We start from the raw sequence: 144,179 nt of genomic DNA, 5'->3' as shown, positions 1-144,179 counted from the left end.
GTCATGACATTGAACCTGGGGATTATGTAATGATACGGAATTCTCTACGCTCAGGTTGCCTTATTGACAGATGGGAAGGACCGTACCAAGTCTTATTGATTAGCACGACAGCATTGAAGGTTGCGGAGAGAGAGACTTGGGTTCATTCGTCCCATTGTAAGAAGGTTGCTGATCCAGAGAGGTCCCGTGATAAAGAACAGACGGTAGAGGAAGTTGTATCACTGGAGTGTCTGTTTCAGGAGGACTGAGACGGCACCTGAGCATTGAAAATAATAAGATCGGAGGCAGTTGTCGATTCCCTGTTCCCTTTTATTGTTTTTCTCCACTTCCCATCCCATCTCCCTCAATTGTTTCTTTCCCCCTTCTCATCCTTCTCCATTTCCTCCAATAAGATGGACTTGCCCCAAGAGACTGTGATCCGGATTTTCCTGTTGACCATGATGTTGACCAGAGCAGTCTGTTCCGGCGAGAGCACCATGGAGGTCGAGAGAGGTTCTGGAATGGGTTCTGATGACAAAGATGGAGGCGTAGATTTCCAAGAACAACATAATCACCGAGTAAAGGCGAGTATCAGAAAACGATCTGGTAACATTGACAATAGAAGAAATTGTGAAGGATTGTTAGCTGAAGAGAACTGTATCTGTAGACTCTGTGACAGTGTAGTTGAGGATGGGTGTATCAAGAAATGCCAATCCAGTTTTAATATCCACATGGACCGGCATCCATTGAGTGACTATCACTCCTTAGTGGGTAAAGTACTAAATCAGACAGACTGTTGGGTATGCTCTCAAGTACCTCAAGGTCACAGCAAGTCAGGACTAGTACCATTTCCTTTAACGATAGGGGAGGTACTTGAGCTAAGTGGTGGGAGGCCGGTGGACAGGAGGTTTAATATCTCCAGTCCTCCTAGTTTGAAGCTCCACCAATATCATGTGGATAGATCCCTAGTATGTTTTAACATTTCCAATCCCCGAAAGCCGGGAAATTGGGAAGTGTCATGGAATAACCAAACCATGACCTTTTCATACAGAGCCGATAGAATGCCAACAGATACAGAACTTATACGCCACATAGCTGGTAGTGGAAAATATTTCCGATATAGGTATACCCTAGGAAGTAGGACCATGAGAGTTGGAGAGGTATCACCAGGATACTGTGCACACATCGTACAAACTGATACGTGTACTAAACAGATGGGAGAATTAGGGTTAGGAGATTTCATATGGAAAATGTGTAATATGGTAATGTCCTACTCCGTCCCATATGTTCTCCCCGATGATGCATATTTCATATGCGGGAGGAAGGCGTATAAGTGGCTTGCCCCAAACTCAGAAGGGTTATGTTATATTGGAAAAGTACTGCCTGAGGTAATGACTGTATCTCACACTAAAATGAAGGATATTCACCGCAGTGCCCAAGCTCCTTATACTCACACTCATTACGAACACATCGTTAAACGGCACCTAATAGAAAGAACAGAGCATCCGGCCTCTGACCTGATCAATGAATCCACCGGGATTCAATTCCTAATCGCGTTAGATATCACTCGCACCGCCAGAGGAGTGATAAATTATAAATATATATCTGCGCTTGCAAATTTATTAGACAACATCACTGAAATGTATGATGACACATTCAGGTATACTGGAAGGGAGCTCCAAGCTTATAAAACAGAACTGGTTCAGCATAGGATGATTCTCAATTATCTCACAGCTGTGACAGGCGGGTATTGTGTTACCCTAGCAACTCAGTATGGAATAAAGTGCTGCACATATATTACCGACAGCACCGAGGACCCGGTCGAGGTCATAGACAAAAAGATGGATGACATATTGCAATTAAAATGGGAGTTCCGAAGGAAACACAATCTCACCCTTGCCGCTGTGGGTAATGAGCTGACCAGTTGGGTGTCATGGTTGAACCCGCGAAATTGGTTCTCTGGTTTAGGAGAATGGACCCAAGGTATTATCATGGATGTAGGGAAATTCCTTTTGTGTATTCTGGGTGTCATCATATTGGTCGGTCTGATATTTAGATGCGTTCGGGTTTTAACAAAGTGTAAACGTAGCGCCCGAGTGATGAGTTTAAGGAGTGAAGATACTGTAATAACAACGACTGATTTGATTTATGACCCAACGATAGAGACAATGTTGTGATGAAAATGTGATTCCACGGTCCGTTTCTTTCACCCGTTTCTCCTTTGTTTTCCTCCAAGGTAAAAAGACATCCGCCTGGAAGAAGAATTTGACAACCTTTTACACAGACAACTGATGGACTATGCCATAGACCCCCATATCCCTAGTACTTTTAATTTTACACTAGCCCAACACTTTTTGTAAGTCTATGGACATTGATAAAGCTTTGCTTGCGTTCATTGGCAAAAGCACTAAGAGACTACAATCAACATGTACATCAAGACAAGACAAGACAAGACACAAGACAAGACCTCAATCGGCAAATGTATATTAAACTCACATAGTTTATCACTGCATTTACCATAATTGTTCTTTATCTTCATCTCTACAACCTTCAGGTAATAACACGCATAGTCGATAGGGAATATAGGCACAGATATCAGCACTCACATATTCCCCCATTCATGTATCATCAACTAAAATGTGCTCCCCCATTTTGTTGCAACCAAAAGCCGAAGAGAGCTCGGTAAAGTTTGACAGCCCATCCACAGACCCGTACCACGGGATAAGAAGGAATTCAAATGTATACTTCGCAATACCTCGAAGCTTGAGCTAAAACACGTACGGCACGATGATACATGACCCCCCAAACATGGATTCATACACACATGCTTCTGCTATCCCACTAGGTCATACCCTTTTCTCACCTTCTCCTCTCCTCCCCTACCCGACCATAGAAATATTATACATGACATATATTTTTCTCTTTTTGAAATGTTTTAGAAAGTGGCAGTTATTGGTGACTGCCAAAGGGTGGACTGTCAAAGTCAGAAAAATATCACGCTACACACTGCCATATTTGCACCTCATGCATGTCCCCGCTGCGCGTGCATGAGCTCTCCCATGCGTGCGCATACTCGCTGCTGCGTGCACCCGCAGGCGCACAGTATGCGCATTTACGGTAGAGTTTATGTGCGTCTAGCGGGCGACTCAATCGTTACATATTTTAACCATATAATGTATTTTGTAGATTATGGTCCCTTTGATAGAATCTGAAAGTTTAGTTAATGTAGCATGTTCATAGACAAAGAGATCCCTCTTTGTTTGATACGAAGGGTCAGACAGGGGTTATACAGTGGTGTTTAGTATCCATCGGAAGAGTATAAAATTAGCAATATTCCGGTGTTGGTTTGAAGCGGATAACTCGCTCGTGCGAATAGTTATGGACATAAGAAGTTTATGGACTTTTACTGTATTTGCACTTTATTATCCATGCGGCGGAAAACCTAGTTTCCCACCCACCTGAGCAGTTAGGAATAGTCACAGCCCACCTGTATGAATCAACCTATGACCTTTTGTTATAATGCGAAGACGAATTCCTGTGTCCAATGAACAATAAGAATATAGGGGCCATTGTACTGTATTGTGTGCAGTGTATAAAAGGACAAGCCGATCTGGGCCAGCTCTCTATTCTCTTCAACGGTTCTCATCACTGATAACCGGGAGCTGGATATCCAGAAGGCGCATGCGATTGTTTCCCTTTGTGCGTAAGTTTCTCTGCAATCATATTGTCTTTATTGTTATCATAAGCCATTCTCTCTCACTCTCTCTATCTCTCTCTCTTTCTCTCTCCTTCCCCTTAAAAGTACTTGTGTCTTCATTGTATTTTATGTGTAGTTACTTGGTTAGATATTCTATGTTATTTTGGTAGCGTATAACTTGTACTGTATTATACTTTTTGAACGCTCATTCTCTCACTAAAGGCGTTAGAACCTTAGACCGGTATTTGATTGATTATTATATTGCTAGAGTAGTTTCGGAGCGTCATATACGCTCATACAGCTTTTTAACTAACAAGGTTACACTGTGTTGCATTTACACCTTATCACTAAACAAGGGTTTACCGCATAAGTATATTGTGTATGGTATAGTTATAAAGGTTTAACACTGTGAGCGTCAGCGCCGCTTGTGATCTCCTCGTGGTCCAGAGCGTCCGCTACGCTGATAGCGTATCATTACGTTAGTCGGCAGCCTATAGCGTGCTTGCCTGTACTCTCTTAGCCGTGAGCAAACGTGACGCTCGCACGTCTCGACCACGGCTAAGCGATTGTTACGCAACGTGCGTACTCTTACGGTATTCCATACGCCAATAGCGTACTGTGTTCTTTAACCTTTTAGAGGGTTTTCAGTAAGATAAATATTAGGCTTTATCAGTATAATCTGATTGGTTGCTATGGGCAACATCACCAGTTTTAAAATAAAAAAAACTATTAATGTTACACCTGTGTCTTTAACATGGGACAGAACAGTGTAATAGAAAAATGCTGTTGTTATAATTTTTCATGCTACAACCTAAATATTACATATGTCATTCTAGGGCGAGCACAACGGAAAGCTGCTGCTGCTGGGAGCCCCGACCAATCCCCTTCTCAGCCCCCCTCCCCTTCTGTCGCCCAATCCCCCTCTCCTTCCCAGTCCCCTTCTCAGCCCCCCTCCCCTTCTGTCGCCCAATCCCCCTCTCCTTCCCAGTCCCCTTCTCAGGCCCCCTCCCCTTCTGTCGCCCAATCCCCCTCTCCTTCCCAGTCCCCTTCTCAGCCCCCCTCCCCTTCTGTCGCCCAATCCCCCTCTCCTTCCCAGTCCCCTTCTCAGGCCCCCTTCCCTTCTGTCGCCCAATCCCCCTCTCCTTCCCAGTCCCCTTCTCAGACCCCCTACCCTTCTGTCGCCCAATCCCCCTCTCCTTCCCAGTCCCCTTCTCAGTCCCCCTCCCCTTCTGTCGCCCAATCCCCCTCTCCTTCCCAGTTCCCTTCTCAGGCCCCCTCCCTCTCTTTACCAATACCCATCTCTGTCCCCCTCCCCCTCTGAAGGCCAAACAACCACTCCGGCCACCTACCCCTCTCTTTCCCAGTCCCCCTCCCCCTCTGTTGCCCAAACACCCTCTCTGCCCCCCTCCCCCTCTCAATCAGACCCACCCTCTGAAAACAGCTCCCCAATCCCTCCTCCTTCCCCAATCCCTCCTCCTTTTACCCAATCCAGCCTCCTTCCCCAATCCAGCCTCCTACCCCAATCCAGCCTCCTACCCCCATCCAGCCTCCTTCCCCCATCCAGCCGCCTTCCCCACCCAGTGAATGGGCAGCAGAAGCCCCAGCGGATATTTCGGGGAGTCCGCATGTGGCAGATGAGAGTAAGTTTTTCAACATATAAAATATATTGGTTACCTACTTACACTTACAATTACAATACATGCAGTGTTGTACTGTGGCCAATCTTGGCCCAAGGAAAAATGTTTGTGTTCTTCTTCATAGTATAGATGTTGCTTGTACATTTATGTGAGTATCATTAGATGTACAGTGTCTATGTGTGCAATGTATAGGCTGTCCACTCTAGGTCGACACTCATTAGGTCGACAGGGTTGCCAGGACAACAGGGTTTATATGTGCAAGGTTGTCAGTGAAACAGTTAGACCTGAGTGGAGTTTAGTATGTTGTTGGTCTTTTACACTTGTGCCTGGGTATTCCTAATATTTGCACATTCAACTCGCATGCTTCACTTTGTTAGCCAGGCTAACGACACAATGATTTGTGTTGTGAAAGTTACACTCACAAAATGATTATTTGATTTTTAAAAACCTGTTTGACCTTATGTAGTAAGGCAGGCTTTCAGGGAGTGTGGGCATGCTAGGATATGTTGGCCTTCTGAAGATGTTGATATGCAGTGTGATGATGCAGGGCAAACACCACAAAAGACAAGTCTGCTTCACTCCAGATGTGAATGAAGGCCAGCATGGGGTTACATGTACTAAGATGGGAGTTTTATTCAAGAAGGGATGTTGCCCATAGCAACCAATCAGATTCAACTTCTCAGTTATTTAGCACCTTCTAGAAGAGATGTGGAATCTGATTGGTTGCTATGGGCAACGTCCCATCTTAAATAGAACTCCCATCTTAGTAAATGTACATCATGGTGTGGTACACTTTTACACATTTTAATTTAACAATCACAAACATTGCTGATCATGCTTGTGTGTTGGTATGCTACTGTTTTTACATTCAAACATCCATGATGTATTCCCTTTGCCATGAAAGTGTGCTTTGTAGCTTGCTGGTGTAATAGGTAATGTGAGTTATTTTGTAATTTTTATTTTTACTCTGCATTTCAGATGGTGCAGTTGGAGAACCCACAAGCCTGGCAGGCATCGTAGGCAGCCTAAAGGCCCATTTGCAGGCCATGCTGGTCGACGTAGAAAGGCTACATAAATTTTGTTAATTTTTTTTTTGTTTATTTTTGAAATATAAAAAATATAAAAAAACACATTTATGTTAAATAATAAAAAATACAATTTTATAGTTAAGCGCTTGTTGTGTTTTTTAATGCAATAAAATAACAGCATATTGCCAAGCAGAAATTGGTTAACTTACAAAAAAAAAACCACACAACAAACTTACGATTATTAAGCTTATTATTTAAATACAAATTATGTCAGTTAGTAGCTTATTGTTTTCAAAAACATCTAAAAACATACATTCACACACTACACCTCCACTCAAAATTATGCTATTTAACATTATGCCAGGCACAGTTTTCACATCTATTTCACTTATTTATAAACAAACATGGTAATGGCCAATTATGCCTACAAAGTGTTCTTGAGGTATTCTTTGCAGACTTAATTGGTCATGCACACATTCAATCATTACACTAATTGGATTTGTAATTGGGGAAGGCTTGTTGAGTTTGAATTGCAAGGAGTAATATAAATTATTAAAAAAAAAACATTGCTGTGCGTTTTACCGCAAAAACTTGTGCACATTTAAGAGGAATGTGTAAATCTACGATGAGTTCAGAATTTAACTATGAGGTTTGTGCTTATGCGATGGGTTCGCATTAATGCGTTGTCATTTGGCATACGCCTACTTTGTGTACTACTGCGTACGAAACTGCAAAAATACGTTGGGGGCGGATATTCGCTATATTACAACGTATTCGCAACTTTGCGAATATGTTGTGCGAACGAAAAAAATAGCGAACAACTCGGAATGACCACTCATGTGCACTGCAGGGGAGGCAGATATAACAAGTGCAGAGAGAGTTAGATTTGGGTGTGGTGTGTTCAATCTACAATCTAAATTGTAGTGTAAAATAAAGCAGCCAGTATTTACCCTGCACAGAAACAAAATAACCCACCCAAATCTAACTCTCTCTACACATGTTATATCTGCCCCCCCTGCAGTGCACATTGTTTTGCCCAACTGCTAACAAAAATCCTGCTGCGATCAACTCAGAATTACCCCCTAGAGCCCTTCACCCCCAATCACCCAGTTTAGATGGCCGGCCAGCTCTAGGAAGAGTTCTTGTGGTTCCAAACTTCTTCCATTTACTGATGATGGAGGCCACTATCCTCATTGGGACTTTCAAAGAAGCAGATATTTTTCTGTACCCTTCCCCAGTTTTGTGCCTCGAGACATTCCTGTCTCGGAGGTCTACAGACAATTCCTTTGATTTCATGCTTGGTTTGTGCTCAGACATGGACTGTCAAGTGTGGGACCTTATAGACCCATTGCATAACACAATCCATGGTGTACCTTGCCACACAGATTACAACACTAGAATTTGAGCATCTAAATTTCTTGAACTAAAACTTCATGAGTGCAGGACTGCAGTGTTAATGTATTTTCTTGCAAGAAGTACATGACTTTAATGACCAAGGTGGGTGATTCTTTTAATGGGAGCAGCCAGGCAGATTGCGATGTTACATGCCAAATAAGGACTAGTTGTGTGAAGACACCTAGCCAGGGCCGGATTAACAATGGGGCGGATGGAGCTGCAGCTCCAGGCCCCCTATTGAAAATAGACCTACAGGATCCCCTTCAGCGCAGCCAGTGTTGACAGGAAAAAAAAAATCCTGTCGCCACCAGCAGCTCACCGCACTCATCTCCCGGTCACTGTAAATAACAGCAGGGCAACAGAAGACCTTCCTGCGCCAGACAAAGGGCATGCAGAAGCAGCGCTCCTGCACCCCACCGAAGAACAACAACGTTAATGACCTGTCGGATGCTCCATCCTGTACTGCCAGAGAGGCTCCGCATCCTGGACCCATCCATAGCTCCGCGTCCTGGACCCGTCGGAAGCCCCGCCTCCCGGACCTGTTCGAAGCTCAGCCCGCAGGCTGTGAGTACTTTTGCACTGCTTCTTTCTAAGCAGCCTTATCAGCAGCAGGGGCTTAGAGCTGGTGGCCAGTGGGAACGGGGGGAGGAATAATTTAGCAGCAGAAATTTTGCAGCAGTTACCACAGGGGTTGCAGATTTTCCCATGCACCTCCTGACCCCATTTCTGCTCCTCCCCGTCTTCTACTGCTTTTCTCCCCACCCGATGCTATCATACAGAGATGCACTGTGACTGGACCGGGTGGTGGGGATTATGTACCACCAGGTTAAGTGTTTCCCTAAATGGCCAGGGGCATCAGATATGGCTGCAGCAGCCTACAGTATGCCCCTTCCCTGCCTGCATCTCTGGCCCCACCACACCTGTGTCTCTACCCCCTCCCCACCCGTGTCTTTGCCCCTTCCCTTCCTGTGTCTCTGCCCCCACCACACCTGCGTAACTGCCCCCTCTTCTCCTGCGTCTCTGCCCCCTCCTCACCTGTATCTCTGCCCGCTCCCCACCTGCCTCTCTACCCCCTCCCCACCAGTATCTTTGCCCCTTCCTCTCTTGTGTCTCTACCCACACCACAGCTGCATCTCTGCCCCCTCTCCACCTGCGTCTCTTACCCCTCTCCACCTGCGTCTCTGCCCCCTCCTCACCTGTATATCTGCCCCCGCCCCACCGGTGTCCCTGCCCCTTGCACGACGTGTGCTTCTCCCAGCCTCTCCAGCTGTATCTCTACTAACTCCCCACTTGAGTCTCTGCCCCACCACACCTATGTCTCTGCCCACTCTAAACCTACATCTCTGCCGCCTCCCCACCTGTATCTTTGCCCCTTCCCCTCCTGTGTCTCTGCCCCACCACACCTGCGTTTCTGCCCGCTCTCCTCCTGCGTCTCTGCCCCCTCCTCACTTGTATCTCTGCCCCCTCCTCACCTGTTTCTCTGCCTACTCCCCACCTGCCTCTCTACCCCCTCCCCACCCGTAGTGTTGCCCCTTCCCCTCCTGTGTCTCTACCCACACCACACCTGCATCTCTGCCCCCTCTACTCCTGCGTCTCTGCTCTCTCCTCAGCTGTATCTCTGCCCGCTCCTCACCTGCCTCTCTACCCCCTCCCCACCCGTATCTGCCCCTTCCCCTCCTGTGTCTCTGTCCCTTCCCCTCCTGTGGCTCTGCCCCCACCACACCTGCATCTCTGTCCTCTCTCCACCTGTGTCTCTGTCCCCTCTCCACCTGCGTCTCTTACCCCTCTCCACCTGCATCTCTGCCCCCTCTCCACCTGCATCTCTGCCCCCTCCTCATCTGTATATCTGCCCCCGCCCCACCGGTGTGTCTGCCCCTTGCACGACGTGTGCTTCTACCAGCCTCTCCACCTGTATCTCTACTAACTCCCCACTTGAGTCTCTGCCCTCTCCACACCTTTATCTCTGCCCCCTCCCCACCTGCGTCTCTGCCCCCTCCCCACCTGCATCTCGGCCCCTCCTCACCTGTATCTCTGCCCTCTCCTCACCTGTATCTCTGCCCTCTCCTCACCTGCCTCGCTACCCCCTCCCCACCCGTATCTCTTACCCCTCTCCGCCTGCATCTCTTACCCCTCTCCACCTGCGTCTCTGCCCCCTCCTCACCTGTATATCTGCCCCCTCTCCACTTGCATCTCTTACCCCTCTCCAACTGCATCTGTGCCCCCTCTCCACCTGCATCTCTGCCCCCTCTCCACCTGCGTCTTACCCCTCTCCACCTGCGTCTCTGCCCCTTCCTCACCTGTATATCTGCCCCCACTCCACCGGTGTCTCTGCCCCTTTCACGACGTGTGCTTCTCCCAGCCTCTCCACCTGTATCTCTACTAACTCCTCACTTGAGTCTCTGCCCCCTCTCCACCTGCGTCTCTGCCCCACCACACCTGTGTCTCTGCCCCCTCTAAACCTACGTCTCTGCCCCCTCCCCACCCGTATCTTTGCCCCTTCCCCTCCTGTGTCATTGCCCCCACACCTGCGTTTCTGCCCCCTCTCCTCCTGCGTCTCTGCCCCTTCCTCACCTGTATCTCTGCCCGCTCCCCACCTGCCTCTCTACCCCCTCCCCATCCGTATCTTTGCCCTTCCCCCTCCTGTGTCTCTACCCACACCACACCTGCATCTCTGTCCCTTCTCCTTCTACATCTCTGCCCCCTCCTCACCTGTATCTATGCCTGCTCCCCACTTGCCTCTCTACCCCTTCCCCACCTGTATCGTTGCTCCTTCCCCTCCTGCATCTCTACCCACACCACACCTGCATTTCTGCCCCCTCTCCTCTTGTGTCTCTGCCCTCTCCCCAGCTGTATCTCTGCCCCCTCCTCACCTGCCTCTTTACCCCCTCCGCACCCGTATCTCTGCCCCTTCCCCTCCTGTGTCTCTGCCCCCTCTATATCTGCATCTCTTACCCCTCTCCACCTGCTTCTCTTACCCCTCCTCACCTGTATATCTGCCCCCACCCCACCGGTGTCTCTGCCCCTTTCACGATGTGTGCTTCTCCCAGCCTCTCCACCTGTATCTCTACTAACTCCCCACTTGAGTCTCTGCCCCCTCTCCACCTGCGTCTCTGCCCCACCACACCTGTTCCTCTGCCCCCTCCACACCTTTATCTCTGCCCCTTCTCCACCTGCATCTCTGCCCCCTCTCCACCTGCATCTCTGCCCCCTCCTCACCTATATCTCTGCCCCTTCCCTCCTGTGTCTCTGCCCCCACCACAACTGCGTCTCTTACCCCTCTCCACCTGCGTCTCTGACCCCTCTCCACCTGCGTCTCTGCCCTCTCCTCACCTGCATCTCTGCCCCCGCCCCACCGGTGTCTCTGCCCCTTTCACGACATGTGCTTCTCCCAGCCTCTACACCTGTATCTCTACGAACTCCCCACTTGAGTCTCTGCCCCCTCTCCACCTGCGTCTGCCCCACCACACCTGCGTCTCTGCCCCCTCCACACCTTTATCTCTGCCCCTTCTCCTCCTGTATCCCTGCCCCCTCCCCACCTGTATATCTGCCCCTGCCCCACCGGTGTCTCTGCCCCTTTCACGACGTGTGCTTCTCCCAGCCTCTACACCTATATCACTATGAACTACCCACGTGAGACTCTGCCCCCTCTCCACCTGCGTCTGCCCCACCACACCTGCGTCTCTGCCCCCTCCACACCTTTATCTCTGCCCCTTCTCTACCTGTGTTTGTGCCACCTCCCCACCTGCATTTCTGCCCCCTACCTACCCACATCTCTGTCCCTCCCCTCCCGCATCTCTGCCCCTCCACACCTGCATCTCTGCCCCCTTCCTACCTGCATCTCTGCCCCCTCTCCACCAGCTTCTCTTCTCCCTCCCCACCCGGGTCTTTGCCCCTTCCCCTCCTGCATCTCTGCCCCCTCCCCACCTGCGTCTCTGCCCTCTCCTCACCCGTGTCTCTGCCCTCTCCTCACCCGTGTCTCTGCCCCCTCCCCACCCGTGTCTCTGCCCCCTCCCCACCCATGTCTCTGCCCCCTTCCCACCCGTGTCTCTGCTCACTCCCCACTCGTGTCTCTGCCCCTTCCCCTCCTGCATCCCTGCCTCCTCCTCACCTGCGTCCCTGCCCCCTCCTCACCTGCATCTTTGCCCCCTCTGCACCTGCATCTCTGCCCCCTTCCCAATGTGTGCTTCTCACTGCCCCTCCACCTGTATCTCTACCACCTCCCCACTTGAGTCTCTGCCCGTTCACCACCTGTGCTTCCTCCCCTCTCCAACCTGTGTCTCTGCCCCTTTCCAACCTGTGTCTCTGCCCCCTTCCCACCTATGTCTCTGCCTTCTCTCTAATTGTGCTTCTAGCTCCCTCTTCACTTGTGTCACCTTCACTACCTGTGTGTCCACCCCTTTTACCACCTGTGTCTCGTTCCCCACTAGTGTCATTGCCCCTTTCACACCTGTGCCTATGCCTCTCTCTCCATGAGTATCCGCCCCTCATCACTTGTGTCTCTGGTTATTTTTACGAAAAATACCCTGAGAATTGTGGTAACAGGATTCGCAGTGACAGAGCTTTCTCGCAAGCTCTGTCCCTGTTGGTGGTAATTGATACATCCCTGCGATGTATTCAATTTTCACAATGTGATTTTGGTCACATGTATCACATCTGCATCTCAGGTGTGGATTTTGCTAAATATGCCGTATTGTGTGGAGATGTAGTGTAGTAGTGATATAGGGGGTCATTCCGAGTTGATTTTAGCTGTGCTAAATTTAGCACAGCTACGATCAGGCACTCAAACATGCGGGGGGACGCCCAGCACTGGGCTAGTCTGCCCCGCATGTCAGTGCCGCCCCCTTCCCCCGCAGAAATGCAAAAGCATTGCACAGCGGCGATGCTTTTGCATTTGAGGAGTAACTCCTGGCCAGTACAGCTCCTGCGGCTGGCCGGGAGAACCTCTTCGCTGCACGGGTCGCAGCGGCTGCGTGTGATGTCACGAAGCTGCCGCGGCCCGCACCCCCAACAGTCCGGCCACTCCCCCTAAATGGCGGCTTAATGCCGTCCAGCCCCCTCCTGGCCAGCGACCGCCTCTGCCTGTCAATCAGGCAGAGGCTATCGCTAGGCAATGATGGCCTTTGGACATCTGGCATGTGCCGGCTCACTGCGGCACCGGCACACTACTGAGAATGACCCCCATAGTGAAGTAGTGTGGGGAGGAAGTGCAGTGATGTAGCATGCCACCACACCCCCATGCCCACACAGAGAGAAATTATCTGTGGCGCTAATCACACCCACTGCGCGGCAACAATAGGCCCTTCATAATTTTCAGCTCCAGGCCAATGTGGACCTTAATCTGGCACTGCACCTAGCTATCCACCATAATCACATGACATTTTTAATGAAATTCAGTGAATTTAAAATGAACTTTAATTGAGGGCCTAATTCAGACTTAATCGCAGCAGCAAATATGTTAGCTAATGGATAAAACCATGGGGGTAATTCTGAGTTGGGCAAAACCGTGTGCACTGCAGGGGAGGCAGATACAACATGTGCAGAGAGAGTTAGATTTGGGTGGGGTTTTTTGTTTTTATGCAGGGTAAATACTGACTGCTTTATTTTTACACTGCAATTTAAATTGCAGATTGAACACACCACACCCAAATCTAACTCTCTCTGCACATGTTATATCTACCCCCCCTGCAGTGCACATGGTTTTGCTCAACAGCTAACATAGGCCCTCATTCCAAGTTGTTCGCTCATTGCCGATTTTCTCTATATTGCGATTAGTCGCTTACTGCGCATGCGCAATGTTCGCAGAGCGCATGCGCTTAGTTATTTTACTCAAAAGTTAGGTATTTTACTCACGGCATTACGAGGATTTTTCTTCGTTCTGGTGATCGGAGTGTGATTGACAGGAAGTGGGTGTTTCTGGGCGGAAACTGGCCGTTTTATGGGTGTGTGTGAAAAAACGCTGCCGTTTCTGGGAAAAACGCGGGAGTGGCTGGAGAAACGGGGGAGTGCCTGGGCGAACGCTGGGTGTGTTTGTGACGTCAAACCAGGAACGAAACTGACTGAACTGATCACAGTGGCAGAGTAAGTGTCGAGCTACTCAGAAACTGCTAAGAAATTTCTATTTGCAATTTTGCGAATCTTTCGTTCGCTATTCTGCTAAGCTAAGATACACTCCCAGAGGGCAGCGGCTTAGCGTGTGCAATGCTGCTAAAAGCAGCTAGCGAGCGAACAACTCGGAATGAGGGCCAAAGTTCCTGCTGCGATCAACTCAGAATTACCCCCCATGTGCACTACAGGTGTGGCAGATATAACATGTGCAGAGAAAGTTAGATTTAGGTGGGTTATTTTGTTTCTGAGCAGAGTAAATACTGGCTGCTTTATTTTTACACCTCAATTTAGATTTCAGTTTGAACATACCCCACCCAAATCTAACTCTCTCTGCACATGTTATATATAGGGAGAACCGAACCCTACCGAACATCATGTCCCGAGCCCGGATCCGAGTCCAGCTTGGGTTTTCCAGCCAGACTCAAAAACCAGAATGAGGCATCATCCCGCTGTCGGATTCTCGCAGGTTTTGGATACCATATAAGGAGCCGCACGTCACCGCCATTTTCACTCCCTGAATTAGACAGTGTAGCGAGAGGACGTGTCTCCTCAGTGTCTGTGCGGGAAAGTGGTGTGGCGCATGGGGTGGCGACCTGCTCTTATGTGTCATTCCAGTGCTGTCTTGTGCTGCATCAGTCCAGTGGTGGTGTCTTATGCTGCATCAGTCCAGTCACAGTGGTGGTGTCCTGTGCTCCCATAAGTCCAGTGCTGCTGTATAAGTCCAGTCCAGTGCTGTGTTGTGCTGCATCAGTCCAGTGGTGGTGTCCTGTGCTGCCATAAGTCCAGTGGTGCTGCTGTATAAGTCCAGTGCAGTGGTGCTGTGTTGTGCTGCATCAGTCCAGTGGTGGTGCTGCCATAAGTCCAGTGGTGGTGTCCTGTGCTGCCATAAGTCCAGTGGTATTGTCGTATAAGTCCAGGGGTACTGCCGTATAAGTGTAGTCCAGTGGTGCAGCCGTATAAGTTCAGGGGTACTGCCGTATAAGTCCAGTGGTACTGCTGGATAAGTCCAGGGGTACTGCCATAAAATTCCAGTCCAGGGGTACTGCCATATAAGTCCAGTGGTACTGCCGTAATAGTCCTTGGGTACTGACATAAAAGTCCAGGGGTTCTGGGGCATAAGTCCAGTCCAGTGGTGCAGCCATATAGGTCCAGGGGTACTGCCGTATAAATCCAGGGGTACTGCCATATAAGTCCAGTCCAGGGGTACTGGCGTATAAGTCCAGTCCAGTGATGCAGCCGTTAGAGTCCAGTGGTACTGCCGTATAAGTCCAGGGGTACTGCCGTATAAGTCCAGTGGTACTGCCGTATAAGTCAAGTCCAGTGGTATTGCCGTATCCATATATCCGTATTAGTCCAGTGGTGCAGCTGTATATGTCCAATGGTACTGCCATATAAATCAAGGGGAACTGCCGTACAAGTTCAGGGGTACTTCCGTATAAGTCCACCAATATTGTGTGTGCATTACATCAGGGCAAATTACAGCACGTCCCATGTTTTGCACATACAATTAATTTGGTGGTGCAGAATTTTTTGAAAAATGATAGGGCTTGCAGGAGATGCTGTCGGTGGCCCAAAAAATTGTGGGCCACTTTTGACATTCAGACACTGCAGTGCCACTCCTAGATGGGCCAGGTGTTTATGCCGCACACTTGTGTCGCTTAGCTTAACCATCCAGCTACTGTACCTCATTGCACCTCTTTTTCTTCTTTGCATGATGTGCTGTTTGGGGTCTGGTTTTTAAAAGTGCCATCCTGTCTACCACTGCAGTGCCACTCCTAGATGGGCCAAGTGTTTGTACCGCACACTTGTGTCGCTTAGCTTAGCCATCCAGCTACCTCATTGCACCTCTTTTTCTTTTTTGCATGATGTGCTGTTTGGGGCCTATTTTTTATATCTGCCATCCTGTCTGCCACTGCAGTGCCACTCCTAGATGGGCCAGGTGTTTGTGCCGCACACTTGTGTCACTTAGCAAAGTCATCCAGCTACGTCATTGCACCTCTTTTTCTTCTTTGCATGATGTGCGGTTTGGGACCTATTTTCTAAAAGTTCCATCCTTTCTGCCACTGCAATGCCACTCCTAGATGGGCCAGGTGTTTGTGCCGCACACTTGTGTTGCTTAGCTTAGCCATCCAGCTACCTCATTGCAGCTCTTTTTCTTCTTTGCATGATGTGCTATTTGGGGCCTATTATTTAAAAATGCCATCCTGTCTGCCACTGCAGTGCCACTTCTAGATGAGCCAGGTGTTTGTACCGCACACTTGTGTCGCTTAGCAAAGTCATCCAGCTACCTCGGTGCAATGTTTTGGCCTAAAAACAATATTATGAGGTGTGAAGTGTTCAGAATAGACTGGAAATTGGTGGAAATGAATGTTATTGAGGTAAATAATACCATAGGGTCAAAATGACCCCCAAATTCTGTGATTTTAGCTGTTTTTGTGTTTCTTTTCAAAAATCATCCAGATCCAAAACCAAAACCCGAAAGGGTGGTTTTGTAAAAACCAATCCAGATCCAAAACATGAGCAAGGATCCAGAACCAAAACCAAAACACAAAACACGAAAAGTACCCGCCGCACATCTCTAGTTATCTCTACCTCTCCTGCAGTGCACATGCGGGGTAATTCCAAGTTGATCGCAGCAGGATTTTTGATAGCAATTGGACAAAACCATGTGCACTGCAGGGGAGGCAGATATAACATGTGCAGAAAGAGTTAGCTTTGGGTGGGTTATTTTATTTCTGTGCAGGGTAAATACTGGCTGCTTTATTTTTACACTGCAAATTAGATTGCAGATTGAACACACCACACCCAAATCTAATGGGCCCTACAGACATGCCGATCCGCCGCCGAGCTGCCCGACGGCGGATACGGCAGACGAGCGACCCGGCGGCGGGGGGGCAGTGACGGTGGGAGTTAAGTTTCTTCACTCCCCCCGTCACGCGGCTCCATTGAAGTGCAGGCAAATATGGACGAGATCGTCCATATTGGCCTGCATGCACAGCCGACGGGGGACCAGCAATGAACGAGCGCGGGACCGCGCATCGTTCATCGCTGGAGCCTCCACACTGAAAGATATGAACGAGTTCTCGTTCATTTATGAACGAGATCGTTCATATCTTTCAAAAAATCGGCATGTGTGTAGGGCCTATAACTCTCTCTGCACATGTTATATCTGCCTCCCCTGCAGTGCACATGGTTTTGCCCAATTGCTATCAAAAATCCTGCTGCGATCAACTTGGAAGTACCCCCATGGTTTTGCCCAACTGCTAACAAAGTTGCTGCTGCGATCAACTCTGATTTAGGCCCGAAATTTTGCCCATCAGCTAACACATTTGCTGCTGCGATCAGATCTGATTTAGGGGGTAATTCAGAGTTGATTGCAGCAGCAAATTTGTTAAAAGTTGGGAAAACCATGGGGGTAATTCCAAGTTGATCGCAGCAGGAAATTTTTTAGCAGTTGGGCAAAACCATGTGCACTGCAGGGGGGGCAGATATAACATTTGCAGAGAGAGTTAGATTTGGGTGTGGTGAGTTCAATCTGCAATCTAAATTGCAGTGTAAAAATAAAGCAGCCAGTATTTACCCTGCACAGAAACAAAATAACCCACCCAAATCTAACTCTCTCTGTAAATGTTATAACTGCCTTCCCCTGCAGTGCATCAACTGCTGCGATCAACTTGGAATTACCCCCAATGTGCACTGCAGGTGTGGCAGATATAACATTTGCAGAGAGAGTTAGATTTGGGTGGGTTATTTTGTTTCTGTGCAGGGTAAATAATAACATAGTAACATAGTTAATGAGGTTGAAAAGAGGCAAAATGCCCATCGGGTTCAACCTGTAATCTGTCTTAAGCCGAGTTCATTATAATGTCCCAATTTAAATAATGTTTTATGTTTGGTTATCAACAGTAAATCACGTTCCTCCCAGATTAACAATGTCAATATTTTAAATGCTATAACCTTGGATATCTTTTTCAGTCAGAAATGTATCCAATCTGTTTTTAAATGCATATATAGAGTCCGCCATTACTACCTTCTCTGGCAGGGAATTCCAGATCCTTTTTGCCCTAACAGTGAAGAACCCTTTCCTACGTTGCCTATGGAATTTTCTCTCCTCTAGCCTCAGCGAGTGACCTTGTGTCTTATAGAGGGTTCTTTTAATAAACAATTCCTCTTATAACTCTTTGTAATTTCCCTTTATATATTTGAAGATATTAATAATGTCTCCTCTTAGACGCCTCTTTTCTAGTGTATACAAATTCAACCTAGTGAGCCTTTCCTCGTACTCCAGTGCCTCTAACCTTTAATCAATTTAGTAGCACGCCTTTGAACCCTTTCGAGTTCACAGATATCTTTTTTATAATGTGGTGCCCAAAACTGAACACAATATTCCAGGTGCAGACGTACCAATTATTTGTACAGTGGCAGGATTACACTCTCGTCCCTTGTCTCAATTCCCCGTTTTATGCACACTAGCACCTTTCTTGCCTTCTTTGCTGCACTTTGACATTGTATATGGTTATTAAGCCTATTATCAATGAGTACCCCCAAATCTTTTTACAATACTGTTACCCCTAGATTTTCCCCATTCAATATGTAGGTTGCAAGTTTGTTTTTAGTCCCGAAGTGTATAACTTTGCAGTTTTCTATATTGAATCCCCTTTTCCATTTAAACGCCCAGATTTAAAGTTTAGATAAGTAATTTTGTAGAGACTCCATATCTATTTCCGAATTAATTACCCTACACAGTTTAGTATCATCTGCAAAGATTGACACTGTGCTTTCCAGGCCTATTTCCAGGTCATTGATAAATATGCTGAACAGTAGTGGGCCCAGCTGGAGGACATCCCATTGACCACTACTCGCTGTACCCTGTTATCCAGCCAATTACTTATCCATGTACAAATAGTTTTTCCTAGACCAAGCTCCTTTAATTTGATGATCAGTCTCCTGTGAGGCACTGTATTGAAGGCTTTTGCAAAATCTAGGTATTCCACATCCACTGCTTTTCCCTGGTCAAGATTGTCGCTCATAGAAGCTAACTAAGTTAGTTTGACATGATCTGTCCCTCACAAACCCATGCTGTTTCTGGCTAATAAATTTAGCGGCATGCAGATACTCCTGTAGCTATCCCTTAAAACTCCCTCCAATAATTTCCTCACTATAGATGTCAAACTAACTGGTCTGTAGTTACCCGGATGATTTTTAGATCTCTTTTTAAATAATGGCACTACCTCAGCTATATGCCATTCCATTGGTACCATGCCTGATCTAATTGAACTATTGAAAATCAAGTATAGGGTTCTTGCTAGTTGTGACCTAAGCTCCATAAGAACCCTTGGGTGAAGTCCATCTGGGCCAGGTGATTTATTAATCCTAATTTTTGCTTAGTCTCTCCTGGACAATTTCTTCACTTAAACAAGTATCTAGCCACGAATCATGGCTGTCACTATCGTTATGCACTACTCCCAATGCCCCCCCCGCAGCGCCCATGGTTTTGCCCAACTGCTAACAAATTTGCTGCTGCGATCAACTCTGAATTAGACCTTTAGTCCTTTAATAAGGCACTGGGTCTGCCATGCAGGGAGAAGCATCTGGGTTTTAGTAATTCAATTATTCAACATTTTCCAAGCAGTAAACCCAGGGATTAATAGATGCTAATCCATAGATTCCACACAAAGTGCTGGAAATTATTGGCTTCCCTGTGCATTAAATGCAGAATCTGCATATTAAGATGGATTTCCCCATAGCTCCTACGGCTTTGATGAATAATCTATCATCTGAGTATTTTTTTTATCATCAATATTTTTTTATTGAAAGTTTCATTCCGTGAATCACGGAAGGGGAGAGGGATACAGAAAGAAGAAAGGGGAGGAAAAAAAAAGACAAATAAGTGAAAAAGGAATGGGGAGTCCAAAACCCAACTTCCATATTGGTAACATATACATGAAACATATACAATACATCACACATATAAAACAGGTACAATATAGAATGTCAACATAAAATGTGAGACAGATAGGAACTCTGCAGTTCCAGGTCATGTAATCAATCTTCTTCTAGAATTAAGTTAGCCCCATCTTGTGATGTCGAATACTCATGCCACCAGAACCATTTTACTAGTGGGGAATTAGCCGTAAAGGTGTAGGGTATACCAGAGGTTTCCATTTGAAAGGCATGATGGACCTTCCGGACAATTTTTAGTAGCGTTGGAGGAGAGGGGCTTTTCCAATCTTGTGCTATCACTGCTCTAGTGGCAATAAATATGTTGCCCAGAACATAACAATCTGCATTAGAGAGGTCGGTTGAATAAATATGTAACAAGGCTAGCGAAGGTGACTCTGAAAGGGGAATATGGAGAACTGTGGAGGCAAGTGTAAAAACAACAGAGGTAGATCAACTCCCATTGTTGTCAGGTAAATGAGCAATTAAGATTTGCTTCCTTTTTAAGTTGAGTGGGTGTTTTAGTCTCCATCCCAGAGCTGTGTTCCAGACCTTAACGAGTTAGCTATCCAGTGAACAATACGATAATAAGTAAATATCTCTCTAGCTCAGAGACCATATTGAGTTTGTAAAGTACTAAACAGAGTAATAGTTGTACCATCTACCAACTCAGAAATGGTATCAATACCAAAGGATATCCATTTAGAAAGATTTAAGTCTGGGATAAGGCCTGAGACAGCAGAAAGAGATAGTTTACGGCAAGGTAGAGAGACAGTTTTAGAGAAATTCCTTATAGGAATCTATAATAACACAGGGAGTAGTGTGCGAGAGCAGTCTCTGTTGGACCGGAATCCAAAGTAAATAAAGCAATGGAACATGTGCACATAGCTGTTTCTCTAAATCCACCCATTGTTTCCTACCCGCGGGCAAAGACTAATCACTTATTTGCGCTACAAGACAAGCAAGTTGGTATTTCTTTAAGTTGGGGACGTCAAGACCCCCAAATTTCCATGCTCTAGTTCAGGGGTGGGGAACCTTTTTTCTACCAAGGGCCATTTGTATATTTATAAAATCCTTCGGGGGCCATACAAAAATTATCAACTTAAAAAATTACCCTGCCCCCCAGTAGGTCTGCCCCTTATAGGTACTGTGTGTGTGCGCCAGAGGCGCGCACGCGCCAAAAAAATGGGTGTGGCCAGTTAAAATGGGACGTGATACACATATGCCCCCAATAGTGCGGTGCCAGATCCACAATTGCCCCCACAGTGCCAGGTATACAAATGCCCCAACAGTGCCAGGTATACAAATGCCCCTCACAGTGCCAGGTATACAAATGCCCCTCACAGTGCCAGGTATACAGATGTCCCCACAGTGCCAGGTATACAGATGCCCCCACAGTGCCAGGTATATAAATGCCCCTCACAGTGCCAGGTATACAGATGTCCCCACAGTGCCAGGTATACAGATGCCCCCACAGTGCCAGGTATACAGATGTCCCCACAGTGCCAGGTATACAGATGCCCCCACAGTGCCAGGTATACAAATGCCCCTCACAGTGCCAGTTATACAGATGCCCCCACAGTGCCAGGTATACAAATGCCCCCCACAGTGCCAGGTATACAAATGCCCCCCACAGTGCCAGGTATACTGATGTCCCCACAGTGCCAGGTATACAGATGCCTCCACAGTGCCAGGTATACAAATGCCCCTCACAGTGCCAGGTATACAGATGTCCCCACAGTGCCAGGTATACAGATGCCCCCACAGTGCCAGGTATACAGATGTCCCCACAGTGCCAGGTATACAGATGCCCCCACAGGGCCAGGTATACAAATGCCCCTCACAGTGCCAGTTATACAGATGCCCCCACAGTGCCAGGTATACAAATGCCCCCCACAGTGCCAGGTATACAAATGCCCCCCACAGTGCCAGGTATACAGATGCCCCCACAGTGCCAGGTATACAAATGCCCCCCACAGTGCCAGGTATACAGATGCCCCCACAGTGCCAGGTATACAAATGCCCCCCACAGTGCCAGGTATACAGATGCCCCCACAGTGCCAGGTATACAGATGCCCCCACAGTGCCAGGTATACAAATGCCCCCCACAGTGCCAGGTATACAGATGCCGCCACAGTGCCAGGTATACAAATGCCCCCACAGTGCCAGGTATACAGATGCCCTCCCTCCTCCGTGCTGCTTACCGCGGGACACGGAGGAGAGCGCGGCTGTCGGGTGGGAGCGGCGGCGTGTAGTACTTCAAACCAGCCGCCGGTTCGAGAGCCAATCAGAGCACGCGGACCGGCAGCCGCGGCTCCTGATTGGCTGCCGATCCGCGAGCTCTGATTGGCTCACGGACCGGCGGCTGGTTTGAAGTACTACACGCCGCCGCTCCCACTCGACAGCCGCACTCTCCTCCCTGTTCTGACAGCTGAGACACGCTGCCGCTGGACTGAGCGGCAGCGTGTCTCACTGACACAAGCTGGTGGGCCGGACCAAACGGCTTCGCGGGCCGTATACGGCCCACGGGCCGGAGGTTCCCCACCCCTGCTCTAGTTAATCGGCAGTATGCTATTCAGGGAGGTTTCCTTTTCCAAACATATTAAAGTATCACAGAGTGTATTTGACCAATAACCTTCTAAGGGGCTTGATAAGGGATCAAGCGGAAAAGGTACATCAGTTTGTGCAAAACTGACATTTTAAATGCGGCTATTCTATCCAAACATGACACCTCCAAACCCATCCACTGTTGTAATAACGCTTCTATCTGAGAGAGCAGTGGGTTGTAATTAATGTCAGTAATTTTTGATAGAGAGATCGGGATGTTAATACCTAAATATAAGATATAGTCTTTCTACCAATTACAGTATATTTGTAAAGTCTTTTTAATACAGACAACCTATCTGGTGTTAAGTTAAATGGCCGAGCTTCCATCTTAGACGTGTTGAGTTTATAAAAGGATGCAGCACTGTAGTGCTTAATAATCTCGTGTAGGGCTGGCAATGCAGTGTCAGGGTGTGTAATAAACAAGAATACATAATCTGCAAACAGAGTTTGTGAAGAGATGACCCAACAGTTATACCCGGGAAGGATGGAGATTTGCGTATTGCAATTGCAAGCGGTTCTATTGCGAGGACATACATGAGGGGCGACAGAGGGCATCCCTGTCTAGTGCCGTTCGAAATCTTAAAGGGGGAAAATAAAAAACCATTGCTAAACACTACAGCTATTGGGGAGCTATATAATGCTGAAACAGAAGACAAGATAGCACCTTTGAGGCCAATCCCCAACAAAATTTCAGGAAGAAATACCCAGTGCAACCTGTCGAATGCTTTTTCAGCATCTAAGGAAAGGAAGATAGCTTCCTCACCCCCGCCCGTAATATGTTCAGCAAAAACGAAGACCCTTCTCGTGTTGTCCGTCGATTGCCTACCCCTGACAAAGCCCACCTGATCCGGATGGATAATGTGAGGGAGAAGTGAAGATAACTTATTTGCTATAAGCTTGGAAAAAATTTGAAGGTCCGTATTGAGCAATGCAATAGGCCTATAGTTTTGGCAGAGGGAGGGGTCTTTACCCTGCTTAGGAATTGTGAGGATACGTGCCTGCAGCATTTCTTCGGGCAGTGATCCACAATCAGTGCCGTAATTATACAGAGAGGTGAGGGTCGAGAGGAGAGTGGGGGCGTATTTTTTGTAAAATTTATTTATGAATCCATCCGGACCAGGAGCCTTCCCCGACGGTAAAAATTTAATAACTAGCGCTATTTCCTCCTCGGACCACTGTAAATTAAGGGAGTTTAAGATGTCCGCAAACAACTTGGGGAGAGGAAGGTCTTTCAGAAAGGAAGCTATAAGAGAGGGAGTGGGTTGCACCATGCTGGGATCAGATTTAAAATTGTATAGTTGTGAATAATATTTAGCAAATGTCTCTGCTATATCAGATGGGTTCAGCAGTTTTTGACCTTCTGCTGTCTGGATGTACTTGATTTTGTTCCTAACCTGGCGTAATCTCAACTTGTGAGCTAAAAATGTATCAGTTTTATTGCTCAGTGTATAGAATTTCTATTGCAGTTTGGTGTAAGCATGTTTCATACGTTGTAAGAACAGTGTTTGGAGTTGGTTTTGAATGGATACCAATTCACGTCTCAGAAGACGGGAAGGTTGTGCCCTATTAAAGGACTCCACTTGGAGTAGACGGTGTTCTAAATCCTCCTGCTGGTGTAAATACTGCCTCTTAAGTCGGGTCCCCATTTGAATTGCTACCCCACGTAGTACCACTTTTAAGGCATACCAGAACGTGTTGAAAGGAGAGTTGGTGGCCAGGTAGGCAGTAAAGGCATCAGCCATGGCGGATGATGCCTCAGGGGAAGTCATATATTCTGGGAGTCTCCAGGGTCGGGGAGACAGAGGAGAACAATTAGGATTCCAAAACTAAGTCACTGCTGCGTGATCGGACCACACTACTGGGCTAATGGTTGATCTGGACGTGTGTTGTAACGACCACTTATCCAACAAGACCAAATCTATGTGGGAATACGAATTATGCACATGGGAAAAGAAGGTATAATCTCTAACCATCGGGGACCTTATGCACCACACGTCGTATAGATCAAACTCGGTCAATAAGCGGCTCAAATTAGTCTGGGAACGGAGCCCCCTATGGGGTTCCTTAGAAGATGCAGATTTATCTAATTTTTCGTCAGGTACTACAGTGAAGTCCCACATAATCACCACATGGCCCGTTTGAACTTTCTGTATGGATTCAGTTTCCGTAAGAAGGAAAACTGATTGGTGTTTGGGGCATATAAAGAGACAAGTGTCATGACTTTATCGTCTAATATCCGCACTAAAATCAAGTAGCTCCCATCTTTATCTGATATTTGGGAAGTAAGTTCAAAATGAACTGAATTGTGAAATAAGATAGCTACCCCAGGCCTGGCGCTACCTGCTCAGCAAGGTCTGCAAAGCAGGGAGGCGATGTGCTAGAGAGGTGCTGTCCCTGCTCCGCAACCTTGCTGACGCGCAGCGCCTGTCTCACTGTATTGTAACTGGCTGCGGCACCGCCGGCTGTACAGAGGCTCTTAATCTCCTCCTGCATCATGGCCCTCCCCTCTTCCTGTTTTCTCCACCCCAATGCACTTGTCAAGTAGGAAGACAGGCAGCAGAGTCGCCCACCTCTCTTACCTCCCCTCTGTGACTGAAGACACAGTAGCACAGCAGTCTTCAGCACCTTTAAAAACAGACACTATCTGCGCAAGTCCCCTTGATATAAATGGATGTTAATTTCGAAAAAGAATAGAGAAAAGTATGGGATATAGTTGGGATGGGATATAGCTGGAAAAATATTGGAAATGGTGCAAGCCAACAGGTAGACTAGTACCCTTACTAGTATGAACTGAATCAGAAATAGAGAAATACCTTGGCGCACCAGGGGTTAAAGGAAGGGGTACCAGAAGGGAATGGTCAGACTAATTTGAATTTAAATTTATTTATGCATTAAGACACATTAGACATATTTATAAAATCATATAAAAAGTTAGCACAATTTATCTTTGCATAACCTACTAAGTACAACAATAAAATGATTAAGGCAATTTAATGTCTTTCGCCAATAATTGTATCAATGTGCCAATACTTATAGCTATAATTCCGTATTCGTCCCAGAAGGCATAGGGCACAGGAAAAAAGGTCCCGGGATCTGTTTATCCCACACGGGTGACACTTAATGTCTTTTTAGAAAAACAGTCTTTAAATGATAGGGACTTCCCTATATAGACATACAGCCGTGTGTAACCTTGTCCCAGCAGCTCAATTGAATAGCTGATGGACTTTTTGGGATAGTCACTAAACTTAATGTCTGGGTGGCTCCCAGCACTCCTCTTTCCTACACACCTCGAGTGTGTGAGCTGGTACTCGTTAGATGACAGTACCTGTAAATGAGTAATGTCCAGAGTCCTCCGTGTCTTCCTCTCCCGGGTCCGTATCTCGTGGACCTCCGGTGAAGCCGGACAGCCGATTCCCAGAGCTCGATACGGCTTGTACCGTCTGGCCCGCAAGCGTGGAACGCAGGCCAGACGCTTCCGGTTTCGCGGCTTCCGACTTCCGGGATAGCGAGTCGTCAACGGGTCAGTTGAAGTTAGAATTGAACTCCTACTCCTTAGTTCAGCATGCAGCGATCCAACGCGTTTCTCCCATACAGGGCTTCGTCAGGGATGGGTGGCATGCTGCAATGAGTGCCTTATATACCTGGTGTTTTCCAATAATTGATCTCACCTGTAATGGTCCCATTATGTGTACGTTAACTCCTTCCTTATAGGAGTAATTTTGTCATTACATTAAATGATTAACAATGTCATTAAAAAAGTGGACAAATTAAAATTTCAATTATATAAGAATTATATGAATTCATGATTGAATTAAAAATCCATTAACCATTATTTTAAAAAATCAGTCTGACCAGAAGAAATCAATGAAAGGGAAAGAATAGAGAAAAGGAAGAAGAGAGGGGGGGGGAGGAAATGAATTAGAGACAGAGGGAGAATCACCCCTTTTTAATATCCATAGGGGAGATCCGTACTTATGAAAATGGCTTGAAAGAATCGTTTGGACAGTGTGTCATTCCAGGAAACTTGCTAAGTCAAAATCGATGTTTAAACCTTTGGGAGTGATGGTATCCATTTGGTAGATCCATTTTGCTTCCTCCTTTGAAATTTGGGCCATTTTATCCCCACCTCTCCAGTTACTTTTAATCTTCTTTATACCGATGAACTTTAAACATGTGGGATCACTGTTATGATACTGTGCAAAATGTATTGGAATGCTGTGGGTTTCTACTTTGTTTCTGATATTTCTAATATGTTCTGAAATACGATTCTTTAGGGGCCTGATGGTCCTCCCTACATACTGTAGTCCACATGGACACTCTAAAAGGTACACTACTCCTTTTGTGTCGCACGTTATTTCTTCTTCTATTTTGAATTCTTTCCTATTGGATTTGGAAAAAAAGTTTTGAATATTTTTGGTACTAGTGTGGTTAATATTTTTACAATTCTGACATCTTAAACAGTGGAAAAACCCCTTTGTTCTCTTTCCCTTATCTAACCAGGTGGGATTTTTACTTTCCTTTATCCCTGCTTCCATTTGGAGGGCGCTTTTTACTAATGATGACTTAATGCTCCTCGCTTTCTTATATATCACCTTAGGTTTTCTTGGAAGGATTTCGCATAATTTTTCATCCTTTAGTAAAATGGGCCAGTATTTGTTTAGAACTCCCTCCATTTTCTTCGACTGTGAACTATATTGGGTGATGAATAATATTTAATTCTTCATTTTTTCCATATTTCCATGTGGACTACAGTATGTAGGGAGGACCATCAGGCCCCTAAAGAATCGTATGTCTATATAGGGAAGTCCCTATCATTTAAAGACTGTTTTTCTAAAAAGACATTAAGTGTCACCCATGTGGGATAAACAGATCCCGGGACCTTTTTTCCTGTGCCCTATGCCTTCTGGGACGAATACGGAATTATAGCTATAAGTATTGGCACATTGATACAATTATTGGCGAAAGACATTAAATTGCCTTAATCATTTTATTGTTGTACTTAGTAGGTTATGCAAAGATAAATTGTGCTAACTTTTTATATGATTTTATAAATATGTCTAATGTGTCTTAATGCATAAATAAATTTAAATTCAAATTAGTCTGACCATTCCCTTCTGGTACCCCTTCCTTTAACCCCTGGTGCGCCAAGGTATTTCTCTATTTCTGAGTCTTCAGCACCGCCCACCTCTCTCCCCTCCCTGTCCGTCAGTGGTGGAATCAAGTATGGGCAGTGCAACCACTGCACAGGAAGACATGTGATACACACTGACCTGTGTGTAGTGGAGGAGCGAGCAGCCGTGAAAAGAGAAGCAGCACTAACAGCCAGCCGCATGAGGAACCAAGGCTCAGGTTAGTGCTGCTGCAGATAAACAAAGGGGGCAGAAACTGTCCTATTAATGTGTGCTTGGGAGGGGGAGGGGTGTCCTATTAACCTGTGCTTGGGGAGGGAGGGGTCCTATTACTGTGTACTTGGGGAGGGGGGTCCTATTACTCTGTGCTTGGGGAGGGGGTCCTATCACTGTGTGATTGGGAAGGGGGGTTGTCCTATTAATGTGTGCTTGGGGGGGTGTTCTATTACTTTGTGTTTGGGAAGGGGGGTCCTATTACTCTGTGCTTGGGGAGGGGGTCCTATTAATCTGTGCTTGGGGAGGGGGGTCCTATTAATCTGTGCTTGGGGAGGGGTGTTTTATTACTGTGCGCTTGGGGAAGGGGGTCCAATTACTGTGTGCTTGGGGAGGGGGGTCCTATTAATCTGTGCTTGGGGAGGGGGAGGGGTGTCCTGTTAATCTGTGCTTGGGGAGGGGTGTTTTATTACTGTGTGCTTTTGGAAGGTGGGTCCTATTACTGTGTGCTTGGGGAGGGGTGTTTAAATAATCTGTGTTTGGGGAGGGGTGCCCTATTACTCTATGCTTGGGGATGGGGGTCATTAATGTTTGCTGGGGAAAGGGGTCATACTAATGTGTGCTGGGGGAGGGGGGGTGGTGTCCTATTAATGTGTGCTAGGGGAGAGGTGTCATATTAATGTGTCATGGGGAGGGGGTTCATATTAATGTGTGCAGGGAGGGGGATGTAGTGGTGGGGTGCAGGGTAGCAGTGGGAGTTTCGTGTGTGTGGGGAGGGGGATACAGGGTATCGGCGATGTAGTGTGTGGGGAGTGTGGTTCAGGGTAACAGCTGCAGTGTAGTTTGCGTGGAAGGGGGGCAGGGATAGTACCCGGGCCGGCACTACCCGCTCAGCAAGGACTGCAATGCAGGGAAGCGCCGTGCTGGATAGGCGCTCTCCCTGCTTTACAGACCTTGCTGATGTGCGATGGTGCTACCTTTTGTCGCTGCGCCTGTCACTCTGTGTGACAGGCAGCGGCGCCAGCAGAATGGAGAGCGGCTCCCTCCCTGCCTCTGGAGCCTTGTGTTAGGGCAACTTTATGACATGCAGTGCAGTGGTAAGGAGGCAGGGAGGGGGAGCCGCTCTCCATTCTGCCGGTGGAGCCTTGGGTGAGGACAGGTTGCGCTGTCAACCAGACCCTAACAATCTGGCAGATGGGAGTGGGGCCTGCGGTGACTGTCAGCTCGGCCATGAGTCACACACACAGCCGGGGTGCAACTGTTGGAGAACACAGGCACGGCATCCCAGGGCTGCATCATGACAGGGTGCCTCAGGCTAATCATGGGGTGACACAGTGGGCAGATAAGGGGCTGAGTCTCGGGACAGATTATGGGGTGACACTGGTGACAGTTAATGGGGTGACATTGAGGACAGCTAATGGGATGACACAGGGGACAGCTAATGAGGTGACACAGGGGACAGATAACGAGGTGACACTGGGGACAGCTGAGGTGACACTGGGGACAAATTATGGCGTGACACTGGGGACAAATAATCAGGTGACACAAGTGCCAGGGCTGATTACAGGTAATGGGGTAGCACAGGTGCCAGGACTGGGGACAGATAATGAGGTGAGACAGGTGCCAGGACTGGTTACAGGTAAAAGGGTGACTCTGGTTCCACAACTGGGGACATATAATAGGATGACAGGCCTGGGAACAGATACTGTATGTGGGCGACACAGTGTCTGGGACAGGGGACAGATCTGGGGGATGATAACTGGATGACACAGGAGAAGGGGACTAATAATAGGGTGACACAGATGCTGGGGATGGATAATAGGCTAACACAGGTCCCAGGTCAGGACACCGATAATGAGGGGATACAGGGGCAACGTCTGGGGACAGAGAATATGGTGACAAAGGGTTCAGGACTGAGGGCGTCAGGGCTCGTGCTGCGGGCTGAGAATGGGAAGACGCAGGAGTCCAGGCAGGGTGATGCCAGGCTATGTGCCACATCCAGAGTCAGGAGTAATGGGCCCTACACACTTAACTACTTAGCTATAATTCATATCGTCTAGTGTGGAGGCACAGACGATGAACGACGCCCGTCCCCGCAGTCGTTCATTGTTAGTTTACCGTCGTTTTTCAATGCAAGTCTATTTGGGCGATAACGGTCATCATTCAGATCGATTATCGTCCAAATCGCTGACATCACTAAATGTGTAGGGCCCATAAGAGGAGAGAAACATCTGGAGACAGAGAGGGGCAGGTAGGATGTACTGGAAGCAGGAGGTCTCCCTTCACCTGCCCACTGGCCACCACCAGAAAGTCTTTGCACAGGGTGACGGCTGGCAGGGGAATCAGATCTCCAAATAAAGGGGAAAGCAGCGGGTCCAGAAGAAGCTGGAGGACAGGACACAGCGGAGACATGTCACTGTTGACAGCTCCAAGGTTAAGACGTCTCTGGAGGCGCTGAAGGTCAGCATCAAGCAGCTGAAGTGGAGAGAAGTAAGTGATCGGCGCTTTGTGTTGCTCAGTAGTGTGACCAGGCTATTAGTATGGTTGCTGCTGGAACTGGCCATCGGTGCTCTGCAACTGTCTCCTATCATGGACAGTAAGGCTTATTTACAAGCGTGCTTCAGTGTGAACGCCCCCTCTCCAGTCATTAATTGGAAAGGGGACTGTCACAGAAAGTTGCATCTAGCTATTGCCTCTGGACGCACCATTGTGGTTTGTGGGTCCACCTGAAAATGGTGGAAAGAATGAAAAACAAGTATGACTTATTCTCACTTTGTGACCTCTCTCTTTGGCTGTTAACATTCAGTTAAACTCGATACTGATTGTTGGGTACATCATGACATGCTTGCATTGGTGCAATTGTGTGCATAAATCTGCTTATCAAGTGCAATTGGAAAGTGCAGTATACATCCAGTTACTAGTATGGTGATAGGGCCTCTGCCACCTCAAGGGATCAGAGCATTTGTTAAAATACAGTACTAGCGCTCAGTTTTGTCGTAAATGATCTTTATTAACTCAGCGATTCATTTTATTGTATAAGTAACACTGTGTAATGTGACTGATGGACACTATTGTGCGTTGGAATATGAATTGGTACTATTCTGTGGTCACACCCCTTCCCCATGAAGCCACGCCCCAACATTTTTGTTGCGCGCCTGAGGCACGCATCTGTCCCTTTTAGATGTACTGTATGTGAGGAAGGGTGCAAATTCATTTTTTGCAGGAGGGCGCCGAACACCCTAGCACTGGCCCTGAGCTACCCTGTGCCTTTTACAAGCCCGTTTGCATAATAACCAGAAAGATAGCAAGAATTAGATAAGGCAGGGGGCGCCTTGGCCAAAAAAATTGTCTCCTGAAGGCCAACTACCATAGCTTTTTCCCTGTGGAAAGTCTCTAAAGCTTGCCATCTCTTATTAGGAGAATTAAGACCATTCACATTTAAAGAATAAAACTTAACCATTAGGGTAAATAAAACGGAACAGTTTAGACATTATAAGTTCAGGCTTACATTTGGACTCCATAAGGGAGGGGGGGAATATCACAAGGACAAAAAAAACAGAGAGAGAAAAGGGGAGAAAAAGAGAAAAGAAAAGAGAAAAAAGGAAAAAAACTGAAATGGCCCCACAGTGTTTGTCACATACAAAAACTGGTGACAAAGCAAAAAACATTGGGGAAGTGGCCACTGATGGGTCTCACTCACACAGCAATACGTAAATTCCCTTGTATAGAACATAAACATACCGCACTGACCAAACAAACACAACTGGGAGAAGGTACTGGTAGAGAGCAACAGTCATATGAACAGCACATAACAAATCTAAAAATAGGATATGTTATCTTGTGTAACAAATGGAGTTGTAAGGGGGAGATCAGACATGGATTGACAACTCAAATAACATCATATAAAATAAAATAAAAGTACGCCTTAGAGGGGGTAGTCTTCACTTTGCCGGCGGTCGGGCTCCCGACGACCGGTATGCTGGCCAGAATCCCGACCGCCGGCATACCGACAGTTCTTCTCCCTTTTGGGGGTCCATGACCCCCCCTGGAGGGAGAATACCATGCCCGAAGCGTGGTGAGTGCAGCGAGCCCGTAAGGGGCTCATTTATGCTTACCCAGCTGTCGGTATGCCGGTGGTTGGGATTTCGCCGCTGGTATGCTGGTCGCCGGAAGCCCGGCCGCCGGCAACACATACTACACCCCTGAGAGGTACATAGCCATAACAATAAAATGAAACAGCACAAAATCAAAGACTTTAGCTGACATAAATTCGGCGTGGGCTATAGCAAACTACAAAGTGAATCGCTAACTACGAACAAATTTCCAGCTAAAACCTCAGCATGAGAGCCTGCAGAGTCATAAAGGATATCTGTGAGACTTTGTTTCCTCAATCCATTGGAACCGGGATGGAAGCAGTGGATTTCAGTAATGAAACTACAATGTCCCAGTCTGCCAGTAATTTAACACCGGCATTGAAGGAAGATATCACGTAGGATGAGGAGTCATACCTGACAATAATTTTAACCGGGAATCCCCACCCATATTGGATATCATTGTCTCGTAAAGCTGCTGTAATCGGAAAGATCGGCGCTTAGCCAAAGTGAACTGAGAGAGATCAGGGTAATTTGTAGACCTCCCAAAACATCGGATCCCTCCACCTGTCTAGCGGCCTTGAGGAGTTACTCTTTAATGTGGAAGAAGTGAACTCTCAGCAAGGTATCTCTTGGGTAAGGAGAAGCAAATCCTCATCTCGGTTTTGGCAAATGGTGGACACGGTCCACAATCAAGTCTTGCATTGTAGCTGACGGGAGAAGTTTTTGGAATAGCTTATTAACATAGTCCTTCATCTCTGTCGGTGACACCGAATTAGGGATCCCCCTAATCTTGAGGTTGTTTCTGCTCGACCTGTCTTCAAGAACCGCAATCTTCTCAAGCATTGAAGACACCTCAGTTTGTAACTCAGAATGAGAGATAAGGAGGTCATCATGTGATGTCACTAGTTCTTGCCTCTTATCCTCCAGATGTTCTGTGCGCCCCGCAATACAGACTAGGTCAGCTCTGAGCGACTGAATTGAGGACTCCAGACCAGAAAGAATATCAGTGCGGAAGGCAGTGAACATTTTTTGAACATAGACTGGGTGATAAGGGGGGCCTGAGGATCTAGATCCATCCCCAAAGCAGTCGGCATTGACGGGGCCGAGGATGTAGACAGTGTAGAGGGAGTCAGAGAGTTCACCAAAGTTGAGTTAGATGATTTCTGTCTCGAATTGGATGCCTTAGGGAAGTGCACAGGTACCGGTAAGCGGGGGGTTTTATGCCCTCTTCTTGTCGGCATATCTGAGGGATCTAAACAATCCTACGTAGTGAAGGGATCCGCTGTATGGAAGACAAGAATTATCTTTATGATGGTCAGTAGCGTGATATAATTGCATGAATAGCGAAACTATCAACCCATTTGGGAAGACAGGAAGGTCTTATTCCATGAGACCCATCTAGAGAGCACTAATAGATGGCTACATCATAATCACATCCTGTAAGAAAATGCTGAGCAGCTGCAAGGCATCGGTAACAGACGCCAGATGTTCCGTCCAATATAAGTCGAAGTTGCACCTGTAGAGACATTGGGAATGGACCTTCCAAGTCCCCAGAGCATGAAACAATATTGCCGGGTACTAACTCAGGATACCACCACACACAAGTAAGTACCAAGTGAGGAGTATTCTGCAAAGGCATAAGCAGGGAAGTGATGTCTTCACAGAGTTATCCCATATCAGGTATTATGCTGTCATACATCTCTCATTCCCATACACCGTCACAAGTATAGATCTTATGCAAGGCAATAACAAGGTGACTGGATACTCACTGGACAGCATAGATGCAGAGCAAGGAGTGTTGTTAATCAGCACCAGGGAGACAACACAACGATCCTGGCCCTGTCTTGGGTCGGGTCACTGTCCCAGAGAAGCAGATACCCAGCTAGAATGAAACCCAAGATGGCCATCGCCTGCACCCAGATTCCCTTCAGGCAGAGTACTGGGCTCTGTCCTCCTAGCTGGTGTGTAGCACAAGGAGTGGTGTCCGGTAGCAGCAACCATGGAGGGTGCCCAGAGGTGACCAAGGAGTAGTAGCAGTGTAGGGGCGCCAGTCGTAAGTGCCACGGGTTGTCCCTGCCACTTCCGGAACTCCGACCCGGGATAACTATTAAATTCAGTCCCCGGCTGCTGATGATGCATAGGCCGCACTCTGCGGAGCGTCTAGGACTGGAGCAGGGGTCAGACAGCAAGGGGCTAGGCCAGGGTGTGAGGGTGGTGGGAGCTGTGTCCCCATGTTTGAGGCTGAACACGGCCAAAACTCCGGGGCTCCACGCCAGCCACCAGCACTTTCGGGAGCAGCCTGCTACTTAAGGCCGCAGCTTCACAGGGAGAGCTAGGCCTCAACTTGCGGGGGTCAGAAAACGGGTCCTGCTGCTCCTCGAATGATGCTGTCAGTGGCAGAAGGGGCCCTAGCAGTTGAGTGAGGGAACTGGGTGGGTAGTAGTGCAGGGGAGAACAATTTTAGGGCCTCCTCAGCAGGAGCTCAATGATTGTTTGACTTCTCCATTAGCCAGTCAGGTCACGCCCCCATCATCTGAGTATTAGTGCACAGGGTTCCAACAGCAAACTGAATAGGGCAGCATGTTCAATTAGCTGCAGGGTAATCCCCACGCCTATCTGAATCTTCCCCATAATATTGTTTCATTTAGCAGGTTGGTACCACCTTCTCATCACCAGAAAAAGGCTTGCATTTTGTCTGTACTTAGAAGACAAACCCTGGGCTATATTTTCAATAGGACACTGCTATGTAAAATCCAGATACAATTTATATTGGAAAAACTATTTATTGACTTAAGTAATAAAAACATTCAAACACACAAGGTGAAACATAAAGTGAAAAAGGTACCAATGATCCTGCACTCTCATGATTCATATTCTAAAAATACAAATGAGGCTAAACTGAGCAGCAGTCCGAGGCCCTCATTCAGGTTAGATAGCAAATATCCGAAAATTGCAAACGGGCAATGGGCCCGATTCAGACCTAATCACTGTTGTGCGTTTTTACACAGTGGGCAATCATGCATGTCAGTGGCAAATGCAGGATCTCTAGAGGGGGATTTGCAAAGTCTACAATCTCTCCCACTCTGCGGAATATTAGAGCAAGTAGTGCAAGAGTCTGGGGGAGTGGCAGAAGAACCTAGTAACGACCCTGGACATTAATGTAAACATTGGTCTTTTTATATACTGGATACTGTATAGAATAAAGTATTATTATCTAACACTATAGGTGGACTCTAACTATAGATGGTCTCTAGTATAGGCTGTATCAAACATTTAAATAACATAAATAAGTGGTCAGGAAAAGGTTAAACATACCATAATAAATTAATATAAAAACATAATAGAAGCAATACTGCACTTTCTAAGCACACATTCTCCCACCTCATGATTAGGCTCCTGTCTCTACTTCCTAGTAGCGACTCTCTGGTCCAGTGCACTGATTGAGGATCCACTCACAGCAATCTTGCTAGGAGAAGCTGCTACTATTCGGCATGTGCAGTAGCTCTGTCCCTTAAACTGCATAATGTGGCTGCAGCTCTTGTAACTGTATTATATACCATTGCTATTGTCACAATATGAGGCACTTGCCAAGAGAAGGGGGGTTTCTGTGCAACCGGAAACCCCCCCTGCGTTTGCCTATGCATGTGCACCACAATGCGCACGTGCATCGGTAAACAACAAAAGGCATCGCCGGTCAGTGACAGGCCGGTGCGAAATTTCTAATCGCACAGTCATTCACATGCTGATTGACAGGAGGAGGCCATTTGTAGATGGTAACTGACCGTTTTCTGGGAGTGTCAGAGAAAACGCAGGCATTCCCAAGCGTTTTCAGGGATGGTATGCGACGTCAGCTCCGGCCCCGATCAGCCTGTTCTGATTGCACTGTCGGAGTAAGTCCTGGCCTGCGCACAGACTGCACACACACAGGGCAAATCATTCACTGGTGAGTGAGGTGCGAATGGATTTGCAGCTGTCCACTGCCTTAGGTTTTTTTTAGCAGCACGGAGTACACATGCGATCATACACTTGCACGGTGAGTATGCACTCCCCTTGGGCGGCAACTATCTGATCGCAGGGACAACAATTTTAGCAGCCTAGCGATTAGGTCTGAATCACCCCAAATATTCGGACATCCTTCACAGTTCGTGTGCATCTCAGAAGTATGCGATCGCAATGTGATTATCAACGCCGGCCGTCAGGGGGGAAGGGGGAGGCAAAGACGCGGCATTGTGGTGGCAAGCAGTAGCAGATTCTGCAATTTAGCAGAATCTGCTACTGATACTGAATCAGGTCCCTAAAACAGTAGCAGAGTATACGTTACGTTACTATACGTTAGCGCTTTGTGGTTACTTCCATATTATGGAAATAGTGGGTATCATTTGGATGCATACTTTATTACAATGGTAATCACAGACACGCAGTAGTTGTTGCTGGTTAGATTCCATCACTCCTATAATGTAATAAAGGGGGTAATTCCAAGTTGATCGCAACAGGAAATTTTTTAGCAGTTGGGCAAAACCATGTGCACTGCAGGGGAGGCAGATATAACATGTGCAGAGAGAGTTAGATTTGGGTGGGTTATATTGTTTCTGTGCAGGGTAAATACTGGCTGCTTTATTTTTACACTGCAATTAAGATTGCAGATTGAACTCACCACAACCAAATCTATCTCTCTCTGCACATGTTATATCTGCCTCCCCTGCAGTGCACATGGTTTTGCCCAACTGCTAATAAAGTTCCTGCTGCGATCAACTCAGAATTACCCCCCAAATTAGAGATAAGGAGAATTATCTCAACAGTATTGCAAAATATTTGCGTTGGTTTGTAAAGTTAGCACTTTTTGCTAGCAGAATTTGGCATTAAGGATGCCCAACCTTATCCGCCACAGCTCTGTTTAAAATATAATGTAAAATGTTGACGTATGCAAATGTATAAATACAGGAAAGAAAGGCCAGCCGCAAAGTGGCAACATAAACGTGAAACTGTTCTGCTGCAAAACTTGATTTCCTCAAAATGTTCAATTAACTTTACTCCTCTCTGCAGAAAGCTGTTCTACTGGAACTTAATTAAGTCTTACTCTGAAAGCCTAATACAGACCATTATATTTCCTCTTCCTCTTTGCTTAGAGAAAATTAAATGAATCCTTACTTTAATAATTCTCAGAGCCACAACAACTGATGCATTGTTATGAGAACTCAACATTCTGTGTGATAAATCCAAGGCCATGTATCTTCCAGCAAATACAGTATAATTCATAAGATGTGCTGTACCCTCTCAATAGAAGGTGTTGATACATAAACAGACACATGTAATCAGAGCCGGACCCGGCTATTTGGCAAATGCCAGAAAGGCCGATGTCCGGATGGGCTGGTCCTGCCACACAGAGAGCGGGGCTGGTGCAGGGGCTGTCTGCTTGGATGCCTGCCCTATACAGGGCATCTCACAAGGCTAAGCTCCCCTTACTCATGACATGCCCCCATGAACCGTAGTCACAGTGGCGTCAGAAGGTGGGTGCGGGGGGTGCGGCCCGCACCCAGGTGTCACCCTCGGAGGGGGTGTCACCAAAATGCCTTCTGCTCTCACACTTACAGGAGCCGGTGCTGAAGTGTGACAGTTGCTTGCAGCACTCGGCTCCTGTGATCCAGGCGCTGACACTGTACATCTACTGTTCAAAGGGGGCAGCCCAGCTTCTTCGGATGATGCTAGGCTGCCCCCGGAGTGATGTTACCTGCTTCCCCCGTGAGGCCACGCCCATCCGATTTAGACCACGCCCCGATTCGTCCGCGAGCGCGCTTCCGCACACAACAGGATGCAGAGTGCGCACCGGGTGTCACCAGACCCGGTGATGCCTCTGCATAGTCACACCATGTGACTGCGTAGTCACACTCATGTGCACATGCACAGTGACATGCAAGGTCTGTTTCACGGACCATCTCTGTCCCTGCATGTAATTAAAAATATCCAAGTCTGTTCCTTCATTCTCCTGATTAATTTATGATATACATTTGTACAACTGGGAAGTGTTTAAGGAGGAACACAGAAAAGTTGAAGTAAATTGATGGGGTTGTCCCTAAAGTGGTGTTGAGCTTATTATATATTGTTTTCAGCCTTTTCACCATTATTTCTCTGACGTCCTAGTGGATGCTGGGAACTCCGTAAGGACCATGGGGATAGCGGCTCCGCAGGAGACTGGGCACAACTAAAGAAAGCTTTAGGTCACCTGGTGTGCACTGGCTCCTCCCACTATGACCCTCCTCCAAGCCTCAGTTAGATTTTGTGCCCGGCCGAGGTTGGATGCACACTAGGGGCTCTCCTGAGCTTCTAGAAAGAAAGTATAGAATTAGGTTTTTTATTTTCAGTGAGACCTGCTGGCAACAGGCTCACTGCAGCGAGGGACTAAGGGGAGAAGAAGCGAACCTGCCTGCTTGCAGCCAGCTTGGGCTTCTTAGGCTACTGGACACCATTAGCTCCAGAGGGATCGACCGCAGGCCCAGCCTTGGTGTTCGGTCCCGGAGCCGCGCCGCCGTCCCCCTTACAGAGCCAGAAGCAAGAAGAGGTCCGGAAAATCGGCGGCAGAAGACATCAGTCTTCACCAAGGTAGCGCACAGCACTGCAGCTGTGCGCCATTGCTCCTCATACACACTTCACACTCCGGTCACTGAGGGTGCAGGGCGCTTGGGGGGGGCGCCCTGAGCAGCAATAAAAACACCTTGGCTGGCAAAAATACCACAATATATAGCCCCAGAGGCTATATATGTGATAAATACCCCTGCCAGAATCCAGAAAAAAGCGGGAGAAAAGTCAGCGAAAAAGGGGCGGAGCTATCTCCCTCAGACACACTGGCGCCATTTTCTCTTCACAGTGCAGCTGGAAGAAAGCTCCCCAGGCTCTCCCCTGTAGTTTTCAGGCTCAAAGGGTTAAAAAGAGAGGGGGGGGCACTAAATTTAGGCGCAATATTATATATACAAGCAGCTATTGGGGAAATTTCACTCAGTTATAGTGTTAATCCCCACATTATATAGCGCTCTGGTGTGTGCTGGCATACTCTCTCTCTGTCTCCCCAAAGGGCTTTGTGGGGTCCTGTCCTCAGTCAGAGCATTCCCTGTGTGTGTGCGGTGTGTCAGACGGCTGTGTCGACATGTTTAATGAGCAGGCTTATATGGTGACGGAGCACATGCCGATAAATGTGATGTCGCCCCCTGTGGGGCCGACACCAGAGTGGATGGTTAGGTGAAAGGTATTAACCGACAGTGTCAATTCCTTACATAAAAGGGTGGATGACGTAACAGCTGTGGGACAGCCGGCTTCTCAGTCCGCGCCTGCCCAGGCGTCTCAAAGGCCATCAGGGGCTCAAAAACGCCCGCTCACTCAGATGGCAGACACAGATGTCGACACGGAGTCTGACTCCAGTGTCGACAAGGTTGAGACATATACACAATCCACTAGGAACATCCGTGACTTGATCCCGGCAATAAAAAAAATAAAAAAAATGTGTTACACATTTCTGACATTAACCCTCTAAAAATGGGTTTTTATGTTGGGGAGAAAAAGCAGGCAGTGTTTTGTTCCCCCATCAGATGAATGAATGAAGTGTGTGAAAAGCGTGGGTTCCCCCCGATAAGAAACTGGTAATTTCTAAAAAGTTACTGATGGCGTACCCTTTCCCGCCAGAGGATAAGTTACCCTAGGGTGGATAAGGAGCTCACACGGTTGTCAAAAAAGGTGGCACTGCCGTTTTAGGAACGGCCACTTTGAAGGTACCTGTTGATAAAAAGCAGGAGGCTATCCTGAAGTCTGTATTTACACACTCAGGTACTAGACTGAGACCTGCAGATCGTGCTGCTGCAGCGTGGTCGGTGACCCTGTCAAACATGAGAACATATTAAAGACGTCGTCTTATATATGAGGGATGCACAGAGGGATATTTTGCCGGCTGGCATCCAAAATGAATGTAATGTACTTACTGTCAGGAGGGTATTAGAGACCTGTCACTGGACAGGTGATGCTGACTTTAAAAGGCGCATAGAGATTCTGCCTTATAAGGGTGAGGAATTATTTGAGGATGGTCTCTGGGACCTCGTATCCACAGCAACAGCTGGGAAGAAATATTTTTACCTCAGGTTTCCTCACAGACTAGGAAAGCACTGTATTATCAGGTACAGTCCTTTCGGCTTCAGAAAAGCAAGCGGATCAAAGGCGCTTCCTTTCTGTACAGAGACATGGGAAGAGGGAAAAAGCTGCACCAGTCAGCCTGTTCCCAGAATCAAAATTCTTCTCTCACTTCCTCTGAGTCCACAGCATGACGCGGGGGCTCCACAGGTGTAGCCAGGTACGGTGGGGGGCCGTCTCAAAAATTTCAGCGATCAGTGGGCTCGCTCACAGGTGGATCCCTGTTTCATTCAAGTAGTATTTCAGGGGTACAAGCTGGAATTCGAGATGTCTCCCCCCTGCCGTTTCCTCAAATATGCCTTGCCGACAACTCCCTCAGGCAGGGAGGCTGTGCTAGAGGCAATTAATAAGCTGTATTCCCAGCAGGTAATACTCAAGGTGCCCCTACTTCAACACGGTTTGGGGTATCGAAACCGCATGGTTCGGTGTGACCCATTTTATATTTAAAATCCTTGAACACATACATAAAAAAATTCAAGTTCAAGATGGAATCGCTCAGGGCGGTTATTGCAAGCCTGGACGAGGGGGATTACATGGGATCCCGGGACATCAAGGATGCTTACCTGCATGTCCCCATTTACCATCCTCGCCAGGAGTACCTCAGATTTGTGGTACAGGATTACCATTACCAAGTCCAGACACTGCCGTTTGGACTGTACATGGCACCGAGGGTGTTTACCAAGGTAATGGCCGAAATGATGATACTCCTTCACAAAAAGGGAGTTTTAATTATCCCGTACTTGGACAATCTCCTTATAAGGGCAAGGTCCAAGGAGCAGTTGCTAGTCGGGGTAGCACTATTTTGGAAAGTGCTACAACTGCACGGTTGGATTCTAAACAGTCCAAAGTCACAGCTGGTTCCTACGACACGTCTACTGTTCCTGGGGATGGTTCTGGACACAGAACAGAAATAAGTGTTTCTCCCGGAGGAGAAAGCCAAGGAGCTGTCATCTCTAGTCAGAGACCTCCTGAAGCCAAAACAGGTATCGGTGCATCATTGCACTCGAGTCTTGGGAAAAATGGTAGCTTCCTACGAAGCAATCCCATTCGGCAGGTTCCATGCAAGAACTTTTCAGTGGGACCTGTTGGACAAGTGGTCCGGATCACATCTTCAGATGCATCGGCTGATAACCCTGTCTTCAAGGACCAGGGTATCTCTACTGTGGTGGCTGCAGAGTGCCCATCTTCAAGAGGGCCGCAGGTTCGGCATACAGGACTAGGTCCTAGTGACCATGGATGCCAGCCTTTGAGGCTGGGGGGCAGTCACACAGGGAAGAAACTTCCAGGGACTTTGGTCTAGTCAGGTGACTTCCCTACACATAAATATTCTGGAACTGAGGGCCATTTACAATGCCCTGAGTCAGGCAAGGCCTCTGCTTCAAAACCAGCCGGTACTGATCCAATCAGATAACATCACGGCAGTCGCCCATGTAAACCAACGGGGCGGCACAAGAAGCAGGATGGCGATGGCAGAAGCCACAAGGATTCTCCGATGGGCGGAAAATCATGTGTTAGCACTGTCAGCAGTGTTCATTCCCGGAGTGGACGACTGGGAAGCAGATCTTCTCAGCAGACACGACCTCCACCCGGGAGAGTGGGGATTTCATCCAGAAGTCTTCCAAAGGGTTGTACACCATTGGGAAAGGCCACAGGTGGACATGATGGCGTCCCGCCTCAACAAAAAGCTATAAAAGATATTGCGCCAGGTCAAGGGACCCTCAGGCGATAGCTGTGGACGCTCTGGTAACACCGTGGGTGTACCAGTCGGTTTTATGTGTTCCCCCCTCTGCCTCTCATACAAAAGGTACTGAGAATAATAGGAAGGCGAGGAGTAAGAACGATACTCGTGGTTTCGGATTGGCCAAGAAGAGCTTGGTACCCAGAACTTCAAGAAATTAGATCAGAGGACCCATGGCCTCTGCCGCTCAGACAGGACCTGCGGCAGCAGGGGCCCTGTCTGTTCCAAGACTTACCGCGGCTACGTTTTGACGGCATGGCGGTTGAACGCCGGATCCTAAAGGAAAAGGGCATTCCGGAGGAAGTCATTCCTACGCTGATTCAAGCCAGGAAAGATGTAACTGCAAAACATTATCACCGCATATGGCGGAAATATGTTGCTTGGTGTGAGGCCAAAAAAGGCCCCAACAGAGGAATTTCAACTAGGTCGATTTCTGCATTTCCTACAAGCAGGAGTGCCTATGGGCCTAAAATTAGGCTCCATTAAGATACAGATCTCGGCTCTGTCGATTTTCTTCCAGAAAGAACTAGCTTCAGTACCTGAAGTTCAGACATTGTAAAAGGAGTGCTGCATATTCAGCCCCCGGTTGTGCCTCCAGTGGCACCTTGGGTTCTCAACGTGGTGTTGAGTTTCTTAAAATCACATTGGTGTGAGCCACTAAAAACCGTGGATCTAAAATATCTCACGCGGAAAGTGGTCATGTTATTGGCCTTGGCTTCGGCCAGGCGTGTATCAGAATTGGCGGCTTTGTCATATAAAAGTCCTTATCTGATTTTCAATATGGATAGGGCAGAATTGAGGACTCGTCCCCAGTTTCTCCCTAAGGTGGTATCAGCTTTTCACTTGAACCAACCTATTGTAGTGCCTGCGGCTACTAGGGACTTGGAGGATTCCAAGTTACTGGACGTAGTCAGGGCCTTGAAAAATTATGTTTCCAGGACGGCTAGAGTCAGGAGAACTGACTCGCTGTTTATCCTGTATGCACCCAACAAACTGGGTGCTCCTGCTTCTAAGCAGACTATTGCTCGCTTGATTTGTAGCACAATTCAGCTGGCGCATTCTGCGGCTGAACTACCGCAGCCAAAATCTGTAAAAGCCCATTCCACAAGGAAGGTGGGCTCATCTTGGGCAGCTGCCCGAGGGGTCTCGGCTTTCCAACTTTGCCAAGCTGCAACTTGGTCAGGGGCAAACACGTTTGCTAAATTCTACAAAATTGATACCCTGGCTGAGGAGGACCTGGAGTTCTCTCATTCGGTGCTGCAGAGTCATCCACACTCTCCCGCCCATTTGGGAGCTTTGGTATAATCCCCATGGTCCTTACGGAGTTCCCAGCATCCACTAGGACGTCAGAGAAAATAAGATTTTACTCACCGGTAAATCTATTTCTCGTAGTCCGTAGTGGATGCTGGGCGCCCATCCCAAGTGCCGATTGTCTGCAATACTTGTATATAGTTATTGCCTAACTAAAGGGTTATTGTTGAGCCATCTGTTGAGAGGCTCAGTTATATTCATACTGTTAACTGGGTATAGTATCACGAGTTATACGGTGTGATTGGTGTGGCTGGTATGAGTCTTACCCGGGATTCAAAATCCTTCCTTATTATGTCAGCTCGTCCGGGCACAGTGTGAGGCTTGGAGGAGGGTCATAGTGGGAGGAGCCAGTGCACACCAGGTGACCTAAAGCTTTCTTTAGTTGTGCCCAGTCTCCTGCGGAGCCGCTATCCCCATGGTCCTTACGGAGTTCCCAGCATCCACTACGGACTACGAGAAATAGATTTACCGGTGAGTAAAATCTTATTTTTCCTAAAGGAACTGAAAACCTGTAAAGTGCCTTAACCTATGCAGTTTCAAAAGTTGGAATGAAGATGAGTGATGTAGGGCTGATTTTAAGCTTGAGGCACGTTAAAACCCTTTTACGGCACTAGTTACAACACCCATGGGTGTTTATAGGCCCTCATTCCGAGTTGTTCGCTCGGTATTTTTCATCGCATCGCAGTGAAAATCCGCTTAGTACGCATGCGCAAAGTTCGCACTGCGACTGCGCCAAGTAACTTTACTATGAAGAAAGTATTTTTACTCACGGCTTTTTCTTCGCTCCGGCGATCGTAATGTGATTGACAGGAAATGGGTGTTACTGGGCGGAAACACGGCGTTTCAGGGGCGTGTGGCTGAAAACGCTACCGTTTCCGGAAAAAACGCAGGAGTGGCCGGAGAAACGGTGGGAGTGCCTGGGCGAACGCTGGGTGTGTTTGTGACGTCAACCAGGAACGACAAGCACTGAACTGATCGCACAGGCAGAGTAAGTCTGAAGCTACTCTGAAACTGCTAAGTAGTTAGTAATCGCAATATTGCGCATACATCGGTCGCAATTTTAAGAAGCTAAGATTCACTCCCAGTAGGCGGCGGCTTAGCGTGTGTAACTCTGCTAAATTCGCCTTGCGACCGATCAACTCGGAATGAGGGCCATAGTTTGTTACTGGGGGAGAGTTGAACAACAATGTTTGAGTTCTGGATGCATGTTTGTTTGTTTGTTTGCCTTTGTCCATTCTTTAGTCCTCCCCCATACTAACATCAATAAATGTCTTATTGTTACTTGCCTACTCTCTCGGTTTCTGCAGGGGACACACCATTTTTTGGACCTCAGGAAGAGTGAGCACCCCTCCTGCATTCTTCCCCCTTCATAGAGAAGTGGGCAGAATGTGGAGAATGATAAGGTAATCCGAGAAGGGGGTGGGGCCTAATGGCTTGTTTTTTATGGCAATTACATCAATTGACCCACCCCTATGCAAATTACAGCAATTTCTCATGAAAGGTGGGGCCTAATGGCACAATTAGCATGACCCTGCCCCTGTTGCCACCCACCTGCTTCTCCTCTCTGGGCATCTCCCGGAGAGAAGATTTTCAAAGTAGGCAATTATGCGCCAAATCATGTTGTCAGGTATTTTATTTATTAGTTATATTGTTTCAGTATATTTGATGTTATTGTATTGTGTATGTTACCATGATCTTTAACCATTAGGGAGTTTAATGATATGTGTGTGTTCTTGGTAATTTGCAAGGCGGACAATTAGGTGCGTTTTCTCAGATTAAGTCAATTTTTCTCCTTTAAGGACAAATTATACATCCAGTTGCTGGCATATTAGGGTGATAAATAACTATTTCTAATTTGGAAATTATAGGACAAAATGAACAAAACAGGGAAAAAAAGCATATACATGGTTTCAGCCCTTGTTATGCCAGTGGGTCACAAATGAATACTGTATAATGCTTTATTCAGTCTAAGACTAGCAATGTTTTGCAAGAATACTTAATATCTGAGCTTTATTGACATTCCTATTGGCCACACTAATTACCTTATTGTGTTGATGCAAAGCTACTCAGTGCGACAGCCAGTAATATTTAACTCAAGTCATTGAGGATTGAAACGGCTCAGCTGTAGAAAACACTCAGCACTGCGATCTGCCACTTACTGTAGATGTATTAGAAAATGATTAGCTAACAAACAGTGGTCCCCCAGCAGCAAACACAACTTCCAGCTCATGCTGGTGTCACATATGTCCCACTCCACAAACATTTTTGAGCTGCTCAACACTTTAAATAGACATTTTAAATGTAAAGCTGACTGATATGACATATATATACTGCAAAAAATATCTCATGTGTCCTGTATATATTATGTACTGTGCAGAGAGATACTGTATGCAGGACACTACAGCAGTGACTGTATGCTTAGTATCCTGGACAGCGAGGGTGAGTTGTCAGACTCAGAATCTACACACAGAGTGCTCCCTGTGTAGATGGTATTATATTCATGGAGCAAAGCCCTGTGTGCCGCTGCCAATTATCTTGGATGCATTACAAGTTTTACAAAATGCCGAAAGCCTAAAAGTCAGTAATGTCAAAATTGAAATGTCAATGTGCCCAGTAATAAGTTTGAAAAGGTTACTTAGAGAGCAGATGTGCTGGCTAAAACATTTCAAATGTAATGTTAGGGTTGGTATTCAGCTAGAATCTGCAGTTAGCTTCCTGAACCCTAATAAAGAAATACTAAAGCAACTGAAATATACAGGATGAATATATTATTTATTAAACTAGCCAGAGTTCTAATTTTCTAATATAGGGGGTCATTCCGAGTTGTTCGCTCGCAAGCTGCTTTTAGCTGCTTTGCACACGCTAAGCCGCCGCCTACTGGGAGTGAATCTTAGCTTATCAAAATTGCGAACGAAAGATTAGCAGAATTGCGAATAGACACTTCTTAGCAGTTTCTGAGTAGCTCCAGACTTACTCGGCAACTGCGATCAGTTCAGTGCTTGTCGTTCCTGGTTTGATGTCACAAACACACCCAGCGTTCGCACAGACACTCCTCCGTTTCTCCAGCCACTCCCGCGTTTTTCCCAGAAACGGTAGCGTTTTTTCGCACACACCCATAAAATGGCCAGTTTCCGCCCAGAAACACCCACTTCCTGTCAATCACATTACGATCACCAGAACGAAGAAAAAACCTCGTAATGCCGTGAGTAAAATACCTAACTGCATAGCAAATTTACTTGGCGCAGTCGCACTGCGGACATTGCGCATGCGCATTAGCGACTAATCGCTCCGTTGCGAGAAAAAAATAACGAGCGAACAAATCGGAATGACCCCCATGGTGCAGAATCACTTCTCATAGCTAGAACAACAAAACCAGACCCGGTTAGGATGAATAGAACCTTCAAATGCTCTACACCTCAAGCTGACTCTTTTGTGTCATCCTTGACTCAGAACTGTCCTTGGACCTTATTCAGCATGGGTCGGAGATGCGTTGCGTTTGCATCCTCCTGACCTGTGCTGTACTGCGCATGCGCATCGGCAGCATTGCGCATGTGCGGGCTGGCATATTGCGGTTGCATCTCAGGCTTTAGGTGGGTACAGAGGCGTCGGAACAGGGAGGGGCAAGGGGGCAACTGGCCCCCCCAAACATGTAAGAGGCGCAGGCGCTGACGAGGGGAAGCGCTTACCTCCGGATCCCCACTGAGACTCCTACTTTAAAAGTCTGCTGCCGGCGCCGCTGTGTGCTGGCCCCTATCTTGTCCTAACCGTTTCTTCACTGATGCATTACTGGGAGGAGGTGGGGATGGCCCAGCAGGCCCAGCATGGCCACGCCTCCTCCTAGTAATGCATCCCTGAAGAGTGAAGAGCCAGCTAGGATAGGACTTGGGGCAGCAGGCTGAGGGGACGGCGGCAGCCTTTTTAAAGTAGGGGGGGGGGTGAATCAGTGGGGGAGTGCCAAAATATATTTCTTACTATGCCCCCCCAACCACAAAACATTCTGGCGCCTTTGGGTGGGTGTCAATTTGGCGTTCACTGCATTGCAATCGCATTGCTGCCGGGCATTTGCATGCCGGGCGGCCTTGTCTTGTCCTTATGGCCTTATTCAGTATGGATCACATCAGTGATGTGACTGCATACTGAACTATGCTGCTGTTGCGTCCCGGAAGATCCTACATTATCACAGAAATGATGTGAAGTACACAAAGTTAAACTAAAATAGCATAAAAAAAAAGTTACATCTGACAGATATTATGTTTTAGTGGGAGAAACGGCTTTGTACCCTAATATTCAGTTCTGTTGGATTTCTCAGAACTGAGCCAATACCAGAACTGCTACATTTGCAGCAGAGCATCAGGAGGCTTGAGCTGAATCTCATGCATATTGCCCATCAGTCCAGGGACTGTTGTAAGTGATTACTTATGCGGTAGATGCTAATACTTTTACTCAGTGGTTCTATAAACTTTTTTGAGTCTCGGCACCCTAGAGAATCACAATTTTTTTCATGGCACATCTAGACCAAAAGTTTTAATTGAGATAGTCAGAAAATATGAAATTAAGTAAATTGTGTTTACATGTCATCCTTAGGGTCAGTTACTGTATGTAGTAAGGGTCAGGGCTTGATTCTGTTTGTTTACATATTTTATTGAAAGCCTCAAGCACTGATTTTGCCTAATTATGACTAAATTTGCCTAAGATTATGACTAAATATAAAGATAGGATGCTGTCTAAATATCAGCAATTGAATTTAGTAGGCATCCAAGTAGATAAGGAGGAAGTTGCAATGGTAATGCTACAAAACCTTATGCCAGATCATGATTTCCTAGTAGTATCTTTGGACTCAAGTGCTACTAGTTACTGCAGTTTTAAGTGTGCACACATGTTGAGATTAATGCTGAGAATTCCATTCTATTGTCAAATTACATGAAACCTAAAAGGCCAAAGTACAATATTTCTATGTCACAAAATGGGAATGTAAGGTCTCTGAATGTAAAGCAAGAGAACCAAATGATATTTCATCATGAAACCTTGCCATAAAGAATGAGTCAATATTAAACGTAGCTGGTAGTCACCATAAACATTGCTGGTATATGGACTCAGGAGCCACGAGGCCTTTCAGCTGTAATGAGAATTGTTTCAAGTCACTAAACTCACGCGATCCTGTAAACATTAAGGGCAGAGGTTCTCAAATGCATTCCTCAAGACATACCAATGGTCCAGGTTTTATGTTTATCCATGCTTAGCCACGGGTGACTTAATTAACACCTCTGATTTAACCATCTGTGCTGAGACATGGATATACCCAAAACATGGACCGTTAGGGTGCCTTGAGGAATGTGTTTGAGAACTTCTGATCTACGGAATAGAAGAAAAATTCCCAAATGGCAAAAAGGTTGGGCAATTACTGTGTGCTTTAGAATTAAAGATGGAACAGTTGTCACAGACATAAAAGATGTACTATTTGGGCCACATCTAGGAACCAATCTGATTACCAGCAGTGTGTCACATCTGTGGTTTGTTGTGAACTTGACATGAATTCTGCCGTTCCTTCAGTAGAGGGAGTTTTATGTAGGAAGCTAGGTGGGCGAAGGTAAAGGGGGGTACACACGGAGAGATCCGTTCTTAAAATCTAAGCAATCTGACTAGATTGCTTAGATTTTAAGCATGGATCTCTTGTGTGTATGCCCCACAGCGATAGCAATGCGCGGCCCCGCGTGACGCTATCGCTGGTGCTAGATTGGCCTGCATGCAGGCACAATCCAGCACATCACTGATTTCACCCACTGGGTGAAATGAGCGCCCCCCCATGTTGTCCCCCTCCTCGCTCAGCACACATCGCGCTGTGCTGAGCAGGGGGAGAGATGTGTGCTGTGCGGTCACTGATAGATCGCTCAGCACACATCTCTAGAACGTGTGTACTGGCCTTTACTCTTGCGCCTGAAGTATGCTAGTCACAGGGAGTAGCAGAGGACAACTAAGGGAGTGTCTTTTTTTAATAATAAGAGCAGGTAAGACTGAAGACAGCTTGCAGGAACTGAGGCGGTCAATGGGCAGAACTGGAATCAATACAAACTGGAACAGTGCCCAGCCTAGTAATGACTTGGTACTAGCTTTGCACTGGCCAAACTGGAACTGGCAGGAATTGGAACAGTTGTCAGGCTTGTAATGACTTTGTGATGGCCAGACTGGAACCGGTAGAAATGGGAGGAGTCAGACTTGCACTGACTTTGTGCTTGCCAGACTGGAACACTGACTTTGCATAGAAAATATAAATAGTTGGAGTGCTATAAAATTGCAATGGGTATTTATTAAACCACACAAAATACTCTTTACACAATATTAAAATCCATTCAGTAACAACAGTAAAATATACTGCATAAAATGAAGGAAATAAAATCACATAGCAAAAACAAACTGATCACGAGCAGATGATGACAGGACATATATAAGAAATATAATTTAAAATATCAGTAATAACTCCTACTTTAGAGTAAGCAGCCTTAGCTTATGTATAGCAGTTCAGGAAGTGCAACCTTAGATGTTGTTGGTTAACGTAGAACAGTTTTGATAGTAACCGTATGAAGCAATTAAGTAACAACTTCCATACGGTTGATTCTTACAACAGGGAATTAGTATAGCACTTATCCACAGGGTTGTGTCTATGTTTCCTTCATGATCAGGACCTGTAAGTGACAGCACCAGAGGGCAGATGAGAACTTCTGCCCTTACAGCACCTTAATGTTTTAGCCATTCTCCATTTGTTTGAGATTTTGTTTTTGCTATGCACCATTATACCCTCGCTGGCTTGCTTCACTCGCCACGCTTCGAGCTCTGTGTCTTGCTCTGCTTCTCTCGCCACAGGTTACTATTCCAAATAGTTGGTGACATGGACCCAGGGGCTTATGGGAAAGGTCCTCTTCACGAAGGGTAACTAGACGCTACCATTTTGAATTGTGGCCACAATCTCTTAATGGGCACCAATCATCTTAGTCTGTATTGTTAACCAATACTTTTCTGGATTATGTTTGATGGTGAAACACCTGTTAGTAGCAGTACTCCATATAATAGAAAGTCCTTTGCTATACTGCTCAATTTAGTAATCAACGATTTTAAACATCAATAATTCTAAAAGACACATAGGGGTATATGCAATTCACGGCGAATCGCGGCAAATTATCGCCGTTTTTTAATTCGACACAATTCGACAGGTGAATTCCGGCAGGTGGCTGCCGGAATTCACCACATTCAATGAAAAACGGATTCGACATTCCCGCGGGCGAAAATCGGCAGATTTGCCGGATTTTGCCGCAAATTAAAAAAACTGGAAAAAACTGGAAAAACCCGGAAAAAAATGGCGTAGGGTCCCCCCTCCAAAGCATAACCAGCCTCGGGCTCTTCGAGCTGGTCCTGGTTCTAAAAATGCGGGGACAAAATTGACATGGGATCCCCCATATTTTCAAAACCAGCACCGGGCTCTGCGCCTGATGCTGGTGCAAAAAATACGGGGGACAAAAAGAGTAGGGGTCCCCCGTATTTTATACACCAGCATCGGGCTCCACTAGCTGGACAGATAATGCCACAGCCGGGGGTCACTTTTATACAGCGCCCTGCGGCCGTGGCATTAAATATCCAACTAGTCACCCCTGGCCGGGGTACCCTGGGGGAGTGGGGACCCCTTCAATCAAAGGGTCCGTCCCCCCAGCCACCCAAGGGCCAGGGGTGAAGCCCGAGGCTGTCCCCCCCATCCAAGGGCTGCGGATGGGAGGCTGATAGCCTTGAGTAAAATGACAGAATATTGTTTTTTCCAGTAGTACTACAAGTCCCAGCAAGCCTCCCCCGCAAGCTGGTACTTGGAGAACCACAAGTACCAGCATGCGGGAGAAAAACGGGCCCGCTGGTACCTGTAGTACTACTGGAAAAAAAATACCCAAATAAAAACAGGAGACACACACCTTGACAAGTACAACTTTATTACACACTGCCGACACACACATACTTACCTATGTTGACACGCCGCCTGCCACAGTCTCCGACGATCCGAGGTACCTGTGAAAAAAATTAGACTCCCCTCAATCCAGTGTCCGGGAGATAATCCACGTACTTGTTAAAAAAAAAACACGAACACCCTTACCATGCCGGACTGAAAGGGGTCCCATGTTTACACATCAGACCCCTTTCCCCGAATGCCGGGAAACCACGTGACTCCTGTCACTGAGGTCCCTTCAGCCAATCAGGAAGCGCTACTTCCGTGGCGCTCACCTGATTGGCTGTGCGCGTGTGACCTCAGACAGCGCATCGCAAAGCCTCTCCATTATTTTCAACGGTGGGAACTTTGCCGTCAGCGGTGGGGTTACCCGCGGTCAGCCGCTGACCGGCGGGTGACCCCACCGCTAGTCGCAAAGTTCCCACCATTGAATATAATGGAGAGGCTTTGCGATGCGCTGTCAGCTCAGACGCGCACAGAGCCAATCAGCAGAGTGCAAGGACGTTGCGCTCGCTGATTGGCTTATGAGACCTTTCAGTGACAGCTGTCACTGGGGGGTCTCTCTGCATTCGTGGAAAGGGGTCCCATGTGTCAACATGGGACCCCTTTCAGTCCGTGTGGATACGGGTGTCCGGTTTGTTTTTTTGACAAGTTCGTGGATTTACCTCTGGACCATGGATGAGGTGAGTGTATTTATCTTTTCTTTTCAGGTACCCCTGGATTCTACTTGGAGAAGAGGACCGATGTCGGCGTGTGAACATAGGTAAGTATGTGTGTGTCGACGTATAAAATAAAGTTTTACTTTCACGGTGTCGGTCTCCTGTTTTTATTTGGGTATTTTTTTCCAGTAGAACTACAGGTACCAGCGGGCCCGTTTTTCTCCCGCATGCTGGTACTTGTGGTTCTCCAAGTACCAGCTTGCGGGGGAGGCTTGCTGGGACTTGTAGTACTACTGGAAAAAACAATATTCTGTCATTTTTCTCAAGGTTATCAGCCTCCCATCCGCAGCCCTTGGATGGGGGGGACAGCCTCGGGCTTCACCCCTGGCCCTTGGGTGGCTGGGGGGGGACCCCTTGATTGAAGGGGTCCCCACTCCCCCAGGGTACCCCGGCCAGGGGTGACTAGTTGGATATTTAATGCCACGGCCGCAAGGCACTGTATAAAAGTGACCCCCGGCTGTGGCATTATCTGTCCAGCTAGTGGAGCCCGATGCTGGTGTAAAAAATACGGGGGACCCCTACTCTTTTTGTCCCCCGTATTTTTTGCACCAGCACCAGGCGCAGAGCCCGATGCTGGTTTTAAAAATACGGGGGAACCCATGTCAATTTTCCCCCCGCATTTTTAGAACCAGGACCAGCTCGAAGAGCCCGAGGCTGGTTATGCTTTGGAGGGGGGACCCCACGCCATTTTTTTCAGGGATTTTACCATTCCATCCAAAAAAATAATAATATATATTATTTTAAAAAATATATAAATAATACTTGTGCCTCCAAAAAAGACAAACCAAGTACCTAATCCCTTCTAATATAAATAGATATGATATTACCAAGAAAAAAAAACACAAAAAAAACATGTTTTAAATTTTTTTTATTAGTTTCACCCACCAAAGTGTGGCGGATTGAAAATGACGAATTTACTGTTTAAAAGCACTGTTGTCGAATTTCCAAACTTCCATTGAATAGACTTTGGTCGAATTGCAGCATGTGTATCATTGCAAAAAAGTCGAATTTGTCAAAAGTCGAATTTCAAAAAGTCGAATTTTGAAAGTCCGTTTTTTTGTCGGAAAGTACTGAATTGCATTGTCGATTTTTTTTTTTGGGCGAAAAATTCCCGAAATTCGACAATTTCGGGAATTCGACCGCAATTGCATATACCCCATATACTGTAAGTGGCACATATAAGTGAATATATAGATTTAGTGAAATAAAATAACTACTGCAGAATTCCCAATAATATAAACACCATGCTATAAAGGGGATACAAATGCAAAGTGCATATATAAATGTATGCATATTATTAATTATTATTATTATTATAATTATTAGTATTAATTTTCACTAACAGCTTCAGCCTTAATTTAATTTATATTTAGAATTATGGATACTTATCCCGTTATTTGGGATCTATAGGGTGGACAAACAATGCCAGTTCATTGTAATTAGTAGTGAGAACAGGCCATTCAGTGCCTGCCTTCATCCAGCTAGCATAAACGGGAGAGAGCGAGAGAGGAGAGTGAATAATTTGCACTATTGTTTTTACTATCCTTACAATGGCTCTATTTAAAGTGACAAGAGGTTAGTTCACCATCAATAATATAGTCATGATCATCTCTAACGACCAAATACTGTAGTGACATTAATAATAGGATATTATATTAGAGAGAAACAGGACTACAAATTTGGCTATACGAAGAAACTAGAGTGTGATTCAAAGAATGGTACATCATCTATCTAGTATGTCATTTTCTATACCACGGGGTGTTTTAACTATTCAACAGCCAATTTCCTTGCATGACATTTATATAAGGGCTGTGTACTGGGCCATTTTTCGGGTTTTGTGTTTTGGTTTTGGATCTGGATCTCCTTCGTGTTTTGGACCCCCACAAAACCAGCTGGCAATGGGCAGTGCACAAACTGGCTTTAGTACTTTAAATAGGAACAATGTTGTCATCAGAATCAGATTCCTCACCGCTATCAGTGTGTACATTCTCTTCTTCACAGACTATTAATTCATCCCCACTGGACTCCACCATCACAGGTCCTTATGTACTTTTTTGGAAGTAATTGCTGGTAAAGGTCTCCCTCATGGAATTTGTAATTAATTTTGATGAAAATCATCTTTTCCACATTTTGGGAAAGTAACCTCTTACGCTGATCGCTGACAAGGTTCCCGGCTGCACTAAAAACTCTTTCTGAGTACACACTGGAGGGTGGGCAACTTAAGTAAAAAAAAAAGCCAGTTTATGCAAGGGCTTCCAAATTTCCTCTTTTTCCTGCCAGTATTGAAACGGACTGTCTGACATGCCTATTTGGATGTTATCACTGAAATAGTCATCAACCATTCTTTCAATGGTGACAGCATCATATGCAGTGACAGTAGACATGTCAGTAATTGTAGGCAGCTTCTTCAGTCCGGACCAGATGTCAAAACTTGTTCCTAACTTATCTGCATCACCACAAGTGGGTGGGCCTGGAAATCTTATCCTTTTTCTCGCAGCCCCAGTTGTGGGAGAAAATGAAGGAGGAGCTGTTGATGGGTCATGTTCCGCTTGAGTTGACAATTTTTTCACCAGCAGGTCTTTGAACCTCTGCAGACTTGTGTCTACCAGAAAGAGAGATACAGCGTAGGCTTTAAACCTAGTATCGAGCACGGTGGCCAAAATTAAGGAGATGTTGCTGTGTCAGGTTCCGCTTGAGCTGACATTTTTCTCAGCAACAGTTCTTTGCATCTTTGCAGATTTGTGCCCTTTGGAAAGAAAGACACAACATATGACTTAAACCTAGTATCCAGTACAGTCGCCAAAATATAGGGATCTGATTTGAAGAGATTGACGACCCTTGAATCCTGGCAAAGTGAATGAAGAGCTTGATCTACAAGTCCAACATACTTAGCGGAATCATTCCATTTCAGATCCTCCTTCACTTTCTCCAGACGCTAGTGCAAAATACTGAAGAGAGGAATCACCTGACTGAAGCTGGCAGTGTCTGAACTAGCTTCACATGTGACAACTTCGAAGGGTTTGAGAACCTTACACAACATGGAAATTATTGTCAACTGCACTTTACTCAGGTGCATTCCCACTCCTTTCCCTATGTCATAGGTGGATGTGTAGGCTTGAATGGCCTTTTGCTGCTCCTCCATCCGCTGAAGCATATAAAGGGTAGAATTTTACCTTGTTACAACCTCTTGCTTCAGATGATAGCAGGGCAAATTCAAGAGTGTTTGCTGGCGCTCAAGTCTTCAACATGCAGTTGCTGAATGTCAAGCTCGCACAACTGAGTCAGAAATATATATTTTTACACACTGCGATTTAGCTTCACTGACAGTGTCACACACATGAGTCAGAAATATATATTTTTATACGCTGTGGTTTAGCTTCACCGACTGTCGCACAAATGAGTCAGAAATATGTATTATTATTTTTGATATCACACACCAGTGGTCATAGTGTCGCACAAATGAGTCCGAAATATATTTTTACACACTGTGGTTTAGCTTCACCGACAGTGTAGCACAAATGAGTCAGAAATATATATTATTACATACTGAGGTTTAACTTTACCAACAGCATCGCACAATACGTGTATGAGTCAGAAATGGTAATCAAACACTGCAGTTGACCTTCACCAACAGTGTCACGTATTGTGTAGGAAATAATATACTGCAGTCTGTGTCATAGTGCGTATAAAAATAAAATAAAAATTGTATATTACACTGGGGCACAGCACAAACAAAAAACAAAAACAAAATATTTGTATAATTATAATTTTAGGCTTTATGTTACTGGCTTTTATTTTCATTTTACACTGGGGCAAAGCCCCTGGATGGATGGACAGATCACCCCTTTCAGATACAGCAAAGAGAGCACCCCTTTTTCAGATACAGCAGACAGAGAGAGCCCCACTTTTTCAGATACAGCAGACAGAGGAAGACACCTTTCAGCTACATCAGACAGAGAGCCCTCTTTTTCAGATACAGCAGAGAGAGAGAGCACCCCTTTCAGATACAACAGAGAGAGCACACCTTTCAGCTACATCAGACAGAGAGAGCCCCCCTTTTTCAGATACAGCAGAGAGAGAGATCACCCCTTTCAGATACATCAGACAGAGACAGCACCCCTTTTTCAGATACAGCAGAGAGATAGAGCACCCCTTTCAGCATAGACGTGTGCAAGGGAGGTGCCTGGTGTGCACAGGCACCCCCTAATATTCGGCAACCCCACACACCACACCTGCTGCAGCACAGTGATGATTGCCCTGCCCCACTGACATCACACTGAAAAATCCTCCCGGCTCTGCCTTGTAATGTGACATGATGGTATCACACTGCACGCCCTCCCTCCTGGCCTCAGGAGGACTTGGAGCCGCTGCTGCCCGGCAAGGCAAATTAGACAGTGAGAGGCGGGAGGAGAGAGCGCCGTACAGTGCACATAAGTGCGGCACTGCTGGTCCTCTATAATAAACATGCCGTCTGCGGAGAGAGGCCGCCCAGCTTCTAGCGGCTTCTTCCCGCATGGCAGCAACGTATTTTTTTTTCTTCTGGGTTTGAATTTATATTCCATGCAGCTGCAATGTGTATGATATTTTTCCCGTGTGGTGGCAATTTTTTTTTTTATCCTGTGGAGGGAGTGTGTTTGAATTTTTTCCTATGTGGCGGTAATGTGTTTGACATTTACAGTATTTCCGAGTGGTGGCAATGTGTATGACATTTTTCCCGTGTGGTGGCAATGTTTTTTTTTCCTATGGCGGCAGTGTGTTTGAATTTCTTCCGTGTGGCAGCAATGTGTTTGACATTTTTCCCATGTGGGGGCAATGTGTTTTTTTTTTCCTATGGCAGCAGCGTGTTTGAATTTCTTCCGTGTGGTAGCAATGTGTTTGACATTTTTCCCGTGTGGTGGCAATGTGGTTTTTTTCCTATGGCGGCAGTGTGTTTGAATTTCTTCCGTGTGGCAGCAATGTGTTTGACATTTTTCCCATGTGGGGGCAATGTGTTTTTTTTTCCTATGGCGGCAGTGTGTTTGAATTTCTTCCGTGTGGCAGCAATGTGTTTGACATTTTTCCCACCATAGCGGACAGTCAGTACCAGCCAGTGGTCACACCATTATGTTTCTTTTTGTTTCTCTGGGGTGTTATATCTACTTTATTATTAGGAACCAGGGAGAAATTATATTAAGCCATGTGATTTTACTGAGAGAGTGTAAAATAATGCTACACATGCTCCTAAGGCGGTGCACCCCATAATAAAATTAGCTGTGCATACCTATGTCTTTCAGATACAGCAGACAGAGCCCCCCTTTCAGATACAGCAGACAGAGAGAGCACCCCTTTCAGATACAGCAGACAGAGAGTGCACCCCTTTCAGATACAGCAGACAGAGAGAACACCCCTTTCAGATACAGCAGAGACAGCACCCCTATTTCAGACACAGTATGAAGAGAGAGCACCCCTATCAGATACGGCAGACAGAGAGAGCACCGCTTTTTCAGACACAGCAGAGAGAGAGAGAGAGAGAGAGAGAAAACACCCCTTTCAGAAACAGCAGACAGAGCCTCCCTTTCAGCTACATCAGACAGAGCACCCCTTTCAGATAAAGCAGACAGAGAGAGCTCACCCGCCCTAGGCCAGACAATACAGTACTGAGACGGACACGTCCATCCAGTACACTCTCCACAGCCGAAGTGAAGATGGCACTGATCACCAGGGACTTATATAGATCCAAAACCAGCGAAAAGCCGACAGTGAGAAGAAGACGTTCAGCCTCGCTTTGGTATCAGAGTAAGGTGGGAAGTCCTGAGCCAGGCTCAGATCCCGGCTTGGATCTCAATTTGTGTGTGGGTTTGGTTGTCTGAGAACCAAACCTGCTCATCTCTACAAACAAGCGGCCTTGATTTGTTGAAGGCTCAACAGATAGTTACTTCTTCTCTAGAGCAACTGGTAGAGATTCAGGGAGACCTTGCAAGCGTAAAATTTGAGGTTGACAACTTTATCACAGAGGTAAAAGAAGAACTAGTTAGAAGATTACCTGAAAACTTTATAGAAGTCCAGGAGGATTTTCCTGAGAAGAGAATTCGAAGGAAAAAAGGGTGCTTGGCGAACAGATTCTGGATGATGTCATTACTGATTCACTGAAGGATTTTGAGGTTGGCATTTACAAGTGTCTTGGATGCAGCAACTGAAAGCCTGAACAGCAGATTTGCAAAGAATAGTGCAATTTGCAGAGATCTAGTATGTTTATCTCCTACACAGTTTGATGAGGTGAAAGTACATATGCCAGCCGATGCCTTGGAGAAAGTTGGAGATATTCTGACACAATATGATGAGAACGCAACCACAGCAGTCTGCAGTTAGAATCAGTCAGTATAGCTAAAAACTGGGATCTATTAAAACTTACACTACCAGAAGAGTATTGTTTTACGAAACTTGATGAAGCACTAGATGAAATTGAAGACCTGTCACCCACAGAAAGTTCTAAATAGGCTTCTGATAAGCAACAGGTAATATGCAAGAGATGCCGAAACTGTGCTGTTTGTGTATATGACACTCTGAAATGCTACAGTTTATATTCAATTACGTACAACAAGAATATAGGCCTAGCTTATAGATACTTGCTAACACTCCCTGTCACACAGGTAGCGTTGTGAGAGATCTTTTTCAACATTAAAACTAGTGAAAACAGGTTACGTTCCAGTCTTAGAGAAACACATTTGGAAGCTTTTATGCGGATGGCTGTTAAGAGTGATGTTTTGATAAACAATGTGGACAGAGACACTGTCATAGACATTTTGGCTACCCAGATTGCATTCTTACAAAAATAATTATTTTTAAAATGGAGCTAATGGAGACCAAGAGTTGTAGAGTTGGGTATGGTATGCCAGTGGCCGGGATCCCGGCGGTCAGTATACAGATGCCAGGACCACGGCCGCTCACTGTGCTTTCCACTCGGCAAGCTCGGTGGCTCACTGCACTCGCCACAGGTTCTATTCCCACTCTATGGGTGTTGTGGACACCCACAAGTGGGAATAGCCCCTGTGAGCCAGGATTTTGGCTATCGGCATTGTCAGTGGTTGGGAGTCTGGCGCCAGTATCCTGACCACCGGGATCCAGACTGCCAGCAATGTAATTGCATCCTGAGTTTATATATATATATATATATATATATATATATATATTTGTTGGCTGTTTTTCATTAGTTTCTAAATCTATTGCTTAGTAAATACAGGGCTATAATGGTAAAACAGTGCTGGTGAGCCGATATTCAGTTGTATTATAAAGTCTGGATATTCTGCAGTTTTCTGTCAGTTTTGGCTTCATTAATTCAGTGGCATGCAATCCCACAAATAAATATCCAAAAGCTATGCTTAGTAAATATACCCCTGGGTAATAAGAATTGTTTCTTAAATTTGCTACTAAATGGCTGAAAATTGGTTTTCATTTTTCTGCACTTTATTATTGCAATATTGTGGTTTTGAAGTTTAAAATAGTAATTTTTTTGTTGATTTTAGTTACTATGCCCAGTGTTTAAATTTTTCTATTGTAGTTAAAATATTGCTGTTTTACAGTTGAAATTTTTTCTTATATTAGTTACTATGCCCAGTTTTTACATTTTTCGCCACATTATTTTTGTTAAAATAGTGCTGTTTTACAGTTTAAATTTTTTTTTTTTTTGTTTTAGTAACTATGCCCGTTTTTTTTAAATTTTCTGCAATTTATTGCTGTTAACATAGTGCTGTTGTGCAGTTTAAAATGTTTTTATTTTATTTTAGTTGCTATGGGGGTCATTCTGACCAGATCGCTTGTTGCAGTTTGTTGCAGCACAGCGATCGGGTCAGAACTGCGCATGCGGCAGTGCCGCAGTGCGCCAGCGCATGGCAGTCATCGCTGCCTAGCAATCGCCTCTGAGACAGAGGCGGTCACTGGGCGAGAGGGGGCTGAACGGCGGCATTAAGCCGCTGTTTAGTAGGCGCGTTTCAGCCAACGCAGGCGTGGCCGGACCGTTGGGGGGTTGCCGCAGCGGCTGCGTGACGTCTCATGCAGCCGCTGCGGCCAGCGGCAGCGACACACAACTCCCGGCCAGCCGCAGGAGCTGCGCTGCCTCGGAGTCACTCCACAAATACAAGAGCATCGCCTCTGTGCAATGCTTTTGTATTTGTGTGGGGGGGCCTGCACTGACATGCGGGGCGGACTAGCCCTGTGCTGGGCATCCCCCCGCATGTCAGGGAAAATGATCGTAGCTGTGCTAAATTTAGCACAGCTACGATCAACTCGGAATGACCCCCTATGCCCAGTGTTTACAGATTTCTGCACTTTATTGCTATTACAATTGTGCTGTTTTGAAATTTAAAATGTTTGTTTTTTGTTTTAGTTACTATGCACAGTGTTTTCATTTTTATTCACTTTATTGTTATTATAATATTGCTGTTTTGAAGTTTGAAATGTTTGTTTTTCTAATTACTATGCAAAGTGCGTTTGCAGTCATTTGCAATTTCTATTTACTCGGTTTATTCGTTATGTTTAACCTACATGCAAATAATTAATTTTATCTGATATCCATGTCTGGGCAATATTTATAAAAATAAACTGTTGATGTAGATCATAATAGATACAGATAAAATTGATTTTGTATAGTTTGCTCCACATGATGGAACCCATAAGTATACCATAAGATTTCAGGAAGGCAAACAGTGGCAGTTTTGCTTTTGACAAAGCTCTTGCTTCTGAAAAGAGAGCATCTGGGCCTGTCACCAGACCCCTCCCCTCAACAGACTCTGCCCCCATTAGTGCTAATTCCATAAATTTTCGACGCTGTTTTTCCATCCCATTCCGCCCCTGGTGACGCAGCTGGCCCTGTCCAGGAAAAGTGAAGCTGAACACCTGTTCTTCGCAATTGCACCTGTTTCCTGTCAATTGGGGCCCTGGGAGTTGTGGGTTGAACAGTAGAGGATGAAGTTGAAAAGCATTCTGCAAGCCTGGACAGCAACGTATAGCCAGGACCCATCATCCAAAGTCTATGATTGAACCTATATCATAAGGTCTTATACAAGGAACAGGACACACCAACTTAACTATACCATTTTACTATGAATGTGGAATCCATATTTATCAAGGGGTGACTATTAGCTATCATTCAGATGCGGAACTACCGCCAGTGCAACCAGTGCGTCGCACTGGGGCCCGCCTCTGTCCAGGGGCCCAAAGCATGTAATGAGTCAAACTGACTCATTACATGGTGCTGTGCGCTGCGGGCAACCGCTGCCCGCAGCACACAGCCGCCCGGAGAGAGAGGAGCGCACTGCAGCGGCCACGGGCATACGCACACGCAGGGGGGTTTCCGAGTACCTGGAAACCCCCCCTGCCCGCCGATCTATCGTGCTGCTGACCCATTTTGTAATTTTTGTAGCGCTTCACTTAAAAATAAAGGGGGGTCCCGGAGAGGAGAGACCCACTTGCATCGCTGAGGACCAGTAATTGGAGCCCATAGAAGAAGGTGGCCACCGGCAGCGTGAGTTCGAGAGAAGGCGAAGTGAGCCTGCTGCAGCATCAAGTGGACCAGTGACCACATACAGGACCCTTGTAAGGAGGATAGCTGTCCACAGCACTACCTAACCGGACGGAGCGCATGAAAGACCCGCCGCTGCTGGAGTGATGTGAACACCATGGCGGAGGAACAGCAGTCGGACAAGACACTTCGTGGAAAATCCTCATCCTGACGAGGAAAGTGGATGAGCAGCACCGGCCGTTGATGAGAATCACAGGCATCGCGGAAGACACCCCGCCTACCTGGGAAAGGACCCTGGAGGGAAGGACTTCTGGCTGCTGTGCGGAGGACACCGCTGACAGGAGCCCGGAGCGGAGAGGAAGATCCCAGCAGAGGACCAAGAGACGACCTCAGCTAACGAACCTGGACTCGGAGTGCAGAAGCAGACCTCGGATGGCGAGACCTGGGACAAAGTGCGCAGTCACAGTGCGGAGCTCTGTATCCCGGGTGGCACTGAAGACCCAAGAGCCGGTCGGAGGTGGCAGAAGAGCCGCGGCTTGAGGTGAGACACTGTTTAAGCCTTTCCGCTGCCAACTCTGCCCATTAACCTCTTCCGCTGCAATACTCTGCCTGAGTAAAGTAGGGGGTAGGCTCCCCTGTTTTTTTCCCACAGTGTTCACTTAATAAGGGGGCAGTGGCGTAACTACTGCCCCCGCAGTCCTCGCGGTGACTTGGGGGCGAGGGGCTGCGGGGGCGCCACTGACTTAGAACAGATTGACATGCGGACGAGCGTCCGCATGTCAATCTGCGGTCTCCTCTCCCTCCCTGCTGTGTTGGAGGGACACGGAGCGCACATCGCGCGTCTCTCCTGTGTCCCTCCCTGGCTCTCCCCCGGCCGGTCTAAGGAAGTGCCGTTCGTGAGCTCTGATTGGCTCACGAACCGGCACTTCCTTTATTAGACCAGCGGGGGAGAGCCAGGGAGGGACACAGGAGAGACGCGCGATGTGCGCTCCGTGTCCCTCCAACACATGGGATGGGGGGGGGGGCGGGGGAGCAGGCACTGGGGGCATATACCTGGCACTGTGGGGGGAAGATCTGTAACTTGGGGCATATACCTGGCACTGTGGGGCGCAGATCTGGCACTGGAGGCATATACCTGGCACTGTGGGGGGAAGATCTGGCACTGGGGGCATATACCTGGCACTGTGGGGGGCAGATCTGGCACTGGGGGCATATACCTGGCACTGTGGGGGGAAGATCTGGCACTGGGGGCATATACCTGGCACTGTGGGGGGCAGATCTGGCACTGGGGGCATATACCTGGCACTGTGGGGGGAAGATCTGGCACTGGGGGCATATACCTGGCACTGTGGGGGGAAGATCTGGCACTGGGGGCATATACCTGGCACTGTGGGGGCAGATCTGGCACTGGGGGCATATACGTGGCACTGTGGGGGCAGATCTGGCACTGGGGGCATATACCTGGCACTGTGGGGGCAGATCTGGCACTGGGGGCATATACCTGGCACTGTGGGAGGCAGATCTGGCACTGGGGGGTATATACCTGGCACTGTGGGGGGGAAGATCTGGCACTGGGGGCATATACCTGGCACTGTGGGGGCAGATCTGGCACTGGGGGCATATACCTGGCACTGTGGGGGCAGATCTGGCACTGGGGGCATATACCTGGCACTGTGGGGGGCAGATCTGGCACTGGGGGCATATACCTGGCACTGTGGGGGGAAGATCTGGCACTGGGGGCATATACCTGGCACTGTGGGGGCAGATCTGGCACTGGGGGCATATACCTGGCACTGTGGGGGCAGATCTGGCACTGGGGGCATATACCTGGCACTGTGGGGGTAGATCTGGCACTGGGGGCATATACCTGGCACTGTGGGGGGCAGATCTGGCACTGGGGGCATATACCTGGCACTGTGGGGGGAAGATCTGGCACTGGGGGCATATACCTGGCACTGTGGGGGGAAGATCTGGCACTGGGGGCATATACCTGGCACTGTGGGGGCAGATCTGGCACTGGGGGCATATACCTGGCACTGGGGGCATATACCTGGCACTGTGGGGGCAGATCTGGCACTGGGGGCATATACCTGGCACTGTGGGGGGCAGATCTGGCACTGGGGGCATATACCTGGCACTGTGGGGGGAAGATCTGGCACTGGGGGCATATACCTGGCACTGTGGGGGCAGATCTGGCACTGGGGGCATATACCTGGCACTGTGGGGGCAGATCTGGCACTGGGGGCATATACCTGGCACTGTGGGGGCAGATCTGGCACTGGGGGCATATACCTGGCACTGTGGGGGGCAGATCTGGCACTGGGGGCATATACCTGGCACTGTGGGGGGAAGATCTGGCACTGGGGGCATATACCTGGCACTGTGGGGGGCAGATCTGGCACTGGGGGCATATACCTGGCACTGTGGGGGGCAGATCTGGCACTGGGGGCATATACCTGGCACTGTGGGGGGCAGATCTGGCACTGGGGGCATATACCTGGCACTGTGGGGGGAAGATCTGGCACTGGGGGCATATACCTGGCACTGTGGGGGGAAGATCTGGCACTGGGGGCATATACCTGGCACTGGGGGGAAGATCTGGCACTGGGGGCATATACCCGGCACTGTGGGGGCAGATCTGGCACTGGGGGCATATACCTGGCACTGTGGGGGCAGATCTGGCACTGGGGGCATATACCTGGCACTGTGGGGGCAGATCTGGCACTGGGGGCATATACCTGGCACTGTGGGGGGCAGATCTGGCACTGGGGGGTATATACCTGGCACTGTGGGGGGAAGATCTGGCACTGGGGGCATATACCTGGCACTGTGGGGGCAGATCTGGCACTGGGGGCATATACCTGGCACTGTGGGGGCAGATCTGGCACTGGGGGCATATACCTGGCACTGTGGGCATATATCTGGCACTGTGGGGGCAGATCTGGCACTGGGGGCATATACCTGGCACTGTGGGGGCAGATCTGGCACTGGGGGCATATACCTGGCACTGTGGGGGCAGATCTGGCACTGGGGGGCATATACCTGGCACTGTGGGGGGAAGATCTGGCACTGGGGGCATATACCTGGCACTGTGGGGGCAGATCTGGCACTGGGGGCATATACCTGGCACTGTGGGGGCAGATCTGGCACTGGGGGCATATACCTGGCACTGTGGGGGGAAGATCTGGCACTGGAGGCATATACCTGGCACTGTGGGGGAATATCTGGCACTGGGGGCATATACCTGGCACTGTGGGGGAATATTTGGCACTGGGGGGAGCAGGCACTGAGGGGGCATATGTGGCACTGTGGGGGAATATTTGGCACTGGGGGGAGCAGGCACTGAGGGGGCATATGTTGCACTGGGGGGGGGGGGTATATGTGGCACTGGCACCCTGGCACCGTGCATGGAACCAAGAGCATGAAACCCCTGGCAACGAGCAGGTAATTTAAAAGTAATTAGAAGCCTTACTGTAGAACTTAATGTGTAATGGGCATTACGGTGTGTGGCATAATGTATCACGGACATTGCGGTGTGTGTCATAATGTATCAGGCATTACGGTGTGTTGTATACTATATTACGGGCATTGTGGTATAATGTCTCAGGATCATTGTGGTGTGTGTCATACTGTGTCACAGACATTGTATGTGCTATAATGTATCAGGGGCATTGCAGTGTGTAGCATAATGTATAACGGGCATTGCGATTCCTGTCATAATGTGTCACAGGCATTACGGTGTGTGGCATAATGTGTCTGGGGCATTACAGTGTGTGCATATTGTGTCATGTGCATTATTGTGTGTGGAATAATGTCTAAGGGCCATTGCAGTATGTGGAATAATGTATACTGGGCATTACTATAATGAGGAAAAATGACAAATAATGTAAGGGGCATGAATCAGGATTATTTTTCTTTCCTGTGGTGGCCAACGTCTGGGCGTGCAGGTTGCAAAACTGGGGTATAAGGTAGTCTTTTCCTGCAATGCCACTCCCTCCACGTAAAGCCACGCCCATTTCGACAAAGCCACACCCTTTTTTTGCCGACGCGCGCCTGCGGCGCGCGCATTTTTCTACCTTTGCTAGTGCCAATTACGGGGGGTATGGGGGGGCGCCGAAGGATTTTTTGGCTTGGGGGAGAAAAATTTCTAGTTACGCCACTGTAAGGGGGTAAGCTTTCCCTTGTCCCCAGTGTGCTAAAGTTTAAAGGGGTAGGTTCCCCTGTTGTTATCCTCTTCCCTTTGTTTAACTTATAAAGGAGGGAGGATCCCCTTATCCAGGCGACTTCAGGGAACAACGGCTCCCCTGGTCCTGCACTTTGGGTAAGCCATCTGTCCAGCAGTGCAGTGGCGCTTTTCCTTAGTCCCGGACACCCTTTCCATGCTGCTGGCTCCCTTTTCAGGGTCCTCAGTCTCTGTTGGGCAGAGGTGACATGACACTCCACTTCTTAGTGTTGCCAAACTCCCTGTCAGTTCACACCAGTCTGCCATAAGCTTAAGGTAGCATTAATATGTACATATATACACGTAAAAAAGGGGGTGCCACTTTCTAATATATGAGGGCACTACATTATTATTATAATTATTTTTTTATATTCGGCATGGAGCTCAGGCAATGTAACGGTTCTGCTGCAGCAGCTGCTTCCTTACATACACAGTGGGAGGCTGCTGGCTGGCTGGCTGGCTGGCTGCATGTAAGGGGCGCTGCAAGTGGTAGCGCACAGCTCCACCCAGGCAGTTCTTGGTTTGGGGCTTTGAGAGGTGAGGCGCATGGTCCCCAGAGAAGGGGAGAATAGTGTCTACAAGTTCACCATCTCTAACTCACTTCGCAGCAGAGAGGTGTGTCTGTATCACATCAGTGACGTGCGGTGAGGTCATTGGCTGGGGAGGCACTGCTATTTTTATATATATATATATATATATATATAGTGTTTGAAGTGGAAATTTTGAAGTGGGGGTATGCAACAGTTAAGGATGCAAGTATGTGCGCGCCGAAGGCGCGCACGCTCCAGAAAAGGGGGCGTGGTCACCCAATAGGTGGCGTGTCCAGTGTAGTAGAACCCCTTATACTATCTAGTACTGGTGCCCCTTTTACCTTGTAGCACACGGTAGGAGCCGAAATTCACATTATAGCACATGGTACGAGCCGAAAGTCACATTGTAGCACACTGAATGAGCCGACATTCACATTGTAGCACACTGAATGAGCCGAAATTCACATTATAGCACACTGAATGAGCCGAAATTCACATTGTAGCACACTGAATGAGCCGAAAGTCACATTGTAGCACACTGAATGAGCCGAAAGTCACATTGTAGCACACTGAATGAGCCGAAATTCACATTGTAGCACACTAAATGAGCCAAAATTCACATTGTAGCACACTGAATGAGCCAAAATTCACATTGTAGCACACTGAATGAGCCGAAATTCACATTGTAGCACACTGAATGAGCCGACATTCACATTATAGCACACTGAATGAGCCGAAATTCACATTGTAGCACACTGAATGAGCCCAAATTCACACTGTAGCACACTGAATGAGCCGACATTCACATTATAGCACACTGAATGAGCCGAAATTCACATTGTAACACACTGAATGAGCCGACATTCACACTGTAGTACACTGAATGAGCCCAAATTCACACTGTAGCACACTGAATGAGCCGACATTCACATTATAGCACACTGAATGAGCCGAAATTCACATTGTAACACACTGAATGAGCCGACATTCACACTGTAGCACACTGAATGAGCCGAAAGTCACATTGTAGCACACTGAATGAGCCGAAAGTCACATTGTAGCACACTGAATGAGCCGAAAGTCACATTGTAGCACACTGAATGAGCCGAAATTCACATTGTAGCACACTGAATGAGCCGAAAGTCACATTGTAGCACACTGAATGAGCCGAAAGTCACATTGTAGCACACTGAATGAGCCGAAATTCACATTGTAGCACACTGAATGAGCCGAAAGTCACATTGTAGCACACTGAATGAGCCGAAAGTCACATTGTAGCACACTGAATGAGCCGAAATTCACATTGTAGCACACTAAATGAGCCAAAATTCACATTGTAGCACACTGAATGAGCCAAAATTCACATTGTAGCACACTGAATGAGCCGAAATTCACATTGTAGCACACTGAATGAGCCCAAATTCACACTGTAGCACACTGAATGAGCCGACATTCACATTATAGCACACCGAATGAGCCGAAATTCACATTGTAACACACTGAATGAGCCGACATTCACACTGTAGCACACTGAATGAGCCCAAATTCACACTGTAGCACACTGAATGAGCCGACATTCACATTATAGCACACTGAATGAGCCGAAATTCACATTGTAACACACTGAATGAGCCGACATTCACACTGTAGCACACTGAATGAGCCGAAAGTCACATTGTAGCACACTGAATGAGCCGAAAGTCACATTGTAGCACACTGAATGAGCCGACATTCACACTGTAGCACACTGAATGAGCCGAAATTCACATTGTAGCACACTGAATGAGCCGACATTCACATTGTAGCACACTGAATGAGCCGAAATTCACATTGTAGCACACTGAATGAGCCGAAATTCACATTGTAGCACACTGAATGAGCCGAAAGTCACATTGTAGCACACTGAATGAGCCGAAAGTCACATTGTAGCACACTGAATGAGCCGAAATTCACATTGTAGCACACTGAATGAGCCAAAATTCACATTGTAGCACACTGAATGAGCCGAAATTCACATTGTAGCACACTGAATGAGCCCAAATTCACACTGTAGCACACTGAATGAGCCGACATTCACATTATAGCACACTGAATGAGCCGAAATTCACATTGTAGCACACTGAATGAGCCGAAAGTCACATTGTAGCACACTGAATGAGCCGAAAGTCACATTGTAGCACACTGAATGAGCCGAAATTCACATTGTAGCACACTGAATGTGCCAGAATTCACATTGTAGCACACTGAATGAGCCAAAATTCACATTGTAGCACATTGAATGAGCTGAAATTGTGATAGCAGGGAGAGCCAGAGTGACGACAGGGAGAGAGAGTGACGACAGTGACAGCAGGTAGAGAGAGTGACAGCAGGGAGAGAGAGTGACGATAGTGACAGCAGGGAGAGAGAGTGACGACAGTGACAGCAGGGAGAGAGAGTGACAGCAGGGAGAGAGAGAGTGACGATAGTGACAGCAGGGAGAGAGACGACAGTGACAGCAGGGAGAGAGAGAGAGAGTGACAATAGTGACAGCAGGGAGAGAGATTGACGACAGGGAGAGAAAGTGTGACAGTAGGGACAGGGACAGAAACGACAGGGAAAGAGGGTGACAGCAGGTGAACATTACCTGACTCATTTGTTGCGGCTGGTGGCGGTGAGTGGCTGGCGGCGGTGGGCGGCTAGCGGCGGTGAACGGCTGTGCGCTCTACACAGCCGCCGGCCGTCAAGTAGGGGCTTCTGTCTGAGAGAGGGCGGAGGAGGAGAGCACCGGGCGCCGCTCAATTCACGCTGGGTCTGTGGCTTCCCGCCGCTGTCGCCGTGCACATTAGCCAGCGTTTGGGCCAGCGGTGGACATGGAACACTCTTTAGCTAGTAGGGGGAGGGGGGTACATGGCACACACACATTAGCTAGTAGGGGGGGACATGGAACACACACATTAGCTAGTAGGGGGAGGGGGGACATGGAACACACACATTAGCTAGTAGGGGGAGGGGGGACATGGCACACACACATTAGCTAGTAGGGGGAGGGGGGGGACATGCCACACACACATTAGCTAGTAGGGGGAGGGGGGGGGGGGGACATGCCACACACACATTAGCTAGTAGGGGGAGGGGGGGACATGGAACACACACATTAGCTAGTAGGGGGAGGGGGGACATGGAACACACACATTAGCTAGTAGGGGGAGGGGGGACATGGCACACACACATTAGCTAGTAGGGGGAGGGGGGACATGGCACACACACATTAGCTAGTAGGGGGAGGGGGGGGACACATGCCACACACACATTAGCTAGTATGGGGAGGGGGGGACATGGAACACACACATTAGCTAGTAGGGGGAGAGGGGACATGGCACACACACAATAGCTAGTAGGGGGAGGGGGGGACATGGAACACACACATTAGCTAGTAGGGGGAGAGGGGACATGGCACACACACATTAGCTAGTAGGGGGAGGGGGGGACATGGAACACACACATTAGCTTGTAGGGGGAGGGGGGGACACGGAAAACACTTTACCTAGATTACAGTAGGAAGATATTCCGTTCCGCTCTCCCCCTCCTCCCTGTACCGCTGCTGCTGCACTCACTGCCTTCAGGCTCTGCCTGTGTGTGACAGGCGCCGGACCAGCAGCGGCAGCAACAGCACGGACACTGTGAGTAAGGAGGCAGGGAGGGGGAGCTGCTCTTAATGAAGTCAGCCCCGCATGGACTCCTGAGCATCCCGGCGCCGCCGCAGCTGGAGCAGTATGAATGGTCCCGGCGCCGCTTCTCCCGGCCGCGTCTATGTGATTGGACCAGCGGATCCAGCACTGGATCCGCTGTCCAATCACAGGTGCCTCGCTAGCAGGGGCGTGCTTTCCCTGCCAGCGAGGCACTTGTATAAGTGCCGCATTCTAGACTTTTTGTAATGGGCTTTTCCAGCCCAGCGCATGGCCCCGCCCCCCCGCCTTGTCCCGTTATCACTAGCTACGGGAGGCACTAGCTGTCAGTGCCTCCCAAACGTATTAGATGGGCTAAAATGATTAAATTAATATAAAGAGGGTACAATACATATGACACAGAATATGTGTCTTATGTATCTTCTTTCTATTATTTTAATCATAATGACAGGGGAGGCACTGCCTCCCCTGCCTCCCCTGACTGCACGTCCCTAGGAAGGGGGGGAGGGGGGGTTTGTTGGTAGTCTATAATAAATGATGCTGGCTAGGTCACAGCACTCATTGGGGGTCATTCGAGTTGATCGCTCGCTAGCTACTTTTAGCAGCATTGCAAACGCATTGTCGCCGCCGGCCGGAGAGGGTATTTTCGCTTTGCAGAAGTGCAAATGCTTGTGCAGCAGAGCGCCTGCAAAATCTTTTTGTGCAAAACAAGACTAGCCCTGTAGTTACTCTTCGTGCGCATTGACTCTAACGACGGCTTTTGACATCAAACACCCGCCCAGCATCCGCCCAGCCACGCCTGCGTTTTCCCCAACAAGCCTGGGTTTTTTCTAAGCACTCCCTGAAAATGGTCGGTTGACACCCAGAAACGCGCACTTCATGTCAATCTTCCTGCGTTCTGCCGTGCGACTGAAAGCTGCGCTAGAACCTGTGCAAAACCACAAAGGACTTTGTACCCGTACGTCGCGCGTGCGCATTGCAGTGTATACGCATGCGCATAAATGCTGATTTTTAGCCTGATCGCTGCGAACAACGGCAGCTAGCGATCAACTCGGATTGACCCCCTTTGTCCTGATAACCACAGCAGTTGCTTGTGTGACCAACATGAGTGCAGGGAGAAAGATGACGACTGTGCTTTCTGTTTATGGAGGGGGTGCTGGGGGGTAATGATGGTGGCTGTGCTTTCTGTTTTTGGAGGGGGCGGTGCTGTTTTTCATTGGTTCTGTAACCAATTTTTTGGAAACCCCCCTTTCAAAATCCTGCGTTTGCCACTGACGGGGGGTAAGGAGGAGGAGGGAGGTGGAGGAGGGAGCCGCAGCAGCGCTTTGTTACTGGTGGAGGCGCTGCTGCTGCTGTCCCTCTACTTCACTATAGGCTGTCTTACGAGAACAGCCTATAGTGAAGCAGAGGGGCAGCAGCAGCAGCGCCTCCACCAATAACACAGCGCTGCTGCGGCTCCCTCCTCCACCTCCCTCCTCCTCCTTCTCTCCTGCCCGGGAATCGTGACCAGAAGCTGCACCAAGGAGCCTGAGCCAGCGGAGAGGGTAAGTATAATTCTTTTTTCTTTCTTTCTTTCTTTCTTTCTTTCTTTCTTTCTTTCTGTTTTTCTTGGGACTGTCTGCCGCAATGTGTAAAAATGGGGAATCTGCCTGCCGCAATGTGTAAAAATGGGGAATCTGCTTGCCGCAATGTGTAAAAAGGGGGAATCTGCCTGCCGCAATGTGCAAAAAGGGGGGACTCTGCCTGCCGCAATGTGTAAAAATGGGGAATCTGCTTGCCGCAATGTGTAAAAAGGGGGCATTTGCCTGCCGCAATGTGTAAAAAGGGGGAATCTGCCTGCCGCAATGTGTAAAAAGGGGGAATCTGCCTGCCGCAATGTGTAAAAAGGGGGAATCTGCCTGCCGCAATGTGTAAAAAGGAGGAATCTGCCTGCCGCAATGTGTAAAAAGGGGGAATCTGCCTGATGTAATGTGTAAAAAGGGGGAATCTGCCTGCCGTAATGTGTAAAAAGGGTGAATCTTTGCCGCAATGTGTAAAGAGGGGGAATCTGCCTGACTTGATATGTAAAAAGGGGGAATCTGCCTGCCGCAATGTGTAAAAAGGGGGAATCTGCCTGCCGTAATGTGTAAAAATGGGGACGCTGTCTGCCGTATTGTGTAACAAGGGCACGCTGTCTGCCATTATGTGTAAAAAGGGCACACTGTCTGCAGTTATGTGTAAAAAGTGTACGCTGTCTGCCGTTATGTTTAACAAGGGCACGCTGTCTTCCGTTATGTGTAAAAAGGGGATTCTGTCTGCCGTTATGTGTAAAAAGTGCACGCTGTCTGCCATTATGTGTAAAAAGGGGGACGCTGTCTGCCGTAATGTGTAAAAAGGGGACGCTGTCTGCCGTAATGTGTGAAAAGAGGAATCTGTCTGCCGTAAGGTGTAAAAGGGTCTCTACCTGGTGTAGTGGTGCTACTGTGCGGCGTAATTTGAAAAATGGAGACTACTGTGCACCGTTTTATGAATTGGTATTATTTTGTGGCCACACCCCTTCCCCACGAAGCCTCGCCACTATGTATTTTTGCGCACGCCTACGGCGCGCACTGCCCCTGTTTTACATGCAGGGGTGGGGCTCCGATGCCGTTTCTTGCGCACAGTGCTAAAATGTCTAGTTACGGCACTGTTGCTAGGTATCCATTTCTCTGGCCCTGAGCAAGTCCCCCTCACCAGATCCTCTCCAGGGGTGAGGGGGTGGACATGGGGTGCCCAAAGCATTTTGTCGCACCTGGGCCCACCGCTCGCTAGTTCCGCCACTGCTATCATTGTTTATGCTTTTTTATTTCAGATTATTTGACTGCCTATTTTAGAAGTTAACATATGTCTGAATTTTTAATAGATGATCTATGGAGATAATTATACAGAAAGTAACATATCAATTTATATTTATATTAATACATTTTTTAAAATTCAATTTCACTTTACTTGTTTTTAAGTCCTTTCCTCAAAGAAGCACAGTGTCCTTTCATTTTTTTCTGGATCAGCCACTCGGAGCTAGTGTAGCATCTGCCAGAAAGGGGAGAGTGAAAAGGAGTAATGACATAGCAAAATAAATCAATCAGCAGCATTGAAAAAGGTTTAAGGTGGGGAAATGTGGGCAAGAGGGAAGGACATTACAGTAGTTCAATGCAAGAAAAAGAGAAAACAGATGAGAGTTTTAGTTGCTATTAAGATGGAAAAGGTTTTGATCCTGGAAGTGTCATGAAGGTGTTAACAGCAGGTTTAGGAGAAAAATTGAAGAGTGAGGGGGTGTTCAAGACAACAGCCAAGCAACAGACTTAAGGAACAGAGGAGAGAGTGGTGTGACAATATGGAGATCAGGTGATATCAAGGATCTGTGAGATAGATGCAAGAGAAAGGAGAATGTGAGACAGATGCAATAGAAAGGAGATTGTGAGGAGGTAGTATTAGAGGACAAATGCTCTCATAAGGTCATCAAAGGTAGGCATTGGACTGATAATGGATCCTTAGTGGATGCTGACAGGTAGAGGAAGCAAGGGGAAGATGTAAAGCAAGAGAAGGAATGGAAGACAGAAGACTAATCACTCACATTGGAGGCCATACTCAGAACATACTCAGATGGAAAATCTACACCTGCCTTAGGGCCTATACAAGCTGGGCTATAACTAGGAGTGTGCCTGAGGTGCCTCACACACACAGCGCATATGCTCTCTGAGTGGAGAACCAGCCAGAATCACCGACAGGGACACTCTATTATACTTTCATGTCCCATTGCCACCAGTGGAGCACGACGCTATCTGTAGCACTGCTCGCAGTAGGAGTGCCCGATGACTTCTCACATGTTACACCATTATAGCAAGCCGTGCAGTGCTGCAGCTGATGCTTGCTAGTTCTGCCCCCTCCCATCTCCCAGTCCCCGCTCTCCATCCGTGGTGTCTCTGCATGGTGCGCTGATCACCCAACTCCCAGCCATGTGCTGTGGTAACAGCAGCCAGGAAGAAGAGCTAGAGTGATGAATGCTGCAGCAGGTCAGATTATAGCAAAAGACATTGTACTATGCTCACCTCTGGGGGTGGGGGGTAAAAAAGTAATGCTGTATCACAGGGAGTCCTAACTCCTGCAGCTCAAGAAGATAAAGGGGGAAATGAGGTGAGGGAGAGGTGAGGGGGGTGGAGACTACACTAAAAAAAGCACAAGCAGCAGAATGGATAGAGATGAAGGAGAGATAGAGAAGACAGAGAAAGGGGGGGGGAAGTAAAATGGGAGTATGAGGAGTCAGGCAGATGAGGGGGATGGCATGAGTGTGAAAATGTATATGTGTAATGGATAGGTGTGTAAAGTACTTTCCTCCACCTCCAGTTTCCCTCTTCCTCTGAGCTGCACTGTATCTCATAGCCTGCTGCAGCAGGTTTAGCAGGTGACAGGATGCGGGTCAGCTGTGCGGTGCTTTGTGAGGTTCAGATCTCATTCTCCTGCTAGTGGTGGCCTCATTCTCCCAGGTGACTAGCAGGCATGGCAGCCTTCCTTCATCTCACAGATGTGCTGCTGTTCTATCCCCAGCCTTTCACGCACCCCTACTCCCTTGTCCCCTCACTAATACCTGTCTCCAACCATTCCCGTCCACAACCCATTCTCCCTTGTCCCCTCACTAATACCTGTCCCCTTCCATTCACACCCCTTATTACATGTCCCCTCACTAATACCTGTCCCCAGCCATTCACATCCACACCCCATTCTCTCAGGTCCCCTCACTAATACCTGTCCCCTGCCATTCACAGCCCTTATTCCATGACCTCTCATTAACATTTGTCCCTAGCCATTTACATCCACACTCCATTCTCCCATGTCCCCTCTCTAATAGCTGTCCCCTGCCATTCACACCCCTTATTCCAGGTCCTCTCATTAACACCTGTCCCCAGCCATCTACATCCACACCCCATTCTCCCATGTCTCCTCTCTAATACCTGTCCCCAACCATTCACACCCATTATTCCATGTCCCCTCACTAATACCTGTCCCCAGCCATTTAGATTTACACCCCATTCTCCAAGGCCCCCTCACTAATAGCTGCCCCCAGCTACTCACATCAACAGACCCTTCCCCCATGTCCCCTCATTAATACCTGTCCCCAGCCACTCACATCCACACCCCCTTCTCCCGTGTTCCCTCACTAATACCTGTCCTCAGCCGCACACATTCACACCCCCTTCCCCATGTCCCCTCACTAATACTGTCCCCAGCCACTCGCATCCACACCCCTTTCCACCATGTCCCCTCATTATTACCTGTCCCCAGCCACTCACACCCTCACCCCCTTCTCCCGTGTTCCCTCACTGATACCTGTCCTCAGCCGCACACATCCACACCCCCTTCCCCATGTCCCCTCACTAATACTGTCCCTAGCCACTCGCATCCACACCCCTTTCCTCCATGTCCCCTCATTATTACCTGTCCTCAGCCACTCACATCCACACCCCCTTCTCCTGTGTTCCCTCACTAATACCTGTCCCCAGCCACTCACATCCACACCCCCTTCTCCCATGTTTCCTCACTAATACCTGTCCCCAGCCGCACACATCCACACCCCCTTCCCCATGTCCCCTCACTAATACTGTCCCCAGCCACTCGCATCCACACCCCCTTCCCCTGTGTCCCCTCACTAATATGCATCCCCAGCCACTCACATCCACACCCCCTTCCCCTGTGTCCCCTCACTAATATGCATCCCCAGCCACTCACATCCACACCCCCTTCCACTGTGTTCACTCACTAATACCATCCCCAGCCACTCACATTCACACCCCTTTCTCGCATGTCCCCTGACTAATACCTGTCCCCAGCTACTCACATTTAAACCCCCTTCTCCCATGTCCCCTCACCAATACCTGTCCCCAGCTCACTCACATCCACACCCCCCTCTCCCGTGTTCCCTCACTAATACCTGTCCCTATCCGCACACATCCACACTTCCTTCTCCCATGTTCCCTCACTAATACCTGTCCCCAGCCGCACACATCCACACCCCCTTCCCCATGTCCCCTCACTAATACTGTCCCCAGCCACTCGCATCCACACCCCCTTCCCCATGTCCCCTCACTAATACTGTCCCCAGCCACTCGCATCCACACCCCCTTCCCCATTTCCTCTCACTAATACCTGTCTCCAGCTACTCAAATGTGAACCCCCTTCTCCTATGTCCCCTCACTAATACCTGTCCCCCAGCTACTCACATCCACACCCCATTCTACCATGTCCCTTCACCAATACCTGTACCCAGCCACTCACATCTACACCCCTTTCCCCCATGTCCCCTCACTAATATCTGTCCCCATCCAATTACATCCCCACCATCTCCCCCCATGTTCCCACACTAATACCTGTAGGGGGGATCACAGCAGCAACATACCTCACCCAACCCCATTTGTGTGTCTCCATTGTCCCTCAGCAACAGAACCACTCACTCATAACATCATCTCACTGCCGGGGCTCTTACAGTACAGATTAGGGGAGAGCAGGGGGACTTGATAGATGGAGAACCACAAGGGCCAGCATGCCCTCAAAGTCAGGGATGAATGAGAAGGAGGAGAAATGAGATGAAGGGGCTCTGCCTGGCATAATGTGTATAAGGGGCTTTGTATGGCATAATTTGTATAAGGGTCTCTGTCTGGCATAATGTGTATATGGTGATCTACTGTGTGGTGTCAATTGTATAAGGGGAACTACAGTGTAATGTGAATAAAAGACACTACTGTGCAGTACAATGTGAATAACAGACACTACTTTTCTGTATAATGTCACTTATGTGTGGTGTAATGTGATTTACGGACACTACTGTGTGGTGTAATGTGACTTACAGACACTACTGTGTGGTGTAATGTGCATAAGGTGATTACTGTGTGGTGTAATGTGACTTACGGACTCTACTGTGTGGTGTAATGTGACTTACAGACACTACTGAGTGGTGTAATGTGCATAAGGGGATTACTGTGTGGTGTAATGTGACTTACGGACACTACTGTGCAGTGTATTGTGAATTGGTACTATTCTGTGGCCATGCCCCTTCCCATGAAGCCACACCACTTTATTTTTGACACGCACTGTCACTTTTTTGCATTTGGGGATGGGGCACCAATTATGTTGCTGGCACAGGGCACCGAAATGTCTAGTTACGGCACTGGGTACAAGTTTTGGTGGTGCAACTGATTGTGTTATCTGTAGATGTACATTACCAGGTTGTATTACAGCATCAACAGATGCTCAAAGTGGGTGTCTCCGTCCTTGTACATCCATACATATGGATGTGCACCAGGGAAGGACTTTGTATCAGCATTTGTACAGTAGCAGGCATTCAACCACCAAAATATGCAGCCGTGGCCTCCATCTCTGAAACAAGTGCTCTATAGACAAATCAAATCTTTTTGTTTTTGGTCAACTTTAGTGAACTGAGACACTAAAATGCATAATACTAAATTTTGATAAATAACTTTAGACATTTTACACGTCTCCATCAATTCAAAGATTGAAGGAAATGCTGACCCAAGATGGGTATGAGTCTTTGGGTAGACACAACTTAGGTCGACAGTCATTAGGTTGACCATAGAAGATTGATATGCATTAGGTCGACAGGGACAATAGGTCGACATGGTCATTAGGTTGACATGTATTAGGTCGACATGTCAAAAGGTCAACATGTTTTTTTAAACTTTTTTTTGGCGTTGTTTTCTTCGTAAAAAGTGATGGGGGAACCCCAATTAGTGCACCGTGTCCCCTCTAATGGCGTGCGAGCTTCAGGCAAGGTGCCTCACTCTGCTACCGCTTCGCTCGGCACAAGTTACCATTCCAATCGCAGTCCACGTGGATTAAGTATGAAAAAATCCAAAAAATGAAAAAAGTGAAAAACTCATGTCGACCTTTTGACCTGTCGACCTAGTACATGGCGACCTATTGATCATGTCGACCTAATGCATGTTGACTTTCAGTGGTCGACCTAATGACTGTCGACCTAAAATGTGTTGACCTAACGACTGTATCCCCCCAAGACTTGCTTCCAAATTAGCACCTCAGTAGAACTCACAGTATTTGAGTTTACATGCCTTATCAATTTTACCAGAATACATTTATTTTGCTCTACCCTAGAAAATTCTATAATATGTTTTTGGTGTTTTTGGTGACAAATAGGACTGTTACAAAATGAACTCCATTCAGAAAATATGACTTTAATTCTGTTATGAAGCATTACATTTTTTATTTACATAGATATCAAATACCGTGTACTTTATTAGTCTATATATCTGGTCAATCTATATAATTATTCACTATGATACAATATATTCTAAGATGGATAAGGGGTCTATTTATCATCAAATATTTGCAGAATAGTCCACTAAAGAGCTGTTTTCAAATATTTAGTATCCCTCAGATGAAATATGGAGGGATTGCAGCAGATATCACAAATATCTATTGCATTCCCTCCATTTTAATCCACAAATGCAGCTGCTGTGCTGCCGGATTTACCAAGCAACAGAATGCGAAGCCTCTCTGAGCTTTGTCCCCATAGAGTAATGCCATCTACAGAAAGTAGTCTATGGGCTTTCTATTTACACATTTTTCATGAGAGGAAGCGTCCAGCTGCCTTTCTGTCGCCCCCCCGGTGATGCATTCACCAGCCTCCGGTTAGAACCAGGAAACAGTATAATATTGTTATGCTATCTCACGGCTTCCAGGCAGAATGTGCTCTTATGTGTGCCTGTCTCCTGGCAAGAGAACATTGGAAAATTTGCCAGAAAAAAATAAAATTTTCACATTGCGAATTTGGTGGAACATATTTATTATAACCCTCCCGTACATCTAAGGAATGGATATCTAACAAATGTGCCTCCACCCAAGCTACTGTTATTACAACTAGGTGATTCATCGCACCATATGGGCGCTCTTCACACCGACGTTAGGGGCTAAGCCCCGTGAACCCCTGCACGCCTTTGAACATACGCAGGCCGGTAGATAACAGATCCAGAAATACAGGGCAGTATAAAGGGCATACAGAAATGGTGTCCGGTTGAGAAAAGATAGAGAGGCGTGGGGGGTGGGGGGGGGGGGGAGGGAGTGTACAGAAACACTGTGCGATCGGTAAAGGATAGGGAGAGGCAGGGTGGTAGGGAGAGGATAAAGAGAGGCAAGAAGCTGCATTTATACACACAGTGCCCACAGGGTGCGTGGATGTAGCGGGGGGGGGGGGGGGGAGGTGGGTATGGGGGTGTGGAGGTGCTGCGGGTGGGGGAGGGGTGGTGGGTGCTGTGGGTGGGAGGCCGGTGTGGTGGATGCTGTGGGTGCCGTGGGTGGGGAGAGAGCCAAGCACAGAGTCTCAAGGCTATTATATAGGAGATTAGGCCGCTTGGGTAGCCCAGAGTATTTTGTCAGTAACTAATGACAGCTTTGATGTATAGATGTAGCTACATGTGCATTTTACCAATATACCTGTTCTTCTTTCGCAGATCTCACAAAGTAGCTTCCAGCGAGTCATATATTCGGTAAGTAAACAGTTTTAATACATCCACATTACTCAGAATACTACACATGGGTTTGAACCTGAGTATACATATAACATTCATAGCATTCTCTAAATTCCCCACATACCTATACACACAGTATAGATATTGCATGCAGTACAAAAATATTATTGACCTTACTTAGTGTGAGTAACCCGGGTACTCATAAAACCTGAAAATGCGCAAGATGGGGCCCATGCAGTTTATAAGCAATAGCATCCTGTTACAATACAGATTTATAAATGTTTGAAAGTTCCTTTACTGAGGGCCAATCTAGCATATCCTGCTTCGATTTATAACTATGTAATCCTTTATCTTGGTTAACAATGTATTCAAAAAGAAGTTACATTTCACTGTGCTGGGAGTAAAGTTACACTACTTTGTATCCATCAGCCTGCATGCTGCTGAATAGCTTGTGCTGAAGATAGCACCAGTTGCTGATCTATTAACAGTTGCTTGTAACAGATACTGTATCCCAACTGAATCAGTCATTTTCCTTACAGCCTTTTACTTTACTGAATAAAAATATTCCTTTTAACTTTCCTCTAGTGTTTTTCTTGGCAGCTTCTTATAACAGGGAATATTAACAAAATGCTATCTTTATACAGGTTGAGTATCCCATATCCAAATATTCCGAAATACGGACTTTTTTGAGTGAGAGTGAGATGCTGAAACCTTTGTTTTTTGATGGCTCAATGTACACAAACTTTGTTTAATACACAAAGTTATTAAAAATATTGTATTAAATGACCTTCAGGTTGTGTGTATAAGGTGTATATCAGTGATTTTCAACCTTTTTTTTACTCGCGGCACACCAAACAATAATTAAAAATTTCCAAGGCACACCATTAGTTCCCCACAGAAAAAAACAAAACACACAGTAAAAAAAAAATCCACACATACATTGGCCTACACAGAAAAAACAATCACATTGCTCCCACATAAATCATGTTGTTCCCTACATAAATCCTATTGCTCCACACATAAATCAATCACATTTCTACCCCCATAAATCCTATTGTTCCCCACATGAATTATTCACATTGTTCCCCCCATACATCCATAAATTCTTATTCTCCCCACATAAATCCTATTGAAATCCTATTGTTCCCCACAGGGGAAATAAAATAACAAATATTATTATCAGCTGTCCTCCCTGTCCCTCTGCGGCGGGGGTTGTTCATAGTGGAGTGCTGCGAATACTGAGCAGCGGGCGGTCAGGCAGGTGTGGATGTGGGTGGGCAAGGAAAGCTGGGGATCCGGTCGATGGATCGTCACCCGCTAGTTCGACAATGCCAACATCGACCACGCCACATTGACACCACCTACATCGACAGTGATTGAACATCGACAAACCCAAGATCGACATATCAGCAACATCAACAAACACAAAACACAGACAAGAAACCACACCCAAAGCTGTGTATGCAGGCAGGAACTGGAAGATGTGTATGCAGGCAGGTGGGCTGGAAGGGTGGTGAGATGCGGCGGCCGTGACTATGATATGACACCGTTTTCAAGGCATAGGTCACGGCAGGAGCACGACTGATCCGCTAAGAAGAGCCTGGGCCAACAGTTCACTCTGAAGGTGAAGGAAGCTGCTCTGGCTCCACGGCACACCTTGCAACTGGTCGCGGCACACTAGTGTGCCACGGTACACTGGTTGAAAAAGCCTGGTGTATATGAAACATAAATGAATTGTGTAAATGTAGACACACTTTGTTTAATGCACAAAGTTATAAAAAATATTGGCTAAAATTACCTTCAGGCTGTGTGTATAAGGTGTATATGTAACATAAATGCATTCTGTGCTTAGATTTAGGTCCCTTCACCATGATATCTCATTATGGTATGCAATTATTCCAAAATACGGAAAAATCCCATATCCAAAATACCTCTGGTCCCAAGCATTTTGGATAAGGGAGACTAAACCTGTATAATTCAACTCTCCTCAACTGTATACTCAGTTTTGTCTCCCATGTGTGTGTGTGTGTGTGTGTGTGTGTGTGTGTGTGTGTGTGTATATATATATATATATATATTTCCAGTGATGGTCGCACTCACATCTTCAGAAGAAACAACGACTGGGGTGATCACTCCAAATGCAAAGCATTCTGATTATAGAAAGGAAGGTAGAGGCACTCTCCAGATTTTGTAAATATGCAAAAGGTAATTTATTATAATATACGTTACATAGTCCACTTGAATAGTGTCCTTAATGAATCCTCAAGCGCTTTCGGCCCATAGAGGGCCTTCCTCAGGAGGCTGTGTACAATAAATCCATCAGATCATAAGACCCAACAATAGGTCTACCCAGATATCCAGCAGTGTACTGGGTTATGCCTGACAGGCTCTATATACACCTATGTTCAATTAAAATTGGCGCCAAAGACGCCCCTAATGTGACCTCATATCAATGCGACATAAATCTGCATATAACAATAATTAACTATCAATACAAAAATAGTGCAAAATCTTCCCAAACGGGAAGGGATAATGTGGGGCACACTCACACACAATAGCCAGGATCAGTAATATTCAGGAGGGTCCCGCCGGCCGTGTCCGGTGATCGTAGGCACGGACTGTTTACAACAGCTGAGTGCGGAGGAGAGGTAATGACGTGCGTAACTAAGCAACGGGACATACTTCCCGTCTATGAAGCGCACGCGTCACAGTGACGGAAGTAAAGCTGAACCGCACGGCGTGCATATCGGAGATCTCCCCGTCTGAACAAGGATATTTAGCTCGCCATCTACAGGGCAAACCTAAGTGGACACATTCCGCAACACAGTTCTATATTTATAACCATGCTAAGTAAAGGGTCCTAGCTAATTGAGTGTGCACCCCACATCCCCAGTGTCAAGAGCCAATCGGCTGCAGATAAACACATCCCCACATAATAAGACAATAAAAAGAAAAAATTATATACATAAAACAGACCAAAACACAAAAAAAATTATATATATACATATATGCACATATGGACACTGTGGCCATCAACTAAACGGGCAGGTACGACCACTTTATATTTATGAAACAGGTTTATAAGTGTATCAAATTCACAAAAAGGTGAAGAAAGGTCCTGCAACCCCATCAGTAGGTGGCCACAGTCCACCAATGGTAGACAAAAAAGACAACATATATAATTAAAATACTATAGTAGACCTGCACTGCACGCTCAGAGCAGATATAGATCTCCATAGGGCAAATCTATCAAATTAGGTCAAGGATAAAACCTCATAAGATATACATATATAAATGTGTGTGTCGGTCAGAATATCACTCTAATAGCATCGAAGGTACCCTTAAAAAAGAACGGGTAACAAGGATATGATCGCATTATCAGAGTCTTCAATCCTCACCGCAAAAAGAGGTTTAGAGGGTTAGATTCATTGAGTCCATAGGGAGACACTGAGCCCAGTCTGTGAATCCACCTTGCTTCCAGCTTTTTTAATAGGCGTGATCGGTCCCCACCCCTCTTAGGTATCGGAACCCAGTCAATGATCCGACACTTCAGAGATGCCACTTGATGTCCAGCTGTCAGAAAGTGCTGGGCAACCGGTTTGTCAGTCTGTCCCGTCAACAGTGCTTTATGGATAGAGCTCCGGTGGTTCGCCATCCTCTCCCTGAAGGTACATGTGGTCATCCCCACATACGGGAGGCCACACGGGCAAAGCAACATATAAATTACATGATCAAGTCGGCAATGCAACCGAAATCTGATGCTAATCATCTTCCCACTCCGGGGATGCGGGAATTTATCCCCAACCAGCATGAAGCGACACGTCACACATCCCAGACATTTCACACATCCCTTCTTTTGTGGTTTTAACCAGCCACCTTCTTCATTGGTGGGCTGTTTTGCTGGGTGCATGAGAAGCTGCTTCAGATTACGGCCACGTCTGTAAGCCATCATCGGCGGTTGTTCAAACAGTCCCTTCAATTTGGGGTCAGACTTTAATATTGGCCAGTGTCGTCTTAATGATGTTCCAATGTTGGTTGATTTACCATCAAATTGTGTAACGTATATCATTCGTGCCTCTTTAGGTGGTTCGGACTTTATGCATTTTAAACGTGCCTTTGCCAGGCAGTTATTAATCGTGCTTTTTTTTGTACCCCCTTTCCAAGAAACGGGTTTTCATCTCCAGGATTTGTGTCTCTGCAGTTGCTGGGTTGGTGTTATTCCTCAGTACTCTCATAAACTGGGAAATGGGTAAGCTTGACCTAAGTGCCGGTGGGTGGTTACTCGTAGCGTGTAAGATCGTGTTTCGATCTGTCTCCTTTCTATATAGGGTGGTGCCTAGTTTAGTCCCATTGCGAAAAATGGTGAGATCCAGAAAATTAATGGAGTCCCCACTGATGTGGCCAGTAAACCGTACTGTGGAGTCCAAATTATTTAAATATTCCAACATACTATTGAATTCAGACTCAGTGCCGTTCCACAGCATGAATATATCATCTATAAAGCGTTTATAATAGATAATTTTGCTGCCGTATATAGGTAAGATATTAGTCGTCTCATATTGGTGCATAAAAATGCCTGCATACATGGGGGCCACATTGGACCCCATAGCTGTTCCTGAGCACTGTATATAATAATCACCCTGATACATAAAGTGATTATTGGTCAAGATCAATTCCAAAAATTCCAACAGCCCCTCAATGGGAATTGTCAATGTGCCTACTGAGATAAGTAAATCCCTTACTGCTTCGAGGCCCAGACTGTGGGGAATTATGGTGTATAATGACAACACATCAAGTGTCACCAACATAATTCCCTCATCAATATCTCCAAGTTCCAGGATTTTGGTTAAAAAATCCCCTGTATCTTTCAAGTAACTTGGGATAAATGGGATCAATTCCTGTAAAAAAGGAATCTACAAACATCGCTAAAGGTTGTAGGAGGGACCCCCTGGCTGATATGATCGGCCTGCCCGGGGGGCTGACCAAGGATTTATGAACCTTGGGCAAAGTGTAAAGCATCGGGCAGATAGGGTGTTCCACCTTCAAAAAAAGAGATATTTGTTCTGTCAGCCACCCCTGGCTGACCGATCTATCAACCAGAGAGTCAACCTTCTTTTTAATGAGTGGCATCGGATTGGCATCACATTTGGTGTAGGTACCTACATCTGATAACTGGCGCCTGACCTCCGCGTCATAATCTTTAAAATTCTGAATGACCACGGCCCCGCCTTTGTCGGCGGGCCTGATAACGATCCCATCATTGGTACGTAGGTCATTCAAGGACTTGCGTTGTTCAGGCGTCAGATTACCAAATGTCCTATCAGGCATGTTATTGAAATCGTTCTCAGTCATCCTCAGGAACGTACGTATACTAGGGCTACAGGTCGGTGGGTCAAAGACACTAGGTTTCTTTAAAACAGAGGATCGAGTCATTTCAGCCCCTGAGTTCCCCGTTTTATCACTAAAAAATTCCCTCAACCTTAACCTTGACCCACCGACCTGTAGCCCTAGTATACGTACGTTCCTGAGGATGACTGAGAACGATTTCAATAACATGCCTGATAGGACATTTGGTAATCTGACGCCTGAACAACGCAAGTCCTTGAATGACCTACGTACCAATGATGGGATCGTTATCAGGCCCGCCGACAAAGGCGGGGCCGTGGTCATTCAGAATTTTAAAGATTATGACGCGGAGGTCAGGCGCCAGTTATCAGATGTAGGTACCTACACCAAATGTGATGCCAATCCGATGCCACTCATTAAAAAGAAGGTTGACTCTCTGGTTGATAGATCGGTCAGCCAGGGGTGGCTGACAGAACAAATATCTCTTTTTTTGAAGGTGGAACACCCTATCTGCCCGATGCTTTACACTTTGCCCAAGGTTCATAAATCCTTGGTCAGCCCCCCGGGCAGGCCGATCATATCAGCCAGGGCGTCCCTCCTACAACCTTTAGCGATGTTTGTAGATTCCTTTTTACAGGAATTGATCCCATTTATCCCAAGTTACTTGAAAGATACAGGGGATTTTTTAACCAAAATCCTGGAACTTGGAGATATTGATGAGGGAATTATGTTGGTGACACTTGATGTGTCGTCATTATACACCATAATTCCCCACAGTCTGGGCCTCGAAGCAGTAAGGGATTTACTTATCTCAGTAGGCACATTGACAATTCCCATTGAGGGGCTGTTGGAATTTTTGGAATTGATCTTGACCAATAATCACTTTATGTATCAGGGTGATTATTATATACAGTGCTCAGGAACAGCTATGGGGTCCAATGTGGCCCCCATGTATGCAGGCATTTTTATGCACCAATATGAGACGACTAATATCTTACCTATATACGGCAGCAAAATTATCTATTATAAACGCTTTATAGATGATATATTCATGCTGTGGAACGGCACTGAGTCTGAATTCAATAGTATGTTGGAATATTTAAATAATTTGGACTCCACAGTACGGTTTACTTGCCACATCAGTGGGGACTCCATTAATTTTCTGGATCTCACCATTTTTCGCAATGGGACTAAACTAGGCACCACCCTATATAGAAAGGAGACAGATCGAAACACGATCTTACACGCTACGAGTAACCACCCACCGGCACTTAGGTCAAGCTTACCCATTTCCCAGTTTATGAGAGTACTGAGGAATAACACCAACCCAGCAACTGCAGAGACACAAATCCTGGAGATGAAAACCCGTTTCTTGGAAAGGGGGTACAAAAAAAAGCACGATTAATAACTGCCTGGCAAAGGCACGTTTAAAATGCATAAAGTCCGAACCACCTAAAGAGGCACGAATGATATACGTTACACAATTTGATGGTAAATCAACCAACATTGGAACATCATTAAGACGACACTGGCCAATATTAAAGTCTGACCCCAAATTGAAGGGACTGTTTGAACAACCGCCGATGATGGCTTACAGACGTGGCCGTAATCTGAAGCAGCTTCTCATGCACCCAGCAAAACAGCCCACCAATGAAGAAGGTGGCTGGTTAAAACCACAAAAGAAGGGATGTGTGAAATGTCTGGGATGTGTGACGTGTCGCTCCATGCTGGTTGGGGATAAATTCCCGCATCCCCGGAGTGGGAAGATGATTAGCATCAGATTTCGGTTGCATTGCCGACTTGATCATGTAATTTATATGTTGCTTTGCCCGTGTGGCCTCCCGTATGTGGGGATGACCACATGTACCTTCAGGGAGAGGATGGCGAACCACCGGAGCTCTATCCATAAAGCACTGTTGACGGGACAGACTGACAAACCGGTTGCCCAGCACTTTCTGACAGCTGGACATCAAGTGGCATCTCTGAAGTGTCGGATCATTGACTGGGTTCCGATACCTAAGAGGGGTGGGGACCGATCACTCCTATTAAAAAAGCTGGAAGCAAGGTGGATTCACAGACTGGGCTCAGTGTCTCCCTATGGACTCAATGAATCTAACCCTCTAAACCTCTTTTTGCGGTGAGGATTGAAGACTCTGATAATGCGATCATATCCTTGTTACCCGTTCTTTTTTAAGGGTACCTTCGATGCTATTAGAGTGATATTCTGACCGACACACACATTTATATATGTATATCTTATGAGGTTTTATCCTTGACCTAATTTGATAGATTTGCCCTATGGAGATCTATATCTGCTCTGAGCGTGCAGTGCAGGTCTACTATAGTATTTTAATTATATATGTTGTCTTTTTTGTCTACCATTGGTGGACTGTGGCCACCTACTGATGGGGTTGCAGGACCTTTCTTCACCTTTTTGTGAATTTGATACACTTATAAACCTGTTTCATAAATATAAAGTGGTCGTACCTGCCCGTTTAGTTGATGGCCACAGTGTCCATATGTGCATATATGTATATATATAATTTTTTTTGTGTTTTGGTCTGTTTTATGTATATAATTTTTTCTTTTTATTGTCTTATTATGTGGGGATGTGTTTATCTGCAGCCGATTGGCTCTTGACACTGGGGATGTGGGGTGCACACTCAATTAGCTAGGACCCTTTACTTAGCATGGATATAAATATAGAACTGTGTTGCGGAATGTGTCCACTTAGGTTTGCCCTGTAGATGGCGAGCTAAATATCCTTGTTCAGACGGGGAGATCTCCGATATGCGCGCCGTGCGGTTCAGCTTTACTTCCGTCACTGTGACGCGTGCGCTTCATAGACGGGAAGTATGTCCCGTTGCTTAGTTACGCACGTCATTACCTCTCCTCCGCACTCAGCTGTTGTAAACAGTCCGTGCCTACGATCACCGGACACGGCCGGCGGGACCCTCCTGAATATTACTGATCCTGGCTATTGTGTGTGAGTGTGCCCCACATTATCCCTTCCCGTTTGGGAAGATTTTGCACTATTTTTGTATTGATAGTTAATTATTGTTATATGCAGATTTATGTCGCATTGATATGAGGTCACATTAGGGGCGTCTTTGGCGCCAATTTTAATTGAACATAGGTGTATATAGAGCCTGTCAGGCATAACCCAGTACACTGCTGGATATCTGGGTAGACCTATTGTTGGGTCTTATGATCTGATGGATTTATTGTACACAGCCTCCTGAGGAAGGCCCTCTATGGGCCGAAAGCGCTTGAGGATTCATTAAGGACACTATTCAAGTGGACTATGTAACGTATATTATAATAAATTACCTTTTGCATATTTACAAAATCTGGAGAGTGCCTCTACCTTCCTTTCTATATATATATATATATATATATATATATATATATACATATACATACATACATATATACATACATACATACAGTGTCGGACTGGGGCATGTAGGGCCCAACGGGGGGAATGCTGTTGTAGGGGCCCATGCTTAAGGGTGTGGCCAGCCACCACAGAGGTTTGACTAACCATTACAGAGTACATGTTCTGTACCCCTTGGTAAATATATAATAAACCATATTCTTGTGAAGTATAAGGTAACATAAGTATAATGCATAATTAAAGTGCACTAGGATAGAGTCTGGAACCTGATCCCTAGAGGAGGAGGAGGGCCCACAAGCAGTAGGGCCCACCAGTGGTTTCCCCTGTTACCCTGTGGGCCAGTCCGACCCTGCATACATACAATTACAATTTCCATGTTCTTAAAGTCCAGTATCTAACACAACTGAGTAAATCATCCTTCTCCTCCTTGTTGTAATAATTTAACCCTTAATGTCACACAAATATCGGGTTCATACCAGTAAATAAAATATAATAAGGCTATTTACAGTATAATGGGGGTAATTCCAAGTTGATCGCAGCAGGAAATTTTTTAGCAGTTGGGCAAAACCATGTGCACTGCAGGGGGGGGGGGGGGGCAGATATAACATGTGCAGAGAGAGTTAGATTTGGGTGGGTTATTTTGTTTCTATGCAGGGTAAATACTGGCTGCTTTATTTTTACACTGCAATTTAGATTGCAGATTGAACATACCACACCCAAATCTCTCTCTCTCTGCAAACGTTATATCTGCCCCCCCCCCCCCCCTGCAGTGCACATGGGGGGTAATTCCAAGTTGATCGCAGCAGGATTTTTGATAGCAATTGGGCAAAACCATGTGCACTGCAGGGGAGGCAGATATAACATGTGCGGAAAGAGTTAGATTTGGGTGGGTTATTTTATTTCTGTGCAGGATAAATACTGGCTGCTTTATTTTTACACTGCAAATTAGATTGCAGATTGAACACACCACACCCAAATCTAACTCTCTCTGCACATGTTATATCTGCCTCCTGCAGTGCACATGGGCCCTCATTCCGAGTTGTTTGCTCGCTAGCTGCTTTTAGCAGCTTTGCACACGCTAGGCCGCCGCCTACTGGGAGTGAATCTTAGCTTTGCAGAATTGCGAACGAAAGATTCGCATAATTGCGAATAGAAATTTCTTTGCAGTTTCTGAGTAGCTCGGGACTTACTCTGCCACTGCGATCAGTTCAGTCAGTTTCGTTCCTGGTTTGACGTCACAAACACACCCAGCGTTCGCCCAGACACTCTCCCGTTTCTCCAGACACTCCCACGTTTTTCCCAGAAACGGCAGCGTTTTTCCGCACACACCCATAAAACGGCCAGTTTCCGCCCAAAAACACCCACTTCCTGTCAATCACACTCCGATCACCAGAACAAAGAAATTTCTTCGTTAAGCCGTGAGTAAAATACCTAACTTTTTGGCAAATTTACTTGGCGCAGACGCACTGCGAACATTGCGCATGCGCAGTTTGCGACAAATTGCATCGATGCGAAGAAAAATAACGAGCAAACAACTCGGAATGAGGGCCATGGTTTGCCCAATTGCTAACAAAAATCCTGCTGCGATCAACTTGGAATTACCCCCAATGTTGGTGTAACAAGGAACTCTCACAATTACTGAGTTATTCCACTCCGCTATATAAGCCTTATCACAATAGTCTTAGTAGTTATTTCTCTTCCTGCGAATAAGCTTATTTGTTAAATACAGGTAACTGGTTTCAGTATATACTCATAAAGAGGCTCGTGCTAGTTCCTGGTATTTGGGGGGTAATTCCAAGTTGATCGCAGCAGGATTTTTGTTAGCAATTGGGCAAAACCATGTGCACTGCAGGGGAGGCAGATATAACATGTGCAGAGAGAGTTAGATTTGGGTGTGGTGAGTTCAATCTGCAATCTAAATTGCAGTGTAAAAATAAAGCAGCCAGTATTTACCCTGCACAGAAACAAAATAACCCACCCAAATCTAACTCTTTCTGCACATGGTATATCTGCCTCCCCTGCAGTGCACATGGTTTTGCCCAATTGCTAACAAAAATCCTGCTGCAATCAACTTGGAATTACCCCCTTGGTTGGGTGAAATGCTGATAGACGCTTATTAAGGTTTTCACCCCTCCTATGGCTTTGCTAACTGATATGCAACTGAACACAAGAAACATTTAATAGTTCAGATTTCTCTGCATTCCTCTGCAGTATAAAAGTGCACTGTGTAATACTCAGCACTATAATGAAGGCTCACTTGGAGCTGCCTTTATTGCCATTTAGAGTCACTAAGGCTACTTAGGCTTACTATACTCCTCTAGCTTGTTAGCTGCTGTTGCTGTCTCCTCAGTAATTACTTCTAGTATTTACACTGTTAAACTCAATGTTAGCTGAACTAATGGGGAGATATTCTCCTATAAAGTTACAGTGTTTTGTGTGCGTGTAATATAAAGGGGTGCAGTGGCGGATCCAGGGGGGGGGGGGCACTCGGGCCCGTGCCCCCCCTGTCATTTCTGGCCTCCGTCCCCTCCGTCCCCCGTTCTCCCCCTGCGCTCCCCCGTTCTCCCCCGGCGCCGCACAGGGAGATGACGGGCGCCCGCTGAGATTGTGCTACCAGCGGGCGCTCGTCTCCCTGCACAGCGGTAGCCGGAGGCAGGAGCTCAGTACTGAGCTCCGGCTTCCGGCGCTGTCACTGTGCGCCATGCGCTATGGGAGAGACGTCAGTCATGACGTCTCTCTCATAGTGCTGAGGAGCGGACGCCCAGGGAGGAGGAGGACTGCAGCGGCGCGGGAACGGGGCTCGGTAAGTATGTTTTTTTCTTCCTTAATGCAGCGGGGGCATCTCCTGGGGGCAAACTACGGGGGACATTACTACTGGGGGGCATCAACAAGGGGCATTACTACTGGGGGGGCAAACTACTGGGGGCATTATAACTGGGGGGCATCTACTGGGGGCATCACTACTGAGGGGTCATCTATTGGGGGCAGCTACTGGGGGACATTTTTACTGGGGGCCATCTACTGGGGGCATTACTACAGGGGGGTCATCTATTGGGGCAAACTCGTAGGGGGCATTATTACTGGGAGTTCATCTATTGGGGGCAGCTACTGGGGCATTATTACTGGGGGGCATCTACTGGGGGCATTACTACTGGGGGGTCATCTATTGGGGGCAGCTACTGGGGGACATTTTTACTGGGGGGCATCTACTGGGGGCATTATTACTGGGGGGCATCTACTGGGGGCATTACTACTGGGAGGTCATCTATTGGGGCAAACTTATAAGGGGCATTACTACTGGGGGCAAACTACTGGGGGACATTATTACTGGGTGGCATCTACTGGGGGCAAACTACTGGGGGACTATTACTGGGGGCCAACTACAAAGGTGCCAACTACTGGCGGCGTAACTACAGGGGCATTACTACTGGCGGCTTAACTACAGGGGCATTACTACTTGGGGGCTAAACTACAGGGGGGCCAAACTACTGGGGGCTTAACTACAGGGGCCAAACTACTGGGGGATAACTACAGGGGCCAAACTACTGGGGGCATTACTACTGAAGGCTAAGCTACAAGGGGGCATAACTACAGGGACTAAACTACAATGGGGCAAACTACAGGGGGGCATTACTACTGGTGGCTAAACTACTGGGGGCATTACCACTGGGAGGCTAAACTAAAGGGGGCAGGGGTTAACTACTGGGGTCATGACTGCAGGGGAATTACCACTGGGGGCATAATGACTGGGGGCATTACTACAGGCAACATTACTACTGGGGGCAATACGGGCATTGCAAAAGGGGCACCACTACTTGGGGGTCTATATAAGGGGCACTACCAGTACAGTGGACATTGCATAATGAGCGCTACAACTGTGGGCATTGTATAAAAAGCGCCACCTCACATGCACCGAAGCCGCACGCAAATGTACTTGCCCCTTCCATGGTGCCCCCCCTATCATTTTCTTCTGGATCCGCCCCTGAAGGGGTGTGTTATACACTCACACTTCTGCAGTAAAAGATGTGCTGTGACTGGATGCTCCCCTGACTCCTTGTCTTGACAGGGTTGTGTCTATGTTGCCTTCGTGCTAAGGACCTGGACGTGACAAAACGAGAGGGCAGGAGAGCACTTCCACCCTTACAGCATCTAAATGTCTCCTATGCAGCATTGGACGCTCGCCACGCATCGGGCTCGGTGTCTCGCTCTGCTCCGCTTCGCTCGCCACACTTTCCTATTCCAAATAGATTGTGACATGGACCCAGGGGGTTATGGGAAAGGTCCTTAGCGCAAAGAGAATCTAGACGCTACCGTCTTGACAGCCCCTCACTACTTATTTTAGCTTCAGCGTGGAGACTGCCTCTGCAGGGAAGGAGGAGTTCTACTGTAGTTGATGCCTTGTGTTGCTATGGCACCACCAGCTACTTTCCTCCTTGCTGCTCTCACTGCATGCTCCCGGAGCTCTCTTCCTGACCTCGTTGCCTTAGATGCCGCCAGCCTGTGTACCACAGCAGTGGGCGCTACACTTCAGCAACCCCTTGGTGCCTTCTCCGCTGCTCCGCCGGCACAGCTCGGATGACAAGTGGGTAAGCCCTTTCAGCGGCCACCGCTACTCCTCCGCTCCTTTTCCCTTCACCGGCTGCGCTCCCTAAGCTCTCCGGCTGCTGCTCAACTCTCAGCAGCGCCAGAGGCTCCAGTGCCAGCACTCAAAGGGGGATCAGCAGTCTGCCTTGAAAGAACAAACGAAAGAAATTATGAACAGTCCATCACAGTGCCGTAACTGGGCTTACTAGCACCCTGTGCTGGCTATGCCCCAGAGAGCATGACATCATGATGTCATGAGGAAGAGACAAGGTCACCAGTGCTGGTAAGCTCCTAATTGGCTGGAGTATCTTCAGAATATTCCAGGCTGCTGTTTCATGCTGCAGTCTACATGTCTGTAGCAACCAAAAGATGCTCTGGTGGCACTGCAGCAGTGATTCTGATATAAGGTGCGACTCCAGGGGGGTGTGGGCCACACTCTGGTGCCACCTTCCAAGAGGTGACACCAGAGTGTGGGCCACACTCTAGTGTCACCCTCCGAGGGGTGTTACCAAAATGCTGTCTCCTCCTCAGTGAGAGGAGCAGAGTGCTGCGCTGTAACATTACTCTGCTCGTGACACAGTGTAGGAGTAGGCACTGCACCCAGACAGTCTCCGGGGGCAACCCAGACAGTTTTCGGGACCCCCAGAGTGTAGAAACTGGGGGTCTGGCTGTGAGGCCACGCCTACATCCTAAAGGGGCATGCCCCAAGCTAACATATTAACATACCTCCCAACATTGGCAATTGTAGAAGAGGGGCGTGACCTAAATAAAAGGGGGCATCGTCTTGCGGCAGTGCTGCGGTCACAAGTCACGCCCCCGTTTTTGTCACTAAAGGGGGCATACCAGCACTCTGTGACCCGCTGGCATGCCCCCTCTCCCTCTATCTTCACTGAATAGATGCTGTGCACATGCACACCTACTGACAGTTTACAGCTGCACTTATCCTCACTGCCAGTTCTCATGGATATTTCACTCCCAGCTGAACCCTGCACTTTATGTGTATATAGTTCTCCAGCTGAAAGAGTATACTGTATATTATCATTAATATTTTCATACAATATTGCTACAAAGCAGGTGGAGGGCAAACTTATAGGCTGTGACTTAGAGCCGGCCCTAACCAATATAATGCCCTAGGCAAGATTTTGGCTGGTACCCACTAGCACCTCCGCTACTTATGCCTCTGACCCTGCACCATCACCCCTCACCCATAGCAGTCCTCATTTTGGTGCTCCTACCCCCGGCCAATATTTTAAACAGGAACAGTGGGCACATTTGGTGTGCAGCCCAAAAAGTTGCATGTTCTTTCTGGGAAGGGGCATGGCCACAATAGTACACCCAGTTCAAATTATGCTACCTAGTAGTTTAACTGTATTCACATTATATCATGCAATATTGTCCCTTATCCACGTTACATCACACAGTAGTACCAATTTACCTTATATACGTTACTCCTCACAGTAGTGCCACTTATTCACATTACACCACATCACATTGCTCTTTATTCACATTAGACAGTAGTGCCCTTTCTATATGTTACACCACACAGTAGAGCACCATATACACATAATGCCACACACACTAGTAATGCCTTTATACAAATACCACACAGTAATGACCCTTACATATATGACACACATTATTAACGTCCTTATAAACATAAATTTTGCTTACACATTATGCCAATCTTTATTAATGCCCTTATAAACTGTCCCTTACACATACGCCGCACGTTATTAATGAACTTATACACATAATAACACACATAGTGCCAAACACTATTGCACACAGCACTTACATGGCTGCTAACACTGTCCTCTGCCTGTGCCTGGATACAGATAACTTCATACATCTTGCCTCAATACGCCATGCTCCTGGCCAGCTCTGCTAACGTTGGGCACCTTTATTGCTGAAAATGCATCTTAAATTCATTGCTATGTGACTAGGACACACAAGCAGCTTCTGCTGATTAAAATGATATGTGGCATGCCTATATTCTGTGTGCGACTGTGGCTGAATCTGCATATGGAATGCTACATTACAGTGATTTCCAGGAATACACTGTTATGTAGCTTTTAATATGCAGATACAGCCGCAGTCACACACAGAATATAGGCATGCTGCATATCATTTTAATCAGCAGAAGCTGATGGTGCCCATAGGCATTCCAAATGCCCTTGACATTTGCCTAGTTTGCCTATGCCTAGGGCTGGTTCTGCTGTGAGTATCCTGTTCCTTACAGTTTCTCTGTCACGGAGTTCAGTTTAAAAAAAGTTACAATATTCTTGAGTACAACTCTGGGAGCAGGGCTGTCAATGGAGAGAGGCCCCAGACCTAATATAAAGGGGCTGTTAAGTTGACTAATTATTCCTCTCCCCTGAGTATTTCCTGCCTGCTTGCAGTCTCTGTGGCCATTTTGCCATACTGTGTAAAAAGGGCACTCTGCTTGCCGTACTGTGTAAAAGAGGACTCTACCTGGCATAATGTGCGACAGCGGATCTACCTGGAGTGATGTGTAAAATGGGGCTCTACCTGGTGTAATGTGTAAAAGGGGCTCTAACTGGTTTAATGTGTGTAAGAGGCATTACTGTGTGGTGTTACTTGAAAAATGGAGATTTCTGTACAGCGTAATATAAATTGGTATTATTTTGTGGCCATGCCCCTTCCCCATGAGGCATCGCCCCTAGCCCTGTTTTGTATATGGGGGTGGGGTGGGGGTGATGCTGTTTCTTGCACACAGAGCTAAAATGTCTAGATATGGCACTGTTGAAAATTATAAATAAGGAAGTAGATAAGCTTTCCATCCTAAATGAATAGAGAGTAGCCATAGCAACAAGTGGTGCAGGGCCTCTGTTTTCTTTTGTGTATAATAAAGAGACAATAAAACATGAAGCATCAATATCCTCAGCAAGACAATAAGATTTTCTACACATAAAACAATTCTTAATTTTATACCATGACAATTATTAATGGAAACTTGACGACCAGTGTTTTCACCATACTGTTGGATAAAAGTGCATTTATAAAAGCATTCCTCTTGCTAGTTGCTGATGTAGTAATATATTCCTGAATGATTCAGGAAAAGAGTCATTTTTCAATATTAGTTCCATTCATTGCATTGCTTATCAGTAGTCAGTAGATACATCCTCAAAAATGATGCAGAATCTGATTGATGTATACACACAGGGGTTAAAGTGAGGGGGAACGAGGTGGAACCGAGTTCTACCACCTGTAATTTTTGATGGAACTAGTTCTACCTCCTCCACAGCCTTGCATAGTAATTCCATAATGTGTATAAGCAGTACTACTTTGTAGCATAATGTGAATAAAGGGCACTACTGAGTGATGTAATGTAAGTAAGGGGCACTACTATCTAGTGTAATATGAATCAGGGGCACTACATGCGCTGTAATGGGAATAAGATTGTGCAACTGTGTGCATAATTTGAATTGGGGTACTATTGTGTGACCACGCCCCTTCCTTGTGAGCCCACTGTGCCTTTATAAAGTATAGGAAGCAATGCAAAAATATATGTTATGGTAAGAACTTACCGTTGATAACGGTATTTCTCCTAAGTCCACAGGTTCCACAGGATATAAATGGGATATGATTGCACGTCAGCGGATTGGCACCAATCGATCAAAGCTTTCTGGCCTCCCCGGATGCAACGGGCCCATCCATATATCCCCGCCAACTGGCTCAGGCAAATCAGTTGTATTCCAAAGCAGAAGGCAGGAGCATCATGTAGAGCCCTAATCAGGCGAGAAAAACACACATGCACACCCTTCAGGACAAGAAGGAAGAGGTTAGGGAGTAAAAGAATCCTCAAATTAGGTGCGTCAGGGTGGGATCCCTGTGGAATCTGTGGACTTAGGAGAAATACCGTTGTCGACGGTAAGTTCTTACCATAACGTATATTTCTCCGGTAGGGTCCACAGGTTATCCACAGGATAACAATGGGATTTTCGAAAGCAGTTTAGAGGTGGGGATGCTCCTGATGCACAGGAGAATCCTTCGCCCGAATTCAGCATTATGAGATGCAAAGGTATTCAAGGCATAATGTCTAATGAATGTGTATACGAAAGACCATATGGCTGCCTTACATACCTGTTCTGTTTAAGCACCATATTGTGCTGCCCAAAAGGACCTACCTTACAAGTAGAATGAACAGAGACATTAGTCAGAATAGGGAGATCAGCTTAGAGAATATGCTTCTGAAATCATCATCTGAAGCCATCTTTGCCAGCATCTGTTTACCAGCAGGCCATCCTCTCTTGTGAAATCCATAGAGAATGAAAAGAGAATCTGCTTTTCTGATGGCACTGGTACAATCCATGTAAATCCCTAATGCACGGATCACGTCCAGCAATGCATCTCCTGCAGAAGGGCCCGGAATCTGAAAGGCCGGGACAACTCTTTCTTCGTTAAGGTGGAACTTAGTCATCACCTTGGGAAGATACCCAGATCTAGTTCTGAGAACTGGTTTATCTGGATAAAAACCTCAGAAATGGGGAACAATATGACAATGGCCCCAGGTCTGATATTCCTCTAGCTGACACCGTAGTCAGTAGAAAAATAATTTATGATTCATTTTAATAAGTGGTTCAAATGGGCAACTTGAAGGGCTTTGAGGACTAACACAAGGCCCACGGCACTGTAGGAGGTACAACCAAAAGCTGAATGTGCAGCATACCCTGGAAAAAAAATACGCACATCCTGTAAGTTGGTCATTTACTTTTGGAACCCTACAGTCAATGCCGACCCTTGCTCTTTCAAGGAAGCCACCTTCAAACCCTTATCCATTTGTGCTCGAAAGAATGCTAAGACCCTGGAACTCTGAAAGATTTAGGGTCCAAATTTCTTTCACTGCACCCATGAATATAGGCTTGCCATATTTGGTGATAATAGCAAGCTAAGGAAGGTTTCCTTGCTCTGAACACTGTTTGAATCACCTGTTGAAAATATACTCTTGACTTCAGGATAGAGGCTTTAAAGGCCACGCTGTCAAAGACAGTTGAACCAGATGTCTGTGATAACCAGGACCCTGCGTTAGTAGGTCTGGGCGTTGAGGGAGCAGAAGTAGAGCATCCATTGCCATTCTCTGCTGGTCTTCCTGTTTTAACTTTCTCACCACCCTGGGTAATTAATCCGCCAGACGAAAGTCCCATCTCACCGATAAGGCATCCACAAAGATCGCCCTGGGATCCTTTGTTCTTGACCTGTATGTGAGCACTTTGTTGTTCAACCAAGACGCTATGAGATATCTCTCTGGCAAGCACCTCTTGTTTACTAGAGGCCGGAAGATCTCTGGGTGTAGAGCCCATTCACTTCCCTGAATGGTGTGTCGATTTGAGAAAATCCGCTTTCCTATTTAGGATTCCCAGAATGATAACGGCAGACAAGGGCCCTCATTCCGAGTTGATCGCAAGCTGCCGTTGTTCGCAGTGCAGCGATCATGCTAAATATCGGCACTTCTGCGCATCCTTAGGGGCCGCAGTATGCACGCGCGAAGTACTTTCACACAAAACTATGCAGTTTTACACAAGGGCGAGCGACGCTTTTCTCTCGCTCTCCTGATCGGTGAGTGATTGACAGGAAGTGGGTGCTTCTGGGTGGTATCTGACCGTTTTCCGGGAGTGTGCTAAAAAACGCAGGCGTGACAGGTGAAAACGCAGGCATGCCTGGGGAAACGGGGGAGTGGCTGGCCGAACGCAGGGCGTTTTTGTGACGTCAAAGCAGGAACTTAACTGACTGAAGTGATCACAAGGTAGGAGTAGCTCTGGAGCTGCTCAGAAACTGCATGAAAAATTTCACGAGCAGTTCTGCTAACCTTTCGTTCACACTTCTGCTAAGCTAAGATACACTCCCAGATGGAGGCGGCTTAGCGTTTGCACTGCTGCTAAAAGCAGCTAGCGAGCGATCAACTCGGAATGAGGGCCAAGGTTGGATGATGAAGTTCTGCCCACTTAGGTATGTGACTTACCGGCTGAGAGTTCCTTCCTGATGTTGAGGTACACTACTGCCGTCGCATTGTCCGAGCGGAACTGGACTGGTTTTCCCTGAAAACTGTCCCGTGTCTACACCAGTGCCCAGTATATGGCCCAAGGTTCCAACCTTTAATCGGTAGACACCTTTTATTCTTTGGGAACACAGTCTTCCTGACACTGATCCCCAGTGTCAGAATCTTCACAATCTGATATCAAAAGGATTTCCCTTTGTCCAGCTGGGATGTCTGTAGCCACCAGGCTAACGACCTTCTTAATTTTTTATCGAAAGCACCATAATATGTCTTTATTATCTGATGCAATCCGTTAATACCTACAACACCTTGTATTCCCAGCTGGTCCCTCCAAGTACCAACCAGGCCAACACTGCTGATTTTCCACGATCCAATGAGATCCGGGCATATCCAGTGTGGTGTGACTGTAGATTCTATTTGGTAAGAATCAGACGCTGCAGAGACCTAGAGTGGAATTGTGCATACTACATCCTGTCGATGCAGATACCATCAAACCCATCACCCGCATTGCTGCGTGAATGGATACCGTTTGTGTGGCAAGTCCTGAATCCTATGCTGAACCCTGGATATCTTGTTGCAAGGTAAAAATTACTCTCTGCAGACCTGATCATGTACAGCCCCCAAGTGAGTCATCCGGTGTGACGAAACTGGAGATGATTTTTCCAAGTTATGAGTCACTTGCCTCTGCAAACACGTTATTGTCTGTTGCAGATGACAAAAGAGCAATCTCTGTAACTGTGCCAGGATTAAAAGATCATCTAGGTATGAGAAAATCCTTAACCCCTTCTGGCGGACAGAAGGTGTTATTACCCCCATATACTTGGTAAATACTCTGGGGACTGTGGCTAACCCAAAGGGTAAGGCCTAGAACTGAAAATGCTGTTTGGACGATATTAAACCTTGTGGTATAGGAACATGTAGGTAAGCATCCTGTATATCCAGGGATACCATAAAACCACGGCACCATGGCACACATAAGGAACATAACGATTCCACGTGCAACAGAGGTTCCAAATGTATTTGTTCAGCATTTTAGGATTGAGCATGGGCCGAAATGACCCATTTGGCTTCCGACTAAAACCAGGTTAGAGTAAAACCTTGTCCTCGTTTGCCAGAGGAACTGGAATGACTATTCCTGACTGAAGCAATTTCTGACCTGCTTCTTGCAAAGCCATGGCCTTCGCCTCTACCCGGGACAGGCTGTCTTGAAGGCGAAAGCATAAACTAGAGATACCATGCCAGATCTGTGTGACCTGAAGAAGTCAGTCTCCCAGGTGGAGGCCCACACCATCAGACTGATGGTTTATTTTTCTACAGCACCTGGTATTACCAGATGGTCTCCCATCCATGTACTAACCAGGCCCAACATTGCTTAGTTTCCAAAAAAACAGATGATATTGGGCCTATCCAGTGTGGTGTAGCTGTAGATCTTCTGGTAGCCCAATGCTTTCTTAGTCTTCCCCGACTTGTTAGATACCAAAAAGAGCCGAAATGCGGAACTCATAGGTTTGAAACTGTATGTGAAAGGAACCTGATCTTCTTGTAGTCAGCTTCTGACTCCAGAATATCCGTCAATTCTTACCAAAAAGAATATTTTCAGAAAAAGACAAGGATTCCAAAACCTTCCTAGATTTTGAATCAGCTAAACTGCTCTACGAGCAGGTATAGTTGGGGCTGATGCCCAGGAGTAAATAATTTGCCCATATCCAATGCTTCCAGGATCATTGCAGTTTTTTATATGAGCTACAGTATATGAGAACTTTGCTCTATTGAAAAAATCCTTCCAATGCATCAGCCCAGGCAACCACTGCCTTTGCCATTCAAGCCGAAGCCAAGGCTTGGCCTTATGACTGCCCTAGACAGGAATATAAAGGTTTTTCTGAAACCCATCCACTCTCCTATCCATGATGTTGAAAGCAAAGATAATGTAGATTATTTTGCATCTACTTTAGGAGCCACCTCCCCTTTTTTTAAACAATCCCCATCTGGAAGAGGATAATTGGAATTCCATTTCTTAGGAATTCTAAACTTCTTATCGGGCGTAGCCCAAGCCTCTTCCATGATTTCCTTCAGCTGATCTGACCCTGGAAACTCAGGTTTTGGGATGTTTAAAACACAGGTGCCTTGGTTTTTAACACAGGCTCTGCTGTATCCTCTAAGGCCGGAGTGGCCAACCAGTCAGAAACAAAGAGCCAAGAAATCTTGTTAGGTACAACAAAGAGCCGACTTCGAGCCGAAGGCGCACTTGCAAAAACGGGGTGTGACCTTGTGCCTGCTAGGCCACGCCCCTGGTATAAAATACATTGTATTTTATGTTGGATCTGGCTTTTTCAATGAAAAAGCCACTTCTACATCAAATAATTGAAAAAGCCAGATCCGCATAAAATATATTGAAAAAGCCAGATTCACATAATACATAATATACATTAACATAATAGTTCCCCTATGTGTCACTACAGCCAGCACCGCCTGTGTCACTCCAGCCAGCCGCCTCCTATGTCACTCCAGCCAGCTCCCCCATGTGTATTTGGCTCCCTCAGTTCTCAGTCTATGTAGTGCTGCTGCATGTCTGGCTGGAGTGCAGTGGTTTACAGATCTCTTGTGGTCACGTGACTTTGAATGTTGGGAGCCACATTTGAATAAAGAAAGAGCCACATGTGGCTCAAGAGCCATGCGTTGGCCACCACTGCTCTAAGGATAGAATTGCTTTATTGCTTTCATTAACTCAGCTAAATTCCAGAGCTGAGACCTACCTTTTTTCATATGATGAAGTAGAATAAATTGTGCTTTCATCTTGTGTTGAATCTGAACAATGTGTAGCCTGTGAGGGTGAAGATTTACTTACCCCTGGTTCTGAGAAGCTGCTGCTAGGAGTGATACACCATAAGTGGATCTGCATATAAGGACTAACAGTGTAACCCTATCCCTGGTACAGAATTTGGGGGAATTATCCATTCAACTTATTGGATAACGTCTGTGCAAAGATAACTCAAGGTGGATACACTTGTACCTGTCTCTGCCTGGTATCTTTGCTGAGCTAAAACATTATGCACACAAGCCATCCTGAACCAGATCATGAGAGGATAATACAGCTTTGCAAAACAAACATGATATGAGTGTCCTCACCATTGCCGCACATATACATGATAAATAATCAGCACTTCCACTGTACTACACAATTTTGTGACAGTAATCACTTTAACCTTTTTACTTTAAAATGATATCCATCTGACCCTACTCATGCACCAGCATTGAGGATCTGCAAAACAAACTGACAGACATATAGTAAAGTCAGCATCATACTAGCAGTCAGTCACCTGTTATACATTAGTATAATAAGCAATATGAGTACATCATCAACTACAATAACATTTTAAGTATGTAGGAGAACACATTTACGGATTCATGTTTAACAGATCTAACGCATTCAGACGCAATGCGAAAGAAACAACAGTAATGGTATACCAACTCATATGCAATATGCACTTATCTAACTATTCGTACTCAAAAGGTAGATAGAGATTTAGTGCTGTATTACCAGTACTCAGTAGATTGGGATACAGGGAGACTCATCCCGCTTCCAAGATCGATCATACGTTAGCAAACGCTGACTGGATCCAGATTCTACTAGTGTACACTGCCGCTCCATGACTTAGGGAACACAGACACTCAGTGAACACAGACGCATCGGACACACAGCCGCCTATGCTGCGACCTGGTCCCCTCATGGTAGCGACCAGTGAACACAGATGCACCGGTCACACAGCCGCCTAAGCTGCGACCGGGTCCCCTTGTTGTGGTAGCGTCTGGGATGGAAAAGAGGAAACAGTTCATGGTGGGAGACTCGGCGGAAACTGATCATGAACCGGGGAGAGGGGCGACCAGGAGAGCATACGACTCCCCACTGCTGACATCAACCCTGGCGATCGCGACCTCATACTATTCCTGGAGCCTCTGATCCCTAAGGCCTAGCACTGGTGCACCCGGGGTGGCAGCCGCATCAGCTACTGTTTGGTAGTCTCCTCCCAAAACAGTGCGGCTGTGTCTGTATTCCATCTAATGAGCGGAATCAATGCCTTACCTTCTCCCCGTGCTCTGGCCACAGCCTGGTAACGTCTGCTGGACCTGCTAGTTTATCCGACACAGACACCCGCCAAAACAGCATTGTACTCATGCGTAAGCGTTGTCGTGACCCGGCGGAGAGTTGTTGGAGCGACTCTTTCTAAAGGTATGTATAAGATGCTGTTTAGAAAGATCACTCAAAAATTAGTAAGACTACAACAATAAAATAAGAAAGCTTAGGGTTGCTAAAAAACAGTTCCCTCTGACCATGGTCCTGCTCCTGCTGCACGAAACAAAAATACTGATTTGCCTGAGCCAGTGGGCGGGGATATATGGACAGGACCATTGCATCCTGGGAGGTCAGAAAGCTTTGATCAATTGGTGCCTATCCGCTGACCCTCCATCATATCCCATTGTTATCCTGTGGATAACCTGTGGACCCTGCCAGAGAAATTTATAGTTTGCAGGGGGATGCCGAACACCCTAGCACTGGCCCTGGCTCTGCCTAATGGGAGGTGGGGGGGGAGGGAGTAAATTAGTTCCACCATCTCCTGGACCACTTTAAGGGGTATATTCAATTGAAGTCGAATCCCTTATTTTTTCGAAAAACTGTGCTTTTTCGACAAAAAACCCATGTCGAATTGGTTTCGACAATTCAATACAGCTCTTTTCGACAAAAAAACTGTTGGATTCGTTTCGACTTTTTACTTTTCGACAGTTGAATGTCTGTAATGTTAAAAAGCCGGCATTTCGTCAAAAGTATATTCAATTGAAGATTGTCGAATCGGTATCAGTGCTTTTCGAGATTACTTTCGACAATTTCATTGTGCCAAGTTTTTCTGGCATTAGCTGGCAAGAAATTTTAAATACTTTAATTTTTTGGTGTTTTTTTAATTTCTAATAGCATATGTATTTATATTTGAAGTAATTATTTACTTGGTTTTTGTATTTATGACCCACATTATTATATTTTTATTTTTTCCAAGAATATTTTTTTCTGTACTGGGCTGAGGGAAGAAATGTACCCATGATTCCACAGTTTTACCCAAGTTACACTTCTCCAAAGCCACTCCTCCAAAGCCACTCCTATGCTTGAGACTTCAGGGAGAAGAGCAGCCATTACAGTCAGCTCTCTTGTGGAATCGTTTTTTTTTAGGGCAATCTGCGTTTTTAACATATATATATCATATTTTTTTTACACTGACTACAATAATGGAGACTTTTTCTGACCAGATTGTGATGTTCATGCTTGTGGCAAGTGTAGAGGATGAACAGGCTCTTGAACATCAGGATCGTGGTCAAAAAATGTCTGCATTGGGTGAGTCAGTGCGTGCATCATTTCCACGTCCACTCCAGTATCGCACTAGGCGTGTACTGGAGGATCTCTGCGAGTTTGAGGTGATACAAAATTATCGCTTATCGGCTCGTGAAATATATTTGCTGTACGATCTGTTGGAGGCCGACCTGGAACCTCGGGCACGGAAAAATCACGCAGTCAGTGGTTTCCAGAAACTGCTGGCTACGTTCCTTTTTTTGGTGTCAAGCACATTCCAGCCTACTTTGTCGCAAACGTGCGGTTTTTCACAGCCGACACGGTCGCTCTGTATAACCCAGGTCATTAAGACGTTCCGCAAATTAACAACCCAATTCATCAGATTTCCAGATATGGACAGAAGATGGCATGAGATCAAATTAGGCTTTTACAACTAATTTAAATTACCCAACGTTCTGGGCACGATTGCCTGTACGCATGTGCAATTCAGTCCGCCACGGAATGCGGAAGAATATTTTTGGAGCCGAAAAATGCTTCCATTCCATGAAGGTTCAGGCGGTCTGTGATGCAGATACAGGTTGAGTGTCCCATATCCAAATATTCAGAAATACGGAATATTCCAAAATACATACTTTTTTGAGTGAGAGTGAAATAGTGAAACCTTTGTTTTTGATGGCTCAATGTACACAACCTTTGTTTAATACAAAAAAGTTATTAAAAATATTGTATTAAATGACCTTTAGGCTGTGTGTATAAGGTGTATATGAAACATAAATGAATTGTGTGAATGTAGACACACTTTGTTTAATGCACAAAGTTATAAAAAATATTGGCTAAAATTACCTTCAGGCTGTGTGTATAAGGTGTATATGTAACAAATGCATTCTGTGTTTAGATTTAAGTCCCATCACCATGATATCTCATTATGGTATGCAATTATTCCAAAATACGGAAAAATCCGATATCCAAAATACCTCTGGTCCCAAGCATTTGTATAAGGGATACTCAACCTGTATTAAGTTTACCAACCTTTTTGTGGGATTTCCTGGGTCATCTCATGACTCCTTCATCCTAAGCCAGTCATCGCTGTTTCAGGATTTTGAGACAGGAAAAATGCCAGATGGATGGCTGTTAGGTAAGATGTTTTTTTTTTAATGTTACCAACCATTTTTCTTTTTTCCATAGGCGATGCGGGTTATCCGAACAAACCTTGGCTCTTGACCCCATTGTCTAATCCTGTGGGTGAAGCCCAAGAACGGTTCCAAGAGACACACATTACATCGCGGGGAGTAATTGAGTGTGCCTTCAGTGTACTTAAAAGCCAGTTTCGAAGTTTAGACTCTTGCGGTGGTGCTCTTTTATACTCACCGGCAAAGGTTTGCAGCATAGTAAATGCATGTTGTATTCTACCCAACATTTGTGTCGCAAACCGTTTGCTGGTGACTATTCATCACAGGGCTTTCTGCAACGGGAACCGTTCTTCTGCTCCACCTGTGGGTATGGACGAAGGAGATGAAGCTAGAAGTCATTTAATCCAGACTTATTTTTCCACAGGCTGTGAGTATACTTGTAATATTTGTATTTTCTTGTAAAATCAGTGTGTCATATTTTTAATTCAATTAATGTGTGTCTTATTATTATTTTTTTATACCAGAGACAGTTTTATCCCCAAGTTGCGTCCTATTCAGAGGCGTAGTGAGGAGACATGACACCTGGAGCAGGGTCATGTCACGGTGCCCCCACCCACCACCACATATACATACATACATAGATTCACACACATTTAGGCATAGACATACATAAGCACACAGATACAGAATACACAGTTATATACACACACACACACACACACACACACACACACAAACACACAAATATACACAGACATACACATATACACACAGACATACATAAACATACACATATACTCACACATACTGTATACACAGATATATATATATACACAAACACACACATACATGTATACACATTAGCACACAGACATATACACACACATTTATACATAAACACACAGTAATTCTCACCAAGAGGCCAGCAACAGAGCAGCTCCTCGCTCCAGCCTGGAGGGGCGGAGCTTCTATGTGATTGACAGGCTGGACCTCCGTGGGTAGAAGGAAAGGACTGAGGAAAGGGAAGGGGTGGCCACCACACTGCCTGCATGTTCCAGATCACTGAATGCAGATCCCTGACAGCCAGGAAAGCTCTTCTGACAAGCCTTCAAACCTCCCCTCTTCCCTAACAACACACCACATTACACTGCACTGGACTCTCTGCACTGTGCAATTAGTGATATGCAACATGCAGGCAGTGTGGTGGCCACCCCTTCCCTCTCTTATAGTCATTTCCTCCTACCTCTGCTGAGATCCTGGCTCTCAGCTGTGTAGTGAGCCGGCGCCTTCTGTCCCCAATGGCGCCTGGAGCTCGAGCTCCACTTGTTCCACCCTCCCTACGCCCCTGGTCCTGTTGATAGGCTGTTGTTGTTCATTTGCCAGTTTGGTTGTTTATCCATTTTTGGATTCCTGTTCCTGTTGATGGCCTACTTGTGATGTGGACCTCCCCCACTGCCCTGTTACAAAGAGACCCTTCAGGTGAGATGGGTTTTGAATGTGTTTTGCTGGACTGTGTGGTTCCCCAAGGGCAGGCAGGCCAAAGTGGAAGAGTGGTGGTGTCAGTAGTCTGCACTTTGCCACACCTGCACTTGTGGAACCACACAGTCCAGCAACCCTCCTGGCGGTTCTGCATCTCTCTTGCTAGGTTGTTTACCCTCTGAATCCTTGAGGGATACTTCCCTTGCTGAATGTCTGCCACCAATTGCATTTGTGCAGCTGCAAAGAAAAGTAGAAATAAATTAGAAGACACATTCCTACATATGTTTTAAGGTTCACAAACATTTTTTTTTTTAAAGTTTTTTTTATCTAATTACTTACACAGGGATGTAGAAACTGTGTGCTGCTGCACATCCACCTCGTCATCCGACACTTCCTGTAACTGATCCGGCCTGAAGTAGGGATCAAATCCGCTGCTGGTCCATGGCGTGATGGTCGGCACGCTGGTGATGGTCGGCGCACTGGTGATGTCCTCTGGGCAGGCGTATCTAGGGGAAAGAACAAATACATTAGCAAAGAAAATAAATAATAGTTTAGTACAGTACATTTAAATGTATTCTTACCATCACGCCTCCTTTTGCACTGCTGGTCTCTTCAGTCTTCTGGGCGGTTGTTATTATTATTATTATTATTATTATTATCCTTTATTTATATGGTGCCACAAGGGTTCCGCAGCGCCTAATTACAGAGTGCATAAACAAATAATCAAAACCGGAAAACAGCAACTTACAGTTGAAGACAATATAGGACAATACAGTTGATGCAGTTGAAGATTATTAAAGTAAGAGAAAGGATAAGCACAGGAGGGAAGAGGGCCCTACTCGTGAGAGCTTACATTCTAAAGGGGAGGGGTAGACATACAGGGGTGACACAGGCGGGGTGCATAGAGAGCGTGGAACAGAGGGTTAGGATGAGATTTGGCTGGGTTTGGTGAAGAAGTGGGTCTTGAGATCCCGTTTGAAGTTTTGTAGAGAGGCGGAGAGTCTGAGGGGGAGAGGTAGGGAATTCCAGAGAATTGGAGCAGCACGTAAAAAATCTTGGAGGTAGGAGTGGGAGGATGTAATCAGTAGGCAGGACAGTTGGCGTGCATTAGCAGAGCGAATAGGACGGGTGGGAGTGTAAGGGGAGATAAGGTCAGAGATGTAAATGAGAGAGGAGTGGGTGAAGGCTTTGTAAGCGAGTGTGAGAAGCTTGAAATGGATTCTGAAAGGGAAGGGAAGCCAGTGAAGGTCTTGTAGGAGAGGAGAGGTGGACGTAGTGCGTTTGGTGAGAAAAATGAGCCGGGCAGCAGCATTAAGGATAGATTGGAGTGGAGAGAGGTATTTGTCAGGAATGCCAGTCAGGAGTAGATTACAGTAGCCCAGTCTGGAGATGACCATTGAGTAGATAATAGAGATGAGCGGGTTCGGTTCCTCGGAATCCGAACCCGCCCGAACTTCAGGTTTTTTTACACGGGTCCGAGCGACTCGGATCTTCCCGCCTTGCTCGGTTAACCCGAGCGCGCCCGAACGTCATCATCCCGCTGTCGGATTCTCGCGAGGCTCGGATTCTATCGCGAGACTCAGATTCTATATAAGGAGCCGCGAGTCGCCGCCATTTTCACACGTGCATTGAGATTGATAGGGAGAGGACGTGGCTGGCGTCCTCTCTGTTTATAGAGAAGAGAGTGAGACTAGAGTAGAGAGAGACACAGTATTTACTTTAGTAATTTTGGGGAGCATTAGGAGGAGTACTACTACTTGCTGAAGTGATAGTGTGACTGTATATCTGACTTGTGGGGGAGACAGTGGGGAGCAGTTAGAGTCTGAGAGCAGGAGTACATATTTTAACGTACAGTGCACACTTTTGCTGCCAGAGTGCCACACTGCCATTGTGACCACACTGACCACCAGTATATATTGTGATTGTCTGCTTAGGACTCGAGTACTACTTGCAAGTTGCTGATAGTGTGACCAGTGACCTGACCACCAGTTTAATTAATCACCACCAGTTTAATATATATATATATATATATATATATATATATATATATAATTGTATATAATATATATATAATTGTATACCACCTACCCGTGTTTTTTTTTTTTTTCTTTCTTCTTGATACATACTACTATAGTAGCTTACTGTAGCAGTCTGCGGTGCTGCTGAGCTGACAGTGTCCAGCAGGTCCGTCATCAGTCATTACATAATTAATATATATACCTGTCCGGCTGCAGTACTAGTGATATTATATATATATATATATTAATTTCATCTCATTATCATCCAGTCTATATTAGCAGCAGACACAGTACGGTAGTCCACGGCTGTAGCTACCTCTGTGTCGGCAGTCGCTGGTCCATCCATAATTGTATACCACCTACGCGTGTTTTTTTTTTTTTCTTTCTTCTTGATACATACTACTATAGTAGCTTACTGTAGCAGTCTGCGGTGCTGCTGAGCAGACAGTGTCCAGCAGGTCCGTCATCAGTCATTACATAATAAATATATATACCTGTCCGGCTGCAGTACTAGTGATATTATATATATATATATATATTAATTTCATCTCATTATCATCCAGTCTATATTAGCAGCAGACACAGTACGGTAGTCCACGCCTGTAGCTACCTCTGTGTCGGCAGTCGCTGGTCCATCCATAATTGTATACCACCTACCCGTGGTTTTTTTTTTCTTTCTTCTTGATACATACTACTATAGTAGCTTACTGTAGCAGTCTGCGGTGCTGCTGAGCTGACAGTGCCCAGCAGGTCCGTCATCAGTCATTACATAATAAATATATATACCTGTCCGGCCGCAGTACTAGTGATATTATATATATATACACTACTCAAAAAAATAAAGGGAACACTAAAATAACACATCCTAGATCTGAATGAATGAAATATTCTTATTAAATACTTTGTTCTTTACATAGTTGAATGTGCTGACAACAAAATCACACAAAAATTATCAATGGAAATCAAATTTATTAACCCATGGAGGTCTGGATTTAGAGTCACCCTCAAAATGAAAGTGGAAAAACACACTACAGGATGATCCAACTTTGATGTAATGTCCTTAAAACAAGTCAAAATGAGGCTCAGTAGTGTCTGTGGCCTCCTCGTGCCTGTATGACCTCCCTACAACGTCTGGGCATGCTGAGGTGGCAGATGGTCTCCTGAGGGATCTCCTCCCAGACCTGGACTAAAGCATCCGCCAACTCCTGGACAGTCTGTGGTGCAACGTGGAGTTGGTGGATGGAGCGAGACATGATGTCCCAGATGTGCTCAACTGGATTCAGGTCTGGGGAACGGGCGGGCCAGTCCATAGCATCAATGCCTTCGTCTTGCAGGAACTGCTGACACACTCCAGCCACATGAGGTCTAGCATTGTCTTGCATTAGGAGGAACCCAGGGCCAACCGCACCAGCATATGGTCTCACAAGGGGTCTGAGGATCTCATCTCGGTACCTAATGGCAGTCAGGCTACCTCTGGCGAGCACATGGAGGGCTGTGCGGCCCCCCAAAGAAATGCCACCCCACACCATTACTGACCCACTGCCAAACCGGTCATGCTGGAGGATGTTGCAGGCAGCAGAACGTCCTCCTTGGCTTCTCCAGACTCTGTCACGTCTGTCACATGTGCTCAGTGAGAACCTGCTTTCATCTGTGAAGAGCACAGGGCGCCAGTGGCGAATTTGCAAATCTTGCTGTTCTCTGGCAAATGCCAAATGTACTGCATGGTGTTGGGCTGTAAGCACAGCCCCCACCTGTGGGCGTCGGGCCCCCATACCACCCTCATGGAGTCTGTTTCTGATCGTTTGAGTAGACACATGCACATTTGTGGCTTTCTGGAGGTCATTTTGCAGGGCTCTGGCAGTGCTCCTCCTGTTCCTCCTTGCACAAAGGCGGAGGTAGCGGTCCTGCTGCTGGGTTGTTGCCCTCCTACGGCCTCCTCCACGTCTCCTGATGCACTGGCCTGTCTCCTGGTAGCGCCTCCATGCTCTGGACACTACGCTGACAGACACAGCAAACCTTCTTGCCACAGCTCACATTGATGTGCCATCCTGGATGAGCTGCACTACCTGAGCCACTTGTGTGGGTTGTAGGGAGGTAATACAGGCACGTGGAGGCCACACACACTACTGAGCCTCATTTTGACTTGTTTTAAGGACATTACATGAAAGTTGGATCAGCCTGTAGTGTGTTTTTCCACTTTAATTATGAGGGTGACTCCAAATCCAGACCTCCATGGGTTAATAAATTTGATTTCCATTGATAATTTTTGTGTGATTTTGTTGTCAGCACATTCAACTATGTAAAGAACAAAGTATTTAATAAGAATATTTCATTCATTCAGATCTAGGATGTGTTATTTTAGTGTTCCCTTTATTTTTTTGAGCAGTGTATATTAATTTAATCTCATTATCATCCAGTCTATATTAGCAGCAGACACAGTACGGTAGTCCACGGCTGTAGCTACCTCTGTGTCGGCAGTCGCTGGTCCATCCATAATTGTATACCACCTACCCGTGGTTTTTTTTTTTCTTTCTTCTTGATACATACTACTATAGTAGCTTACTGTAGCAGTCTGCGGTGCTGCTGAGCTGACAGTGTCCAGCAGGTCCGTCATCAGTCATTACATAATAAATATATATACCTGTCTGGCTGCAGTACTAGTGATATTATATATATATATATATTAATTTCATCTCATTATCATCCAGTCTATATTAGCAGCAGACACAGTACGGTAGTCCACGGCTGTAGCTACCTCTGTGTCGGCAGTCGCTGGTCCATCCATAATTGTATACCACCTACCCGTGGTTTTTTTTTTCTTTCTTCTTGATACATACTACTATAGTAGCTTACTGTAGCAGTCTGCGGTGCTGCTGAGCTGACTGTGTCCAGCAGGTCCGTCATCAGTCATTACATAATAAATATATATACCTGTCCGGCTGCAGTACTAGTGATATTATATATATATATATTAATTTCATCTCATTATCATCCAGTCTATATTAGCAGCAGACACAGTACGGTAGTCCACGGCTGTAGCTACCTCTGTGTCGGCAGTCGCTGGTCCATCCATAAGTATACTAGTATCCATCCATCTCCATTGTTTACCTGAGGTGCCTTTTAGTTGTGCCTATTAAAATATGGAGAACAAAAATGTTGAGGTTCCAAAATTAGGGAAAGATCAAGATCCACTTCCACCTCGTGCTGAAGCTGCTGCCACTAGTCATGGCCGAGACAATGAAATGCCAGCAACGTCGTCTGCCAAGGCCGATGCCCAATGTCATAGTACAGAGCATGTAAAATCCAAAACACCAAATATCAGTAAAAAAAGGACTCCAAAATCTAAAATAAAATTGTCGGAGGAGAAGCGTAAACTTGCCAATATGCCATTTACCACACGGAGTGGCAAGGAACGGCTGAGGCCCTGGCCTATGTTCATGGCTAGTGGTTCAGCTTCACATGAGGATGGAAGCACTCAGCCTCTCGCTAGAAAAATGAAAAGACTCAAGCTGGCAAAAGCACCACAAAGAACTGTGCGTTCTTCCAAATCCCAAATCCACAAGGAGAGTCCAATTGTGTCGGATGCGATGCCTGACCTTCCCAACACTGGACGTGAAGAGCATGCGCCTTCCACCATTTGCACGCCCCCTGCAAGTGCTGGAAGGAGCACCCGCAGTCCAGTTCCTGATAGTCAGATTGAAGATGTCAGTGTTGAAGTACACCAGGATGAGGAGGATATGGGTGTTGCTGGCGCTGGGGAGGAAATTGACAAGGAGGATTCTGATGGTGAGGTGGTTTGTTTAAGTCAGGCACCCGGGGAGACACCTGTTGTCCGTGGGAGGAATTGGGCCGTTGACATGCCTGGTGAAAATACCAAAAAATTCAGCTCTTCGGTGTGGAAGTATTTCACCAGAAATGCGGACAACATTTGTCAAGCCGTGTGTTGCCTTTGTCAAGCTGTAATAAGTAGGGGTAAGGACGTTAACCACCTCGGAACATCCTCCCTTATACGTCACCTGCAGCGCATTCATAATAAGTCAGTGACAAGTTCAAAAACTTTGGGCGACAGCGGAAGCAGTCCACTGACCAGTAAATCCCTTCCTCTTGTAACCAAGCTCACGCAAACCACCCCACCAACTCCCTCAGTGTCAATTTCCTCCTTCCCCAGGAATGCCAATAGTCCTGCAGGCCATGTCACTGGCAATTCTGACGAGTCCTCTCCTGCCTGGGATTCCTCCGATGCATCCTTGCGTGTAACGCCTACTGCTGCTGGCGCTGCTGTTGTTGCTGCTGGGAGTCGATGGTCATCCCAGAGGGGAAGTCGTAAGCCCACTTTTACTACTTCCACCAAGCAATTGACTGTCCAACAGTCCTTTGCGAGGAAGATGAAATATCACAGCAGTCATCCTGTTGCAAAGCGGATAACTGAGGCCTTGACAACTATGTTGGTGTTAGACGTGCGTCCGGTATCCGCCGTTAGTTCACAGGGAACTAGACAATTTCTTGAGGTAGTGTGCCCCCGTTACCAAATACCATCTAGGTTCCACTTCTCTAGGCAGGCGATACCGAGAATGTACACGGACGTCAGAAAAAGACTCACCAGTGTCCTAAAAAATGCAGTTGTACCCAATGTCCACTTAACCACGAACATGTGGACAAGTGGAGCAGGGCAGGGTCAGGACTATATGACTGTGACAGCCCACTGGGTAGATGTATGGACTCCCGCCGCAAGAACAGCAGCGGCGGCACCAGTAGCAGCATCTCGCAAACGCCAACTCTTTCCTAGGCAGGCTACGCTTTGTATCACCGGTTTCCAGAATACGCACACAGCTGAAAACCTCTTACGGCAACTGAGGAAGATCATCGCAGAATGGCTTACCCCAATTGGACTCTCCTGTGGATTTGTGGCATCGGACAACGCCAGCAATATTGTGTGTGCATTAAATATGGGCAAATTCCAGCACGTCCCATGTTTTGCACATACCTTGAATTTGGTGGTGCAGAATTTTTTAAAAAACGACAGGGGCGTGCAAGAGATGCTGTCGGTGGCCAGAAGAATTGCGGGACACTTTCGGCGTACAGGCACCACGTACAGAAGACTGGAGCACCACCAAAAACGCCTGACCTGCCCTGCCATCATCTGAAGCAAGAAGTGGTAACGAGGTGGAATTCAACCCTATATATGCTTCAGAGGTTGGAGGAGCAGCAAAAGGCCATTCAAGCCTATACAATTGAGCACGATATAGGAGGTGGAATGTACCTGTCTCAAGCGCAGTGGAGAATGATTTCAACGTTGTGCAAGGTTCTGCAACCTTTTGAACTTGCCACACGTGAAGTCAGTTCAGACACTGCCAGCCTGAGTCAGGTCATTCCCCTCATCAGGCTTTTGCAGAAGAAGCTGGAGGCATTGAAGGAAGAGCTAAAAGGGAGCGATTCCGCTAGGCATGTGGGACTTGTGGATGGAGCCCTTAATTCGCTTAACAAGGATTCACGGGTGGTCAATCTGTTGAAATCAGAGCACTACATTTTGGCCACCGTGCTCGATCCTAGATTTAAAACCTACCTTGGATCTCTCTTTCCGGCAGACACAAGTCTGCTGGGGTTCAAAGACCTGCTGGTGACAAAATTGTCAAGTCAAGCGGAACGCGACCTGTCAACATCTCCTCCTTCACATTCTCCCGCAACTGGGGGTGCGAGGAAAAGGCTCAGAATTCCGAGCCCACCCGCTGGCGGTAATGCAGGGCAGTCTGGAGCGACTGCTGATGCTGACATCTGGTCCGGACTGAAGGACCTGACAACGATTACGGACATGTCGTCTACTGTCACTGCATATGATTCTCTCCCCGTTGAAAGAATGGTGGAGGATTATATGAGTGACCGCATCCAAGTAGGCACGTCAGACAGTCCGTACTTATACTGGCAGGAAAAAGAGGCAATTTGGAGGCCCTTGCACAAACTGGCTTTATTCTACCTAAGTTGCCCTCCCACAAGTGTGTACTCCGAAAGAGTGTTTAGTGCCGCCGCTCACCTTGTCAGCAATCGGCGTACGAGGTTACTTCCAGAAAATGTGGAGAAGATGATGTTCATTAAAATGAATTATAATCAATTCCTCCGTGGAGACATTGACCAGCAGCAATTGCCTCCACAAAGTACACAGGGAGCTGAGATGGTGGATTCCAGTGGGGACGAATTGATAATCTGTGAGGAGCGGGATGTACACGGTGATATATCGGAGGATGATGATGAGGTGGACATCTTGCCTCTGTAGAGCCAGTTTGTGCAAGGAGAGATTAATTGCTTCTTTTTCGGTGGGGGTCCAAACCAACCCGTCATTTCAGTCACAGTCGTGTGGCAGACCCTGTCACTGAAATGATGGGTTGGTTAAAGTGTGCATGTCCTGTTTATACAACATAAGGGTGGGTGGGAGGGCCCAAGGACAATTCCATCTTGCACCTCTTTTTTCTTTCATTTTTATTTGCGTCATGTGCTGTTTGGGGAGTGTTTTTTGGAAGGGCCATCCTGCGTGACACTGCAGTGCCACTCCTAGATGGGCCAGGTGTTTGTGTCGGCCACTAGGGTCGCTTATCTTACTCACACAGCTACCTCATTGCGCCTCTTTTTTTCTTCTTTGCGTCATGTGCTGTTTGGGGAGTGTTTTTTGGAAGGGCCATCCTGCGTGACACTGCAGTGCCACTCCTAGATGGGCCAGGTGTTTGTGTCGGCCACTAGGGTCGCTTATCTTACTCACACAGCTACCTCATTGCGCCTCTTTTTTTCTTTGCGCCATGTGCTGTTTGGGGAGTGTTTTTTGGAAGGGCCATCCTGCGTGACACTGCAGTGCCACTCCTAGATGGGCCAGGTGTTTGTGTCGGCCACTAGGGTCGCTTATCTTACTCACACAGCTACCTCATTGCGCCTCTTTTTTTCTTTGCGTCATGTGCTGTTTGGGGAGTGTTTTTTGGAAGGGCCATCCTGCGTGACACTGCAGTGCCACTCCTAGATGGGCCCGGTGTTTGTGTCGGCCACTAGGGTTGCTTATCTTACTCACACAGCTACCTCATTGCGCCTCTTTTTTTCTTTGCGTCATGTGCTGTTTGGGGAGTGTTTTTTGGAAGGGCCATCCTGCGTGACACTGCAGTGCCACTCCTAGATGGGCCAGGTGTTTGTGTCGGCCACTAGGGTCGCAAGCTTAGTCATCCAGCGACCTCGGTGCAAATTTTAGGACTAAAAATAATATTGTGAGGTGTGAGGTATTCAGAAAAGACTGAAAATGAGTGGAAATTATGGTTTTTGAGGTTAATAATACTTTGGGATCAAAATGACCCCCAAATTCTATGATTTAAGCTGTTTTTTAGTGTTTTTTGAAAAAAACACCCGAATCCAAAACACACCCGAATCCGACAAAAAAAATTCGGTGAGGTTTTGCCAAAACGCGGTCGAACCCAAAACACGGCCGCGGAACCGAACCCAAAACCAAAACACAAAACCCGAAAAATTTCAAGTGCACATCTCTAGTAGATAAGGGTCTTAGTAGCATCCTGGGTCAGAAAGGGTCTGATCCTGGAAATATTTTTTAGATGAAAAGGGCAGATTTGTGAGAGGTGTTGAATGTGTGATTTGAAGTCAAGGATTACTCCAAGACAGCGCACTTTGGGGCTAGAGGAGATAGTGATGCCATCAATCGATAATGAGATTATGAGAGGGGAGGTTATGCGGGATGGAGGGAAGATGATCAGCTCGGTCTTAGACATGTTAAGTTTAAAAAAGTGCTGGGACATCAAAACAGAGTTAGCAGAGAGACAGTTGGAGATTCGAGTGAGGAGAGCAGGGGAGAGGTCCAGAGAGGAAAGATAGATTTGAGTGTCATCAGCATAGAGATTATATTGGAAATCAAAAGAGCTAATGAGCTTACCTAGTGAGGGTGTATAGAGAGAGAAAAGAAGAGGACCAAGGACAGAGCCTTAAGGTACACCTACAGTTAGTGGAAATGATGGTGGAGCCATGAGAGGAGTGAAGGATTTGCAGAAGGAGAGGGTGGTCCACAGTGTCAAAAACAGCAGAGAGATCAAGAAGAATAAGTAGACAGTAGTGGCCCTTAGATTTAGCAGCATGGAGGTCATTGCAGACTTTTGAAAGGGCAGTTTCAGTGGAGTGGAGAGGACGGAAGCCAGACTGGAATGGGTCAAGCAGGGAGTGTGAGGAAAGAAAGGAAGTAAGGCGGTTGTAGACATAAAGCTCAAGGAGTTTGGAGGCAAAAGGGAGAAAAGAGATGGGTAGGTAGTTGTAGAGAGTGTTTCGATCAAGGGTAGGTTTTTTAAGAATAGGAGAGATGAGTGCATGCTTGAAGGCATAGGGGACAGTGCCTGATGAGAGGGAGAGATTGAGAAGGTGGGCAAGATGGGAACAGGCAGAAGGAGAGAGGTAGCGAAGGAGGTGGGAGGGTATAGGGTCAAGAGCGGAGGTGGTAAGTGGAGAGGAATGAATGAGGGCCATGACTTCCTCACCAGATGCATGGGAGAAATATATAAGAGTTGGTGAGAGGGACGGGGAGGGGTGGTAAGTTATGGGAGAATGCTGGTTGCTGATGGTCTGGTGTGGTGTGGTGTGATGTGATGTCCTGATGTATGGAGTCAATTTTGGATGCGAAGTAAGTGGCAAAGTCAAGAGCTAGCAGGACGGGTGGAGTCCACACCTCCTCGAACTCCTTGGACCATGACAGGGTTCATGCGCCTTTTGATAACTTCCTCCCAGGGCAGTCACTTCAAATTGAGAGCCGGACCACCTCCAGTTGCTATCTCATATCGACGCTGAATCCCCATCTTTTTCTTGGTCTGTCTACTGCAATCACTGTACCACTTCATGCAGTTTCTGGTGCTCCGGTGGTTTCCAGATACTGCAGTGACATTATCCGCGATGGTCTCCCAGATCTTCCTCTTTATCTTTGCTGCTGCTGTCTGTGCCCTTGGTCCATACAGACAGTGCATAAAGTGGTCCTAGAGAGGTGGTGGAACTCACCCCCCTCCCCACGGCGCCAATGTAACAAAGGTATTGCACGTGCCGTGGGCGTGGTCTCAAAAAAGGGGCGTGTAACACAATAGTAATGCCCACAGTAGTAGCACCCCATAATACACATAATGCCCACAGCAGTAGCGCCTCTTATACAATGCCCACAGTGGTAGTGCCCCTTATATAGAGCCCATAGTAGTGGTGCCCCTTATGCAATGCCCACAATAGCAGTGCCCATTATGTCCCCAGGAGTGATGCCCCTTATGAAGTGCCCCCTTTACAATGCCCTCATTAGTAGTGCCCCCAGTAGTAATGCCCTTAATGGTAATGCCCCTGTGTAATATTGCCCCCAGTAGTAATGTTGCCTGTAGTAATGCCCCCAGTCGTTTAGCCCCTGTAGTTATGCCCCCTTGTAGTTTAGTCCCCATTAGTAATGCCTCCAAGTAGTAATGCCCCCAGTAGTTTAGCCCCTGTAGTTACGCCCCCAGTAGTAATGCCCCTGTAGTTACGCCCCCAGTAGTAATGCCCCTGTAGTTACACCCCCAGTAGTAATGCCATCCTGTAGTTTGCCACCAGTAGTTAGGCCCCTTGTAGTTTGCCCCCAGTAGCTTGCCCCCAGTAGTTTGCCCCCTGTAGTTTGTCCCCAGTAGATGCCCTCCAGTAGTTTGCACCCAGTATTAATGTCCCTCAGTAGTCTGCCCCCAGTAGATGCCCCTCTGTAGTTTGCCCCCCAGTAGTAATGCCCCCAGTAGATGCCCCTCAGTAGTTTGCCCCCAGTAGTAATGCCCTCCTGTAGCTTGCCCCCTTGTAGTTTGCCCCCAGTAGTTTGCCCCCAGTAGATGCTCCTCAGTAGTAAATGCCCTCCTGTAGTTTGCCCCTTGTAGTTTGCCCCTAGTAGTAATGCCCCCCAGTAGTAATGCCCCCCAGTAGATGCCCCTCAGTAGTTTCCCCCCCCAGTAGTTTACCCCCAGTAGATGCCCCCCAGGTATAATGGTTCCCCCCCAGTAGTTTGCCCCCATAGTAATGCCCCCTAGTTGTTTGCCCCCAGTAGATGCCCCTCAGTAGTTTGCCCCCCAGTAGTAATGCCCCCACCCCAGTAGTTTGCCCCCCCCAGTAAATGCGCCGCTACACAAATTTTAAAAAACAACAACAACACAAATCACCATACTTACCAAGCTCACTCTGTGTCCGGCCGCTGCAGTCTTCTGTGTGCCCGCTCCTCGGCACTCTGGTAGAGACGTCATGACGTCTCTCCAATAGCGCGCATTGACAGAGCCAGAAGCCGGAGCTCAGTACTCAGCTCCTGCCTCCGGCTGCCGCTGTGCAAGAAGACAGGCGCCCGCAGGTAACGCAATCTCAGCGGGCACCCGTCATCTCCCTGCTGCGGCGCCGGGGACACAACATGGGGTGAGGTGAGCACCGGCATTTAAACAAAAGCGACCACTTACATGTTTCTCAAGAGGAAAAAGCATTAGGGATCACGTGGTACATACAGATATCACGGGTTTCGGAATAACTCCGGCAGCCAATTTTTTATCTAAAGCACCGGGCTGTTACCGCTGCCTTGGATGCACAACATGTAATAATTTAATAACAGGACCCACTTTTATTTCAAGCGCCACAGGGAGGTCTTTTAAAATAAGACATGTCCTCACTTGCACTACAACTTATATTATATATATCATCACGTGCCCGTGTCATTTACAGTATGTGGGCAAAACTGTACGAACAGCTAGAGAGAGACAAGCGTTACACAGATCTGCAGTAAAAAGTGCACTACTAGGGAAAGTGTCTGACCAGCCGGTGGCCAGACATTATGCAGAAAAGAACCATAGCATAAGTGATCTTAAATTCCAGATAATCGATCATGTCCCGAAATCCCTGAGAGGGGGTGATCGGGGAAGTGTTCTTTTGAGAAAAGAGGCCAGATGGATATATACTTTGGGCACCATTAAGCCGGCAGGACTTAATGACAAGATCTCATGGAATTCATTCCAATAATTATGGTACAAATAGGATAAGAATACGAGTTAGAAGGCCTACACGCGGTTTCCTGCTAATAGTATCCTCCTGGATTATAACCTAATACGGTAAATGATCTTATATAATATAAATACATACAGATATAAGACCTATAAGTCTCAATTGATCCAGCAGGTATTATTTTATTGTATTGTTGTTGTCTTTTATCACGATATTATTGCATGTATCACTTTGTTTTATGCAGACGTGCTAGTCCAAACGAGTACGCGGAGTTCATCATGCACAGGGTTACATAGGAAGCGTTGGTCGCCTAGGCAACTGTAAACCATCCTGGTATCCAGGAAGCCGACGGACCCACGTGGTCGGGGTGGATACACGACATCACGTAACGCTGTGGAGCCGGGCCAGGGGCGTGACGCACGCCGGGGGCCGGGAGCTCGTCCCGTTCGCGGGTCTTCTTTTCCTGTATATAAGGTATGATGTGTTCACATTTGGTTATGTATCACCTTGAAAAAGGGGCGTTGTAGCCCCGAAACGTTGGAATGTAAGTGATGAATTAAACGCACTTTATTTATGCACTTTATTGACTGAAACCAGACCCTTGAGTGCCGCCGCTGCTGGGCTCCATATATCTATATATATATATATATATATATATATATATATATTTTTTTTTTTTTTTTTACATATGTACCCCAAAATACACAACCAAACACCCAAAAATAAAACACCCAGATGCGCACCCGACATTACATAATTCATGAAAAAACAAAACACTAAAGCCATCCCTGCACCCCAACATGCCATGCTGCAATTAAACCAGTGCTGAAGGATGACCAAAAACACATTTTAGCACATTAAAAAAAAACATGAAAAACCACGCCCAAACAACCCAAAAGGCCAGTAAATGCACCCCAACATGTCATGCTGCTAGTACACCAGTGCTCAAGCATGACCAAACACACATTTTAGCAAATAAAAAAAACATGAAAAACAATCCCAAACACAAAACTCCACTAAAGCCATGCAGCAATAAAAGCAGGACCTTAAAAATACACACCTGTACAAATACACATACCCCAGACACACCCAAGAAGCACCATATGTACACCTCATGGCACCCCCCACCACCCAAACATTACATGCTGCACTCATACCTCATACACAACAGAAGCCAAGCACTCAAAACAACACCCATACACTACACAAACACCTAAATGCAACACCAGACCAAATGTGGTACTTACCTAAAAATGTCGAATTCACTCCAAAAATGACTCTCTTCTGGGGTGGCTGAAGGTCTACTGTTCGACCTGGATGAAAGTCTGCTGGGTGTGTGAACGATACCACAGCAAGCAAAGCCAAATTGATCACTCTGCAGCTCCTCACTCCTGTCTGCAGGTTCACAAAATGGCTGCTAAGCACGCAGCAAACAAGCCCTAATATATGATTCCAAATGGCGGGAAGTCGAATGCAGGCCACCCACTATTCGACGATTGGTCCGTTTTCGACCGGAGGTGTGTCGAATCCATTTTGCATTGAATATGTCGCATTCAGTGCACCGGGTGGAGGGTTTCGACTGTTGAATGCTGTAGAATCTGAAATCTGTCACATCCACTGCGGGATTTGACTTCAATTGAATATACCCCTTAAGTCTTGTAAACACATATTAATGCATATACAATAACACAGGGGGAGATGTATCAAACCTTCTAAAGAGAAAAAGTGGATAAGTTCCCCATAGCAATTAGTCATCTTGTACTGTAGCTATAATTTATTTTGCACCTTCTATATAATGACAGAAGCTGATTGAGTGTATGAGCATCTTCTCTTTATCTTTCTTCAAGGCTTGATACATCTCTCCCTAGAAGGTTTGATACATCGCCCCCATAATCAGCTAAAGAAAATGCAGGATGTACTAGATGAGTTATATTTCCCTGAAGAAGATTCTTGGGGGGGAATTCAAATGTTTGAAAAGTCAGTTGGGGGTCTGTTTTTTCCTATGTGAAGGGCCCTGTACACTAGGACGATAATGCCCGATTTCGGGCATTCGGCCCCGATATATCGGATGAAATCGGGTATTTTGGAGGTGTTTCCGAGCCGCGTTCCTGTGAGCATCGGATCGGCTCCTCCAGATTGAATGTGCTGCACATTCAATCATGTCCAACCACGCAGGCATGGCTGGGATCGCCCAAGATATATATCGTATGCAAAAGGACAGCATACAATGCATCTTGGGCGATCCTGCCCCCCGGGAGGCTGCCGGGGTGATCGCCTGTGATATGTCAGACGGACATGTCGTGTAAGTGTATGGGACCCTTAATAGACAGGAAAAAAACACACCCAACCGGCTTTTCAAACATTCGAACCCCCCCTCCTTGGAGTGAGGTGACTAGGAACGGCTCTATAAGCTTTACATGGAACTTATGATGCTTGCGCTGGTGTTTCCTTCCTAGAATTTATGGCTACCAAAAAATGTTGCACAACAGACTTCCAATATGCAATTCATTGTTACTGTAGCAATCACTTCAAATACTAATTAAAACCTTTAGAGTATTTAAAAGAGATGAATTTATCATAGTTACTACTGTGAGATTATTATTTTTTTTTTTAATTTTTACTAAAAAGAAAGACAACTTCCTTGTATCTAAGGTCTGCAAGTGGACATTGTAACAAAGGGACGGCATCTGACATTGGATTAAAAGAAGAGGAAAAATATGAATTACAGTACAGACATGTCCATTTTATCTGATCAAGTGTAAAATTAAATGGATCTTCTTCACTTTATAGCTAAAGATGAATCATTCCACAATACTGTGGTGAAGTTCTGTTTGGCAGTCAGCAAAGCTGCTATCTAGAGGGCAGTAGAGAGACTGCCTGGGCCCAGGTACTTTTCAGGGAGTGTGGCCTAATCACAGGCCTGGGCTTGGCTAATTAGTACCCCCTATCCTCACCCCCACCCCCCCCCCACCCCAACACACACACACACACACACACACACACACACACACCCTACCAGTGCCAAATTCTAAACGATGGCCTGATTTACAGAGCGAATTACTTACATGCATTGCCGAATATATGGGTGAGGAAGCCCCTGGGCACAACAGTAACACCTTCCCCCTTCTGTGCCTAATTTGATTATTTCCTTGACTGGTTATAAGCCACATTTGATGATAGCCAATTTGGTAGAAAAAAAAACACTATGGTTTTTCTTTTAAATTATGTATACTAAGTAGGACAGATTACAGAGGAGGTATGTGCATGTCTACCCATTTACACTCCATTCAAGATGGCATATGGTACAGTACAGTGGAAATATTTAGCAATTACTGGTACATTTAAGGCTGACAGTACCAACACAAGCATCCAAGTGACACCCCCAAACAAGTGCCACCCCTAGGCATGTGCCACACATGCCTAATGGGAAATTCACCACTGCTTACATGTGGTATCAATTTAAGGGTTCAAAGGCATGAAAATCTTTGCCATCTAATGTTTGTGAGGTTTCATGTAGCCAGAATTCAAAATATGCCCCGAGTCTTCCTATGTATACAACACATAAACATGGTTTTCCAACACAAAACAAAAATAAGATTTTAAACCTACCGGTAAATCTTTTTCTCCTAGTCCGTAGAGGATGCTGGGGACTCCGTAAGGACCATGGGGTATAGACGGGCTCTGCAGGATATATGGGCACTCTAAAGACTTTAGAATGGGTGTGCACTGGCTCCTCCCTCTATGCCCCTCCTCCAGACCTCCGTTAGAGAAACTGTGCCCAGATGAGACGGACAGTATGAGGAAAGGATTTTTGTTAATCTAAGGGCAAGATTCATACCAGCCCACACCAACCACACCGTATAACCTGGAATATACGCAACCAGTTAACAGTATGAACAAAACAGCATCAGCCAAAGACTGATCTTAACTGTAACATAACCCTTATGTAAGCAACAACTATATACAAGCCTTGCAGAAATATGTCTGCACTGGGACGGGCGCCCAGCATCCTCTACGGACTAGGAGAAATATATTTACCGGTAGGTTTAAAATCTTATTTTCTCTTACGTCCTAGAGGATGCTGGGGACTCCGTAAGGACCATGGGGATTATACCAAAGCTCCAAACCGGGCGGGAGAGTGCGGATGACTCTGCCGCACCGATTGAGCAAACATGAGGTCCTCATCAGCCAGGGTATCAAACTTGTAGAATTTTGCAAAGGTGTTTGAACCCGACCAAGTAGCTGCTCGGCAAAGCTGTAATGCCGAGACACCTCGGGAAGCCGCCCAAGAAGAGCCCACCTTCCTAGTGGAATGGGCTTTTACTGAATTTGGTAACGGCAATCCAGCCGTAGAATGAGCCTGCGAGCAATAGTCTGCTTGGAAGCAGGAGCGCCAACCTTGTTGGCCGCATACAGGACAAACAGTGCCTCTGTTTTCGTAATCCGAGCCGTCCTGGCTATGTAAATTTTTAAGGCCCTGACTACATCCAGGGACTTGGAATCCTCCAAGTCTCCCGTAGCCACCGGCACCACAATAGGTTGGTTCATATGAAACGATGAAACCACCTTAGGCAAAAATTGAGGACGCGTCCTCAACTCTGCTCTATCCACATGGAAAATCAGATAGGGGCTTTTGTGAGACTAAGCCGCCAATTCGGACACCCGCCTTGCAGATGCCAAGGCCAACAACATGACCACCTTCCAAGTGAGAAATTTTAATTCAACTGTTTGAAGAGGCTCAAACCAGTGAGATTTTAGGAATTGTAACACCACGTTAAGGTCCCAAGGTGCCACTGGGGGCACAAAAGGAGGCTGGATGTGTAGCACTCCCTTTACAAAAGTCTGGACTTCTGGGAGAGAAGCCAATTCCTTCTGAAAGAATATAGATAGGCTCCATTAAGGGACAGATTTCGGCCCTAACTTCAGGCCCATATCCACTCCTGTCTGTAGAAAGTGGAGAAAACGGCCCAAGTGGAAATCTTCCGTAGGAGCATTCTTGGCTTCACACCAAGATACATTCTTCCTCCAGATACGGTGATAATGTTTCGCCGTCACCTCCTTCCTAGCCTTTATCAGAGTAGGAATAACTTCCTCTGGAATACCTTTCCCAGCTAGGATTCGGTGTTCAACCGCCATGCCGTCAAACGTAACCGCGGTAAGTCTTGGAATATGCAGGGCCCCTGCTGCAACAGGTCCTCCCTGAGAGGAAGAGGCCATGGATCTTCTGTGAGCATCTCCTGAAGATCTGAATACCAGGACAATCTGGAACAATGAGTATTGTCCAAACTCTTTTTCGTCTTATGATTCTCAATATTTTTGAGATGAGAGGAAGAGGAGGGAACACATAGACCGACTGAAACACCCATGGTATCACCAGGGCGTCTACCGCTACTGCCTAAGGGTCCCTTGACCTGGCACAATACCTCCGAATCTTCTTTTTGAGGCGTGACGCCATCATGTCTATTTGAGGAAGTCCCCAAAGACTTGTTATCTCTGCAAAAACTTCTTGATGAAGTCCCCACTCTCCTGGATGGAGATCGTGTCCGCTGAGGAAATCTGCTTCCCAGTTGTCCACTCCCGGAATGAAGACTGCTGACAGAGCGTTTACGTGATTTTCCGCCCAGCGAAGAATCCTGGTGGCTTCTACCATTGCCACTCTGCTCCTTGTCCCGCCTTGGCGGTTTACATGAGCCACGGCTGTGACGTTGTCTGATTGATTTAGAACCGGTAGGTCGCGAAGAAGATTCTCCGCTTGTTGTAGGCCGTTGTATATGGCCCTTAATTCTAGAATGTTGATGTGTAGACAAGCCTCCTGGCTCGTCCATAGTCCCTGAAAATTTCTTCCTTGTGTGACTGCTCCCCATCCTCAGAGGCTCGCGTCCATGGTCACCAGAACCCAGTCCTGAATGCCGAATCTGCGACCCTCTAGGAGATGAGCACTCTGCAGCCACCACAGGAGAGACACCCTGGCCCTGGGGGACAGGCTTATTTTCTGCTGAATTTGAAGATGGGACCCGGACCACTTGTCCAGAAGGTCCCACTGAAACGTCCTCGCATGAAACCTGCCGAAAGGGATCGCCTCGTAGGTCGCCACCATTTTTCCCATTACTCGAGTGCATTGATGAACAGACACTCTGCTCGGTTTTAAACAGGTCTCTGACCATGTTCTGGAGTTCCTGGGCTTTTTCCATCGGGAGAAAAACCCTCTTTTGTTCTGTGTCCAGAATCATGCCTAAGAATGATAGCAGAGTCGTTGGAACCAACTGTGACTTTGGTAGATTTAGAATCCAGCCATGCTGCTGGAGCACTCTCAGGGAGAGCGACACGCTTTTCAGCAACTGATCTCTCGATCTCGCTTTTATCAGGAGATCGTCCAAGTATGGGATAATTGTGACTCCTTGCCTGCGCAGGAGCACCATCATTTCCGCCCTTTCCTTGGTGAAAATCCTCGGGGCCGTGGAAAGCCCAAACGGCAACGTCTGAAACTGGTAATGACAGCCCTGTACAGCAAATATCAGGTACGCCTGATGAGGGGGATATATGGGGACATGAAGGTATGCATCCTTTATGTCCAGAGACACCATAAAATCCCCCCCTTCCAGGCTGGAGATAACTGCCCGGAGCGATTCCATCTTGAATTTGAACTTTTGCAAGTACAGGTTTAGGGATTTTAGATTTAGAATGGGTCTGACCGAGCCATCCGGTTTCGGAACCACAAACAGGGTTGAATAGTAGCCCTTCCCCTGTTGAACTAGGGGAACCTTGACAATCACTTGCTGTTGACACAGCTTTTGAATTGCAGCTAAAACTATTTCCCTTTCTGGGGGAGAAACTGGTAAAGCCGATTTGAAAAATCGGCGCGAAGGCACCTCTTCGAATTCCAGCTTGTAGCCCTGGGATACAATTTCCATCGTCCAAGGATCCACATCTGACTGAACCCAGATGTGGCTGAAGAGTCGAAGACGTGCCCCCACCGGCGCGGACTCCCTCAGTGGAGCCCCAGCGTCATGCGGTGGATTTAGTAGAAGCCGGGGAGGACTTCTGCTCCTGGGAACTAGCCGTGGCAGGCATTCTTTTCCCTTTACCCTTACCTCTGGCGAGGAAGGAAGAGCCCTGACCTCTTCTGGATTTATGCGACTGAAAGGATTGCATCTGATATTGTGGTGTTTTCTTTTGCTGTGGGGGAACATAAGGCAAAAAAGTAGATTTACCCGCGGTAGCTGTGGAAAGCAGGTCCGCGAGGCCTCCCCAAATAACACCTCACCCTTGTAAGGCAAAACTTCCATATGCCTCTTTGAGTCGGCATCACCCGTCCATTGGCGGGTCCACAGGGCTCGCCTAGCAGAAATTGCCATGGCGTTGGCTCTTGAACCTAGTATCCCAACGTCTCTCTGAGCGTCTCTCATATATAAGACTGCGTCTTTAATGTGACCTAAGGTCAATAAAATGGTATCCCTATCTAGGATATCAATGTCAGCTGACAAGGTATCTGTCCAAGCTGCTACCGCACTACAAACCCAAGCCGATGCTATTGCCGGTCTGAGCAAAGCACCCGTATGTGAATAAATTGATTTTAAGGTAGTTTCCTGTCTGCGATCAGTAGGATCCTTGAGGGCCGCCGTGTCTGGAGACGGTAGCGCCACCTTCTTGGACAAGCTCGTTAAAGCCTTGTCCACCCTGGGCGAGGATTCCCACCGTACCCTGTCCTGTGCAGGGAAAGGATACGCCATAAGAATCCTCTTGGGAATCTGCAGTTTTTTGTCTGGAGTTTCCCAAGCTTTTTCAAATAACGTGTTCAGCTCATGAGATGGGGGAAAGGTTACCTCAGGTTTCTTTTCCTTAAACATGCATACCCTCGTATCAGGGACAGAGGGGTCATCTGTGATATGTAAAACATCTTTTATTGCAATAATCATATAATGAATAATTTTGGCTACCCTAGGGTGTAACCTCGCATCATTGTAGTCGACACTGGAGAAAGAATCCGTGTCGGTATCAGTGTCTGCTACTTGGGACAGGGGACGTTTTGAGACCATGAAGGGCCCTGTGACACAGTCAAAGCCATTGATTGACTCCCTGTTTTATCCCTGGACTCTGCTTTGTCCAATCTCTTATGTAATAAAGCCACATTTGCATTTAAAACATTCCGCATATCTAACCAATCAGGTGTCGGCGTTGCCGACGGAGACACCACAATCATCTGCTCCACCTCCTCCTTAGATGAGCCTTCCGCTTCAGGCATGCCGACACACACGTACCGACACTTCCACACACTCAGGGATATATCTATATGGAGACAGTCCCCCAATAAGGCCCTTTGGAGAGACAGAGAGAGAGTATGCCAGCACACACCCAGCGCCACCAGACACTGGAATAAAATCCGAGTTAGTACAGCGCTTTTATATAAATATATAAATACACTCACTGCGCCAATGAAATGTGCCCCCCCCCCCTCTTTTCTGCCCTCTGTAACCTTGTTCAGCAGGGGAGAATCCGGGGAGCCAGCTTCTCTGCAGTGTGCTGTGGAGAAAATGGCGCTGGTTAGTGCTGGAGGACCAAGCCCCGCTCCCTCACAGGCGGGCTTCGGTCCCGCTCAAATTATTTATACTGGTGGGGGTTTATTAATATACTGCCTCCGCAGTATCTACTTTATATGCCAGTGTCCCTAGAGGATTTTATTGCTGCCCAGGGCGCCCCCCTGTGCCCTGCACCCTTACAGTGCCCGCTGTGTGTGTCTGTGTGGGAGTAATGGCGCTCAGCGGTAACGTTACCTCAGTGAAGATCTGAAGTCTTCTGCCGCCTGTGTAGTCTTCTTTTCTTCTTAATACTCACCCGGCTTCTATCTTCCGGCTCTGTGAGGAGGACGGCGGCGCGGCTCTGGGACGAACGGCGAGGGTGAGACCTGCATTCCGACCCTCTGGAGTTAATGGTGTCCAGTAGCCTAAGAAGCAGAGCCTATCATTCAAGTAGCTCTGCTTCTCTCCCCTCAGTCCCACGATGCAGGGAGCCTGTTGCCAGCAGTGCTCCCTGAAAATAAAAAACCTAACAAAACGTCTTTTTCAGAGAAACTCAGGAGAGCTCCCCTGCAGTGCACCCAGTCTCCTCTGGGCACAGGATCTAACTGAGGTCTGTAGGAGGGGCATAGAGGGAGGAGCCAGTGCACACCCATTCTAAAGTCTTTAGAGTGCCCATGTCTCCTGCGGAGCCCGTCTATACCCCCATGGTCCTTACGGAGTCCCCAGCATCCTCTAGGACGTAAGAGAAATAAGATTAAGTAAACAAATAAATAAGAATACAAACATTTTGAAGCACTTTCAGCATTTGTTTGAACGAATACCTTTGTTTCTTTTAAAAGACACTCTTTAATGCTTTTTTGATTTTGTAAGTATAAAATGGGTATACAGAATGGAAATTAGGATTTACGATTTTGCTTCTCTAGTTCCCATTCATATAGTAACTCTTCTTGTTTCAATATTTGAATTTACAGTATTTCTGTAGTGATGGGTTGCTTACACAGTGAAGAAATTCTTCCCAAATCTCTGGCATTTGAAACAGCAAGACACAAAGGATCTGGGTCTGGAAATGGATCTATCACAGACTAAGCACACATCTCTCCCCCCGCTCGGTACAGTGTGAGGTGTGCTGAGCGAGGGAGAGGGAGGGGGGTGAGGTGAGGGGGGGGGATGCTCATTTCACCCAGTGGTGAAATGAATGACCTGCTAGATTTGGCATCGGCATCAGCGACGTGCGGGGCCGCGCATCGCTATCGCCGGCACCCCTACACACGGAGCAATGTATTCTTAATTTCTAAGAAATCTTGTCAGATTGCTTAGAAATTAAGTGACCATCGCTCCATGTGTACCCCCCTTAAGCAATTTCAGAGATCAGCCTTTACCTTTCCTCTGGAGAGGCAGCCAGCCTTTTACAACAAACCTAGGCCAGTGCACATAACCTGCAAGGGGATCTGCAAAGCATCACAGAGCAGGGTTTACAGGGACAGACACCCTGATACCAGTCCTCCTTACCCCTTCACTGCTAGCGGCATGAGAATTTGTGTCAGACTCCTACATCAGCCCAGAAGAACATACAGAGTACAGCACAACACATACAGTAGGCACCAGCTATAACCCATTTGTAGGGGGTCAATCCAATTAGGCACGAGTTGGCTTGTGCAAGCCATTTTTTAATGACAAATTCACATTTGAATATCCAATTCCACTCACATAGCTTTTTCAGAGGAAGTTTGTGTGTTTTTGTGTGCACCCATTTACAATTAACCAAAATTCATTTGGTTCATGTCCATTTTTTACTTAAAGCATAAATCAGCCATACTTACCTTATGCCCACTAATAACCTTCTATATGATTCTGCTAACAATTTTTTTTTAAATCCAGGAAGCTCTCCCAACTTTTACATGCACTTCCCCAGGTTGCATTTTATAGAAAATTTGCACGCCCTTGCGGTGACTACTGCAAGTTGCCTTTTCTAATTGCAGCATTTGATTTCTCGGATATGCGTATTTGAGCGAAGTCGAGTTTCATGAAATAAATGAGCTTTTGCACCTTATTGGATCAAGTCCACTGAGCTCCACTGCCATGTACCATATTTGCAGCCATACACAGTTCTTAAGTACCTGCCAGTGCCAACTGGTCCACCAGAACATACCAAACTCAAACTGATGTGGCTTAACAAGAAGGTAAAGGCCGAAATCGATCAAAAGAGGCATGCTTTCAAAGCAATTAAATCTAATGGAAAGGAAGATTCATTCCAGTACCACAAGGAATGCAATAAAAGAGGCAAAAATGCAATAAGAGCAGCTAAAATTTAAAACGAAAAGCAAATTGCTATAGAGAGTAAAACCAATCCTACATTTTTTTTAAATACCTAAACAGTAAAAGGTTAAAAAAGGAGAACATAGGTCCATTAAAAGATGAATTTGGAGTATTGTTTAATGATGACGAATCAAAAGCAGAAATACTGAACACATTTTTTTCATCAGTGTTCACCAGAGAAGAACTGATGGTGGGAGTAGTGCATAGCGATAGTGACAGTAAGGATTCATGGTAAGATACTTGTTTAAGTGAAGAGGTAGTCAGGGAGAGATTACGCAAAATAAAGATTAATAAAATCACCTGGCCCAGACGGACTTCATCCGAGGGTTCTTATGGAGCTTAGGTCAAAACTAGCAAGAACCCTATACTTGATTTTCAATAGTTCAATTAGATCTGGCATGGTACCGAAGGATTGGCGTATAGCAGAGGTAGTGCCATTATTTAAGAAGGGATCTAAAAATCATCTGGGTAACAACAGGCCGATTAGTTTGACATCTATAGTGGGGAAAATATTGGAAGGAATTCTAAGGGATAGCATGCAGGAGTATCTGCAGACCACTAAGATTATTAGCAAGAACCAGCATGGGTTTGTGAGGGGCAGATCATGTCAAACTAACTTAGTTAACATCTACGAGGAAGTGTGCGACAATCTTGACCAAGGAAAAGCAGTGGATGTGGTCTACTTAGATTTTGCAAAAGCCTCCGATACAGTGCCTCACAGGAGACTAATCATCAAATTAAGAGAGCTTGGCCTAGAAAAAACTGTTTGTACATGGATAAGTAACTGGCTGGAAAACAGAGTACAGCAAGTAGTGGTCAACGGGAAGTCCTCAAGCTGGACACCAGTAGTCAGCGGAATACCACAAGGGTCCGTACTCGGGCCACTACTGTTCAATATATTTATCAATAACCTAGAAATAGGCCTGGAAAGCACAGTGTCAATCTTTGCAGATGATACTAAACTGTGTAGGGTAATTAATTCAGAAATAGATGTGGAGTCTCTGCAGAATGACTTATCTAAACTTGAAATCTGGACGTTTAAATGGAGAATGAGGTTCAATATAGAAAAATGCAAGGTTATGCATTTCGGGACTAAAAACAAACTTGCATCCTACATATTAAATGGGGAAAGTCTAGGGGTAACAGTTTTGGAAAAGGATCTGGGGGTACACATTGATAATAAACTTAATAACCATATACAATGTCAAAGTGCAGTAAAGAAGGCAAGTAAGGTGTTAGCGTGCATAAAACTGGGAATTGAGACAAGGGACGAGGATGTAATTCTGCCACTGGTAATCATTGGTACGTCCGCACTTGGAATATTGTGTTCAGTTTTGGGCACCACGGTATAAAAAAAAAGATATCAGTGAACTTGAAAGGGTTCAAAGGCGAGCTACTAAATTGATTAAAGGGCTAGAGGGACTGGATTACGAGGAAAGGCTTACTAGGTTTAACGTGTATACACTGGAAAAGAGGCGTCTAAGAGGAGACATTATTAATGTCTTCAAATATGTAAAGAGCACTACAAAGAGTTATCAGAGGAATTATATATTAAAAGAACTCTGTTTAGGACACGTGGGCATTTGCTGAGGCTGGAGGAGAGAAAATTCCGCATGCAATGGAAGAAAGGGTTCTTCACTGTTAGGGCAATAAGGATTTGGAATTCTTTGCCAGGGAAGGTGGTAATGGCGGACACTGTAAATGCATTAAAAAGGGGATTGGATGAATTTCTGATTGAAAAGGATACCCAAGGTTACAACATTTAAAACATTGAAGTTGTTAATCCGGGTGTAACATGATTTGTAGTTGTTAACTAGTCATAAAACATTCTTCAGCAGGTACATTAAAATCAACTCAACTTAATATAAAATACAGGTTGAACGCGATGGGCATTTTTCCTCTTTTCAACCTCGAATACTATGTTACTATGGGGTAGATTTATTATGCTCGGTGAAGTGATAAAGTGGAAGGTGATAATGGACCAGCCAATCAGATCCTAACTACCATGCCATAGGCTGGGTTTGAAAAATGACAGTTAGGAGCTAACTGGCTGGTCCTTTATCACCTTCCACTTTATCACTTCACCAAGCTTAATAAATCTGCCCCTGTGTTACAGCACACTACATAGGCACCAGCTATCATATTAATTAGAGATGTGCGCCAGCCTAAATATTGGAGTCTGGGATTTGGTTTTGGATTTGTATCACTTTTGTGTTTTGGATCTGTGTTGGTTTTGCCAAAACCTTCCTTGTGGGTTTTGGTTTTGGATCTGTATTTTATTTTTAGAAAAAATAAAAAAAATCATAAAAACTAAAATCACAGAATTTTGGCTTGTTTTTGTTCCTACAGTATTGTTAACCTCAATAATATTCCACTCATTTGCACTCAATTTTGACCAACTCACAGAATTGTTTTTATCCAGCGATCTTGCAGGTTTTGGATCCCATATAAGGGAGCATAGGCATGTGCAGCATATTGTATTAGGGGATGCACGATTGGAGGGGTGTCTAGCACTGCCTATTTGGTTTGTCCATCATTGTATATATTGGCACTCAATGCAAACTAAATAATACAAGGAATTTATTAAATAGAGTATACAGTGAGGGCTGGCAGATGATTATTAAACCCAAAAGCTGTAAGCCTGGGACCTCACTGACCAATTCAAATAATTTAAGGACAATGAAATAGGCAAAACCAGTCCTTGTAACTTCCCATAATAAAATATGAAGAGAAACAGAAGCCAGTCATGTCCCTCTCCCTTACCACATAATTAAACCTAAGGAAGACATATAAACTCAATTTACAGCGGGTTGGCGTCATCAGATTGCGCTACTGGGTGGGTTGGTGGTTCCGGGCTTGGAGAGCTGATTTGCACATGGTAAAGTACATATGCATAAAAGGTAGGTTTGTTGTTCGACATTGTATTAACCTGACATAGCGTTAGGTTGATCCTGCACTGCTAGTTACATTTTTTGACGTTTACAATTACATGCCAACTAATAATATGTGTAATTAAAGGTAGATTCCACAAAAAAGTATTTTCTGTGTTGGCGGTGCTCCCCTAAGGAAATTGATAATTAAAACAAGGACAAAGGTTTTCCCATGGAGAGGCAGGGAAAAGGGCAGATTTACCTCTTTTGTGGAGGCACTCTTTTTACATTTAATTAAAACTTAGCTTTTAATTAATATATGTTTAAAAATATAAAAGATTGGGTACAACTGTCCCTAAAACTCTATGTGGCCCTTAATTTAGGAATTACAAGTAATTATAATTAATTCTAGTAATCAATTGGGTGAAATTAGGATAATATAGAGGTTTAAAGTGAGAATAAATATTGCTATACTCCTCTGTGGGGCTTATTTGGTTGTAGGGATTATTTGTGTATCCTACAATTTTTCAATACATTTGCCAAATATAATGCAAAGCGAGATATATGTGACCTTTTTTGTGTCAGTATCTGAGAGCCAGAATGACAACACACAATTTTTTAGTATCCACATACAGAATATGGTGTGCCTGTGTATTGTTCAGGTAGACACAATTGATCACAGTAACTTGGTGTTAATACACGGTGTCTGAGCAGAAACACAATTGCTATATGTATAGTTGAAACTCTGTAATTGTAACCAATGTCTGTTATGTTTTACCATCAAATTAAATAGATATTAATGCACATTTTGCTGGCAGGGTGTTCAATTTCAATAACAAAGGCTAGAGCCGTATATCCAGTATCCTCTACTGCAGGCATTCCAAACCGCAGTCCTCAAGGCACACCAACAGTGCAGCTTTTAGTGATATCCAGGCTTCAGCACAGATGGTTAAATCAAAATAACTGAGGTACTAATTAAGTCACCTGTGTTCAAGCCTGGATATCACTAAAACCAGGACTGTTAGTGTGCCTTGAGGTCCGAGGTTGGGAAACACTGCTCTACTGCCTTCCCATGTGTTTGCACAGTGATGGGAGGTTAGAGGGTTAACTGGACGGCACTAGTTGAAATAGAGAAAGGTAGAATTTTTGCTGTTGAAGCGCTGTCGGCGCCAGCAGTCTGATAACCCGATGGTCATTGCAGAGTGCCCCCCGCCGCTGGTCACCAATGAGAGAACATCAGAATACCTCAGAGTATAGTGCGTGTGTTCCTGTGTCTCGCGTCTGGGCTGATGCCATGTCAGATGCCGGGACCGGTCTGTCTCTGTGACCTGTGCCGGGATTTATGTGCTCTGCACCCCTGGACTGATATACCAGCCCTACAGCAGCCACCAGCCCCACACCACACAACCCAGCACTAAGACGGACACATCTGTTCATTGCACTCTGCGCAGCTGGAGCACCGATCATCGGGACCTTTATAGAATCCAAAACCATGCAAGAATCAGACAGTGGGATGATGGCATTTTGCCTCGCTTTAGGGATCAGAGTCTGGCAGGAAAACACAAGCTGGACTCGGATCTGCACTTGGATCCGAAAGATCGAGTGGGTCCTGTTCTCAGAGATCCGGACCAGCTCATCTCTAATATTAATGCATTCATTGAGTGCCACTGCCAGGTACTGTATGTGCAGCCATACACAGTGTTTAGTCCCTACCAGTGCCACCAGGTCTGCCAGAACATTACAGAGCACAGCACAGAGGCACCAGCTACTGTATTCATTGAGTGCCACTGACCTATACCATATGTGCAACCTGAACATATGGTACCTGGCACTATGGTACTCAATGAATGAGTGAATAGCTAGCAGGTGTCTATGTACTGTTATGTTTTGGTGGACCAGAAACAGGCACTGGAAAACGGTTTTGCACTTTTCGAATAACCACCATCTTTATGAATTGTCTCCACCCCTCTCCTCCCCTACAAGACTGGAAGCCGAGAGCCTCACAGCTTTATTTTGGATGATGTTGCGTTAGCTCATAGCAATGCCATAACTAACGAGTTGCAGAGGGTGCGCAGCACATAGCGCATTTGCCATGTGGACACAAATGCCTGCATCCACCTGCAATCCCCTTTGTGTGTATGCACCACTGCCAGCTGCTGTTCTTCCATCTGCCTGCTCCCTTTCCCCCTTCTTTTCTCTCTCCCTGTACTGCACCATGTCCCACCAATGGTATTCTGCTGGTCTCTTTGCCCGTTACCTGAATGACACCTGTGCTGTGGTGGTGATCCCTGGGCTTGCGGGAGAGGTGCAGCATCAAGCAGTTTGATCCCCAGTCCGGCAGATGATGTGCTCCGGTGCTGACAGCTCTCTGTGGTGGGCTTCACCCTGCCGGTTGCACAGCACTGTGGTCATGGAAGAGCTGTGAGGCGGCCGGGGGGCCAGAGCTAAGCAGGGACAGTATTTGCCAGAGCAGCACTAGTGAAGGAGCCACCAACCCAGTACCGCCATTGGATCCACAATTTGCAGACCACAACACAGTGCATAAGGAAAAGTCCCACCCGATTGCACCAGGACTTCAGCCTCTTCGACAATTCCACAGCAACCGTACCAGTTTAGTGGGATGCCACTACCTTCAATATTCTTCATTCTCCTCAATGGAACATACAGTAAGTGAGAGGAAAACGTCTATGTATTAAGACATTGCCCTGTTGACATTTTGGCCCTTTAATGTGTCCTCTCATTTAATTAGAGCTCTCCATTGAACTCTGTTTGAAATGTATTATTTTGTCTTTTATTATCTTTATTTAGCCAATATACTGTACACTGTATTATTCCTATTGTTTTTATTGTTATGTTTGTACATTTATTTATGTAGTGATATATTGATGAGGTATTATATTGTGCACTTCGGGAATTAATTATGCAATAAATGGTTTATGAGAGTTACATTTCTCTACTCTGTCACTCTTAATACTTATTAGCTACATTCCACAGAAACAACATAGTAGCAACCTTTGTACCTCTCCACTACTTTACTCACATTACAAAAAATTTTTTACATTGTATTGCAAAATCCTCTATCATAAACCACTCATAACTACCCTCAAGAGTAAGGTTACATGGGACCTTCAGTCATTAATTATTGTGTCACTACAACGGTAATTGGGTTGCCATTCCCTAGTTTGATTTTAATTGTACATGTTTTTATTTTACATTTTTATCCTGTGTTCTCTGTAAATTAAGTTTTCTGAATATTCTTTTGAAATAGTCATCTTATGCACTCTTCTTTAGTGCCTCAATTCCTATAGTTGACATCATGACTTTTCAGCACTTCTCTTTAATTTGTGTGAATAAAAGACACTACTGTGTGGTCAGGTGTAATGTGTAGCGAAATGGGAATAATGGAAATTACTGTGCAGTGTAATGTGAATTGGTACTATTCTGTGGTCACGCCCCTTCCCCAAAAAGTCAAGCCCTTTTTTTTATGGTTCACGTTTGTGGTGCATGCTATCCCTTTTTTAATATATGGAGGGGGAGGCGATAACACCAATTATCTTTCTGGCACAGGGTACCAAAGTGTCTAGTTACAGTACTGACCCATAGTATAGGAAGACATGGAAATATAACATAGAATTTGACAGCACATAAGAACCACATGGCCCTATCCATTCTGCCCTTTAGGGTTAGGGTGTTAGGAGTTAATAAGTTTAGGGGTTTGGGCTAGGTGATTAGTGTCCTCCCATTTCCGACTGTAAAACAGATGCTGGGCAGAGAGAGGAGGGAAAGCAAATGCTGGGCAGAGAGAGGAGGGGGACAGATGTTGGGGGGGGCAGATGCTTGGGAGAGAAAGGAGTGGGCAGATGCGGGGCAGAGAGAGGAAGGGAGGCAGATGCTGGACAGAAAGAGGAGGGAGGAGGGGTAGATGCCGGGCAGAGAGAGAAAGGGAGGCAGGGAGAAGGAGGGGACAGATAATGGGCATAAAGAGGAGGGGTGGCATATGCAGGAGAGAGAGAGAGAGGAGGGTGGCAGATTTTGGACAGAGAGAAGGTGGGGCAGGTGCTGGGGAGAGAGGGGAGCAGATGATGGGCAGAAAGAAGGGGGAAGATGCTGTGGATAAAGGGGGCCAGATGGGCAGAGAGAGGGGGCAGGGGGCAGATTATGGGCAGAAAGAGGGAGCAGATACTGGGCACAGACTTTACAGAGACAGAATGAGCCATGTAGCAATGAGAGAGAGAGAGAGAGAGAGAGAGAGAGAGAGAGAGAGAGAGAGAGAGAGAGACAGAAGCTGCATAGGGAGGGTGGCAGAGACAGGCAGGATCTATGGAAACAGGTGCATGAGCTGTTGAGAAAGAGGAGGCAGTTTGAAAGCTCACAAAGTAGGAGAAAGTGGGAGCACTAAGAGGAGTATGAAAGTTATTTTATTTAAAAAGCAGAATGCTGAAAAACATCAGTTAAATGTCTACACTGAAATAATTTAAAATAAAAACAAGTAACTACAGTTTCATTAGTTTGACAAAACAATATCAATTGGCATCACATAAAAAGTTCTCTGCATTGATAAATGAAACTGGTTTATAAATCAATGGGAAAACACAGGACTACTGTTGCAGACTTAAGAGCTATAGCCCTGGATTTCTTTTTCCAGTTAGAAATTTGTCCAATTCGTTTTTATATTTATTTACTGAGTCCGCTATTATTACCTGTTTAGGCAGGTAGTTCCAAATCTTTATTGCCCTTACTTTGAAGAACCCTTTCCTTCATTGTATACGGAATTTTCTCTCTTCTAGCCTCAGCGAGTGCCCACGTGTCCTATTCAGAGTTCTTTTAATAAACAAATCCCCTGCTAACTCATATATATATATATATATATATATATATAAGCTGGCTGTGGGTGGCCCGGCACTCCTATGAGCCTGAAGTATATCCGCTGCGGTGCCCTCCGGGTGACACTAGGTCACAATATGTAGCGTGGATATGCGGCGGCACTCAGACAGACTCGTCAATATGTTATATCAGGTCATTTATTAGACCATAGCAACCGACATGTTTCGGGGCAGATCCCCGTCCTCAGGGTCAGACAGCTGTCTGACCCTGAGGACGGGGATCTGCCCCGAAACATGTCGGTTGCTATGGTCTAATAAATGACCTGATATAACATATTGACGAGTCTATCTGAGTGCCGCCGCATATCCACGCTATATATATATATATATATATATATACACACATATACAAACACACACACACACATATTTGAAGATATTAATAATGTCTCCTCTTAGACGCCTCTTTTCTAGTGTATACATATTTAACCTAGTAAGCCTTTCTTCATACTCCAGAGTCTCTAACCCTTTAATCAATTTAGTAGCTCACCTTTGAACTCTTTCTAGCTCCCCTATATCTTTTATAATATGGTGCCCAAAATTGAACACAATATTCCAGGTGGGGGCGCACCAAAGATTTGTACAATGGCAGGATTACATCCTCGTCCCAATGCCCCGTTTTATGCACGCAAGCACTTTAGTTGCTTTCTTTGCTGCATTTTGACATAGTGCACTGTTGTTAAGCCTATTATCTATGAGCACCCCCAAATCTTTTTCCACAACAGTTACCCCTACATTTTCCCCATTTAGAGTGTAGGATGCAAATGTGTTTTTTAACCCAAAATGCATACCTTTGCATTTCTCTATATTGAACTTCATTCTACATTTAGACGCCCAGGTTTCCAGTTTAAATAAGTAATTTTGTAGAGAATCCACATCACTTTCTGAATTAATTACCTTAAACAGTTTAGTATCATCTGCAAAGATTGACACTGTGCTTTCCAGACCTATTCCTAGATCATTGATAAATATATTGAACAGTATTGGGCCAAGTACAGACCCTTGCGGTATTCTGCTGACTGCTGGTGCACAGTTAGAGAACTTATCCAGCCAATTACTTATCCATGTACAAATAATATATCCTAGGCCAAGTTCCCTTAATTTGATGATCAGTCTCCCATGAGACACTGTATCGAATGCTTTTGCAAAATCTAAATAGACCACATCCACTGCTTTTCCCTGGTCAAGCTTCTCGCTCACTTCTTGGTAGAAGCTAATTAAGTTAGTTTGACATGATCTGCTTCTTACAAACCCATGCTGACTTTTGCTAATAATTTTAGTAGTATGCAGATAAATCTCTATGCTATCCCTCAAAATTCCTTCCAATATTTTACCCACTATAGAGGTTAAACTAACTGGTCTATAGTTACCAGGATAATCTTTAGTTCCCTTTTTAAATAAGGGCACTCCCTCAGCTATGCGCCAATCCTTTGGTACCATGCCTGATCTAATAGAACTATAGAAAATCAAGTATAGGGGTTTTGCTAGCTGTGACCTAAGCTCCATAATAACCCTCGGATGAATGCCATCTGGGCCTGGTGATTTATTAATATTTATTTTGCTTAGTCTCTCCAAGACTACTTCCTCACTTAAAAGAGTATCAAGCCAAGAGTCATTATCTTCACTATCGTTATGCACTACTCTCACCATCTGATCCTCCCTGGTGAATACTGAGGGGCATAAAAAATTTGTTCAGTATTTCCGCTTTTATTTTGTCACCGTTTAGCAAAGCTCCCAGTTCATGTTTTAATGGGCCTATGCTCTCCATCTGTAACCTTTTATTGTTTATGTACTCATAAAAAGCTATTAGCGTTGGTTTTACTATCTATAGCGATTTGCTTTTCATTTACAATTTTAGCTGCTCTTATTACTTTTTTGCATATTTTGTTGCATTCCTTATAATACAGGAATGACTCCTCCCCACCATTGGATTTAAAGGTTTTGAAAGCAAGCCTCTTTCTAGCCATTGCTACTTTGACCTCCTTGTTAAGCCACATTGGTTTGTGTTTAGTACTCCTGTGTTTACTGCTCATGGGAATGAATTTGTGAATATTGCTATCAAGCAATCCTTTTAAGGCATCACACATTTCTGTTGTGTCTTTACCTTGAAACAAAACTTCACACTCAATGTTGTTTAGTGCCCGTCTTAGCATATTGAAGTTAGCTTTATTAAAGTTAAATATTTTGGTTGATCCCTTATATGTTGCAAAAGATTGAAGTGCTGCAGTCGCAATAATGTAGCAATAGCAATGGATATCTACCCGGGCACGGGAATTTGTGATCTCTCAGTCCAATGTGCACTTTATAGGGTTTAGTTAGAAGATCCAAAAACAATCCATCCACAGTGAGAGGTACAGTAACGCGACAAGGTGTTGGCAATTCCAAGGGACACAGGCTGCACGTTCTATAATTTGAACTATCATCCATTGCATTATTGCGGCATCTCCACCTTGTTTGTGCGGGACCTTTCATCGAGCACCCTAATCTGCTGCATGTTATCACATGTAAAAGCCTCTGCATCCACGTCAACGCCAGCACTAGAAGTTATTGTTTCCATTTTTTATTTTGGGGTAATTAGGCAGCTCTTAAATCTCCAATCCACCTATAATCCTATGCAGTAACAGGAGATCTCAATATTTATATTGTTTTAACTATTTGTGGAATATTATTATTGCTGTTATTTCCAGTGGGCTCTATTAGGTAAATTTTTCTGATGACTACACTTAAATGTTTAACTGAACATCTACGTAGGCAGAGATATTTAAAAGATGAATCATGTGATATAACTGATGTTCAAAATTATACTACAAATAATATGCAATAATTATTTAATAAATTAGAGGATTAATCCCTAGCTGAAACTAGACATTGGTGGGATCAAGTAACACTACAAAAGTATCTTGATAAAGATATGACCCCTAGAGGATTAAGGGAATTAAAATTGTGTTCCTTCAAAGATGATCAGACATTCCTGTCAGAATGGGAAACAACCTTTGATCAATGTGCTAAAAACCTTATGCTTCTCATAATTAAATATAGAGAACACAAAGTTAATGAAATACAGAATGAAATTGAAAATACACAAACACTCACTTTTATCTTATTCTAAACATGAAAACTTTGAAAATAGAGATTTAAAATGTAATAAAAAGATTGAGGATTTTGAGAAATCATGGATTCAACTGAAAGAAAAAACTTTTCAGCGATAGAGATGACTATGCTAAAGACCAAGGGGGTCATTCCGAGTTGATCGTAGGTGTGCTAAATTAGCACAGCTATGATCATTCACACTGACATGCAGGGGGACGCCCAGCACAGGGCTAGTCCACCCCACATGTCAGTGCTGCCCCCCCTCCCCACAGAAGTGCAAAGGCATCGCACAGCGGCGATGCCTTTGCACTTCAAGAGTAGCTCCCGACCAGCGCAGCTTTAGTGTGCTGGCCGGGAGCTACTCATTGCTCCCCGGCCCGCAGTGCCTGCCTATGTTGGCCGGACCACCCCCCCCCCCCCTAAATGGCGGCTTAACACCGCCGTCCAGCCCCCGCCCAGCGACCGCCTCTGTCTCAGAGGCAATCGCTAGGCAATGATGGCTGCCATGCACCAGCGCACTGCGGTGCTGGCGCATGCGCAGTTCCGACCCGATCGCTGCACCGTGACAAACTGCAGCAAGCAATCGGGTCGGAATTAACCCCCCAAGTAAGAACTTTCAATAGAAAAAATAAAATAAAATAAATAGATGAATCTTCTGTTCATCATACTACTCCATTACATATCGTATCCAAATCACCTGGTAGATGAGGTAGATTAAGAAGTAATAATCATTCTAAATAAGAATATAGGCATTCTGTTTCAGAAGTGATATAACTGGTTCCTTTGGATCACAAAGAGATAACAGATACAATCTCTTCCATAACACCAACAGTATATATGAATATTCCAGAAGAAGAGATTGGTCTTTCACTAATAGATTCAACCCACTTTCCCATAGAGATAGGTCTTCCATTAGTTACAACAGGAAGGAGAAATGGTAGAATGAGATAAAAAGACCTTCAAATAACCAAAAAAATCCTGCAGTTTCCACTTCTTCTTTTTTTTTTTTTTTTTTTAGGAAGAGATCAGACCTCCTAGTCTCCCCCAGAAAATGAGCCCCCCAAACATCCAAAGAAAACCTAAGGTAATTTTCCACACAAAAAAAAAAGCAGAGACGAGGATGTAGACAGAAGGAGAAGAGGAGGCATCAAGAAAATACACAAAAAATGTGAGATGGCATTAAATCCAAGCACAGTTTTTAATCTTTCGGATAAAGGTCTAACAACCATCGAGACTACACTTTTGGCCAAAGGCTTAAAACCTAATCTTCTTTCACTGTTTGTGGATTTAAATAAATGCACTCATACTCTAAGTAGGAAGAGGTAATTTTTCATTAAATCATTGTAACATCAGAATATAGAAGGATCTCCAATAGTCTCAGAACAAGATGATGTGGGAGCCCTGAACATGCTTGAATGTCTTTCTAGCGACATCAATACAGAAGACAGTACTATCAAATTTGATATTTAAAGCCTGGTTAAAAAATGTTTGTTTGTATTTTAAACATTAGAATTGTACCCATTACAACACAGGGAACTGTTCATTGAAATCTTTTACACAGAACGATTTCAGAGACGTATGCACCAAAGCAGACAATTCCAAACCTAAGGAAAATTTAGCAAAAGTTAAAAGAAAAGCTTAAAAAAAAAGTAACAAAAAATAAAAACATCATTGTCAAATAGGCCGACAAAAGCGATGACCTTGTAATACAAAACATTGAGGATTAGCTGGTGGAAGGTAGTCAACAATTTAACAATACTTTGTTCTATTGTAAATGAACATCAGATCCTACTACATCTTTTAAAGATGAAATTTCACAGTTGCTAGATGATGCTTTTACCTCTAGTGTAATATCTAAAGAAACTCATAAATTTCAATATGTTGAACATCTAATCCTTCCTATTTACTTTAATCTGCCTAAGGTGCATAGGTCACTTACATCACCACCAGGAGGCCCCATAATATTGGGCATAGGTTCTCTAACTGCCAACCTTTCTGCTTTTGTTGTGATGTAGAGTCACTGTACAATAACATACCACATGAATGTTGTTTGGTAGCCATTAATCACTATTTGTACTCCGATTGTGAGACTGACACTACACCACATAATGTTTTGTTATCTACAATAAGATTTATTCTTGAACACAATTATGTTACTTTTTATTTACAGACATGGGGTAGCCATGGGGACCAGGTTCACCCCTTGTTATACAAATCTTTACATGGGCCTCTTTGAGGAGGGGCACATTTGGGGTGGCCCTTTTGGGGCGAACCTGGTCCTCTATGGCAGTTATATTGATTACATTTTTATGACTTGGTCTAGGGGTGCACCTGCACTTTTACATTTTGTACATTATCCCAATTCCAATACTTTTGGTCTCAAGTTTACACATTCTTTTGACAGTACACAAATTACTTTTTGTTAGACATTTCAGTATCTGTATTAGATGGTAAGCTTAATACTGCCACATAAGTAATGTGTACTGTCATAATTATCTGCATTACGACAGCAGTCATTTTAAACATTGGAAAGATAATATTCCAAAAGGCCAGTTCCTCCGCTTAAGGAGGAATTGTTCCATATAATCAGTTTTTATACCACAAAGCAAAGATCTTTATTCAGCTTTTATAAAAGAAAAATATATATATATTTTTTTTTTTAAGTTACCCTTTTGGATAAAACATTACATTATGCTTCTACTGTTTCTAGAAGTTCACGTTTACAAAATAAACCAAACCATAAAAAGAACATTGATAATCTAGATAAAGTTACAGAAAGACCATTTTCATTCTACACACAGTTCAATCATCAGCTACTGTAGGGAGATTAAGAAAATAATTTCAAAAAACATGTCTTTGTTACGACATGACCGACTTTTGAGTACAATACTATCAGAAGATAACGTGATACTGTATTCAGAAAGTCAATGACACTGAAACACAAACTAGCTCCAAGCATGCTTTCTAAACAAGCTACAGTATACCAGCAATACCCTGTCCTTTGTTAAGCAACAAAAATTGGCTACCACCCAAACTCTTTTTG

Source organism: Pseudophryne corroboree, chromosome 8 (assembly GCF_028390025.1).
Source record: "Pseudophryne corroboree isolate aPseCor3 chromosome 8, aPseCor3.hap2, whole genome shotgun sequence".
In the NCBI taxonomy this organism is placed as follows: Eukaryota; Metazoa; Chordata; class Amphibia; order Anura; family Myobatrachidae; genus Pseudophryne; species Pseudophryne corroboree.
The sequence above is the reverse complement of the archived record's forward strand: the minus strand, read 5'-3'. Positions refer to the sequence as shown.